This window comes from Malaclemys terrapin, chromosome 10 (genome assembly GCF_027887155.1).
Source record: "Malaclemys terrapin pileata isolate rMalTer1 chromosome 10, rMalTer1.hap1, whole genome shotgun sequence".
In the NCBI taxonomy this organism is placed as follows: domain Eukaryota; kingdom Metazoa; phylum Chordata; order Testudines; family Emydidae; genus Malaclemys; species Malaclemys terrapin.
The window spans coordinates 54097139-54240033 of NC_071514.1; the positions used below are offsets into that span (position 1 = coordinate 54097139).

A 142895-nucleotide genomic window follows, 5' to 3' on the forward strand; every position below is an offset into this window, starting at 1 on the left:
TCTTGAATCTTGTCTGGTCAGCATCAGAAATGCTGATTTAGTGACAAGTTTTTACTACTTATTTGTGTTCACCTGCCGAGCTCACATAGCTCTGGGAGAGAGCTGACATCTAGTCTGGCTCACATAGCACCAGAATCATTAACCAAGTTCTACTTACAGAATCTTATTACTGGAGATTTAAGGATGAACCAGAAAGAGGCTGGCCTGACTCTCAGAGCCCATGCTGAGTTTGCAGAGTTGCCAGTTATTAAAAAAAATCTTGTACACTGATTTGTCCAGGTGTAATTGAGAAACAAACCTGGAGGACCAAGATGACTCATCTATCTCAGGCCCTTTCTGTTGGGTAGCAAGCACACGTTAGAAACCTGGAGTTCAGATCTTACAATCTTAAGGACATGAATAAGGATTCATAGTTGAGGGACTTACCTCCTATCTTCCTTCCACTTCCTTCTATACTGCCTCCCCCAGCCCACTCACGTTCCCGCCAGCAGAAGGAACCCTCCCCCACCATTCTAGGACCCTGCTGCCTCTCAGAATTGGGGACTGTCTGAAGGATACGAACTGTCATGCTAGCAGACCTGGGACACAACATAAAACAAAATAAGGCAAAATCCCATGATGAAGGTATCTTGAAATGAAGAGGAATTTATTTAATATAAATAAACAGAACAGAGATTACCTGTGGCATGCAAATTATACCGTAAGGGAGGCAAAAACCCTGGAAACTGTCCAAAAAGCCAAGTGAGCTTGTTGAACATTTCCCTAGATACAGGGATGAGTTCAGTTATCCAGCAGCTAAGCTACCTTATCTGCCACACGACTCTGTTGACAAATCATTGTTCCATCAGTAGTACCTGTGTTTGCTAATGGCAACAATCTATCCCTGTGCCTGCTAAGCCCTAGGTGCCAGGCAGAGGTGGTTTCCTGACAAGCTAATGAATTTTGCTAGTGCTGAAGGCTGGTGTTCTGAGCCCATTGGTGTATAAGGGCTAATTCCTGGGTGGGTATATGGGGTCTAGTCCATGGAGCTAGTCTGGACTCCTGATGTCAACTGCTCTGTTGGGAAAGGCTGTTTCTAGAATCGATATGAACTTAGGACTTTTGGGCCAAACTTAGAAATCCTGACAAATCATTTTAGCAGTAATCTCCAGGTTTTGTCTCAGCAGGACGATAGGACTCTGTGTGGGTAATACACAGTCCAGTAATTACAACTGCAACCTCCCTATAAAGTGAAACTTGGAAGCACATTTGGGTGTCACGCAGAGCCGCAGATATTCTACCCCATGCAGCACAGAGTTTGGGAACAGACAGCTGTTCCAACAGTCAACAACAGAAGCAGTTGTGCTGGAGGGAACAGAGACTGGCATCTGGCACAGAGCTTGCCCTTTCGATACGTTTGGGCTCAGTGTTTTTCCAGGGCTTTGGTAAGGAGTTCATTCAGACGGCTCACCATAGGTCTGGGATCATCATTCAGTCCTGCTGCTATCATGGCATTCTCATAAATCTGAATGAGACAAGGGCACAGAGAAGAGAAGGAGTGTTATTAGCAGCAGGAGCCACTTTGGTATGAAATGGAGAAGTGCTGCTCCTCTGTAGAAGATCATGGGATGCACATCTGGGGGGATCATATGATAGGAAGAGGTGCTGCCCAGGGATTCTCTCTAGCACCCCATGCCCCAGAGTGCATGTGAGTGTGATGTGCCACTTGGAGCCTTGATCACTTTCAGACAGACTTACCATCCCCTCCCCACTTCAAAGGAGCCATCTTAAATGCCAGGTGCTTCCAGTGGACAAGCCTATGAATTCTCTCTGCTTTTCCCCTCCCTACCCTTCTTTCCCAAGTGCAGTCCACCCCTGTGAGAACAGCATAGCTCCTAGCTCTGCACCAAACACGAATAGGGTCAGAGTGGGTAACACTGAGCCCCGTTCCTGGACGGCATCACAACGTTCTAGGGAAATGGACCCTGGGACATGCAGGACTAAAAATACCTAGAGTGGGGACCATTCGGTGTATGATTCCAGCTGGCCATGAGGACAGCCTTGGCCCACTCCCTTACGGCCCACAGATATGGCAGCCTGCCCAGGGAGCATAGTGGTGCAGACATGGCTCTCACCTGATCGAGCAGCAGCTGGGCCAGGTCGGGCTGGCTGACCCTGAGCTGATTGAGTTTCTTGATCAGCGCATGCCTGCAACGGAATGAGAGATCAGCACAGCGTCGCAGTGCCCCTTGGACGCATGAAAAAGCCACTGGTTCCAGGAGGAGCAATGAGCTATGGAGGAACAGCAAAATGCCTCCCTAATGGCCAAAAGTTCCCTTCTCTGCCTCTTTACCTGTGAGCTTCTCCCTCCCTCCTTCCACATCCCAGCCCCATAACCTGTGGGGTGGATAATGCAGATGGCTGCTGCTGGGGGCCCCCATGAGGCTGCACATCACGAGAACTTGCATCCATCACTGTGCACAGCTCCACAGGCCAAGACATAGCAGCACAAACTCAGCACTTAGAGAATCGAGGATCCCAGCTGGTTCAAGTTCGCCATGCTAGCCGGTGTCTGCCTTTGCACAACATCCAAGCTGAAGTGCTCTGGCTCTGCCCCATCTCACCCTGTGTTTATCTCCAGTGTGGGCTGCAGGATCTGGGCACGCTCCTCGTTGGTCTTGGCCAGCTGCTGCATGCGCAGAAAATGGCGGGCAGCCCCCATCTCAAGCACAGTGATCATGGCCGGGTGGGTGTCCAGTCGTGGAGTCACCTGTCAGAGGAACAGGATGGGACAGTGACAGGATGGGAAATGCAGGCGGCTCAGAGATGGGGGAGAATGAAGGGCTCAAAGGCTGGTTTTCAGCCAAGGAGGAGGATGTCCCCTCAGTGCAGAAGCTACACAAAGTTCCTAGAGAACTGACACCCACACTGAAGAAACTGCTTACAATGGGGTGAAAGTCCACGGTCTGAACAGTACCTTTTTGAGTGCGCGAGTGAGAAAGACAGACACTGAGCACAGGGCGGGGAGCTTGGATGATATGGGTCTAATTCTGCCTCTGCCATTATTCTACCTACCTGAGAGTTTGCTACAGTGCCCATCCCCACAGTATGTAAGTGCTCCACTGACTCCTTTCTCTGACCTCAAGCCAGTCACCTACCCACACTGTACAGAGGCGGAAGACCAATTAAGATCCTCCACCCAGAGGGCTGAATACATTTGTGAAACATTCTGAAGATGAAGTGCTGTATCAGTTCACTCTACTGTTTACAGAGTGAGAACTCGAGGAATTATTCTACCAACAAACATTACTGATCACTCAGCATGCTCACTACTAGCCTAACTGCTCCCTGGTAACCCAAGGGTACCTGAACAATCTGACTGCAATCACGCCTCTGAGCCAAGCCAAAGAACTGGCGTCTGTAGGAGCACACCCTGGCCTCTAGAGCGCTTTCCTGTGTCCCGGAGTTTCAGGGGTCCTTTCAATCTAACAAACCCTCCAGCCCTTCTAGTGTCAAGAGAGTCTGTCATCTTATGCAGCCTGGTTCTCTAGCTAAGTCACTGCTCAGTCAATCTCCTTTTGTAGCTAGCAGAAAGGTCCAAATATAAGGAACTCAAAGTCCAGCGGTCTTGGACTCGCTCCTCTGGCCTATGTCTAACACTCACTGTCCTTGACCATTTTCCATCTTCCTTCTTAGTCTGGATAAGAGGTAGGAGGACCCAGGCCGACCCACTCTACTAGGCTCCAGCTCAGGGCCCTTGTTCGGAGCAGGCAGAGTTAACCCTTCTGAAGATCATTGCTGTTCCCTGAGCTGCTTCCTACCTCTGTGGGCTTTACAGCCTCTTGTTCTGCTTCTCTCTCTCTCTCTCTCTCTGGAGTGTTGGCTTCTCTTCTTACCAGTTTGCTGTCAGGAGCTTCTCTCCACAGTCCCTCTTGTCTCTCTAGCAGCCACCCTGCCCTCCTGCCAGACAGCCCTTTAATACTCCCAGCTGCCGTGGGGCTGCCAATCAGCTCAGGCTGAGCAGACAGACAGTCTGCATTAGCCTTTGGTTGCCAAACCAGCCTGGGGTGTATAGACAGAGTCCAAGAAAGCAACACTGAAACTGAGATACAAGGGGAAAAACAAGTGCTGGATTTATGCAGGAATATTACTGAAAGGGCCATGTAGATCCAGCACTATCCCTTGATAAGCATAGGACCATCAGATACGCTATTTACATCCTGCCCTGGCAGAAGGGAGGTGGGGAGGAGACTTATTATTTATACTACCATGGCATCTAGGGGCCCACCTGAGGTCAGGGCCCCATTGTGGCAGGTGCTGCACATAACAGTAAGAGACTGTCCTTGCCCTGAGGCACCTACAGGCTAACTAGACAAGCCAGACAAAGGAAGGGTTCTTACACCCATGTTACAGGTGGGGAATTGAGGCATGGAGAGATTAAATGATTCACCCAAGGTCACACTGAAAATCTGTGGCTGAACCCACATCTTCTGGGCCCTAGTTCAGTGCCTTGACCACAAGACCATCCTTCCTCTTTTCAGAGGTTATGATCTATATAGGTCTTTTCCACCTTTAGCTACTAGAATCCCATAGCACATGTACCTTAACATTGGTGATGCGAGAGCCCAATGCATTCCTCATCCAGGCCATCAGCTCCTCAGCCTCTTTCTCCGTCAGGCGTTCTGCAGCTTGGGGGAAGGAGGATGGGTTACATTGCAATACTGTCTGTCACTGGGCAGCACTAGGGAATGTGTGCTTTGCTCCTGAAAAGCAGCTTTGTCCATTTCACATATCCATCCGTCTGCTCTCTTACCAGACAGAGATATGGCACCATGCCAAATGCACAAGCTCAACCCGCATCATTCTAGAGACCACCTCATACATAAAGAGGGCAAGCTTATTCCACCCCAATCCCCTCACTCTGCAATATCACCCCTGGGATCAGGAGTGTCTGCTTTTAAAATGAAGCTGGCTTTAAAATGAAGATAGACCAGAGATGCCCGTGAACTCGCTACGCAATATTTTAATCACTGTTTTAAACTAGGAAATTGCTTGGGTCCTGTCCACAGCAGGACCTGCTCTCTTACCAGACAGGGTTTTGACCCCAGCGCAGACAGGACAATGTTAGATTTCTTTTCTTTTAAAGAGAAGAATTTACATCTATGCTATACTGCTCCTGCTTCATGGTTCTCGGTGTTATTACTGAGAATATAATCAACACTTCGTAGCCCTTTACAGCCACTGGCCTCGTGAATCCTCAGTGACCCAGTGAGCTTCGCAGGACAGTGCAGGCTGGCTAAAAGGCCTCCCAGAGTGGGCCTGCAGCACTGGTTGGGAAAGGGAGGCTGCATCTCCACCCCCTCCTTCTTCAGGGAGGGTGGGAAAGTAACAGGAAAGGAACTTGCAAGAACTGGTGATCGGCAGCTTACAAACCAAGAGCAGGCACTATACAAAGAGACAGCTGCCCAGGTCAGGGGCAGAGCTGCCACGGCTGCCTGTGAGCACTGCAGAGGCAGGATGCTAACTAGAGAGAGTTTGCTCACATGCCCGGCAAAGGCAATGCTTTCTTGAGGGAGGGCACGAAAATAGGATATTCTGACTGGCTACCACCTTGGCTGCCACGTGGGAGGCTCAGCGCCATCTGGCTGCTGAGCTGGAGAATGTAGGTGCTGAGCCCAAGGCCACACACAGGACATGCTGGGGGAAGGGATGCTCTACCTGGGCGACTCTCCTCAAACTTCTCTTCCTTATAGTGGTCAACAACAATGTCAGTCTCTACTGAGATCAGCTTCTTCTTATCAAACTCCCGAAGGTGCAAGAGTGTCAGCTCATCAAACTGCTCATAGCAGAACAGCACCTGTATTGGAAAGGACAGTAAGCAACATGGTGTCCAGTGATGAACAGGATTGCCGGCAGCTCATCAAAGCTGCAAGGACAATAGCCTCTTCCCTTTCCCAGGGTGCAAAGTTGTGCTAGCCAGCAAGAGCATCACAAGTGAATGCTGGCAGATCCACCGCTGCCCCCCCCAGACACATAGAGCAACTGAACAGGCCAACAGGTTTGTTGACTGACATTGCTGAGCTCTGTGCAAACCCCTCCCCTTGCAGCCGCAGTTCCCAAATGGGGTCGTGCCACCAGCAGATGGGGTCACGGCTGTCCCTAGTGCGCAGAGGATACCATTCTGCTCCGCACAGCGTGACCTCACATGTATGGCGCTTGCAAACAAAATGGCATCCTCTGTGTGGTGAGACCTCACATGTACAGTGCGTGTGCAGTCATGTGAGGGGAGAGGATGCCATTTTGCTTTACCAAGTGGCACCCTCCATGCTGTCTGCAGCCCCGGGAGGAAATGGTTCATTAAAATGGGGTCATGCTGGCAAAAAACATGGGAATCCCTGCCTTGCAATATCCACCCTGCCATGACGTACAATGTCTCAGCATGCACAAAACAGCCTTCTGTGAAAAGATCTCCTCTTTGCAGGGGCAGTACTGAGTCAAGAAACTGCTGATTATAGATATAACTTCTCGTATTTCAGTGTCCTCCAGATTTCATCCCTACCCTCTACCACAGATCCCTAGCAGTCCCAGGCAATGGACTGTGTGGAATATGCCCACCTGATCCTATCAGATCCCTGCTCAGTGCCCAGGAGAAACTGAACATCCCACAGGACTCTGCTAATACGCGCAAGGGGAAATTCCCTCCTGCCCCAAATTTGGAGGATCCCAAAGTAGCCTGGAGGAGCCTGGAGATGGAGAATTCTTGCTGTCCTGGGGAGGAACTGTGAAAGGTGAGGAGGAACATCCTAGGACCCCTGGAAAAGACCACAGGCCCAGACACCGACCTGCTCCTCACTCATCACCCTGGTCCAGGCATTGCAAACCAATGGCTGGGCTCTGAGGCAGAGCAGCTTTACTGCTGTGCTGTTAAGCCGAGAGAAGTGCAAGAGCTCATGGATTATCGCCTGTACAGACCAATACTAACTCATATGTTTGTGAGGCTCCCATTGCCCTTTGCTTCTGAATAAAGAGACAGATCTAATAATCCTCTCCCCCCTGCAGGGTGAATATCCGAACCCAAGAGGAGGCAGAGGGCTGCTAGGCTGCACTGGCCCCACAGAATGACTGAAGAAGTAACATATGCAGAGGGCAGGGAGCAACATATCTCAAAGGTTGTGTCTCCTTTGCAGCAGCTCTGCTGTATCCAGCAAGACCATAAAATACACCAGACACAGGGGACCCCACAGAGAGGAAGCTGGGCCTGGCAGCAGACAGCACTCTGTGGTCTGGCAGCAGCAGAGGGCAGCACACTGCTGCATCCTGCTGAGACACAGTGCATTGCTCACCCACCTCCATATCTTTTTTCTTCATGGCCTCGAAGTACGGCGAGTGCTCGGCCAGGTGCCGATTGGGCGCACACAAGTAGTAGATATTTCGGCTCCCTGCCTGCATGCGGCTGGCGTACTCCGTCAGGCTGGTCAGCTGGCCTGCAGGCAGCGCCGAGGACTCGTAACGCAGCAGCTTCGCTATGTCCTCCTGGGAGAGGAGATTTACCTTGTTAGAGGTTTGATCTCCCTTGCAAGGGGCTGGAAACCTGCTCTGGTTTCTGCTCAGGTCTCCTGCAGTGCCAGACAAGACAGAGCAGCTCCCTGGGGGCAGCAGGGTCATCAGAGAAGCTGGAGGAGCTTCTCCCCCATAGCACAGGCAGAGGGGAATGTGGTTTCTTTAGAGGGTGTTTTTATGGCACTTGTCCCAACGGTAGCTGAACACCTCAGGGTTCCACATAGATCTCTGAACTACCTTAGCCAGCAGGCCAGGCTGGGGCAGTGCAGCCACTCTGCACTCAGAACAAGCATGGGCTGTCAGTAGCTGTTTTACCAATGTGGGAGAGAGGGGTATTGGACAAGACACCAAGATAATCCACCATGCCATGGAGCTTTTAGCCCTCCCACGAGCAGACAGAAGGGAGCTCAGTCCAAGGACCGAGGAGGAAACTCTCCTCTGCACTTTACAAATCCAAGTGATTACAGCAGGTGGAGGCTACGCCCAGCCATCTCATACTGTAGCCCACAGGGACCAACAAAGCCTAATACGAGCAACTGCCTTAGCCACTACACCAGGTGGGTGTGTGGGTAACTATAGCTTCTAATATGGCATATACATGTCAGCAAAAGACTGACAATATTTGCCATAAAGACCCAGCTCTGTTAGCAGGTGCTGATCCTGCTACAAAAGGGTTAAGTAGGTTCTGCTGACTCACTTTCCTTCCTAGTGGCCCTAGACTGGATCTAGAGTGTGGGCTAAGCAGTCCTGAGAGAGGAATCCTGGGAGAAACGAAGCCTGAGCAGAAAGGCTGAGCTGAACATTCTGTTCTGTTCTTGTTTACATATAGATTCCAAGGCAAGAAGGGACCACTGTGATAATGAAGTCTGACCACCTGTGTAACACAGGGCAGAAACCTGCCCCACAATAATTCCTAGAGCAGAGCTTTTAGAAAAACATCCAACCTCGATTTAAAATTGTCACCGATGGAGAATCCACCATGACCCTTGGTAAATTGTTCCAATGGTTCTCTATTTTCACTATTCAAAAATGTATGCTTCATTTCCAGTCTATATTTGTCTAGCTTCAACTTCCAGTCATTGGATCGTGTTAGACCAGGGGTGGGCAAACTATGGCCCGGGGGCCGCATCTGGCCCTCCAGAAGTTTTAATCTGGTCTTCGAGCTTCCATCAGGGAGCGGGTCCAGAGATTGCCCTACTTTGGCGCTCCAGCCAGGGAGCAGGGTCAGGGGCTTGTTCCGCTCCGTGCGGCTCCTGGAAGCAGCAGCATGTCCCCCCCGGCTCCTACACATAGGGGGAGCCAGGAGGCTCTGCATAGTGCCCCTGCCCCAAGCGCCGCCCCCGCAGCTCCCATTGGTTGGGAACCGCAGCCAATGGGAGCTGCAGGGGCAGCACCTGCGGATGGGGCAGCGCGCAGAGCTGCCTGGCTGCACCTCTGCGTAGGAGCTGGAGGAGGGACATGCCACTGCTTCTGGGAGCTGCTTGAGGTAAGCGCTGCCTGGAGCCTGCCCCCCTCCTGAACCCCAATCCCCTCAGCCCTGATCCCCCTCCTGCCCTCCGAACCCTTTGGTCCCAGCCCGGATCCCCCTCCTGCACTCCCAACCCCACCCCAGAGCCCGCACCCCCAGTCGGAGCCCTCACCCCCTCCTGCACCCCAACCTCCAATTACATGAGCATTCATGGCCCACCATACAATTTCCATACCCAGATGTGGTCCTCGGGACAAAAAATTTTCCCACCGTGTTAGACTCTTCTCCGCTAGACTGAAGAGCCCATTAGTAAATATTTGTTCCCCGGGTAGGTACTTATAGACTGTAATCAAATCATGCCATAACCGTCTCTTTCTAAGCTAACTAGATTGAACTCCGACTCTATCCCTGCAAGGCAGGTTTTCTAATCCTTTAATCATTCTTGTGGCTCTTCTCTGAACTCGCTCCAATTTATCAACATCCTTCTTGAATTGTGGACACCAGAACTGGACACAGAATTCCAGCAGTATTCGCACCAGTGCCAAATATAGAGGTAAAATCACCTCTCTGTTTTACTCAAGATTTTCCTGCTTATAAATCCAAAGATCGCATTAGCCCTTTAGGCTACAGCTTTGCACTGGAAGCCCATATACAACTGATTATCCACCACGACCCCCAAATCTTTTTCAGAGTCGCTGCTTCCCAGGATAGATTCCCCCATCCTGTAAGTAGGGCCTCCATTCTTTGTTCCTAGATGTATACATTTAACCATATAAAAAACACATATTTAGAACCCTGCAAATCGGTGGATATCTGCTTTATATTCATGGATATCTGCATCCATGGACCATCTTTGCAGATTGGATGCAGATACAAATTTTGTATCCGCACAAGGCTCTACACATATTGTTAGCTTGAGCCCAGCTTACCAACCCATCCAGATTGCTCTGTGTCAGTGACCTGTTCTCTTCATTATTTACCACTCCCCCAATTTTTGTGTCATGTACAAATGTTATCAGTGATGATTTATGTTTTCTTCCAGGTCATTGATAAAAATGTTAAACAACATAGGGCCAAGAACCAATCTCTACGGAACCCTACTAGGGACACACCCACTCGATGATGATTCCTATTTACAACTACATTTTGAGTCCTGTCAGTTAGCCAGCTTTTAATCATGTGCCACATTAATTTTATATCTTTCTTGTTTTTTAATCAAAATGTCATTCAGTACCAAGTCAAATGCCTTACAGAAGACTATTACATCATCACTATTATCAGCCAAACCTGTAATCTCACCAAAAAAATGATATCAAGTTAGTTTGACAGGATCTATTTTCCATAAACCCATGTTGATTGGCATTGATTATATCACCCTCCTTTAATGCTTGATTAATTGGGTCCCGTATCATAAGAACATAAGAAAGGCCGTACCAGGTCAGACCAAAGGTCCATCTAGCCCAGTATCCTGTCTACCGACAGTGGCCAATGCCAGGTGCCCCAGAGGGAGTGAACCTAACAGGCAATGATCAAGTGATCTCTCTCCTGCCATCCATCTCCACCCTCTGACATTCAGAGGCTAGGGACACCATTCCTTACCCGTCCTGGCTAATAGCCATGAATGGACTTAACCACCATGAATTTATCCAGTTCTCTTTTAAACTCTGTTATAGTTCTAGCCTTCACAACCTCCTCAGGTAAGGAGTTCCACAAGTTGACAGTGCGCTGCGTGAAGAAGAACTTCCTTTCATTTGTTTTAAACCTGCTGCCTATTAATTTCATTTGATGACCCCTAGTTCTTGTATTATGGGAATAAGTAAATAACTTTTCCTTATCCACTTTCTCCACATCACTCATGATTTTATATACCTCTATCATATCCCCCCTTAGTCTCCTCTTTTCCAAGCTGAAGAGTCCTAGCCTCTTTAATCTCTCCTCATATGGGACCCGTTCCAAACCCTTAATCATTTTAGTTGCCCTTTTCTGAACCTTTTCTAGTGCCAGTATCTTTTTTGAGATGAGGAGACCACATCTGTACGCAGTATTCGAGATGAGGGCGTACCATCGATTTATATAAGGGCAATAATATATTCTCAGTCTTATTCTCTATCCCCTTTTTAATGATTCCTAACATCCTGTTTGCTTTTTTGACCGCCTCTGCACACTGCGCAGACATCTTCAGAGAACTATCCATGATGACTTCAAGATCTTTTTTCTGACTTGTTGTAGCTAAATTAGCCCCCATCATATTGTATGTATAGTTGGGATGATTTTTTCCAATGTGCATTACTTTACATTTATCCACATTAAATTTCATTTGCCATTTTGTTGCCCAATCACTTAGTTTTGTGAGATCTTTTTGAAGTTCTTCACAGTCTGCTTTGGACTTAACTATCTTTAGCAGTTTAGTATCATCTGCAAACTTTGCCACCTCACTTTTTACCCCTTTCTCCAGATCAGCTGCTCTATTATCTTGCCCAGGATCAATGTTAGACTGACAGGCCTATAATTAGGGAAGCAGGAGTATTAATAAAACCAAGCACCAAAGGGAGGGCGTGTTTACTTTGTATAGTGTATGGGCTGTGTCTGAGAAGGGATGGGGAATGGCACCTGTCCACATCCCCCTTTCTAAAAGCTTGTAGGACACTGTGGAGGTCAGAATATTTTGAAGGATCTGTAAATCTCCAAAGGGCCAGGCACAAAAGGCCACATGAGCAAATGGTAGGATCCCCAGAAGAGAATCACCTTGCCGCACCACTGCCTTATCCCAAGTCCGGGCAGCAGTCTGTGCTCTTTCACACCAGACAGACACTTAGTATGGTATGTACCTTGACGTCCTGCTCTGCTATGGTCACAATCCCCTCTCTCATGAACAGCCCGTAGTCTTCAAAGAACTTGGCATATTTCTCAGGGTCCTTCTTGCTTTGGTCAATGAAAAACTTGATCAGCCTCTTCTGCAAAACATCCCGGAGTTTCCTGCAGTGAGGACAAGTATTGTTAAAAGCAGTCGATAGGCCAAGATGTTCAATGGTTTTAGGTTAATGTCCCTTTCCCTGTATACAGCTTCAGTCATGGGTTTCCTACACAAGGGTTGGCTTAGAAAGAGCAAAGGAGAAATACCAACCCACAGCCTTCTTGCCCTCATCCCATCTTCAGACGGGATCTGAAATCGGTTTCCACTCTCATCTCAGGCAGGGGCAGCTCTTGGTGCTAGGGACGGGGTGAGGCAGTATCCCAAACCCACTGCTGGAGCCTGGCTCCCCCTGACTTAGGAGACTCCACCATTCTGCACTGCACAAGGGGTTTAATGCACTCTCCCGATAGGCAGCTCACGCCACACCTGTCAAAATCAAATGCAGTGAGGAGGTGGCTGTAATGCAGTCATTTTTGGGGGGTGGAGTGTTCTTGACTAATTAAGAACATATACAATGATGGAGGCTTTTTATCTTCCAATTAAGGAGAATTATTTTGATTACTGTAAGAAAGCACCTATTCTAAATCTCAAAGTACTTCAACAACAGCAGAATACACGATGCAGCTGCAACACCAAAGGCAACAACCCCACCTCACGCAACAGAATACAAAATAACACCCTGACCTCTTTCTCTGAACACTCAGCCATGACAGGAGCCTTGGTCTGTTATCCTTCAGGACACACTGTAAGGAGGTGTGAATTCCAAATTCAAGGGCACTCTCAGAGGAGGCTGGCCTTACAGTGCTTGGTGCTGTTGACCCTCAGGGCATGGTGTAAAAGCCAATCTATTTGGTCAGATCTTTGATAAAGGGGTAACTGTAGGGGTGTTATGTGTGTAGCTTAACATTGTGTGAAAAGAGGCCCAGAACACTGTCCAGTATTAGGAGGATGCTATGAAGGACTATTTCAAAGATGTATGCATAATAGATGGTGTTACTTTAGCGTGGACCCAACCTCCCAGTGTCTGTAGCTGATTTTTTGATGTGTTTTATAACCTTTTACTTTCCAATCAATGGACCTGTTGGGAAAGTCAGAGGGCCCTAAATACTAAATTCAGTCTCCCAATTTCCAGCCCAGGCTGCTGTAAGTCAGTCTGTAACATGCATAATATAGGACTCAAGAGGGAGCCCGGCAGGTATTCAGAACATCCAGCAGATTGTGACACAGAACATTGCCCCAGCAACCATGAAAGGTGACTGCTGAAAAAGTTTGCTCCTAGAATTGCTCTTAACTACCCTCCCTTGTTCAAAGTGAGTGAACTCACTACAGGAAAGGAGCGGTTACTCACCTTGTGCAGTAACTGGAGTTCTTTGAGATGTGTCCCCCAATGAGAGCTCCATTTCCGGTGCATGTATCTCTGCACTCTTGATCTGAGATTTTTGGTAGCAGTGCTTGTTCGGCCCACGCATGTGCCTCCTCGCATCCTTGCACCCCGCCCTGAGGATATATAGGTCTGTGCAGGCGAACCACCTGCACCTCCTTCTCTATCATAATGTCCCACAAGGTAAAACTCCAAAGCAGAGGGGAAGGAGGGCAAGTAGTGGAGCACTCAAAGGGAAACACATCTGGAAGAACTCCAATTACTGCACAAGGTGAGCAACATCCTTCTTCTTCGAGTAGTGCTCCAGGTTGCAGCTCTGCAGATTTCAGTGACTGGAACGTCTTCGAGTAATGCCACAGATGTAGACTGTGAAGTTGCAGAATGAGCTAACGCTCTAGAACAGTTTTCAGAGTAGCAGCCGTGTTAGTCTGTATCCGCAAAAAGAAGAACAGGAGTACTTGTGGCACCTTAGAGACTAATTTGTTAGTCTCTAAGGTGCCACAAGTACTCCTACTCTAGAACAGTGGTTCTCAACCTGGGGTACGCGTATCCCTATGGGTATGCAGAGGTCTTGCAGGGGTACTCAACTCATCTAGATCAGAATTTCTCAACCTGGGGGGTCGTGACCCCCAGGGGGGGTCACAGGACGGGTTTGGGGGGGTTGCAATTGTGGGGTCGGCACTAGGGGTGGCAAGCAGGGCAATTGCCCAGGAACCCATGCCCACAGGGGGCCCCATAAAGCTAAGTTACATACTTCAGCTCTGGGCAATGGGGCTCTGGTTTCAGGCAATGTTCACAAGTGAAAAACAGGCTCAAGTATCACACTGAAATGTAAATACAATATTTATATTCCAATTGATTTAGTTTATAATTATATGGCAAAAATGAGAAAGTCAGCACTTTTTCAGTAATACTGTGCTGTAACACTTCTGTATTTTTATGTCTGATTTTGTAAGCAAGTAGTTTTTAAGTGAGGCGAATCTTGGGATATGCAAAACAAATCAGACTCCTGAAAGGGGAACAGTAGTCTGGGAAGGTTGAGAACCACTGCTCTAGAAAGAGGTTGAATGTCAGCAGGCACATAACATGAAATAATACATCCCAAGATGCATTTTGAGACTCTCGGGGTGGAGACTGTGGATCCCTTGCATCTTGTCACAATTGAAACAAACAATCTAGGAGACTTTCAGAAAGGTTTCCTTCTGTCCAGATACAAGGGTAACGCCTTTCTGACATCTAAAGTATCGAAGGCAGAATCCTGCCTAGTCTGATGTGGTTTCAGGAGAAAAACTGGAAGGTGAATAGTCTCATCTATATAAAATTCAAAGGACACATTGGGTAAAAACTTGGGATGTGGTTGCAATGATACCTTATCCTTAAAAATACTGTGAAAGAAGGATCTGCCATTAAAGCTCCCGATTCTCTAGGCAAAAGTGATGGCTACCAAGAAAGCTGTTTTCATTGATAGGTGAACCAACGAACATGTAGCTAGTGGCTCAAAGTGGTCAATCGTAAGAACAAAGATCAAGTTCCATACAGGAGCAGGTTCTCTAATCTGTGGAAATAGGTTCATTAGGCCTCTGAGAAACCTTGAGATTGTGGGGTGAGAAAAACAAACAAACAAAGAAAAAACCTTTTATCAAGGAGTGAAAGGCTGTGACAGCCGCAAGTGAACCTTGATCAAGTTCATATCAAGACCAGATCTTTTGAACTCAAACAGGTAGTTAAGGACAGCGGATAGAGAAGAGTGATCTGGAGAAACTTGTTGAAGGATTCACCAGTGATGAAATCTCTTCTGTTTCTGAAGGTTAATAATTCTCACAGATGTCCTTCTGCTGTTTAATAATATCTGTTGTACTTCTGTTGAACAGGGGGTCTCTATCCCCAAAAGCCATCTAGGAGCCATGCCTGAAGTTACAGAACTTGCAAGTTGAATGAGGTAAGGATACCAAACTTGTCTCAGCCAGGTGAGTGCAATTACAATGAATCTAGCCTTGTCTTGTTTGATCTTGTTGAGTACTTTCAAAAGTAACGACGGTGATGGACACGCATGAAGAAGACCTCTTGTCCATGAGATGAGGAAGGCATCCCCCAGTGGCTGAGGGTCTAGTTCCACTCTCAAGCAAAATTTCTTGCACTTGTGTTGCAAAATTTCTTGTGTTGGTGGCAGTTGCAAAGAGGCCCACTTCTGCCAACCTCAGGTTAGAAATATGCCATTGAAGACTTGCATGTCCAACTCCCATTAGTAATTCTGAGGAAAATGCCTGCTGAGGTGATCTGCCATAGTGTTCTGCATACTTGGGAGGTAAGAAGCTGAGATGATTATCTGGTTGACTATGCACCAATTCCAGAGTTTTAGTGCTTCTGCACAAAGTGAGAAAGAATGCATCCTGCCCTGAGACTGATGTAGATCATGCAGGCCATGTCATCTGTCATGATCTTGATGGACTGGGCCTTGATCAGAGGAAGGAAATGAAGGCAAGAATTTCTGACTGCCCTCAACTGTAGACGGTTGATGTGGAGAAGCTGCTTTTGGGACGACCATTTGCCTTGGACTGTGTGTGACTCCAGATGCGCATCCCCCATCCCAAGAGGGATGTGTCTGATGATATGATGATGGTAAGAGGATCTTGACTAAATGGGACTTCTGCACAGACCTTCAAAGGGCTCTTGAATCAGCTGAGTGACTGTAGAACCAAGCAAGGGAGAGACATATGCTTGCTGCGCATATAGAGTGTCTTGAGCCATCCCTGGAGGCACTGAAGATGTAAACTGGCATGTTGAGTTACGAAAATGCAAGCTGCCATGTGCCCTAATAGTTGGAGACAACTTCTTGCTGAGGTTTGAGGACTGAGCTGAATCCTTGAGAAGGTGGGACAAGATGACAAGGGATCGATCACTCGAAATTGCTCTGTTTTGTACATTATCTCTGAAGCATTTGACACTGGTCGCTGTTAGAAGATAGGATACTGGGCTCAGGTGAAACACCGGTCTGATCCAGTATGGCTGTTTTTATGTGATTCTTTAGGGCAACAAATCTGTTCATTTGTAGGTAAACCCTGGCTGTCACCACATCCAGAGAAGCTCCTACGAAATCTATCCGATGTGCTGGTGTAAAAGCAGACTTCTTGAGATTAAGTCAGAGGCCTAAACTGTGGAATACCAATCTTGCTGTTTGTACTGCCGACCACACCTCTTGATAAGATCAGTCCCCTGATCAACCAATCATTGAGACAAGGGAGGATGAGCCAGCCGGCGCAGCCAGGGTTTGGGGCCCGCTCCAGCCCAGACTAGGGTCCCACCGGCTCACCTGGCGTGGTGCAGCCGGGACCTCACAGGCATGGCAGGGCTGGGGCTGCTCCTGCTCCAGCCCAGGCAGGGCTGGGGTCCCTCCCGCCAGCCTGATGCAGGGCTGCTGGGGTTAACTTTGGTTAACCGGTAAGCCTAATGCTTACCAGTTAACCTTTTACATCCCTAGTAGGTAGGTGGGTATGACTGCCATGATCTTTGAGAATACCTTTGGGGCAGAGGAGAGGCCAAAAGGGAGCAAGAGGGGCTGGTAGGAGTCGAAGTTGCATGAAGCAAAGAAACCTCTTGTGAGAGTGATGAATTGCAACATAAAAATAAGCGTCTTGAAGGTCGAGAGTTGCAAATCAATCCCTGCAATTTAGGGGGGAATTATAACTGCAAGGGTCACCACCCTGATTTTCTGCTGTTCACATCACTGTTCAGATGTCTGAGATCTAATATTGGTCTCCATACTCCGTTATTTTTGGGAACCAGAAAGTACTTTGTATAAAACCCCTTTCCCTTGTGCTGAACTGGGTCGGGTTCTAGATCTCCTAAGCCACCTCCTGTCTCAGCAACTGAATGCAAGATGAGTCCCTGAAAAGGGACAGGGAAGTGGGGTAGATGGGGAGGGAGGGATAGAAGTGAAATGGATGGAGTAATTAGATATTATGGTCTCCAAAATGCATTTGTTGGTGTTAAGCTCTTCTGTGCAAGTTGAAATTGGGAGATGCGGTATCCAAAAGTGGGGGGATGCGGATAGAATGGTGCAGCAGTAAATCCCTGTGGAGGGTGGTTCACACTCTCAACCAAGCCATCACAACTGACATTGGGACAATCCAGGTGGCTGGGATGAAGTTGCTGTAGCCTCTTGGTCACTGGTTCAGGTGGCTGACAGAAGCTAGAAAAATGAGCTGGGTGAGACCTCTGGGCTCTCTGAGACCTGCTTAAATTATTATTTGCCGGAGTATAGATCCCAAGGGATCTAAGTGTGTCCCTCGAGTCCTTCAAAGTGGGAAGGGACAAGGGAGTTGTCCTTAGACTCAGAAAATAACTTGTGACTGATGAAGGGAAGGTCTTTAACAGTAGATTTGTAACTCCCTAGGGAAGCCAGATTGCTGGACACAGATGCTCATTGTATCATGATAGTGGTGGAAATGGAGTGGGCTGCAGTATTGGCTGCATCTAAGGCCTGGTCTACACTGGGCGGGGGGGAGAGAGCGATCTAAGTTACGCAACTTCAGCTACATGAATAACGTAGCTGAAGTCGATGTACTTAGATCTACTCACCACGGTGTCTTCACTGTAGTGAGTCAAGTGCTGGCACTCACCCGTTGACTCTGCCTGTGCCTCTCGTGGCGATGGAGTACCGGAGTCGACGGGAGAGCGCTCGGGGGTCGATTTATCGCGTCTAGACTAGATGCAATAAATTGATCCCTGCTGGATCGATCGCTGCCCACCAATCCGGCGGGTAGTATAGACATACCTTAATGCGGCCTGTAATGGCATCTTTGCCAAGAGCTGACCTCCATTTATGATGGCCTTAAATTATTGATGGTGAAATATTCAATAAAGGTATTAAATGTACTGTAACGCAGGTAGTCATGGTTTGACATGAGCTCCTGGTGATTCACTATCCTGAATTATAATGTCACAAAATCTAATTTGTGACTGAAAAGATCAAGATGCTTCTGCTTCTTGTTACATGGGATAGCCTCGGTGTTGTGCTCCTTCATTAACTGCATCTACAAACAAGGAATTCAGTGTTGGATGTGAAAATAAAAACTCTGAACCCTTGGATGGGATGTAGTACTGTTTGTTGGCCTATTTGCACGTAGGGGGTGCCAGGGCAGGAGTCTGACAGATCATCTTGGCTGGCTGTAGAAGGGCCTCATTAATTGGAAGTGCCACATATGTCACAGCTGAGGTATGTAAAAGGTCCAAGAGTTTATTATAGGAGTCCTGGACTTCCACAAGAGGAATTTGAAGTATATCTGTGACATGCTTCATCAGCTCCTGGAATGTCGAAAGTCATCCACCATGGAAGGTAGTAGAGGCATTACAGCCTCATCCGGCAATGATGAGGACATATCTGTGTGAGTGTCACCTTGTTAGCCCTTGCCTCCTGTTCTTCAAAGGTCTCCTCTACAGCTCCAGTTGTCCTCTCACAGGGGAGGGAAAGGGCAACTGCCTTGCAGGCTGGACCAGCTCTGCAGGATGGTGCTGGTCCGACAGTCCCTATATGGACAACAGGATGGGCTGAAAGGAAATTGCAGAAGTCTCCATGGCATGGGGTAGCATCGGCTCTGAGATGGGTGACGAGGTGGAGGTTGGTCCCAATCTTGTCCAAGTCTTCTGACCAGGAAGGTGGGTCTTGGAGGAGGGAATAATGATTCATCAAATGGTTTAGAATCTCCTGATGGAGAGAAAGCGGATTCCGGTTCCAACAGCAGTACCAATGAAGCTGCTGGAGGGAAGTCATAGTCTGAAAATGGAATGAGATACAGACTCCCCCCAAAGGCTGGCGCCCCTCATGGAGTTATAACCTTTCTGAAAAGGGAGGGACCCAAAGGAGAGGGAGTCTGGGTATGGGGCAGCGAAGATGTCCGCAAGAGGAGCCTAGGTCTTGGCTCTTCCCAGAGCTAGATGGGTCCAGTCCACCAGAGCTGCAGCAGAGACAGTCAGTGCCACAGACACTGAAGACAAAGACTGCACCATGGGTAACTGATGCTCTCAATGATAGGTCTTCGTCAGTGCTGGTGGATCCTGGGATTTCTGTTTGGGAGGTACCAGAGGCACTAGTGCCAACAAACTTGTGTGGGCTTTCTTGTCATGCTTCTGAGACTTGGGACATCCTAGGTTCTCTTCAGCTAAGCTTATAGACTTGTTGGGTTTAGGCAGGGCTGAATCCAACTTCTTCGAGTCTTAGCCTCAAACTTATGAGAATGCTCTCTGCTCTCCTGACAAGATTCCGCTGAGGGATCTGTGGGGGTCGACTCCTTCGCTCCCAAGTTGGACCTCATGGCGGGAGACACACTCCTTGTTGAGTCAGGCCAGTGTACAGTGTAGGGAGGGAAGTCCCCTGGCCAGGGTCCGATTGTGGCATCATACCCTTTTCCATTAGGTGGATCTGAAGGCGAAGTTCCCACCCTTCCTGAGTACGGCTGGAGAACAAGCAGCAGATACTACAACTTGCTGCAATGAGGGCTTCCCTGAGAGCACAAGCAGCATTGGTGGCCATCGCTAACCAAGAGGGTTTGCGGGAAGAAAGCACAAATTTTGAAGCCTGGAGTACTGGGCATAGTCCAGTACCGAAACAGGGTACAGAATGAGGGGAGAAAGAGGAGTGGCTTTCCAGGCCAGGAAGATTAATTACAAAACACTATAACTATCCGATAAAAACCCGAAAACACTAGAATGATAAAAACTCTTTACAGATAGCTTAATATATTCACAGAGAAAGGAGAAAGCCAAAGTTTTGGACACTGGAGGTTCTGACACAGACAATGAGGCAGTGAGAAAGAACTGAAGAGGTGGTCAGTCTGCACCGTCCTTTAACTGCTCAGTCAGGGGCATGAGGTGAACCAGGGTGCATATGCGGACCAACAGACACTGCTTGCAAAATTCTCCATCTCTGGGCACATGCATACCCCATAATGGAATACACATGGAGACCACTCGAAAAACTGGAGCTCTTCACAATGTATGTCCCTGTGAGTGTTCCATTACCTGCTTTCCTTCCACTCTGCCTCAGTTCCCCTTGTGGGACTTTGTGGTAGAGAAGGAACTGAGGGTGGTTTGTCTGCACAGCCCTATATGTCCTCGGTGCGGGGCACAAAGATGAGCGGGACGCATGCATGGGCTGAACAGGCACTGCTACCAAAAACTTGGCTCAAAGGCGCAGGCACACCAGAAGTGGAGCGCTCACAGGGACGCTACTCAAAGAAGAAGCTGGATGGTGCAGAGCAAGTTAACACTCAGTCTACCATGTCTGGTTAAGAAACACCTCATGGATGAAAGAGTTTGGAGCTTCTCAGGCTACACGGTATCAGATTATACACAGAAACTCTTGTTAATGGGAACTGCATGGCTCACCTGCCAGGTCTTGATCTGAACTGACATCCTATAGCTTATCACCACCCACCCAGAGACAGGTTAGCACTCACGAACTCACCACAATCCCCTGGGAACCAGCCCCTCTGTCTGCTCACCTGATGAGGGTGCTCTCCTGCAGCAGCTCCCTGCTGAGGTTCAGGGGAATGTCCTCACTATCGACAACACCTAGAACAAACAGTGGCAATGAAGTGACTCAAGACTAAGATACAACTGGACTCAGAGGACTCAGCCCTTTGCTAACTCCTCCCTCCCCACAAATCTCCGGCAGATGTCTCACGTCACCATCCTGGATGCCTTCAGAAATCTGCCTCCACCTCCCTAAGTGACACTCAAGGAAGTTGCTGCCGCAGCCCGTTGCACTCTCCTACTCGCTCCCTGGCCAGCCTACCTCTGAGGAAACGCAGCCACTTTGGCAGGATGTCAGTGGCTTTGGTTTGGATGAGGATTTTGCGGCTGTAGAGGGCAACACTGGAGCCCAGCTCCCTGCTGACGTCAAACATGGATGGTTTCTGCAGAAGCAAGAGGGGAAGAGGTTACACCATCAAAACCCATGGGGCATTGCTTGTGGCCCCAAGTGGGGCTCATATGAAAGCCCCACACTCTGCTGATGTTCACTATGGGTTTCACAGGTCTGAGGTGATCAGAGCAAATCACATTTTTATCCTCCCAACCAGAACGGAACTACAGGAGCATGTGAATCTTGCTCTGTGAGGGTTTCTCCCACCTGAGCCAGATTCTGCTCATGACAAATAGACACAGTTCAATGCACCCCACTTATCCTGTGGCAACCTACCCCCTTTGGAGAGATGCTTCCATTTCTTTTAGGCACTGGGAATTCCCTTTTGGCTACTCCAAAAGCAATTCTGCAGTGCTGGGCACATAAGGTTGCAGCTGTTCAAGTTGGAAAGGATTTCTATTCTGTGATGATCTCACCCATCTGATCCTTCCTTTCACTGAGGATTTCCCACATCCCCAAGAGAATGCCAGAGTCTCACCATCTCAGGCACATAAAAGATACTGCGGATATTGAGGGGGGCGTCTGTCTTGTAGTGCAGGGTGTAGCGAGGCTTGTCGTAAGCCTGGGCTATGAAGCGGTAGAACTCCTCGTGCTGCCATTCACCAATCTCCTTGGAGTCCATCATCCAGAGTGCCTGTGGGGGAGGAGGGAGGCTTAAAATCCCCACCCGTCTGGTAACACTCACACACACACACCCCACAGCCACACACTAAGACTCATTTGCTTTTAATTCTGCCCCTCCCTAGCACGTCCAATTGTCAACAGCTTCCGTTGTTTTGGACAGGGCCTGGAGCTGGGCATCACTATTACTAATTCTGGTCTGGTCTTTCAAAGCCAACACACTGCCATACCCCGCGCAGCTCAGGGAAAGCCTAGGGATTCCCTCCGTACAAAGACTGGCTCGCTCCCTGCAGCCAGACCCTTTCCCCCTCTCCTCCCAAGGATTCCCCAGTGATTGCACAGGGAAGCCTGTATCCAGAAAGTGTCTTGACAAAGTATGTTGGGCTGGTTTTATTCCTGAAATTCTGAGGTCATCTCCCTCTCAGAAGAATCTGTGTTGATCCAGCACCTTACCTCCTCAAAGAGCTTTACAAACATCATGATTCTTGGTCTTAGTATAGCACCATGCTTGTGATCAGTAAAGATGTGGGGGGATCCTGCCCATATAATTTGTGTTTGGACCCAATGTAGAGGTCTCAGGTTTGCTGCTGGGCTAGGTTTACATTCTTAAATAGATTTTTTGCTCCTGGTGTCATCTTCAAGCGCTGATCAGTAGCAGAGGTAGAGGCCCCCAAGTCATACCTCCTGCCTTTTAATAGCAAGCCCAATAGGCCCACTGTTTTTGCAGCTCAGGCAATCTGCTGAGCAAGCTTCCTTTTTTAAAATGGTCATTCCCAAACAGCCCCTTAATAAGACCAGAAGTTACAAAGGTGTTGGAGGGTTTCCAGGATCGAAGGTGTAACTGGGATTCAGTGGGGAGTTCAGATGCTTTACAGCACCTGTTGTTAGGACCAGAGTTTTCTGTGGCTCCCCAGAGTTCAGACCACTGTCCTTTAAAAAGCCAGCAGGTCCTTCACTTGTGCCCAAACAGCATATCATACTTAAGGCTAAGATTTTTTCACAGTTATTTTTAGTAAAAGTCATGAACAGGTCACAGGCAACAAACAAAAATTCCTGTGACTTGTCCATTACTTTACTAAAAAACAACCGGGGGCAGGGCTAGATAGAGGGGAGGAATGGAGTCCCATGGGGGGGAAGGGGGAAGAGAGACTGACAGGCCAAGCCCCCCGCCATGGGAGGGGGCACAGCCCCAACTCCAGTGGTCGCAGAGGGGGTCACAGCCACGGGGGGGCAGGGGAGTCATAGCCCTTGCTCCAGAGCTGGCCCAGCTGCAGGACAGGGGCGCGTGGCACGACTGCAGCCCCCGCCGAGCCTCAGCCGCAGTGGGAGGGGGCATATGACCCTGGGAAGCCACAATGGGGGTGCACAGCCCCAGCTGCAGCCTCCGGCGAAAGCCGTGGGACTGAGGCGCACGCTCCCAAGCCAGGAACTCCGTGGGCTGTGCACTAAGTGCCCCTCCATCAAGTCTCTGTCAAACCTTCACAAGAGCCGAGATTGAAGCTCTCCTCTCTGCTACCAAAGCAGGAAAAGCAGCTGGCATTGGCGGCATCCTTTCAGATTTCCTTAACTATCTTGGGCCAAGAGGGTGCAATTGGATGGCAGCACTATTGATGGAAGTCATCACCACCAGCAAACTCCCAACAAATTGGAGACGATCAGAAGTCATTGCCATTTCATAACCTGGAAAGCTGCCCAATGACCTCCACAGCTACTGTCCTATCTCTCCTCTGTACAAGATACAAATTACTGGAGTGGACGATGCTGGCGAGGCTGACCCCCATCCTGGAGACCACAATCCCCCAGAACAGGCATTTTTCAACGCAGGTAAAGCTGCTGTGACCAAGTGCTTGCACTGTCTACACATACTCAAGCCAGCTTCCAGCAGACACTTTTATCGACTTGTCATCAGCCTCTGACCCTGTCAGGCACAAGAGCATACGGCTGAAGCTATCCAACCAGCTTCACCGCAACCAGACATTTCAACTCACTAGGTCAATGGTTTTTGAAAGAACGTTCATCTTGAATAACTCCTCATCTGAGAAAGGCTCTGTGATCCCCTGCCCTGGACAATTGCCACCACCTCACCCATTCGCAGTCCTTGGTCCTTTTTGGACCCATTTGCTCATTTCCTGAGCCCACTGCAGGGTTACAAGTTTCCCTCTCAATCACTGCCCTGCCCATGGCTCTCAATCTAACCTGTAGTGTGTTGAGGCGTCTCCCGTTGAGGAAGAGGGGAAAGCTGATGAAGTTGCTGTATTTTGTCACCACCTCTGGAACAGAGAGAAACATTTTCAACAAAAAAAAAAACCAGAACATGGGTTTTATCAGTTTCAACCACCAGATCGTTGTGACCAAGGTGAGCTATGGGAACCGGTCATATCAGCACAGATTAGTCCCTTTGAAGTGTCCCTGCTCTCCACTGCAGCCTGCTCGTGCCCCCCACAGCATTTTACCACAGCCCATCAGGTAATCAGAAAAAAATCCATGGACTGGAGGAGCTCAGAAAAGAGCAACACAGAACGTTAGAGGTCCAGAGAGATTGAATGTTTAGCTTAGCAAAGGGATGGTGACTGGAGGTAGTGGTGGTGAGACCAGTCTACAAACATCTGAACTGCGTGAATACCAAAGTGAGAGAGGAGTATTTAATGTAGCATCTGAGGTACAAGTAGGAGTAATGGGGCAGAGGGAAGGGAACGTTTTGGCTGAATATCAGTGAGAAACAACAAACTCTAGAACCCTCCCTCGAGCGAAGGGGTGGATTGGTCAGGGCATATAAAACTAGACTCAGCAAAATGCTAGAAAAAACCTCTAGCAAATAATCCTGCACTGACCCCAGGGAGAGGAGGGGATGACGTTAAGGGACTCTTTTCTCTTACTTTTACGGTTACAACTTCGGTATGGCACAGCCGATTCTGTAGTGACCATATACTTAACACTTCTCAACACAGGATCTCAAAACATTATGGGGCGAGGAGAACATAGGAACACCCACAGTTAAAGGGTGGGCGTTCAAGTGTTTCCATGGTTACCCAGCTTTTACTGTGGCTCAGAACCTCCTGAATCTTTCACTTGTCAGGATGGAATTTAAAAGGGTTGGTTTCTGCCCAGAGGTAAATGAATTTCTTTGAAAAGTTTGAGCAAAAATTATTCAGCTATTTGAGAGCCAGAGAGGGAAGGGGACACTTTCCCATTAGAAATGGAATTCTTGCTTTAAAAAACAAAACAAAACAAAAAACAACCCAGCTCTAGCACCTATGCAGTGTGAAGTAGAGAGCTGGAAACTGGCAGGAATATGGTTCCTAGGGAGGAGAGGTGACTTTCAGGATCCCAGGAAAAACTGGTTTAAATTTGGTCATGTTAGAACCATTTTAAAATGCAATTCGCACAAGTGCATGTGTGGTAAAATATTTTAAACAATACACCATTCACCGTGCACACAAACCAGACAGGTGGAAATAGCAGCAGGAGATCATGTAATTAGACATTGCATTGCAATGCCTATGCGAAAGAGGGCAAAGTTAAGGTTAGCAGCCTGCCATAACCTTCTCATTTGCTAACTACATTTTGAAATCTCAATGTTTCTTTTAACAGTTTTCCCCCTACCCTGTGAAAGATAAGGAATTAAGCCAGGGTTAAAAGACTAGGGGTCTAAGCTCCCAGACAAGTCTATAGAAAAAGCAGGCATGCCAATTCAATCAGATTTTCCCATTTCTTTGGGAGAAGTCAATGAGTTAAACTGGCAGCACCCTGTATATTCCTTGATTAGAACAGAGGTAGAAGGAGGTAGAGTAATAGCCTTTGGGGCTGGCAAGCTGCTCCTAGATTATACAAATAGGAGTCGCATTCTACTTTGGTGAGCACCACCTGTGGTGAGCAAAGGACAGATATTCTCTGCACACATCCCATCTGCCCAAGCTCACCCTTAGAATCTCATCATCCTCTGCCCTTCCCAGGCCCCTTCAGCAGAGGAGCTCAGAACACATTACAAACATTAGCAACCCCATTGTAATAACACCCAAATAAGAGAGAACTTCTGAGGTGTGGGATACTTCCAGCTTTCTAATACTGGCCATGGCGGTTTCCACAGCTCCAGAATAACCTGGGAGGATTAGGGTTTGCCTGGGACTGCTCAAAGGAAGAGAAAGCATGGTGGTAGAAGAGCTACAGAGGGGACAAGCCCACAGTGCCTCACACCCATCACTGCAACCCTTACACCAGTGGTTCTCAAACTTTTGTACCGGTGACCCCTTTCACATAGCAAGCCTCTGAGTACGACCCCCCTTATAAATTAAAATCAACCGACAGGCAACTTACAAGTGTTTAAGCATCAAAGGCCGGGTGTCCAGCCAGTGCAGGAGACTAGGAGTCAGGACGCTGGGGTCTAATTTAAGCTCTGCCACCACGTCACCACCTCTCCAGGCCTCTGTGAGATGTGGACAGCAATCCTCAGGGGTAAGGGGCTACAGGAGTCCAAAGAATACCATTTCATTTCCCCACTCCACTCACCTTTGACACGGTCCTCATTCGCAAACTCTTTGCACTCCTCTTTGAGATGGATAATTATTTTGGTCCCAGGTCTGACGCCAGAGGCTTCGGCGATCTCGAACATTCCCGAGCTAGGAATAGAAACACAGCATCACATAGAAACCTTTTCCTTGGGGGATGTTCATTAACAAGGGAGAATGAAAAGAAGAACATTTCATTAACTAAGGGGACAATTTTCAAAGCACAAATGGCACTACAGCTCCCACTGAAGTCAATGGAAGTTGGGCACTGTGGAGTTTTACATGTTATCACCCAGATATATAATATGGTGATGCAGCCTGCGGAGACTACAGGTCCCAGCAGACAATGCTTCACAATACCAGCAGCCTCTACTGACAACAGCACTGCACACTGGGTGATGTCGTCTGACTGGGCTAAACCTCCATGGCAGCAACTGAAATCTTCTACATTTATACAGATACTTGCAGCCCTCCAGGTTCCAGACAAGCAGACTGTATGGCTCTTTGTTGGTCCAGCACATGTGTCCCAGTCTATGATTATTTCTACTAGAGTGCAGCGACACCCTCTGATGAAAGGCTGCTGCACTGAGCTAAAGGGTCCCCTTTGCTACCAATGGTCATCTCCACTCTTTCTAGTTCAGAGCGACTGCCCCTTCTGTCTGAGGGTCAAACGATCCAGGGAGCAGCACCAATTCAAGGGTGGAAAACACACACTGTGAAAAGTGCAGGAATGGCAGGAGATCCTTCAGTGACCCTGACAGGCTACAAGCAGGAGGACTGTAACATTTAGCACAATAAAGCGAATTATTATCTGGAACACAACAGGATCTGAAGTTTCAATTGTAAAACAGTTTTCAAGGATTTATAAACTCAGCAAATATTTTCTCCCATGGGCTTTTAATAGGAGGTGGCGCTTTTCACATCTAGTGCTCTGGTCCAAATCTGGCCCAAGTCTGCAGTAGCTCAAAGCTTCTGCCATCTGATGGACATTCTGTGGCCTGTGTGAAATGAGTGGGTGATCTATATGGAAGTCCAGCTCACAGAAGATGTGTGCCCATGTTATAACCCACACCACAACAGGTTTCCTTGTTGGCATTCTCAGCAAAACGACCAGCCCATAGAGACTGGATTTCCTTCTCACCCCTTCGGTATCCCTTCAAGACAGCACTGAGGCCCATTGGTGGGATGGAGGGGGAAGCTTGTGCTGCCTGTGCCATGCCTGCTCTGTGAGCAAACTGCAGTCGGTCTCTAGGGCTGGTCAATCTAGCACTCTTAGCAGAACTGAATTCACGTGTGGTTTTCTTGTTTAACAAGCCCGTAGCAGCGAGGAGCTGACAGCTCAGGCTGCATTGAGGGGCACCACACAGCTCTCCTAATGCACCATTCTCTTGTGCCTTATAGCAGCCTTGGCTATTCAAACCTGAGCTCTGTGCAGCACAGCCAGGCTGCTGAGTTACATGTGGTGGTGGTTTTGTAATGAAGACTTTCATTTGTAACCTAAGCAGGATTTTAACCAAAGTGTCTAGCTGCAAAAGACCAGTGTCCTGCTTCACCTTGCACCTCCCTGCACAGCTTCCAGTCCCCACCCAGGTGGAGCTACAGACAATGTCACAACACTCGCTAATACATTAGCCTCCAATAATTCCAGTTTTGCAGACTCTTACCCATCTGAAGACCAATGGTAGCCAGGGCTCCCGGACTCTGCAGATTGCGAGTATACCTCCACTTTATCAGCCACCATGAAGGCAGAGTAGAAGCCCACTCCAAACTGGCCAATGATCTTACTACTGGCCTCCGCCTGGCTTTGCAGTGCATCCAGAAATGCCTGTAGGGACAACGAGTAGCAGGTATACTGGACTGCAGGTCCGCTGACCCTTGGCTACAGCTGGGAGGCTGCAACCTCCCCCCAAACCCCCACAGCTGCTCTCCCCACCCTCCCTGACTCAGCCTGTTGCTATGTTTGCTCAGTGTGAGCTTGACACCCCAGAACATTCCTCTCCAAGGGGACCCCTCCCCTTCAACTGCTTTGCAGCAGTCAGCGCTCTGGGGGGCTGAGATCACCCTCCTGGGGACAGCACAAATGGAAGGAGCTCCAGTGACTTGCTCCTACAGAGCAACATAGTACCAGAGGAGCAGAGACTGCAGCTCTGGAACAGGAAAGTGTTGCCTAGGGCAGTGCCTGCTGCAACGGGTGGGAGAGAGGAAAGAGAATGGGGTCTGATTGCTCAGTTGCAGGAAATGAATGGGGATCTCAGAGATGGAAAAACCCGGCAGATATATGCACCAGCAAACAGCTGTGTCCACCCCTGGCCCACCAGTAACTGTGTTACAACTTGCGGCCCAGTCAGCACTTAGAGAACATGAAGGTAGAGAACTTGTGGATCTGGATCACGATGCCTTGGGGGAAAGAAGTTTGCTTTTACAAAGCAGCACAGCTAAGTGCACCATGACTATATAAAGAGCCTGGATCTACAGAATACAGGACACATAAGGGATCCCCAGTTAATGGGACCCTGGCTCCCCCATTGAGAGAAAAATGGTTCTTTAGTGTTGTCCTGCTACCAATGACCACACAATTCAGGGGTCAGGAACGACAATGGAGCCTTGGGCGGTTTCACCTCCTAACAGGGGTCCCCTTCACAATAGGGCCTCAGGAGATGCAGGATGGAGGAGCCTCAGGGGGATGAAAATGGCCCTGAGGACACAACATAAAGGAGGCATCTCTCTTACCTTCGAGCCAGATCGAGCAATGGTGCCGAGATTAGAAACAAGCTCCTCCTGGGTCATTCCAATGCCAGTATCCTGCAGGGAATACAATGATAGACCCTGATGTACCAGGCACGTGCATTTCCGCACCAGACAGGACACAGAGCATCCCAGTAAATTCCCAAAATCAGACACCACTATCATCGGGGACCTTTAGCTGATAAAATGAAAGTGGATTTTGATTCCCCTTCCTCAGGCCAGGACATGGGAATCAGGGAAATGCACAGTTCTAGGGTGCAGAAATGACTACCCAGTGGCTACAAACCAGATGTTAGCAGAATGCAGGGTAGACACAAAAACGCACTAAGAAACCAACTGACCTCTATACCCTCATACCAGAATATTCTCTTCACAGCAGTGCCTACTGGCCCCGACCAAGAGGTCCTCACTGTGGTAGGTGCTATACAGACACTTAGTGAAAAACAGTCCCTGTCCCTAAAGAGATCAGACAGACAGAGTGGGAGAAAGAAAGGTGAATCCCCAAGATCCCGCAGGGAGTCTGTGACAGGTCAGTGAATTGAACCCAGATCTCCCAAGCCTCAGCCAGTTCAGTACCTTGACCATAAGACCCTCCATTCTCATTGTGGGTGCTACCGTGAACCAACTCTTCTTTATTCTCCTTGTCACCTTCACTAGCCCAATGCTACCCTCTGCAAAACTCCACTGCCGAGTATGCTGGTATTACTCTGGCATCCAGGCTGGAGAACTGGGCATGAATGTGTGTGAGAGCACTCTCATCCTGGCTTCTCCCACAGAGGGTGCCATTTGTGTTGGGTGGGCCAGGAATTGGCTATTACACTGACCGTTACCTGCCACGTAGCCCAGGCTTTGAACACTGGCCTCTGGTAGCATGAAGTTTGTTGGTCTATTGTTAGTTATTTTAATCCATTTCAGTCTGAATTTACACTCCCATTTATCACAATAAATAACTCACTCCTTACTGTCCTTGCATATCCATCTCTCAGATCCTTGGACATTAGCAATAAGAATGGGCTCTGGTTTGCTTTGATTCAGCTTTAATTTTCCCAGCTGCTTCTCTGGACAATTCTGTGGCAGCATGGCAAAAATCACAACTCAGAAATGGCCAACCCATAACATAGGGGTCCAATCCACTGCAAATACACCAGTTCTTTCTTCCTCCTTTGCAAGAGCTTCCCTGAACCTTTCCCACGTTGGGCTTCCCTTTTAAGTTGCTGCTTTTGAACTCTGTTCCCTTCATACCTTCCACAGAAATGAAGCGCAAGCTAATCACATCAGAACGGTGAGAAAATGGGCTTGGTGTCACTTTTCAAACCCAAAGTTCCCACAACACAGCATCACCAGCTGCATTACAAAGGCTCAAGTGAAGTCACTCCAACAGATGTCTCAGTCTCTCTGATTATGCACGATGGCACATGAACTGTAACCAGAGTTAGTACCACAGTAAAATGAGGTTTTCGTCCAAAGGAGGGGTTTGAGTCATCTACTATCACCGAGCACAAATCACTACATGCCTTGCAAAACCAGAAGCAGAATAGGGTCCGATTTCACATGCTCTGAGCACATCTTGTCTAGAGTTGGGGTGCAAGCCCCCGAATGTCAGCAGAATGCATCTGAGTGGAACTGAACAGCATGAGCAGGGATCTCACTGAAATCCAGCCCCTTTGATGTCTGCTACTTACCCCCCCCAGCTATCTATTTCCTCACCACGTGGGCTTCTTCTTAACTAGTAAAACAAAATGTCATAATTAATGCCGACAATGCACAATTATTTTTTTTAGATCAGTGCTTATTTCCAATGGACGATCAAAATATCTTCAAGTGCATGCAAGATATTGGCTCAAGTATATGTCTTGGTTACTGGTGTGGTGCTTCCTCTGTGCCCCTTTTGACACAGAAAAGTGACACCTTTCATCTGATTAAAGATGGCAGCCCAATCAGTCACCTTAAGGATGTGAAGTGAAAGGATGGCAGGTAGGGTCTCAATAGCAGGGTTTGTTCAGCCAGAAAAAACAAACAGTCAATGGCAAAACCTCAGGAATCTGACAAGAACGTCCCTGCCCCCAGGCCAGAAAGAAAAGTTTTCAGCATCTGGTTCAGGTTTTGTTCATTCCAGACCCCCGAATAGAGCGCTGAGCTCCTCTGATCCACTCCTATTTATAGCATAGCACATCATTCCCAAATTCCTGTACCTTAAAAAAAAATCCCTGCTCTTTGAATGTAATTGGCCATTATCAAACCTCTGCCAAACGTACTGCAAAATGCTTAAGAAAAAATTCTGGAGACTGGTTTGAATGGAATGAAACAACTGCAGTGAAGACAGCTTACAGTTCAAACTGACTGCTCCAAAACAGCTCTGAACCCAGCTGCTCCAGGGAAATGGGAACGGTATTTGTACATGGCTGGCCAAGAATCCCAGCAAAATGATGTGCCATATTGCAGGAAAATACCTGGACTGTCCGAGATAAATGTAATAAGCTTACAAACTTTTCTCTTTAGTGCACAGGCTCTCTGACAGCTGCAGTGCTTCTGTCACCAGATGGCACTGCTCCCAGCCAGCAGCAAGCTCTCTAATCCAGTGGTTTCCAAACTTTTTTGATCGTGCACCCCTATCAATAAAAATTTTTGGAGCACGCACCCCCAATATATGTATATTTATTTATGTATAAATTATATACATGTACTACTATGCTAATATATTATGTACATTATAAAACATACACCAAAAATAGAAATTAAAAAAGGATGAGATAAAGATGAACTAAACAATATTTAAAAAAAACATTTTATTTTATTTTATTTTATTTATTAACAGTACAAAAAACCTTTTTGCTCTCACAAAAATATTATTATATTATAACGCAGGCTCCACTAAAACCAAAGATGGGAACTACTGGAGTTTCCATTCTCATCACCCAGCAGCTTACAATAAAGTCTGCATTTTTCAACGAATCAGCAGTGTGCATTTCTAGGAGAGTCTTAGCCAGAGGCGACTGCATGGCCACAGAAGTAAGAACATTTTAAAAATACTTTTAACCCTGTTGCATTCAACATTATTAGAGAGAGAGCAGTCACTCCATTGTTCAAATTGGGTTTATAAGGGACACTTAGCTGCAATTTCAGACCCCACTCTGAAATCCACAAGAAAAGTGATACCATCCTCAAAATTGGTAGGTTACATTGGGTGCTAAGGTAAAATTTTGCTATACAATGAGAAGTGAATTGGACACTATTAATTGAGAGATGTGTTCTCCAGAGTTCAAGACAGCTAATGCTTTTCTGCAACTTTGTAGCAAAGATGACAAACCACAATGCAGGAAAGAAAGAGAAGTAGTTCATAGTATTCTCCTAACTCAGATCTAAAGCATAGCATCAACATTTCATTGATTGAAGGTTAATTATAGAAGTTATTAACATACAGCTCACCAGGGGTTGATTCATATCCTAAGTGGAGCTCCTGTGACATTGCCCAAGGCTCACAGATGGGCTGTTTGGCTAAGAATCTTATGGGTGTACATTAGTGTGGCTCCCCTCCTGCAGACACCAGTTCCACATTAGGACTATGTAAAAAGCTAAGGAAATTCCCCCATAAAAATATTTACAGTGACATCAAAGTTGCAGGCACATCACAGAGGTTTCAGTCTACATTATCTTTCAAGCATGTTAGGGCTTATCTATATGGGTACACTCAAGAAAATTAATCCAAATTAACAAAAGATGCGAATTTAAAGTGCATTTGTTAAATCTCATTGAACCCCCTGTGTGGACATTCTTAGGGCTAGTCTACACTACCCGCCCGGATTGGCGGGTAGAAATCGATCTCTCGGGGATTGATTTATCGCGTCTCATCTAGACGGATAAATCGATCCCCGAATCAACGCACTTACTCCCACCTCGTCAGGAGGAGTAAGTAGGGTTACCATATGTCCGGATTTTCCCGGACATGTCCGGCTTTTGGGGGCTCAAATCCCCGTCCGGGGGGAAATCCCCAAAAGCCGGGCATGTCTGGGAAAATCGGGAGGGAGGGAGGGCTCGGCCGGGGCCTCTTTGGCCGGGGCCGGGGTCGCGGGCATGGTGCCGGGCCGGGAGCTGGGCCGGGCGCGCGGTGCCGGGCCGGGCTGGGTGCGGGGCCAGGCGGGGAGCCGGGCCGGGCCCGGGCTGCCGCGGGGTGCGCTGGGCCGCGGGGCCGGAAGGCCGGTCCGGGAGCCGGTCCGGGGCCGGGGGGTGCGCTGGGCCGGGCCGCCGGGGGGTGCGCTGGGCCGTGGGGCCGGGCCGCCGGGGGGTGAGCTGGGCCGGGAGCCGGTCCGGGGTGCGCTGGGCCGCGGGGCCGGGAGCCGGTCCGGGGTCGCGCCGCCAGGGAGTGCGCCGGGCCGCCGGGGGCCGGCAGTGCTGGGCGGGCCGGGGGTGGTCGGCCGGGGGCCGGGGCCGGCACCCCAGGGCCCGAGCCGACCCAGGCTGGAGCCGCCGGGGGCCATCCTGGGCCGCGCCTCCTCCCCCCACGCCCCCCCTTACCTGCTTCAGGCTTCCCGCGAATTAAATGTTTGCGGGAAGCAGGGGAGGGGGCGGAGACTTTGGGGAGGGGGCGGAGTTGGGGAGGGAGCGGGGCTGGGGGCGGGGCCCCGTGGAGTGTCCTCCTTTCGGAGGCACAAAATATGGTAACCCTAGAGTAAGCGCTGTCAGCGGGGGAGCCGCGGCCGTCGATTTGCCGCCGTCCTCACAGCGGGGTAAGTCGAATACGATATGCCAAATTTAGCTACGCTATTTGCGTAGCTGAATTTGCGTATCTTAAATTGGCACCCTCCCCCTTAGTGTAGACCTAGCCTTAACATGAATTTAATTCGATTTAACTTAGAAATCAATTAGTTTAGATTCACTTCTACTTTAATTCTAAATAAGAGTTTCAACAAAGAGATTTAATGCAGTTTAACTAATCCACTTCAAAAATTAATTCAGATTAACTCTGATGAGTGTCCCCAGGTAGACAATCCCTTAGATGCACAAGAATTTCAGAATTATGGTTTACTTCTCCAACTAAACATCCACATTACTTTAACTCTTCTCCTGAAGAGATGCCACTCTGTCACCTTCCTTTTTGAAGAGCATAGGAAAACTACTCCATGGATCACTGGTTTTATAATCCTTTTTCATACAGAGATGCCTCTGATACAACGTGAGCTGAACTGTCACCACACTGACTCTTGTTCTAAGGGCTTCTCTACCCATGGGGTAATGTGCTACATGGGGGGGGGGGTGATTTCTAAAGTGTGCTAAGTTGTTGTATATTAATTGGTCCGTGTAGATCCTGCTGGTGCACACTAATGGTTCCTTAGTGTTCTTTAACATAGAAGCGCGCTCGAGAACCTTTAATATGGACCAACATGGTCTATATTAGGGGTTCTCAACCTTTTTCTTGCTGAGGCCCCCCTCAACATGCTATAAAATTGCCAGGGCCCAGTGGGAGCAGGGGGAGCGGGAGGGGCTGAGGAGGCCCTTGAGCAAAGGCATGGTTTGACTTCTATTTGGGGTGGGCAAGAGCTGGAGAGGCTCAAGCCAGCTCTGCACAGTGGGGTCCAGGGACGGACTCAGTTCAAAAAGTTTGAAAACCACTCAGGGTGCAGGGAGGAGACAGCTAAGGGCTGTATGAAGTGAGAGGAGTAGCCCAGGGTGCAGGCAGGGGAGTAGCTAGGGGCTGTGTATGGGTGGTGGTGGGGGCTCCCAGTGCAGCCCCCCACTGCTCCTGGTTTGAAGTGGGGGGAAGGGATTGCCGCCTTTAGCACCACACTGCTCCCGACTTGGGGGCTTGATGGGGTGCTGGCATCAGATCCGCACCACTCCTGGCTGGGGCGGCGGGGGGATGGAGGGGGTTGCCGCTTTTAGCCCAACGCTGCTTCCAACTGGGGCAGGGGACCACCAGCTTCAGCCCCACGCTGCTTCCAGCTGGGGGTGGGGGAGCGCTGGCTTTAGCCCTGCACCGCCCTGGCTGGGCGGGGGGACTCCCAGCTTCAGGGCTGCCAACTTAAGCCCCGCGCCACTCCCAGCTTTGGGGTGGGGGGGCTGCCGCCTTTAGCCCTGTGCTGCTCCCGGCTTCAGCATTGGGGCTCAGGGCTAGCCACGGGGCTCCATGGCCCCCCGAATGGGCTTATGGACCTCCAGCAGGCCACAGATCCCCAGTTGACAGCCACTGATCTATATGGACCAGTTATTACACAACACGTTAGCACACTTTATAACAGGGTTCTCAACTGGGGATCGTGACCCCTCAGGAGGTCGCAAGGTTATTACATGGCGGGTCATGGGCCATCAGCCTCCACCCGCAAATCCTGCTTTGCCTCCAGAATTTATAAGGGTGTTAAATATAAAAAAAATGTGTTTTTAATAGGGGGGGGTGTCACACTCAGAGGCTTGCTGTGTGAAAGGGATCACCAGTACAAAAGTTTGAGAACTACTGCTTTAGAACATAAGAACAGCCAGACTGGGTCAGACCAAAGGTCCATCTAGCCCAGTAGCCTGTCTGCCGACAGTGGCTAATGCCAGAAGCTTCAGAGGGAAGGAACAGAATAGGTAATCATCAAATGATCCTTCCCATGTGGCCCATTCCCAGCTTCTAGCAAACACCTCCAGAAATCACCTCCAGAGAGCACATGACCCCACCACATAGACAAGCCCTAACATTGTGATCTAGGCATAGGAAATTTGCCTACATTGTATGTCACGTAATTGAGATAACTGGCTGGCATGTGGAATCTTGGGGTTAGCACCAAGCACTAAGTACCTTCTCCATGACTCAGGACCCTGAACCCCTTAATGATGAGAAGTCAATGAATGCCTTCAGCTTGCTCTGTGCTAATAGCCAATTTGCTAATAGCTTGCTAATTGTAAAATTCTTGTGTGTGTACTATGCTTGACTGTAAAGCAACCCAACCACTACAGAATTACAACAATCCAGTTTTTGTGGCCACCGCCAAAATGAAGCTATTTGTTATGGATCAATGAGGTACAGCAGCAGGAGGGCTCACTTTCTCAGTTCTCTCAGTGGGGTCAGATTTAAGCTAGTTTGGGTGCTTTGCTTAAGGAGGGTAACTGAAATCCACAGGAACACAGGCATTACCAGGCTAGATCAGACTTGTGGTCCATCTAGTCCTGTACCCCGCCTCCAGCAGTGACCTGTGTCTGATGCTTCAGAGGACAGTGCATGAGATGCTGCAGTGGGAAGATGTGAGGTGATTTCCCCCCAGGAAGGTCTCATACTGATTGGCTTAAACCCCGTAGCCTGATGTTTTCTCTCCTTCCCAATACTCTTTTTGGCATCATTAACCATAACAATTCTGAATCTTACTAAGTTCTTGGCCTCAACAACTTCTTGTGTGAGTGAGTTCTACAGTCTATCTACATGTTGTGTGAAAAAGTATTTCTTTTTATCAGTCTTGAATCTCCCACCTTTTAAATTTCATTGAATGTCCCCTTGTTCTTCTATTACGAGACAGACCCCAGAAGCTCCCAAACCACCTTCTGCATACCACGCGTTATTATTTTATATATTTTTATACTCCTTGAGTTTCTAACTTGTTTGTGAGAAGCTGTAATGCTTTTGAATGGTAACAGACCCTCCAGCCACTGTTGCACACCGGTAGCCTGGACTTCACCTGGAAGATTTCGGCATGTGTTTATTAACTGTTAAGAGCTAACAAGGTGCTCAGTCCTGTCCAAAATACTAGCCTCAGGTCCATCCTCTCCCTGCAACAAAGAGCTCACAATCCACTGGATAGGAAGGACGCACTAGGAGATCCAAAAAAGGAATTGCTTTAGTTAACTGTTTTTATTCTCCCTCTCCACAATTTTTCCATTTGGTGGCCTCACAGAAGTGGGTCTTTAGGACGGACTTGACTGAAGAGAGGGAGAGAGCCTAGCACAATGGGATGGGGGATTGGGGTTTCTAGAAGTCGAGTAGAGTGAGACAATTATACTCCCATGTCTTACATTCAATACCCCAGGATGATATTAGCCTTTTCCACAACTGCATCACATTCTTAACTCATATTTAACCTGTGAACCCCCAGGATCCTTTGCAGCAGTACTACCACCTAGTCAGTTATTCTCCATTTTGTAGTTATGCATTTGATTTGTCCTTCCTAAGTGAAGTACACCTCTACCCCGATATAACGCTGTCCTTGGGAGCCAAAAAAAAAAACTTACCGCATTATAGGTGAAACCATGTTATATCGAACTTGCTTTGATCCGCCGGAGCGTGCAGCCCCCCCCCCCCCCCCCAGCACTGCTTTACCGTGTTATATCCAAATTCATGTTATCGTGAGGTAGAGGTGTATTTCACACTTAATTTTATTGAATTTCATCTTGTTGAGTTCAGACCGAAGCTCTAAGTTGTCACAGTCATTTTAAATTCTAATCCTGTCCTCCAATGTGCCTGCAACAACTTCCAGCTTGGTGTCATCTGCAAAGTTTATAAACATAATCTCCACTTCATTATCCAAGTCACTATTGAAAATATTGAACAGTACAGGACCCAGGATTGACCCCGTGGGACTCCAGGACAGATTATGCCCTCCCAGTTTGACAGCGAATTATTGCTAACTATTCTTTGGGTATGTCCCGTAACCAGTTGTGCATCCACCTTATGGCAATTTCATAGACCACATTTCTCTAGTTTGCTTAGGAGAATGTCATGTGGGACTGTGTCAAAAGTTCTATTAAAATCAAGATATATATCATAGCTACTGCCGCCGCCCCCCCCCCCCCCCCCCCCCTTTCCACTAGGTCTCAAGGAAGGAAATTAGGTTGGTTTGGAAAGATTTGTTCTTGACAAATCCATGCTGGCTCAGTTTTATAACCCTAGTAACCTTCAGGTGCTTACAAATTGATTGTTTAGTAATTTATTCCAGTGTTTTTTCAGGTATTGACTTTAGGATGAGTGTTCTATAATTCCCTGGGTCCTCTTTGTTCTCTTTTTGAAAATAGTACTATGTTTGCCTTTCGCCAATCCTCTGGGACCTCTCTTGTCTTCCATGGGTTCTCCAGGATAATCACTAATGGTCCTGAGATTACTCCAGCTCGTTCCTTAAGTACCCTAGGATGAATTTCATCAAGTCCTGCTGACTTGAGTACATCTTAATATTTCTTTATCCTGTTCTTTCCCTATTTTGGCTTGTGGTCCTTCCCCCTTGTTTCAGAGGGGTAGCCGTGTTAGTCTGAATCTGTAAAAAGCAACAGAGGGTCCCGTGGCACCTTTAAGGCCTGGTCCCCACTAAGCCCCCACTTCGGACTAAGGTACGCAAATTCAGCTACGTTAATAACGTAGCTGAATTCAAAGTACCTTAGTCCGAACTTACCGCGGGTCCAGATGCGGCAGGAAGGCTCCCCCGTCGATGCCTCGTACTCCTCTCGGCGAGCTGGAGTACCGGCGTCGACGGCGAGCACTTCCGGGATCGATCCCAGAACATCGATTGCCTGCCGCCGGACCCTCCGGTAAGTGAAGACGTACCCTTAGACTAACAGAATTATTGGGGCATAAGCTTTCATGGGTGAATGCCCACTTCATCAGACGTGATGAAGTGGGCATTCACCCACGAAAGCTTATGCTCCAATACTTCTGTTAGTCTTAAAGGTGCCACGGGACCCTCTGTTGCTTCCCCCTTGTTGTTAATATTAATTGTGTTGAATATCTGGTCACCATTAACCTTTTGACTGAAGACTGAAGCAAAATAGGATTAAATTCCTCAGCCTTCTCTTGATGTCATCAGTTATTAGCGCTCCTGCCCCGCTAAGCAGAGGACCTACACTTTCCTTCGTCCTTCTCTTGCTCCTAATGTATTTAAAGAACCTCTTCTTATTGCCTTTTATGTACCTTCACAGGTGTAACTCATTTTGTCCCCAGATGTTTGTGTTATTCTTTTGTACTCATCCTTAGCAATTCATCCATGTTTCCACTTTTTGTAAGATTCCTTTTTTACTTGCAGGTTGTTAAAGATCTCCTGATGGAGCTATATTGGCCTCTTACTATTCTCCCTCTCTTTCCTTCGCATTAGGATAGTTTGCAGTTCTGCCTTTAATATGGTCTATTTGGGAAACTGCCAGCTCTCCTGAGCTGCTTTTTCCTTAGATTTTCTTCCCATGGGACCTTACCTATCAGTTCTCCGAGTTTGTTAAAGGCTGCTTTTTTGAAGTTCATTGTCCTTATTCTGCTGTTCTCACTCCTTCCTTTCTTTAGCGAATCATGAAATCTGTCATTTCATGATCATTTTCACTCATTGCACAACTTTAAACGAGCATGTTCTCTAATTGATCAGTTACAACATTAACCGGGACAACGTCAAGTGGGGAGTTACTGTATTACTTTTCCAACAGATGCTTGGGTAGTTCAAGTCCCCCATTACTACCAGGTTTTGTGTTTTGTATATTTCAGCTATTTGTTCCGGAAATGCCTCATCTACCTTCTCTTCCTGGTTTGGGGGTCAATAGTAGAACCCTACTAGTTTGCTTCTCACCTCCTTCTGGACGTCAGAACCTTGATGTATTATGCAACCCTCCTCCCTTTTTATCCTTTCTGAACAAGCTATACCCCTCTGTACCAATATTCCAGTCATGAGACATCTCATCAAGTCTCTGTGACACTAATTAAGTCATAGTTTAGCTGATGTACTAATACATCCAGTTCTTACAGCTCATTCCCCATACTCTTTGGATTTGTATATAGACATCTAAGATGTTGAGCTGATTCCCCCATTGATTTCCCTTGTTGCTCCTATGACCTTTTGTCATTTTCCATGTCTCCCGTAACAACTTCTACCCCTCTGTTAACATTGCATTTTTTTATGCTTTCCTATGTGCTTTTGCCACTTGCCCCCTGTGAAAGTAATTTAAAGCCTTCCTCACTAGGTTGGCAAGTTGGTGCGAGACATAGGCACCAACTTTCTACGGCGCTGGTGGTTGCCCACATCCCACCCGCCACTTTCCCTGTCCCTTTCCCTGCCCGTGGCCCTGCCCCCATTCCAACCCCATCCCCAAAATCCCCACTCTAACTCTGCCCCCTCCCTGCCCCTATTGGATCCCTTCCCCAAATCCCTGTCCCGGCCCCGCCTCTTCCCCCAGCGCGCCGCGTTCCCCCTCCTCCCTGCCCCACAAATTTGCTGTTTTGCAGTGCAAGCGCTGGGAGGGAAGGGGGAGAAGCAGGATGCGGCAGCACGCTTGCAGAGGAGGGGGAGGCGGGGCGGGGCCACGGGGAGCTACCGGTGGGTGCTGAGCACCCACCAATTTTTTTCCGTGGATGTTCCAGCCCAGGAGCACCCATGGAGTTGGCGCCTATGGTGCGAGACGATTCTCTTCCCCTTCTTGGTGAAGTGGACACCATCTGTTCCCAGTAGACTTGCTCCCAGAACAGCATTCCATGGTCGAGAAAGCTGAAGCGTTCCTGTCAACACTATCTATACAGCCATGCATTCATCTGCAGGATGCGCATGTACCTGCCTGGGACCTTACCCTCAACTAGGAGGATTCACAAGAATACAACCTGCGTCCCCAACTCCTTCACCCTTGCTCCCAGCCACCTGCCATCTGTGGGGTTCTGCCTTTCCAGAGCAGTCACTAACGGATGGCAAGAGAACAGGAGCAGCAAACAGGGATCTGGGAGCTCTCCAGGTGGAGGAGTGACCCATGGAGTGACACTGTTGTCTGTCTGTTGTTGTGTGCTTGCTTACCTTGTGCCTGCTTTATTGAAGTTTATAGTGTGGTCTGGTTGGGGGAGGCTGTGTTCTGAGCCTACTGGCCTGCTAGGCAAGTAGGCTCCACTTTGCCATCCTTAGACCCCTAATCCCTTTAGGATCTCTTGACAAGAGGGCAGGGCTAATTCAGGGAGAACAGGGGTTTAAAAAGCCAACTCGCAAGCAACCAGAAGAGCGAGTGAACAGGAGCAGCAAACAGGGGAGTTTCACAAGGGAGTTTAGAGAGGAAGCCTAATACAGGAGAGCCAGATACACCTAATATTCCCTAAACTTAGGGCAATAACCCATCCCCTCAAACAAAAAACAAAAAATACCCTGCAAGAGTAAAAATAATGCAGGCAAAAGTGCAACGGCAGAGTGCAGGCTACCAGTTTATTGCACTGAATGCAGCATGTATTACCTGCCTTGCGGGCAGGTGGAATGTATGCATTCAGTGCACGAAGCTCACGGCCTTCAGGACCGAGTACAGGCTCTTGCAACCAGAATGGATGATCTGAACGAGATTTTGTGGGACTCAACAGAATGGTCTCATCCCCAGTCTGACAGCCTCTGTGCTGTTGAGAGTGAAAGTCTCAGGGGAAAAAAACATCAAACTGGAGCAGAGGGAAATGATCCCATAGCTGGGACCCTCCATCCAGAGGATGTCATGGTATTCTTTCACACTGCAAATACACTCCTGGGAAGGGTACCCCTGTTATTAGGAAGAGACAGGTAAATAGTAATGGGGGATTCAAATATTAGAAACATAGATAGTTGGGTTTGTGATGACTGGGAAAACTGCATGGTGAATTGCCTGCCAAGTGAAAAGGTTATGGACCTGTTGAGACAGACTTATGTGCGCTGCTTGGGAGGAGCTGGTGGTCATGGTACATGTAGGTACCAATGACATATGGAAAGGTAGGAAAGAGGTGCAGGAGATCAAATTTAGGCTTCTAGATAAGAGATTAAAGTCCAGCATCTCTATGGTGGTGTTCTCTGAAATGCTTCCACTTCCACATGCAGGGCCGGTTAGACAGGCAGAACTGCAGAGTCTCAATTCATGGATGAGATGATGGTGCTCAGAGGACAGATTTAGGTTTATTAGGAACTGGGGAACCTTTTGGGAAAGGAGGAGCCTATACAGGAAGGATGGACTTCACCTAAACCAAAACAAAACCAGATTGCTGGCATGTAAAATTAAAAAGGTCTTAGGAGGAGTTTTTTAACTAAAGGCTGGGGGAAAGCCAACAGGTGCGGAGGAGCATACGTATTCAGACAAACATACCCCTTAGGGGAGGATCTATTAATGGGGATTCTCTATATCCTAGTAAAGAGGAGAGGATAGAAGTTGATAAAGTACAGGCAGGAGCTGAAGAGAAACAGTTAAACAAAAAAGAATGTAATTTAATTACATCACATGAAGGCACTAAATATTAACAACATTTGTAAGTGCTTGCATAAAACTGGAAGAAGTCTAAATACTAGATGGCTGAACTTGAATGCCTGGTATTAAATGAGGAGATTTATATAACAGACATCACAAAAACTTGGTGGAATGATGATAATCAATGGGACATGGTAGTACCAGATACCAAATATATAAGAATGGCCAAGTAGGTCATGGTGGTGGGAGAGTGGCACTATATGTGAAAGGAAGCATACAGTCAAATACAATTAAAATATTAAACAAATCAAACTGTACCATAGAATCTCTATGGACATAAGTTCCATGCTCAAATAATAAAGAGTATAGCAGTAAGAATATACTACCAACCACCTCACTGGGATGTTAACAGTGATTGTGAAAAACTCAGGTTGATTAGAGAGGCCACAAAATCAGAAAAAAACAACGATTACTCACCTTTTTTGTAATTGTTGTTCTTCGTGATGTGTTGCTCATATCTATTCCAATTAGGTGTGCGCGTGCGCCGTGTGCACAGACGTCGGTAACTTTTCCCTAGCAGCTACCCGTCGGGCCGGCTGTGGAGCCCCCTGGAGTGGTGCCAATATGGTGCTCAATATATGCCGGCCCGAGCCCCCTTCAGTTCCTTCTTGCCAGCTACTCCAACAGAGGGAAAGGTGGGGGGGGAATGGAATGGATATGAGCAACACATTTCGAAGAACAACAGTTCCAAAAAAGGTGAGTAACCGTTTTTTCTTATTCGAGTGCTTGCTCATATTAATTCCAGCTAGGTGACTCCCAAGCCTTACCTCGGAGGTCGGGTTGGAGTCAAGGTATTACAGACTGAAGAACTGCCCTGCCGAAGGCCGCATCATCACGTGATTGGTGAACGATGGCGTAGTGCGACATGAAGGTGTGCACCAAAGCCCATGTGTCAGCCCTGCAGATTTCCTGGAGGGGTACATGTGCCAGGAAACCCTCGTGGAGTGAGCCGTGACAACAGGCGGAGGGACCTTTACTAAGTCATAACAAGTGCGATTACACGCTGTGATCCAGGAGGATATCCGCTGGGAAGAGACCGGCAAACCTTTAATCCGTTCCACTAGAGTGACCAACAACTGGGTTGTTTTGCGGAACGTCTTCGTTCGGTCAATGTAGAAAGCGAACGCCCTTCTAACGTCCAGCGAATGCAGCTGCTGCTTGTGGAGGGTGGCATGCGGCTTTGGATAAAAAAACCACCGTCAGCACCGCTACGCAGTGGCCCTGCAAGCAGGACAGGAACGCTTGGCACGCGAGGCAAATCGCCCAGAGCTCTTTGATGTTGATATGCAGAGCCAGTTCCTCTACTTGCCACATGCCCTGAGTCATCAGGCTCCTGAGATGCGCTCTCCAGCCGAGAGCAGACACTTCCATTACTAGGGTCAGGGTGGGCTAGGGAGGGTGGAACGGGACCCTGGTTTCACCATGTGGGGGTCCAGCCACCAATGTAAAGAACCGAGGGTATGTCCCGGAACAGTCAGCACCATGGCCAGACTGTCGCGGCCCGGATGGTACACTGATGCAAGCCATGCCTGCAGGGGCCTGAGCAGTAACCTGGCATGCTGCACCACGTAAGTGCAGGACGCCATGTGGCCCAGCAGCTTGAGGTATTGCCTCACCGTGGTGGTGGGAAAGCTGCAAAGGCTGGTGATTATGTGTGCGAGGGCTAAACGTCAGGCCTGTGGGAGGAACGCTCTCGCTTGGTTTGCATCCAGAACCACCCCAATAACCTCTATTGTTTGGGTTAGGGTGAGGACAGACTTGTTGACATTCAGAAGAATGCCCAACTGGTCGAACGTGTCTCTGACCATTCGTACCTGTGATTCTAGCTGCTGGCGAGACCGGCCTCATATGAGTCAGTCGTCTAGGTACGGGTAGACATGCACATGATGGCGATGAAGAAAAGCTGCCACAACTGCCATGCATTTGGTGAAGACACGGGGAACTGTGCACAGGCCGAACGGGAGAGACGTGAACTGATAGTGTGTCTTGTTCACCACGAAACGGTGAAAACATCTGTGAGACGCGGTGATTGAAACTTGAAAATAAGCATCCTTCATATCGAGGGCAGCGTACCAGTCTCCCAGATCCAGGGAGGGGATGATTGTGCTCAAGGAGACCATGCGGAATTTCGAGTTGACGATGTACTTGTTGAGTTCCCTGAGGTCCAGAATGAGCGGTAGGCCCCCTTTCGCCTTGGGGACGAGGAAGTAGCGTGAATAGAAGGAAGGAAGCAGAAGTGGATAGACTAGCCTGCCTCTACCGTGCAGCGGACCCACCGGTCTGATGTAATAAGGGACCATGCACGGTAGAAGAGGGATAGACGATTCAGAAAGGGAGGATAACTGGCCGGGATGTGGACTGGTAATCTGTCCTCGTGTGCATCTTCAAAATGGGCGTTTAGGGCCCAGAGGGAGCTTGGACTGTCCCTGTCCCTGCCCAGGAGGAGGACGCGATGGCATAGGCCTAATGTATCTGCTCCTCCTGTGGGAGAAGTCCTGCCTGGGTCTAGCGGGGAAAGACAGCTGCTGGGTGGGCTGGGGCTTAAACGGCTTTCTTTGTGTTGCCGGGGTATGCATGCCGAGAGACTTAATGGTTGTTTCGTGACTCTTTCAGGTTATGTAACCTAGAGTTGGTTTGTTCAGTGAAGAGGCCCTGACCATCGAATGGGAGGTCCTGGATCGTTTGCTGAACTTCCGCTGGGAGACCCAAGGACTGAAACCAGGCGTTATGCCACATGGCGATGGCAGGTGCCAGTGTACACGCTGCTGCGTCCATGGCATCCAGGGAACCTTGAAGAGAAGTCCGGGCCACTAGTCTGCCCTCCTCAGCAATGGCTCCCAGCTCCTGCCGAGAATCAGATGGGAGGAGCTCCTTGAACTTCTAAATAGCAGACCATAAATTATAGCTGAATCTGCTAAGGATCGTGAGCTGATTAGCGATCCAGAGGGAAAGGCCATCCGTATAATAAACCTTTCTCCCAAAGAGATCCAGAGGTTTCACATCTCTTGATTTAGGGTCAGGCCCTTGCTGACCCAGTCTTTCTTTTTCATTTACTGCCTCCACCACCAGAGAGCATGGGGGGGATGGGTAAAGAGATATTCGTACCCCTTAGTAGGGACAAAGTACAGGGGAGTCGCATCTTACGCGGGGATTAGGTTCTGAAGTCAGTGCGTAAGGCAAAAAGCACGTATAGTCATATGCTCATTGAGTGGAACGGAGGGCGGAACCGCCTGCACTACAGTATTTAAATTGTTATTTTTCTCTTTTTTTTCCATTTTGCCGAGCACGTATAGTTAAAATCACGTAAGTTAAATGCGCCTATGATGCGACTCCACTGTACTTTCTTTCTGTCCCTTTGGCCATGGGGGAAACGGAGGCCAGAGTTTGCCAGATTGTCTTGGCATTTGACTGGATGGTCTTTATAATGGGCAAGGCCACCCTAGAGGGCCCTTCCGGTGTCAGAAATGTCCACCATGGGGTCCTCTTCTTCTACCACCTCCTCCACCTGGAGGTTCATGTTTAGGGCCACCCGCCGTAGGAGTTCCTGCAGAGCCCTGTAGTCCATGGGTGGTGGGCCGGATGTGGATGTACCTGCCACTGCCTCATCAGGAGAAGACGAGGAGAACACGATGGGCAGGACCGGGTCTGAGACAGCCCCTTGGTCTACTAGGTCCGGTTCCTCCAGAGCACTGGGTGTAGCCTCCACCAGGGGTGGGGCTGGGTCCAGAATTTGTGTGGGGTCCAGAAGAGGACTGAGGGTTGCCTTGGGGATACGGGACCCCGAATGTGATGGTGGAGGGATGCCAGGAGGGGCACCCTGGGCCTAGTGGTTCACCCAGGGGGTCCAAAACTACCACTGGGGCTGCCAGTGGGGCACTGAAGTGTCCTGTCCGAGATTGCCCAGGCCTGATCGGGGTACCTCCGATGCCTTACCCAACCTAAGGGTGGAATGGGTACCACGAGGAATGGCGAGATCCGGACGGTGAATGGCAGTGCCATTGTGGAGAATGGTACCAGGAGATCAACCAGCACCGAGAAGTTGGGCTTCGCCACAGTGGGGAGCGGCAACGGGAGTGCAACCGTGATCGGTGCCATGCCGGAGAGCGGTGCCGCGATCGGTGTCACGGAGAGGTGCGGTGCCGCTGCACATAATGGTGTTGATCCGAGTGGTGCCGTGAGGTCTCAGATTGTGACCTATATCTCGAGCGGGACCACGACCTATCAGTCGATGACTACCTCAAGCGGGAGCGGCTCTGAGGATAAGGGCTGCAAGACCAGTGCCGCAAGTCGGACCAGTGCTGCAAGTCAGACTGGCACGGAGCATATGTGCAGTGCTGGGACTCAGAGCGGCGTTGGGACTCAGAGTGGCATAGTGATGCTGGTCTGGGGCGGTTTGCTTCTTGACGGTACCGGGGCTCGAGATGGGGCCTTAGGCACCATCATTACAATGAGCCCTCTAGCAGCCTCAAAAGTATCTGGCATAGAGGGTAGCGTGACCTCCTCCACCTGCAGTTGCAGGGAGTCTGGCGATGCAGGGCTTCCCGGGGAGGCGGGGGCCTGTGTGGGTTGAGGCCTCCTGGAGGGTCTGTCGGCCTTATGCCTCTGGTCCGCACCGTGCCCTGCTGGGGTTGAGATGTCCGCCTCAAGCCTTTGTGGAAGCTTTTCCATGGCCTGCTTTTTACAGGTGGCCGGAGAGTGGGAGCGGTGCCGGAGAGAGCGCTTTGGGGTCCCGGGGGACTGCCGGCCCCTAGGAGGGTGTGCCGAGTCCTTTTTTGGTGCTGTAGATGGCACCGCTGGAGGAGCACTTCGCACCAAGGTGCTTGGGGCCAAGTCTTGTGGCGGACAGAGAGCAGACTTCATGAGGAGTTTTAGTCTAATGTCCCTCTCCTTTCTAGTGCAAGGTTTGAACGCCTTGCAAATTTTGCACTTATCCGCCTGATGGGCCTCACCCAGACACTGAAGACAGGAGTCGTGGGGGTCGCCCGTGGGCATAGGCTTGCTGCAGGAGCTACAAGGTTTGAAGCCCTGGGACGGCATGCCCCAGAGCCCCGCAGGGCACTCGTTGAAGGGGGAAAAAAACCCAACTGCTAAAGACTATATTTTACAACTAAAGATAACAATTAACTAACAATGGGTAACGATATACAAAGATAAGTAGAATAGGTAGGGAGTAGTGGAGCACTTGAGAACAAGAGATCACTGTTCCAACAACCATCACCCGTGGTAAGAAGGAACTGAAGGGGGGTCGGGCCAGCAGAGTCATATATAGAGCACCATATCGGTGCCACTCCAGGGGGCTCCACAGCCAGCCCGACGGGTAGCTGCTAGGGAAAAGTTTCCGACATCCGTGCACACAGCAGGCGCACACACCTAACTGGAATTGATATAGGCAAGCACTCGAAGAAGTACCCAATAATAATGGGGGATTTCAACTATCCTCATATTGACAAGGAACGTGTTACCTCTAGGTGTGATGCAGAGATAAAATTCAAGACACCATTTAATGACTGCTTCTTGGAGGAATTCTGGATTTAGTCCTAAGTGGAACACAGGGTCTGGTCTAAGAGACAAATATAGCTGAACTGCTCAGTAACAGCAACAATAATGTAATTAAATTTAACATCCTTGCAGGAGGGAAAATACCAAAGAAACCCACCGCAGTAGCATTTAACTTCAAAAAGAGGAACTAAACAAAAATGAGGAGGCTAGTTAAACAGAAATCAAAAGGAACGGTCACAAGAGTGAAATGCCTGTAAGCTTCATGGAAACTTTAAAAAAACACCATCATAGAGTCTCAAATTATATGTATACCTCACATAAACAAAAGTAGTAAGAGGGTCAAAAAAATGCCACCATGGCTAAACAACAGAGTAGAAGAGGCAGTTAGAGACAAAAAGACATTTTCTAAAAAGTGGAGGTCAAATCCTACTGAGGAAAACAGAAAGGAGCATAATCTCTGGCAAGTGTAAAAGTATAATCAGGCAGGCCTAAAAAGACTTTGAAGAGCAATACCAAAAGCCAAAAAAAAAAAAAAAATTGCTGTTCATTTTTGTAAATACATCAGAAGCAGAAAGCCTGCTAAACAATCAGTGGGGCCACTGGACAACCAAGGTGCTAAAGGAGCACTCAAAGAAGAAAAGGCTGTTACAGAGAAGCTAAATGAATTCTCTGCATTGGTCTTCACTGCAGAGGATGTGAGGAAATTCCCACACCTAAGTCATTTTTTTTAGGTGACAAATCTGAGGTACTGTCTCAGATTGAGGTGTCATTAGAGGAGGTTTTGGAACAAACTGATAAATTAAACAGTAATAAGTCATCAGGACCAGATGATATCACCCAAGAGTTCTGAAGGAACTCAAATATGAAACTGCAGAGACGGGACACTAGATGGGGAGGGCTCTGAGTTACTACAGATAATTCTTTCCCAGGTATCTGCCTGGTGTGTCTTTCCCACATGCTCAGGGTCTAACTCAGGGGTGGACAAACTTTTTGGCCCAAGGGCCACATCTGGGTATGGAAATTGTATGGCAGGCCATGAATGTTCATGAAATTTGGGGTTGGAGTGTGGGAGGGGGTGAGGGCTCCAGCTGGGGGTGCGGGCTCTGGGGTGGGGAACCCAGGACATGCCCTGCAAATCCCAGGAAGAGCAGATATGGGCTAGACAGGAACTGCATCCCAGTGCTGGGATTACAGCTGTGTCTAGGTCTCTAATGGAGAAATCACTTGCTTAGACAATGGCCAAGGAACTATAAAAGCACTGTGAAACTCAGAAAATAACAAATACAATTCACTAACCCAAGGATTCTGAAACACCCCCTACTGTGGAACACAACACACACTGTATTGCCCAGCCCCCATCTCCTCACTCATGATCACTTATCATCACTATGGCAACTGCAGCAGGCCCCTACGTGGAAAAGTGAAAGTATCTAGCATATTTTAACAGTCTCTGAAGACCTAAGTGCTTTGTCCTTTGTGACAAAGATTACTTATGCTGTGTCCTTTGGACTTCATCTCCTCTTCCTGCCCCCTCCATTCTGCTCCCCTCTCCCTAGACATTCCCGTCCCTTGTCCCCCTTCTCCCCTCAACGTGCTTGCCAGCTACCCCATTCCCTGGTCCCCTTGGCACTCCTCTAGGGCCTGCTGGTGGCTCAAAGCTCTAGTCTCATTGGTCACTCTGGCCCATGAGGAAAGCTCCTGCTTCCTCTCCACCTCTGCTTATATAGCAGTGACCTCAGTGTAGGCACCTAAGCTCATTCCAAATTGTTGGTTTTTTATAAGGAAGAGCCCAGCCAACAATAGATGCAACTAGAAACAGGAAGAAGAGCCGGCTCCATGTGACCAGTTAGTGCTCTGCGGGCCACAATCTGGGAGTGTTCGCCCTACCCTAAAAACTGCCTTTCTTTTGCTCCTAGGAAAAGTGAAAGCATCTCTGTCCTCCTTTCTCTGCCTCTGCGGGAGGAACAGTGCGTTTGCCCCCTGCCACAAGAGAGACGAGGCCAGAGATGTACCCTCTTTCCTCTGGAGCATGCTGCATAAGAAAGAAATGTCACATAAATTCGGATACTGAGTAAATTCCATGACACTCTGCCAGCAGTAGGAACCCCTCAAACTCCAACCTTGACTCAGGTAGCAGGAAGCAAGAGCATTTGAAAGTCAAGGCACCAGAGATCTGTCTGCCAGAGAGCTTTAGTATCCCTGAAGTGCAGTTTTATGGTGAAATATTTTATAGCTCAATACCGGAGACCAGAGTTAGGGGACTCTCTCATCCTAACAGAGCAGGTGTGACTGGGAGAGGGGCACAACAAACCAGGGGAGGGTTGCCCTCACCACACCAGCACCTCCTGCAGAGCTAGTTAGGAGGGGAGCTCTGCCTGCTGTCAGCACATGAGGTCTCAGACCTAGAGAAGGGCAGGGTCTCGGTGAAGAAAACCCCACCATGCACATACCGTATGGCAGCATGCTGTGCACCTGGCTGCCCTCCTCCCACATGGGCGGCTGCCTTTTAGTGGGGATACACTTGCAGAACGTGGAAAGTGCTTTAGTCCCAACACAGTAACAGGCACTATGGGAGAAGTCACAGGTTGTTTCCAGGAAAGGGCTGGAGCAGGGAACTTCCTCACAGCGGCATGGTATGGGGTGCGGGGGAGCACAAACTTGCTGGCCTTTCATCAAAGCTTGGTGTTACAGACACAATCTAGCATCATTGTCGAGCATTGACTAGCCTTGCAGACACCCAGCTGTGAAGGGCCAGGGGCACAGGGAAGCTGTGGAGACTGATGGGGGCTACACTCCAGCTCAGCTTCTACTGGATTTCAGCTAGGACAAGCCATGCAGAAAAGTGACTTCCTGTTCCTCGTGCCAGCAAAGGGAGATACCTGGATGGTTATTGTTCCCTTCTCGCTGTCTGTCTGCAGGTGAATCTCCATCTCTGGTAAGACCTTCCCTTCAGACATCAGCTTATGACGCAGCTTTTCCAGCGCATCACTGCCATTGGAGATCAGTTCCCGGATAAACACCTAGGGAAGGAACGTTGGTATGTACTGCAGCCTCTGTCTAGCCAGCAGTGCTCCCAGCCAGCTGCATGGCACCCCCACAGTGGTCAGGGCACGCTGCTGGCTTGTACGCAGGTTTTTATCCCAACAGAGGAACTTGTCCGGAGGGATAGACATACAGACTGCAACACTCTAGGTGTGGCCATGTCACAGCCCCTAAACGGGGTACTAGAAGAGGAGGGGTTTGAGGACAGCATTTTTTACGCTGGCACTGTTGGCTCCTATGGAAAGAACATGGGGGTTTTGGCACTTCAGTCTTCTGAGTGATACTGATGCCAGAACCCCAGAGTGCATCCTTTCCAATGAAGCCAGAAGTCTCAGAGTGAAGCTTCCTGTCCCAAACATGGCTGGATTGTGTGTATAGGCAAAGCCTTAGTCAAAAATCTGGAGCACACCCCATTCTCGCCACATCTGCCAGCAAGGACAGGGCAGCCTTCCATCGATCCCTGCATTTAAAATGCTACACTAAAGAGCTAAGGGGGGAAAATGGCCAGTAAAAGGAAGGGGATAGTTCCAGCATGCTAGCACAGCACTGTCTTGACTCCGTTAGCTCCATCGGGCTGGAACTCTACATGCAGTGCAGCACAGAGCTGACTGTATTTCTCCATTTAGTGGTGTGGGGGCTGGTTTGTTTAAACTTGGTGCTAAAACACAGCCAATTGCCAGAGCCAGAACAGGCCCACTGAGTCATCTGGATGTATTTACACATGAAATTAAAAACATACTCTAAAGGTTTCAATGGAAGCTTGGAGCGTGACCAGCCCAGGGTCTATTGGGAAGTCAAGCAGGCATTCCCACTGCAAGGACAGTGTCTGGCTCTGACACAGACTTATATATACATGGCTTTGCCAACAGAAACTTCACCAGCATCAGTAGGATTAGTAGGTAACCTACCTCCTTCTCCGAGTACAAGGAACGTGCAACAATGTCCAACAGCTTCTTCGTCTCTGCCTGGAACTCATGTTTGGAGGCTTCTCCTAGAATTAATCACACACACGTATACCCAAGGGCATTTCACACAGTTCTCTCATACAGGAAAAGCACACACAGCCTCACCAATGTGCCTCAGCTGCTCAGGGCCCTGGCTAGGCGTGGCAGGGGATATGGGCATCTATGGCCTCCACAGAGACTGCCAACAAAGGCGCTATTTATTTCCAAATGTGAGAATGGTTTTTGCCATGTGGGCACCCTGTCAGCTGAGACAACACACAGATGGCAGAACGGCCATTAGACGATATATTATGTGAGTTTAGGTCACTACATGTCTGGGCTGAAGCTGAACCAGTGACCAGAGGTGAAAAATTACACTCCATTCCCGATCCATGGAGCCATCCAATCTCCAAATCTTCATCTCTAAAAATGCCTTCCCCTGTTTCATAGCCAATCTTACACCATCTCACTGTTAGAGCACCATGCGCTGCCAGATGTGAGCCCTCACTGTTGTTCCAAAAGAGGCTGGTGGGGAAAGGGAGCTCCGTGTAAAGGAGCTATCTGCAAACACTGCACTCATGGAGCTTCAACGAGTGCCCAACATAAAAAACATACTCTGAGTAAAACAGAAGAAGCCATTGTGTTAATCTGGCACCTCTCTGCTGAAGCACCCTCGACACTGCACACACCCCGCTAATTGATATGCTTAATCCTACTGAATGACAACAGCATCTCAAAGAGAACAACACTTTACAAAATGCTTCTCTCAAGAGGCTCTCTTTCAGGCTCTTTTTAAAGCCCTGATCTTTGTCATTTCCTATGCTAGACACACTTAAGACCCTACGGAGCACAGTCAAAGTTACCTGTGACCTGTCACATGTCTGCAGCTGCTTGCAGACAAAACCCCAGATTCTCTGACCCGAGAGGGCAAGATGATGGGTGCAGGGGGCAGTAGACACTCAATGGGTGCAGAGAGACCAAGTTCATTTAGGAGCTTCATAGCCCTGGATCTTCAAAAATACAAGGTGTACGGAAAAGGCCTTGGAATATTGAGTTTAAGATGCTATTTCTGTGTTCAGGTAACTCACATGAGTTTGTTTTAGAGCAGCTCTGCTTGGAGGTAGGCAAAGCAATTAGTTCTAACTAAAGGGATGACAGCATGATTTTAATCAGAGATCTTCATCATCAAAAGTAATGAGCTGGGCAGACACAGTTCATTTATGTAACAATAAATGTAATCACAGGCAAGAGGCAGGTCCTTTGGAACCCCCTACCTACACACTCAAAAGTTACATCCACCAGAGCACAGTGCAGGCTTCTGCCAGGCTGCAACTGGAAAGGCGTGACTCTCTCACTCTTAAATAATTTTATTTCTCAACAGGTTCATGCTTCCTGAGAGATATTGAGAGGGTACAGGGCTGAACCTGTTCCTCCTGTTTTATTCTTCACTCTGTATTTACTACTTTGATAGAGGGACGTTTGCCTTGTTGTGTTCATTCTGGTGATTTTATTTTTGCTAGGGTACCTGGAAGTCCTTGACCACGAGACTCCAAGAATTTACTCTTATTGAAGCATCAATGACAATCTTCCACAAGTCCCGAAAGTCCATCCCAAAAGCCATTCTAACTGATGGGATGACAAACACCTGCACTTCTCCCCCTCCAGAGGTACCTTGGGAGATAGGCCCAAGCTCCTGCTCTCCCAATTAGGCCCTGTTTTGCCAAGGTTGGGTTTTCAATGCACCCCAAGAGACTTTCTTACAGTGATATCCCCGGCCTCTGCTCACCTTTTACATTCTCTGTATTGCTGATGATGATGTGCAGGGGCTCCTCTTCCTTGTTCTCAGCTGCTTGGGTACTGTACTTCTGCCCAGCGAGAATACTGAAGGCAGCTAAGTTGTGCCGTGGGACTGGGAAATGGAGGGCTGCTCTCTGAAGACATGCGGTTCCTCTTCCTAGAAGATGCAATTCAAGTGGTTTTAGTCTAAATCATACATATTAGAGATAGGAAAGCTCTATCAAGGTCACAATTCCCTTTCCCGGGGGGCTAATGCAGGATTGCTCCCTAAGGTACACTGTCCTATGCATTGTCCAGTTGAGTTTTCAATCCCCACGTGATTGGGGTCTGGCCGGAGCCTGGGCTCTGAGACCCAGCAAGCGGGGGGTGTCTCAGAGCTGAGTCCAAATGTCGCATTGCTATTTTTAGCCCCATAGCGCGAGCCCAAGTAAATTGACCCACGCTCTGAGACTTGCTGCTGGGGGTCTTTTTTCTGCAGTGTAAAGATACCCATATATTTTACTGACAGAAAGTTTTTCTACTACCAAACCTGTTTTCCTTTGCTCGGTTACATTTCATTACTCCTGGTTACATGCCTTTTGACCACCCCCCTATAGAATTCTACTCCAATTTGGCCCTCATACCTGGTAGTTTATGATACTGGCAGTAAACATTCAACCCTGAGCTCTCAAAGATGCCTCTTTTGGCAGAGTGTAGCTACTGGTCAGAATGCCAGAATCACGCCCCCAGGGCAGAGCCAGTTTTAGGAGTAAACAGTACATGCTGCCTCTCAGGGTCTTATCAGAAGCATGAGTCACAACCCGGCTAATGACAGCTAATTCCACTACCTCCACTAGGAACATAGGAATTGCCAGCATTGTCATATTCTTGCACCGTCTGACTTAGCTAAGTGGATTATAGAAGACCCTCTTCTGTTTGGCTGACAATGAAACGAAGACAAACACTGGCTACTAACCAACATTTGCAGCACTTGGCAGATACAAAGCACTGTCTGATATTAGTGCTCAGTGTGATTGTCTATGTTGTGAAGACAAAAGGAAATGGTGCTAGAATGATGTTCCAATCTAGAAGGCAAGGCAAAGGTGGGTGAACATGCATGCAGCCACATAACCACATATTCAAGCCGGTTTCAGAAGGACTGGGTTATGCCAGTTGTACAGGGAAATGATGGTGTATAAGAACCTCAAAAGGCCCTTTTCAGAGAGCTTGAGATCCAACAGGCCCTGTAACACACACAAGCGATTCCCAGACTTTACTTCCTCCAGATTTCCACTGTGTATTTTACACCTAATGAGCAGCAAACTCTGCTGCATTCCATTTGCCAGGATTGAGTGGTCCTGGGGCTGAGGGGAAATCACCAGGCAGAGGAGGGTGTATTAACTCATCTCCTCCATGACAAAGGATACAAAATGGAATAGGAATGCTCTGGCAAGTGGATGAGTGGTTTTCCACCCTTCGCCACTCTAGCCCAGCATTAAGCTGCAGCTTGCCCCACACTGCGAGTGGCAGAGCCTCCTTGGGGCCAGGTGGGGAGAGGGAGAGAACCTGGTCAAGCCACAAAAGCCAGGAGCAGGCAGCAGCAGGCAATACTGGGCTTTTACAAAAATTCTTTTTTGCCCGTAGGCTGTTTCGTCAGCCAAGCGAACTCCAGGCCCAAGTCTGTTATAAAGGCCTTTACCTTTGGGCCCCATTCACTATTTACTGTTTACAACAACAGGTACAAACAAAATAAAACTATCCAACCAAAAATGCTGATTAGAATCCCAAGAACCTTGCTGCCTGTATCAGCCAGTGCCTGGGCCACCATAGCCCCCTCCCCTGGTACCCCTTTGGATTCAGCTTCCTCTTCCAGCCATGTGATAGGCAGAGATCTCTTAACCCTTTCCAGGCTGCCACTTTTACCTCATCATAGTACCTGATACAAGTTACCACCCTTTACCCCTCAAACCCTAGGCTGAGTCGGTTATCAACCCCAAATAGTCCCTTACCATGTCTCCCATTCAAAAACAGTTCCAAGTCATGATGCACTTTTCCAGCCAGAACTCCCAATTATTTCTCAATAGTTCTGTCCTTAAAGAGTCTGTGAATAGCTCTTATGCACTTGAATGCCTCCTACACCTGTAACTGTTTTGCTGTATCACACACAGTTCTGCCTCACTGTTCAAGCAAAGGTCTGTAGCCTTCATTCCAATGCATTTGTTGGACTGATCCAAGAAAATGAAGAAAAAGCCCACATGAATGAGGATCTAAGAACCAGAGAGTGAACCAGTCCATCACACTAAGAGAAGGGTCAATTCAGAAAGAGACACAGGCAATGCCTGAGCCAGCCTGGGCTTTACAATCTGACATTTTAACCCTGTGGTGCAGAGCAAAAAGAAAAATCTGCAAATACACCTACACTCAGGAATCAAGGGCTATGAAAGGAGCTTTGCCCAGTCACTGCCTCCAGTGAGCCAAAAGGAAAAACAATCCATTGGCATTTTCCTCCCATTTTCAAGTCAGCTTCTGTCATCGGGTTTACAAACAGCAAGTCCTGAGAGTCTATTCACCCAACATACACAAACAGAATGCTGCCCCCACACACACGTGCTGGATCTCTCTGGAAACCTCAAATATTTATAATTCTTGGCCTAGTCACATCTTCTGCATCTGTCTCTCCAAAGCACAATGAATAAATCATCAATCAATTCCAAGATTATGTTTGGATCTGTATAACATTTGGTCTTAATAGCATTAATTAATAGCTGGCATTGTGTCAGCCAAAGACGAAAATTGTTAAATTCAAGCTGCAGCTTTTTTAGATTATTCGCCTCCTGTGAAACCCCTACTTGGCCAGCAGAGGAGGGACTCCTGGCAATTTCAAGACACAGAACCGTGGCCATTTATATATGCAGAGTGAGAGAGAAAGCGCTCTCTGAACTAGCAAGGAAAAGCCACACACACAAAAACAGCTTGGGAAGCAAAGCTCCTGACACCAGAGACAAAGTGGAATTAACTCACATGCCTTGTCTAGCTTTGGAGATCAGCCGCAAGCTGTGCCATGTTAGATCATGACGTATTAGGGATGGAGCTTTTGGGTGGTCAGGAAGCCTCCAAGGGATGCCACCACTATCCTGTTTGTACCACATTTGAAGGGGAAACAGATACATCACTTTCAAACTGATATTTTTCAGTGACTTCCAAGTCACCTTCCCCTACGATCCCAGGTGCATAGGCTCTCCACTCAGATGGGGAATACACCAAAGGGAATGTCTGGGCTCATAAACCCAAAACAGAGAAACAAACAAAATCTCTCACACTCACACAGCATCTTTCATCCCAAACTGTGCAGGAGCCCACAGCACGTTGCAAACTCAAAACGATCACTTCCCCCACTTCTGAAGCGCAGCCTCCATGGAAGTAAAACATGGCAGCTATTCAGCAGTGCACAGCACCACTATCCAGAAGGTCAGGACAGGAAATAAAGAGTGATACAGCGTACAGCTGAAAATGAAGGGAGAGTTGAAGTCAGCACAATTTGCCACAATGACCCTACTGCAATATGGCCAGGCTACCACCCTGAGACTTAAAAAAAAAAAAAAAAAAAAAAAAAAAAAGACCCATGGGATCTTTCCTAATGAGTACTCAAGAAATCAGTTTGCATCATATCTGAAGAAAGGGGTCTCCAATAGGACAGGGTCTCCCATCATGCTGGGACATAGTTCAGTACGAACCCAGAGAGAAAAGTGCCACCTACATAATTGCCAACATTAAGGCCTGGTCTACATTCGAAAATTAGGTTGGTTTAATTACTTGGGGAAAAATCCACCCCCCAAGCAACGCTGTTAAGCTGACTAAAGTCCCACGTAGACAGCACTAGGTCAATGAAAGAATTCTTCTGTCAACTTAGCTACTGCCTCTCAAGGAGGTGGATTATCTAGGCTAACAGAAGAACCCTTCCAGTCAGCATAGGAAGCGTCTACACTGAAGTACTACAGCTCTGCAGCTGTGCCGCTGTAGCATTTGAAGTGTAGACAAGCCCAAAAGCAGTGGTTTTCAAACTTTTTAGGCTATGTACCCCTTTCCATATAATGTAGTCTACTATGTATCCCCTTCTGAGATAGGATCATAATATACCTATGATTAGATTGCCAAGTCTTACTAAATAAAGTGTATTGTCCCCCATTACAGGATTTTTCTTGCATACCACCTGACGAGAGCTGACATACTCTTAGGGGACTCATACCCAAGTCTGAAAACCACTGCTCTAAAGTATTCCTGAGAAGTCTCCCATTCAAGTACTGCGCAGGCCTCAACCTGCTTAAGTGACGAGATCTGACAAGATTGCAGTCGAGCCTGGTATGGATGAAGAGAAGATGTGACAGCCTTTCTAAGCAGGGGCAGTCATCTCTCTTGCATCACTTTAATTCAGCCTATAAGCTTGTGTATACTTAAAACATTGCAGCGGTACAGCAGTACCACTACAGCACTTCAGTGTGGACACTACCCACACTGCCTGGAGGGGTTCTCCTGTCAGCATAGATAATCCACATCCTTGAGAGGCGGTAGCTAGGTCAATGGAAGAGCACTGTCTACATGAGGACTTAGGTCAGCTTAACTATGCTGCTCAGGGGTGTGGATTTTTCACTTGCCTGAGCAACGTAGTTATGCCGCCCTAATTTTCTGATGTAGATGAGGCCTATGTCACTGTCCTCATTTCCCACCCCCCAGAGCAGGGCACACCCTTGGCTCTTTCCAGCAGGCCTCAAGGACATTTTTAAAAGACGACATTCAGGGAGTGCTTGAGCGGGATGCAGACCAAACTACCCAATCCCAGACACACAGCTTCCTCCTCAGATATGACTGCTAACAAGCCATCGAGTATTCCCTCTATAGATGAGATGAACTGCCCAGAAATGTTGAAGCCACTCAGCAGTGCAATAAATCTAATGACTTGTCTGATATTGGCCTTATCTGTACTAGGGTTTCCTGTCACATCTCTTCCTCATACCACAAAGGGAATTCATAGACCACAGTGACAGCCTACAAAGCAGCAGCATCAAGCCATTTGGTGATTAGGAGCCACACAAACTCCAAGGAAACCATGATGAGCAGAGGCTGCTAAGAGCCCAGCATACAGGGAGATTCAGGGAGGAAGCTGCCAAAACCCACTACTTCTTGCATTTTACTGCACTTGAAACTCACCAGCACACTCTCATTAACTCTGATACCATTCGCAGGCTTGACAATGCAGCTGTAAGAAAGCAAGGGAAGTAGCAACTGGTATCACAGTATATGAGCTTTCAGATTCCCTTAGCCTGTCATCTTGTCAGATCTCTTAAGCATGGTCAGTATTCGCCTAGGAAATTTCCAAGGCCTTTAAACCCAAAGCCAGTTCCTTGGAAGTTCCCCTCATAGTGGTCACTGCCACAGCATGGTGCTGGCAGGCAGGGCTAGATTTTGGATGAGATGTGAAACTCAAATCCTGACCATCTCTAGTCATTTAAAAAAATCCTGTGGCACTTTTGCAAGCACAGGAGTGCTAACTTCCAACTTCCTGATCAAGTTAAACTGGAATAGATATTTTCTAATCTAAATAAGATCCCCCTGAAGTTTCAATGGCATAGTTTATTCTGCCACAAACTGACTGGAATTATAGATGGAAAAAACCATTTGGTAATCCATGCTATCACCCTGCCCCCAATCCCATTTCCTACCACAAATTTTCAGATGGGTTGTCTACTTCTCCAGTATCTCAGTTCTGGCCATCCCATTACAGCAGGGGTAGGCAACCTATGGCACGTGTGCCAAAAGCGGCATGCGAGCTGATTTTCAGTGGCACTCATACTGCCCTGGTCCTGGCCACCGGTCCAGGGGGCTCTGCATTTTAATTTAATTTTAAATGAAGCTTCTTAAACATTTTAAAACCCTTATTTACTTTACATACAACAATAGTTTAGTTATATATTATAGACTTATAGAAAGAGACCTTCTAAAAAGGTTAAAATGTATTACTGGCACACGAAACCTTAAATTAGAGTGAATAAATGAATGCTCGGCACACCACTTCTGAAAGGTTGTCAACCACTGCATTACAGTGTAGTCCCGATTATCAGAATAGCAAGGGGGACACAGATTTTATTTGGATAATTGGGAGCTTGAATAATGAAGGGGCAGGAAGCAGGAGCTATTCAGCAACGGGGTGGCCTTGCCCATGGCAAGGTGCTAGTCATCCTCACACTCCTGGCCAGGGGTCCCTGCTCTGCCCCACCAGAACCACAGCCTCTCCCCCACCCAGTGCCTGCAGGGATCAGATGTCATCAGCCCAGCAGCAGCACAGGGAGCCCTCTGCAACTCTGCTGTCATAGTCCCACTCGTTCACTCCTGTGACAGGATGGCTCCCTATGCTGCCACAGGAGCCATTCACTAGCAGGGTGACCTCCCGCACACCCAGCGGCTCCTCCTCCTCACAGTTTGGGCCGGGGAGGTGTGTCTGCTCCGTTATGTGAACCTCAATATTATCCGATTCTCTTCCTTGTCCCCCAGCATGAGATTCCTGCTGGGAGGCAAGGAAGGGATTTGGATAATGCAGAGGTTCAAATAGGGTTTTGGATATAAGGGACTATACTGTATTCCTAAACTGTGTGCCTCAGTTACTCTTGTGTACCACCCTAAATAAATCCTTTTCCTCCTTGGCATTTACATTCTTCACATATTTGCTGCTTAGTCAAGCGATATCCAATAAGAGCTAACTGTCTCAGTCAGCTCCTTCAGGCCCTGAACATTTATGTTTCTCTTCTCCGAACGCTCTACAGTCTGCCATAATCTATAATCTGTCTGGAACCGAAGTGCCCAGACAGAGAGTGCAATGGCCTAGGTGCAATGGTATCATGGACATATGGAGGGACTATGACCTCCCTGCTCTATTTCCTTTCCCAGATCATTATGTATTACTATTTGTTAATCATTGACAATGTGCTCAAACCTGTAAAAACTACAACACAGCCTCACTCCCAAAGAGTAATCTAGTCAGCTAGGGTTGTGTAGTTTCTGGTAACTGACCAATGGGTAATACCTACAGACTGTAAAGCAACTTGGAGTCCAGTTCTTCTGACTGGAAAGAATGTATTACTACAGCCTTTTAACTCTGGAGAACTGAGTATACTAGAGTCAAGTGAAAAGTGAAATAAATGTTTTGGTGTAAGTATAGAACCAAGTAATTGTCACCAGATGTTAAGAGAGACTAACACAACCAGCAGCCCTTGAGAGAAACAAAAGAGCTTACAAGGGCTTTGTCATGACTCTAGAAGACCCAAATTCACATCTCAAGGGATGCTACAGATCAGCGATGGGGTGCATTAGCAGAGGTAAACTTTCACAGCCCCCGCCTGCTCTAACAAGCCCCAGTTCAGCAAAACACCTATGCACTTTCTAAAATTAAGCATGTGCTTCAAGGCTATTGAAGTTAATGTGACTTAACACTGTTGCCTGATTTAGGGTGTTAATAATATTAATTTGGATAGTATGCGTTTTAGGTTTGCCAGTCTGTTTGATCAGAAGATAAAAGTTCTTGTCCTGAATCAGGCTCCACAGAATTTACAAAGGACCCTCGGGGGTATGACAGGAAGCTCACACTGAGACAGATATAGCCATAAAGACTTTTTATTAAAATCAATGAAATAGTAAGTAAATGGTAAAATAATCAGAGTTACAAAGTTACAATTGCATTACTGCTATTCAAAAGATACATATGGTATTATATGCTACAAAGCTTTGGTTAAAATACTCACACCCTTTCTTTATAACCTGGTGATAAGAGACACAGGACCCTGGGCGGTTCAGGTTTCTCAATTCTTGAGTGAGAGATGCAGAGCTTAAAAGAAGCTAATGCTAAGAGCTATCAAAGCTAACTTAGAGTTTACTTAACTAACAAACAAACAAAATTAAGAACAAAAGCTTCTGGAAAACCAAGCTTAGCCTAGTGCCCTTGGAACTTAAAGTTTGAAAAGAACGAGTACAGACTATTAAAGTTAGTAGTGTCGTGTCTAGAGAGGGATAGATAGTCTAGCCAGGTGGGTCACCTCTTTTATAGGGTACAAGTGCCAGAAATCCTTCCTCCTATGCCCAAAATTTCATTCGGCACCCACAAAAATGTTAGGGTACCCTTACTTCATAGGCTAGTATGTATGTGCATATTGATGACATGTACCTACGCACATGTTATTTTTGTTCTTTTTAGTCATTTCAGTTCTTTCCTTGTGGTGTACCTGTTAAGTCTGTGGGTACAAACTTGAAAATCCCCCTACCATTCTTCCATTATCTGTCTGTCTAGGTAAGAGGTCTTAGACATATGCGTGGGTACTTATCTAGTTAAAAGGTCTCAATATAGGCCAACTTTGCTATCTGGGTGAAAGGTCCCAGATATAGATATACTAACTTTGCCTTAGCTTAACATACAGGATATGGCCTGTAGGTTCCTTGCATTACTTACTTTAATATAAATCTATATAAACCTATTACAATAAACCAAATACTTAAACTATAAGAAAAGATATATATATGCAAGCAAGCAGGTTAATCCTTTAGGCTACAACACTTGCCCAACGTTAAAAATGTGTTCAAGTGCTTTGCTGTATAGGGACAGCTGCCAAATAAAGGCCTTCGGCTGACCAGAACCAGGATCTCTCTCCTATTCCAGAGCAGTGCATGCCAGCAAATTCACACAAATATCCCAACACCTCATACATATGGCTTTAAAGCTAAAAAAATAAAAAGCTAATCACATCTCCTCAGCAACACAAACTAACACGAGCACAGCACACCTGTCCTCCGCTGTCTACACTGGCTTCCCATAGAACTTCAAATCAAGTCAAGGTCTCAGCCCTTATCTTCAAAATGTTCCATGGCCCGGACCCAACATATCTAAAAGATCGTCTAAAGCCTGGGATGAAGACCATTGTTGTCACCTACACTGCTCTGGCACAATCAAACTTTCTACAATAAGAGTAAAGCTTGTCTGTGCTGGAGACAGAACTTTCTATGGGGAGACGGTCCAGAAATACGGAATGAACTCTACCAAGAATTAAGGACCACCACAAACACACTTGTTGCTCCAAGTGCAACATGCATTTCTTTAGCGTTGCCTTCTCTAATGTAAACACATAGCAACATGTATATTGTAACAATTGATTGAAAGCCCTGATGGGCCGGATCTGGCCCACGCGCCGTAGTTTGCCCTCCCATGTCCTACGCCATTGCGACTGCCCTCCAGACAGAGGAGAGACATAGATGCCTCTGGAGCCAATGAATGCCATTCCTTCTCCTGCATGGGACTCAGCACACTTCCCCTGCAGTGCTCAAACTTTGTAAAACCAGGGACTGAGAGATGCCAGGGTGAGGCACTGCTGTCAGACCTCTGGGCCAGGTGAGTCACTGTCTTCAGAGCACCAAACCAGCTCAGAGTCATCCAGGACTCACACCTCCCAAGGGGGAATAAATGTTCACAGAAGTGAAATCACCTATTCTTAATATATAAAAAGGAGTGGTTATGGAGGTGGGATACAAAAAGCTACTTCAAAATCTCTACACTGGTCTAATTTAAATTAGATCACACAAACTTTATTTGTATTGCAAGGGCCACCCAAAGCTCCCACTCAGAATCGGGGCCCCACTGAATGAGTCAACAATGTGATGCTGTTGAGAATGAGGCAAATGTAATTCTGGGGTGTATTAACAGGAGTGTCATACATAAGATATGGGAAGTAATTGTTCCACTCTACTTGACACTGGTGAGGCATCAGCTGGAGCACTGTGTCCAATTTTGGACAGAACACTCCAAGAAAGTTGTGGACCAACTGGAGTCCAGAGGACAGCAACAAAAACGAAGAGGTTTAAAGGAAATGTTGAAAGAATTGGACATGAAGGCTGAGGGGGCACAATAGTAACAAAAAGATTGTTATGAAGAGGATAGTGATCAATTACTGTCCATGTCCACCGAGGATAAGATAAGAAATAGTCTAGGACAAGAAGTACTCAGCTTAGTTTACAGCAAGGGAGGTTTAGGTTGGATATTAGGAAAAACTTTCTAACGATAAGGATCGATAAGCACTAGGTTACGTAGGGAGGTTGTGGAGTCATTGGAGGTATTTAAAAACAGGTAGACAAATACCCGGCAGGGATGGTCTAGGTATTGGTCCTCCCTCGGCACAGGGAGCTGGACTAGATGTCCTCCTGAGGTCCCTTCCAGCCCTACATTTCTATGATTGTACTAGGCACAGTACAAATACTCATGAATACATGATCCCTGAGTGACAGGATTAAAGTCCCGAGACACCTTTTTTGTGTGTGCAGTAAACAGTCCAGCAGGGACAGCAGAAAAGGCAGAGTTCAGAGCTGTGCAGTGAAAGAGAACATGCCTGTATGAAAACTTTTAAAAATCATTTCTCTAAAGAAAGTTTAAAATTCCCCATGCTGGTGAGTTCAGTACTCAGAGTTGAAGGAAAGAAAGGCCTTCACACCAAGAGGTCGATTTCCTATGGTCATACTAGGTCAGACCAAGATCCATCTAGCCCAGTATCCTGTCTTCCAACAGTGGCCAATGCCATGTGCCCCAGAGGGAACGAACAGAACAGGTAATCACCCAGTGATCCATCCCCTGTCACCCATTCCCAGCTTCTAACAAACAGAGACTAGGGACACCATCCCTGTCCATCCTGGCTAATAGTCATTGATGGACCTATCCTCCATGAACTTATCTAGCTCTTTTTTAACCCTGTTATAGTCTTTCATTCTACAGGGTTGGCAAAAGGCAATTTTTAGACTAAAAAATTAAGCTCTGATAATCACCCAGTGCTTTGTGCATCATAGTGGGCAGGTCCCACAATACCCTGCCACTCAACAGACACTGTATGTTGATTGGCTCAGAGTTTGTTCCTTTCAGTTTAATGAGAATATTTGTGCTTCTGAAGATTAAGGGACTGGCATACAGTGATGTAGCCACTGGTCAGGTACTACAAATTTCTTCCAATGCAGTTCACAACAGTGACCTCAAGTGAAATCATAAAGTCATTTTTTCTAACACACCTGATTGTTCATTCAGCCTGTGTTTAGGACTGTTTAAATGCTGGAACCTTGCCAGTAAAGACTGAATCCTACTCAGCTAAGCAGACTGTATTTAAGTTGTTGGTTTCCTGAAAGGCATTTTTTAAAAAGGAGTCAAACTGGTGTGAAGGAAGGTCTCTAAAGGTCATTTGTCCAAGCAAGGTTCATTTTTATTTATTATTTTAACAAGAAGATTGGTCACTCCCCTAGCTCCCTTTTCACGTCTCCTGTTCTTTAGAATTGAGTGTTAAACTACCTTCTAGGCTTCAGTAGACACTGGGTGAGGGCCACTATGGAGTGGTTATCTAGGGACTCCTAGGCCTGGGTTCAAGACCTAGGTTATAGGGGGGAGGGATAGCTCAGTGGTTTGAGCATTGGCCTGCTAAACCCAGGGTTGTGAGTTCAATCCTTAAGGGGGGGCCACTTAGGGATCTGGGGCAAAATCAGTACTTGGTCCTGCTAGTGAAGGCAGGGGGCTGGACTCAATGACCTTTCAAGGTCCCTTCCAGTTCTAGGAGATGGGATATCTCCATAAATTTATTCTACATGTAGGGACCATCTCACTTCACCAGATACATACATCCTCACAAGAATTTCAGCTATTTTCTCCACATCCCAGCAAAGATTAAATAGCCAAGTGCTATAATGAAATCTTATAAATCACCAAGACATAATTAACTTCAGAAAATATACCACAGGATATTTATTAGTTTTAATTAGGGTACCATGAAGTATTTTACATAAGTTACCCTTCTCAAAATAAATGAACTCGAGTACACTCCATAACACAACTTTATTTTCAATTGTGTTTGTTCACTTTCTTACTCATTTATACAGTACATGGGAGGAATTTGTGATGGGTCTCCAGGTAGATGTGAACTAGGGACGTTCCAGTATAATAGTTTTCAAATAGAAAAGTCTGAAGATCAGTTTGGACTCTGTTCTCTTATTTCTACTGCAATGATTTATACCAGAATATAAACCAGGTTTAGGTCAAGCTACACTTTAGAACTCGTAAGAAACAGACGAAGAGTTTTCCCCCTGCTTGTATCACTGAGTTCATTCTGGTTTGCCCCTCTGCTTTTGGCTGTTCCAATCTCTACCCTGGCTGAGAGGCTGCACCTAGAAACGCGGATGTCTTTACCGCAGCCAGACACGGCAGGAGAGCCACACGATTGCCCCAGCAGCAGGCAGGGGTTTAACGCAGTTAATGGGGATTCGCGGTGCCGGCTGCATACTGCAGGTCCAGCTCCCACGTGCTCCCGGCAGGGGCCGCCCAGCTCCTCTGCTAGGCCGGCGCGACCCTCGGACTCAAGCTGCGGGCTGAGGCCCTACATCCGCATCCCGCGCGCGCTAGCCCTGGGCGCCAGGCAAAGACAGCAGCGACCCCTCGTAAGGTCCGAGCCCGGCCCGCCAGCCCGCGATCCTCCCGGCTCCCCCACCAACCAGCCCCCGAGCCGCGCGACGCCGGGACAGCCCCGCCAGGCCCCGCCCTCACCTGCCGCCGGCGCCCGCAGCCGCGCGGGGCTCCCCGCCCGCAGCAGGGCCCCCAGGCGGCTTCCGCGCAACAGCATCTCCCGGGCCATGCCGGGCCGCTCGCTCTGCTGGGCACACGCAACACGCACGCGGCGAGTGTGAGGGGAGGGACCGGCGACCGCCGGGGGAGGGGGACTCTCGCCTTCTGACACGGCGCAAACTGATGATGTCACGTTGCCTGTGCTACCCAGAAGCACGTGACAGGAACCGCCCCCTCCCCGGGCAGGCGCAGAGAGGCGGCCCAGAGCTGCGGGCAGGATGTCCGCTCACTGCTTTCGAGACGGATTTCAAGGGCAACGCCCTCATCTTACAAAGCCCCCTTCCCCCAGCGGGTGCCCATCCCCCGGCCTGGTTGCCCCTTGTCCCCCCGCGCCCTCCCACCTAGCAGATGCTCATCCACTCCACACGCGCGCCCCTGCATGCCCAGCGGGCACACAGGGGTGGCTGTGCGCATGCGTAGAACACGTTTGGGACGTGCGCCTTGTGCACTGACGGTATGCTTTACGCATGCGTGAAGGGACAAGGTGACGGAAAGCGCTCTAGTGTTCACGGGCAACGGCCGCCGCTTGTTCTACGCATGCGCGCCAGATTATGCGCGCATGCGCCTCGAACGGAATTGGCTGCCGCCTGACTGTTAGTGTCCAGGAGTGCGGAGCGGATGGAGCCCGCCCCACCTAGCAGAGGTTAGAGGGGCCGGGGGAGGCCGGGGAGAGCAGGTGTAGCGGGAGCGGGGTCCTGTCTACAGCTTGGGAGGGTTGCTTCCCTGTTGCCCTGACAGCCCTGGTACCACTGCTTGTTCGCATGGAGCTAGTGTCGAGCAGCCCTCCTGTCATCGTGACATCAGCACCGCATTCATGATGTCAGCACATGTAGGTGATGTCACTACTGTGCCGTTATACCATGATCACGTCATGCTGCGCTGCGTTGATGTCATCGTACCATCATCACTGTGTCATATGATGTCTCCCGAACACCAGCAGCCATAGTGCTCCGGGGCTGGAGCACCCACGGGGAAAAAATGGTGGGTGCTCTGCACCCACCTGCAGCTCCCTGCCCCAGCTCACTGCTGCCTACTCCCCTGAGTGCGCCGTGTGCCCGCTTTTTTCCCCTGGCTCCCAGCGCTTGTGCTGCGAAACAGCTGTTTCACACCGCAAGCGCTGGGAGGGGGAATGCGGGAAGAGGCGGGGCAGGGATTTGGGGAAGGAGTCGAATAGGGGCAGGGAGAGGGCGGAGTTGGGGCAGGGGCGTGTGAGCACCCACTGGCACCAGGGAAAGTTGGCGCCTATGCCAGCAGCGGCTTGTAGCATGAAGGGTCCTGCTGGGAAATGGGGTGAGCCCAGTGACAGCCCGACGGGCAGTCCCTGCCCGCCAGCAGATGAGTGCCTGACACGGCACTGCGCTGGTTAAGCTTTCCTAATGTGCATTTCACGCCTACCAATGTTACCTCCTCCTTTCTGTAGCTAGTAAGTGCCAGAAGTCGAGTTGGCCGTATCACCCTAAACCTTTCCAACTTCCCATGGCCTAGAAAGGGACAAACCTTGGTTCAGGGGAGCATAAACAATACTAGATTAAAAAAAAAAATTAAGTATAGGTAAAAAGTTATCTGTAACCCATGTCTAGGACAATGGGAAACATTGCTATACAATTCAGTCTGATTTTCATGGATTTTAAAAAGTGGCAAAACATTTAACTGGAATTGTGGAGAAAACATATTACAGTATGGCATTTGGTCAATAAATGCCCTTTAAAAGGAAGAGTAAAGCCACTGTTTTATTATACCTTTTAAAATTGTCATCTCTTTTCTAAGTGGACTGTGATAGTACATGATAAAAGTCTATCAAACAATTACTGGTATAGAGAATGTAGATCAGGAGTTTCTGTTCTCCCTGTTTTACAACACAGGAACAAGGAATTAAATTATGGCAAATTTTAAAAAATTTCACAAGTGTAATTATACTGTGGAACTCATTGCCACAGGATGTCTTTGAGGCCATAACATTAGCAAAATTCAAAGAGAGATTGAGCATTTATGTGGATAACAAGAACATTCATAGTTACAATAGATAATGGTAACATATTTTGAAAGAGAGATTAAAACCTCATGCTTCAGTGCTCAAACCCACCTCTAACAACACCTCTACCCCAATATAACGCTGTCCTCGGGAGCTAAAAAATCTTACCGCGTTATAGGTGAGACCGCATTATATCGAATTTGCTTTGATCCGCTGGAGTGCGCAGCCCCGCCCCCCGGAGCACTGCTTTACCGTGTTATATCCAAATTCATGTTATATTGGGTCACATTATATCGGGGTAGAGGTGTATTAGGGATTACGGTGAGGTCTTCATGGGGGCAGATAATCCCATATCTTCATACTGAGGGGTTTCATACATCTTCCTCTGAAGCATCTGGTACTAGCCATTGTTAGAGACAGCATATCAGACTAGATGGATCTCAGATCCAATCCAGGTGGCAATTTCTATATTCTATAGTAATTGTTCTGTGGATTGAAGATTTCAGTATTCAGTGTGGCATCTATCCCTAGGATTAAATTCACTAAAAGTTAAATTTGTATTAGTAAAGTAAAGCCAAAACAATTGTCATATCTAGGGCCTGCTTCTCTCATATCAATGTATATCAGAAATAACTCTGTTGACTTCAGTAGAATTAAACAGGCAAGAGAGGTGAATCAGGCACTTCATGCAGATTCTACACATAACCAAGCGGTGCAGAGATGAAATAATAAATGCCATTAGGAATTTGCAGTAAAAATTAAAATGTGGGATATTGTTTAAAAATTGCATGGATTTTCCCCTTAGGCTATTGCAGCACTGTTTTATGGTTACAGATATTTATAGTAATCAAATTCATGGTTAGCTGCTTCACTCACTTGTGCTGTTGCTTAAAAATAGCTAATGCATGTTCACTCAGGCCACGTTACCTGGGGATTCAGCAGTTGAGGACTCTCTCTGCAGCTTCTTCAAGGCAGCAAAGTGGGAATCTACAGTGCACTTTCAAGGTCAGAAGGGATTGGGTACAGAAAGAGCTCATCCTGGGTGGGAAAGCAGGGTGTGTGGTGGTTTAAGACAGAATGTTGGCCCTGAGCCTGCAAACATTCACATGCTTAGCTTTATTCCCAGCTCTGCCACTGGCCTGGTGCATGACCTTAGGCAAGTCACCTTCCCCCTTTATGCCTCAGTTTCCCCATCTGTAAAATGGGGTTAATGATACTGACATCTTTTGTAAAGTGCTTCAAGATCTATTGATGCAAAGCGCTATATAAAAGCTAGGTCTTTTTATGATGTATTACTTATTAATATCATGAGTAGTTGAATTGACTTCAGTGGGCTACTCATGGTAGTAAAGTTAAGCACAAGTGTAAGTGTTTGCATGATTAGAGCCTTTATTATTATCATCATCAGTAAATACATATAGTATGGTAATACTCAAAGGCCCCAGACCTAATTGGGTCCCCATTGTGCTGGACATTGTACAGATGTTAGAAAATATCATGTCTCCAGGTGGGTGAAATCATTGCTTTAGCACTGAAAAAGTCCCAAGTGGGATTGAAGATCACATCTCATTGAGATCCATGGGATGGGGATAGGTGAGTTTCCACCTCTGCTGCTGCTGCTATTTGGCTGGAGGTAGTTTTTTGCACGCTGATTATTAGGAAACAGTGCATCAACAATGTATCTTTGTTATTGAAACAGCTAGAAACTTTTTAAATATCAGCTTTAGAGCCCAAGAAAAATAGACCACAGGTCCTTTTATGTATGATTTCTCCCCCGCCCGCCCTATCTGTATAAGATCATAGGGATATCCAGTGGAAGTGCCTAGTGATACGGTACAGCAACGTAAACAGGGTGCTATGATTAAATACTTTGTTCTAGACCAGTCAATCTCAAATTACCGGTATGTTTCAGTGTGTGCAAAGCCCTTGTTTATGGTTGTTGAATTAATCTTTTTGAGAAGTAGGCGTCAGAGGATTTCAAATGCGGGTCTGTGAGATATTCTCTTGTTCTTATGCAGTAATCTGCAGAATGGAAATAAGTGGGAATTCCTGTTCTAAACTGAAATTGTTTGTATGATATCAGAGCTCAACAATAGCACTCAGATGGGGTGTGTAACAATGGTAAGTAACATTGCAATGGGATACTGAGTGGTCTGGAACTTAAGTTAGTAAGAGAAAAAGTAGTTTACTGGAGAGAAATGTAAAAATACATTTTGAGAGCAATGAACCAAACCAGAAAGTTTATTTTCAATAGACTTGGTCAGCTTGATGAGCAGGTGGGGTTATTAGGGAGACTTCTTAAAGCTATTTGCCTAGAATGTGGTACTGATGGTATTTTGTGGTTGCACTTGTACATGGATTCATAAGAACATAAGAATGGCTGGGTCAGACCAATGAATGGTCCATCTATCCCCGTATCCTGTCTTCCAACAGTGGCCAGATGCTTCAGAGGGAATGAACAGAACAGGGCAATTATCAAGTGATTCATTTACTGTCATTCAGTCCCAGCTTCTAGCAGTCAGAGGTTTAGTGACACCTCTGACCATCTGAGCTAATAGCTTTTGAAGGCTCTATCCTCCATGATCTTTTTTGAAGCCAGTTATAGTTTTGGCCTTCACAACATCCCCTGACAACGAGTTCCACAGGTTGACACTGCATTGTGTTAAGAAGTACTTAGTGAAATTAAGGGACCCCTGGTTCTGGTGTTATGAGAAGGGGTAAATAACACTTTCCTATTCACTTTCTTCACACCATTAATTATTTTGTAGACCTTTATCATATCCAGTCTTAGTCATCTCTTTTCTAAGATGAACAGTCCTAATTTTTGTTGCTCTTCTCTGTACCTTTTCCAATTCTAATGTATCTTTTTTTGGGATGGGATGACCAAATCTGCATACTGTATCCAAGGTGTGGGCACATTATGGATTTCTGTAGTGGCATTATGATATTTTCTTATCTATCCCTTTTCTAATGGTTCCTAACATTCTTTTAGCTTTTTTGATTGCCATTGCACATTGAGATGTTTTCTGCACACCCAGGACCATAGAGAAGCCATACCTTGTGAACAGTCCAGCAATATAGTGAGTCTGCCATACTGTATTTACAGATAAGTGAATGTGCTGGAGATACTATTGTGATGAGCATGGTATAAGAACCTATGTAGAACTGAATAGAGAGAGACTGCATGAGGGAAGGTCTGTGAGAGGCATAGAGGTCTCTGCTCCTCAGGAAGGTCTGTTTTGTATCTCTGGATTTCTCTCCAGCAGCAATGGGAAGTACTGAGAACTGTAGGAATGTTTGTAGTTGCAATACTCGGGTTGGAAATATTCCAGGGGGTCTCTTTCTGATGTAGTTTCCAGCACAAACACCAATTCTTTCCCCATGCTGTGTTTTGACTGGCTTGATCGAAGACTCTGCTACCAATCTTCCAGATCTTTTGTAACTAGCCTTCAGGGGAGGAGAAGTAATATTTATGGTGCCTGCACAGCAGCATGGAGCTACTCTCCATTGGGAACTTTCTATAATTAGAAACCTAGGTGCATATGGAAAAAGAAACATTTAATTTCTTTTTTTAAGAATGAGGTGCCTCCAACCTTTCCGCTACTTTGACCCTATCCCTTGGGACCTCCTTAAGTTATGGCCACCCTGGAGGGACTATCAGTGCCAATACTTTATTGCTCTGCTGTTGAGTGAGGTGATGTACTCCCCCAGACATGGGTGTGCTGCTTTTTTAGCAGTTCAAGCTATGGCTGGCACACAGACTGTGATTTGAGTCCAGGTCTCCTGCTCTTCAGTGTCAGGCAGTGCAAATGTATCAGTTCCTCCCAGTTCCCTGTATCCCACATCAGAATACGCACTCTCCGTCAAGGCTGTGCTGCTGATGGAGCTGTGGGCATATGGAACCAGCAGGGCTCTCTGTAGGATGGTATAATCTGCACTGTCTCCTCAAGGGAACAACAAATAATGGTGTCAGAATCAGACCCTTAATTTTTAAAGGGTCTGATTTTGCCACCCTTACTGATGGCCTTATTTGCCAGGTAATCCTGTTCAAATTAAGGGAATAATCACAGAGTAAGATATTATTTATCAGTAAAGATGGCAGAATCCGGAACTTTGAGAATGAGGCCTTCACGAATAATGGACATGGAAGTGTATTTAGCAGCAAGGTAGAAAATAGGTGTCTACAGAATACAGAAGAGGTTTCAGGACAATATCTACCTCAGACCTGCACTTTTCTGATGATAAAGATGAGATACTCTCTGAGATTGAGGTGACAGAAGAAGAGATCCTGGAACAAATTGATGATTTAAAAACAATAAGTCATCAGGCCCAGATGGTGCATCAGAGTCCTGAAGGAGCCGAGCTGCTAGCAAAAAATGTGCAGTCTCATTAAAAACAGCTACTGCACCAGAGGATTAGAGGGTAGGAAATGTTTTACATTATTTAAAAAAAGATTATAGGGGTGAACTGGGGAGTTACAGACCAGTAAGCCTTGCATTTGTACCTGGTAAATTGATTGAAATGATATTTAAAATATAATGATAAAACATTTGGAAAATCATAATGTGAGAGGGTCAAATCAGCATGGTTTCTGCACAGGAAAATCATGTCTCACTAACCTATTGAATACTTTGAACATGTCAGGAAAGTAGTGGATAAAGGAAAACCAGTCAACATAGTTTAGACTTTCAAAGGGCTTTTGACAAGGTCTCTCACAGGAAGCTGCTAAAGAAGCTAAGCAGAGTGGATAAAAATATTTTTTGTGTTTTAATTGGAATTTTAACATTTAAGTTAAATACAAGTTTATTTTTTAAATAAACATATTTAAATTTGAAATTGATAGCTTATATTAAGGCCTAAACTTATAAACTATTAAAATCAAATTAAAATAAAAAGATAATGGTAAGCAGGACATGTTTGCTGCTAAGTTTTAAAGAAAGTCAGACCCCTGAATTGGTGGTGCTCACTGGTTGAGCATCTGGGACCATAGTTTGTTGAAGTGCTAAACCAATCTTTGACAGCAGTAGCCTCCTCTTCTGCAGGTGCAGTGAGAATATTTTCTTCATATCAGTATATTCAGTTAGTTTAGGTCAATGACTAATTCATTCAGAGTTGAGAAACTGAGTGGGAGTTGAAAAAGCAGGAAAGCTTGTTTTCCTCTTCCAACCTATGAGCAAAAACTAAGTGGGAGAGGACCAGCTCTACTAGTTCTAAAATCTTAATGGATAGGGTGACTAGAAACAACCAGTTCAGTTCACTAACTACAGTTAATACTTGTTTTGCTTAGTAAATCAGTGAATTTTAAATGCAAAATATGTTCTGATAATTTTGTTTCCTTCTGTGTCCAGCACATTTAAAATATTTTTTTTTTTAAATGCTGTTTTGGTGCATTTTTAATTGAATTTCAATTTCCATCTAAATAGAACTTGACACAAATAACAAATAAAACACTAATCATCTAGTAAATAAGAAATCCATCATTCACCATTTTCTAACATAATAGAAAATATAAAAGCTAAGAGTCTGAATAAATGTGAGTTGGCCTGTATAATTTAAATAAATGTGTATAGATATAGTGTATCCTCCTGGTTATCAAAAAGAAGGACCAAATTTAGTGTAGAGGCTATATTTAGTTGCAAATCAACATGTGATAATGGTTACCAACCAGTGAGAATCAACCTTTCTTTAGGAAAATAACTAAAAAGTACAAAAGCAAAACAAGATTAAAAATCAGTGAGTTAAATCAAGGTTTCCTGATTGCTGATTTAAATACTGATTAAAATTGGTGATTCAGATCACTTTGATTTAACTCAATCCACTCTGAAGTTAAATAGTTATGGGGTGAAAAGCAAAGTATTGTCATAGCTCAGAAACTGACTTGGAGCCAGGATACAAAGAGTAGAAATAAATGCTCAATTTTCATCATGGCAAAAAGTTAACAGTGGGACTCAGGGTTCAGTACTAGGTCCGGTGTATGTATATTAATGATCCAGACAGAGAAGTGAGTAGTGAGGTAATAAGATTTTCCAGATGACACAACGTTATCTAGGTTAGTCAGGACCAGACAGACCTGTGAGGAAATTCAGAAAGACCTAATCCAACTAGGTTAATGGGCAACACAATGGCACATGAAGTTAAGGGATGATAAATGTAAAGGAATGCACATAGGAGGGGGAAATGTAAACTATTTGGACATAGACAGGCCATTTGTCTAATTTTTAAGCTTCTGGTTTTATGTTTTTGTGTGGTTTGTTCCCTATCTGGTACTAATATAAAACCATTGTCCAGTATCACATATGGAATAAGCAGTTTTGAAGAGAGTGCCTTTCAGCCCCCACCGAAGTGATCTCACGCACCAGTACCAGAATGCCTGGTATTCTGTGGATGTGTTGATGATCTAAGTTCCCTGTAAGCTGCGCAGCCATGCAGCAGCATATTAAGCGCTGCGCAGGCGCTCAGAGAACCCACCTGGCCAGGACCTGCCAGGGGAGGAGCGCCTCTCCCTCGGCCTGAACCCAGCCACAGCCTGAACCTGCTGGGGGCAGGGCGCCCCTTCCCTGGCCCCAACTCAGCCCCGGACCTGCCAGGGCTGGGGGGATGCGCCTTCCACCCTCCCCCCCGCCCCGCCCCGGTGCTGCTGCAGGGAGAGAGACCTGGGGGGAGTCCTCCCCACTGTGGACCTGGGACAGCCTGTACCCCAAGCCCCTCATCCCCAGCCCCACCCCAGAGCCCGCACTCCCAGCCAGAGCCCTTACTCCCCTCACCCCAACCCTCTTCCCCAGTCCTGAACCCCTCATCCCCAACCCCATCCCAGATCCCGCACCCCAACCCTGTGCCCCAGCCTGAGCCCCTCATCCCTGGCCTCACCCCAGAGCCCACACCCCCAGCCGGAGGCCTCACACCTCTGCACCCCTACCCTCTGCCCCAGCCCTGAGCCCCATCCCACACTCCGAGCCCCTCAGCCCCACCCCCACCACACATCACCTCCATATTGGTGCACATAACAAAATTCATTCTGCACATGTGTGGAAAAAATTAGAGGGAACACTGTTGGTGACCACTCTAATTGAACACCTTACAGGGTTTTAAATTAAAACTTGGTGAAGTCAGAACTGATAAAAAGAAATACTTTTTCACACAGCAGCTAATTAAACCGGGGAACTCATTGCCACAAGATGTCAGTGAGTCCAAAAATTTAGCAAGATTCAAAGAGGGATTGGATATTCTATAGATAACAAGAATATCCAGAGTTGTTGTTATTACTGCTAACACATTTTGGAAGGGATATTAAATCTCATGGTTCTGGGTTTAAATCTCATCCTAATCCCTAATGATTATCTTAATGTGGGGTGCAGATTATTCCACATCTGCCTACTACATGGTTTCGTGTACCATCCTTTGAAGCGCCTGGCCCACTGTTGGAGACAGAATACTGGACTAGATCCAATGTCACAATTGCAATGTTCCAATGAGAGAAGAAGTCATTTATTTCAGAAGTAACTAGAGAAATAAAGTGTTTTTATTAATAATAATTATTATTTTAGTGGTGCTTAGTTTTCTTTCTCTTCCAGTAGATTTGCTCACTCATTTTTTCATGCTTTCCCTCTTGAGAAGGGCTCATGGTTCACTTTATTTTTGTAGTCATCATTTCCATAGAGTACTCCACTACTTGGAGGGAAAAAAAAGCCCAAGGCAGCTGAACCTTGTAATCCCTTATAGTTGATTTTACAGCCAATTTTAAATAATTTACACTATTTAAAGGAGACGGCAAATTCTTTGGACAATCTAGCACCTTGGGAGGAGGGATAGCTCAGTGGTTTGAGCATTGGCCTGCTAAACCCAGGGTTGTGAGTTCAATCCTTGAGGGGGCAAAAATCTGTCTGGGGATTGGTCCTGCTTTGAGCAGCGGGTTGGACTAGATGATCTCCTGTGGCCCCTTCCAACCCTGATATTCTATGATTTAGAGTTCTTTCCCTGTCTGTCAAATAACCTAGGCAAGAGGGGCACTCAGAATATAATTAACTCTTACTCCCCCCCCCTTTTTTTTCCAGGTCCCAACATCCATTTTTATTGGTCCCATTTTGTGACATCCCAGCATGCACTACCCTAGTGATGGGAGATCAGTCACAGGACCCACCTGGATCACAGAGTTGGCATTTAGATGGTCTAAGTGCTGTTGTTTTTATTTTATTTTGCTCATTTTTTGATCCCATAGGGGAAGAGCATATGATATTTAAAAGGAGCACTTTGCAAACCCATGAAGTGTTGTGAAGAAGCAATACTTCCCTTCCCTTTTAAGTCAATGTCAAAGGATTTCTAAGGGCTTGTCTACATAGCAATACTCGGGAAAGTTAATCTGAATGATTTTTTTAAAGTGGATTAGTTAAACTGCATTGGACCCCTATGTGGACACTCTTATTCAGATTTAAAGCAGCATTAATTTGATTTATCTTAATTCACTTTGGAAGTGAATCAAAAAACACGCAGGGATTTAATGTGGTTTAATTAATCCGCTTTTAATTCACAAAATTAGTTTAATTTGGATTAATTTTCTTGTGTGCTCTTGTGAAGACAAGCCCCAAGTTTTATATGATACCATCAGCACAGTGCATGACCAAGAGCCTGCAAATCCAGTCTTTGAGACCTGAAAAAGAAGGAATATAAAAAGTAAGTTCTAGTTTTGTGCTTTGCCCATCTCACCTACCCTACTTGAGGCATTGAGCACATAAAGTAATCAAAGAAGTGCTGGATTTGTTTAAAAGTACAGTATTTGGAGGTCACCATTAAGTAATGTGACAGCACTAGTTTGTCTGTGTGAGGACTGTGTAGAAACTCAGAGGCTGAAGATTCAGTTTCTCTCTCTATGCTGTCTTCTACTTAGAAGAACATGGTCAGTTTGTAGGGATAATTGTCTCAAGACTCTGTCCAGGAAAATAAATGTCTGAACTAGCTACAAAAAAAAAATCTGTTTCTCTCTAATAAGAAATTACTCCTGAATTCACAGCAAAGTCTCTACAGGTTTGGGAAACTATGTTGAAAGAAAAATATCCATTAACGTCTGTCATTGCTTAAAGGAGAGGCTAACCCATAAAGTGTATAACCAGTATTCCTTCGCCTTGTGTGACTGAAGCCAAGCCATTTAAAAAAACAACCCATCTTGTGTTTTTCCTGCATTTTGACTCTTTTGGTGCCTAGAGTTTTGCTGCAGAAACTGAACAGCGACTGCTGCCATTCCAAGTGAAATGCTCAGTTTCAGGACTGAAAGCAATAGGAATTGGGAGCAATATATGACCTCTTGTAAATGAGTCATGACCATACCAAATTCTAGAACTAGGAAGAAAGCACTCTAAGAATAGAGATCTAGTTGTAATATCACTTAGTGTTTGATCAATTTCCATCTGGACATGTCTATCCAGGTAACCCCTGAGTAGTGTGTTAAGTTTACTATAACTCAGAGAGATTAAAGATATTTTTTAAGTATCAGAGGGATAGCCATGTTAGTCTGTATCCACAGAAACAGCGATATTTGTTGATATTTTTGTTCTCTGATTGTTTAGTACTTTGATGGAACTTTGTGTAGAGTGGCCAGTGTCCTGGTTTGCTGAGTGCCTTTCCTCAGGTCCTGCAAGGCAGTGTTTACCAGCAGTGACAGCGGCAAACATTGAAAGTGATCAGGCAGCAGTAAGTATCTGTGTATAGAGAGAGTGGGAAGGGAAGGGATGTGGGCTTGACTATGTATAGTTGAGTTGCTCCCAGACACAGACCAGGAGCAGAAAAAGCCTTATACATGTCAGGCCATCCTATTAAAAGGTGCTCTGACAAAAAACTGAATTTCACACTATGATTGCAGAGGTGTTCAATCTGAGGTGTGTGTGTGGTTTTAGTTCCACTCCGTGACATTCACTTCCAGAACCTATTATTTAAAAAAAAAAGTCACTCAAGTCCTGAGCTCCAGCCCATTCATAAAGTAGGAAACATGCTTCTGTGTATGTGATAGTTGTGCCTAATGTCAGGAACCTACTTTGAAATGCTTGTGTCTCACCTCCTAACACACCCTGTGTCTGTTGGTAGTTCAGTGATTGATAATACTTTGTGTCAGTTATGTGCCTTATCTATTCAGGATTTTCCTGCACTAATCTTCAAAGCTCCACCCTATTCCAGAATATGCCTATACAGACCATCCTTCATTTACACTCTTGTTTATCTCTTTTGTTTAGATGCTATGATAAAGCTCCTTGGAAAGCCTTCTAGCACACCATGAAGATCCTGGGGCATCCTCTAAACAGAGTGCATTGTCCATCTGCTGTCGAACCCGTCAAAGAGCAAGGAAGTCCTCTAAATATGAATGATATCAAATGGACTCCTTGAAGATTGTACTAGACTTAATGGCTAAGCTGTAAATATAGAGGGTGAAATATTGTACCAGCCAGAAACGTACCCACTGTTGATCTTGTTGGAATCCAGAGTGTGCAGATCTCTGGGATGGTGGAAGGTACAATGAGGACTAGGTCATCAAAGGAGGCAGACCTGCCCTGACCCTGCTGTCCCAGTCCAATACTCCCACACGCTCCATCACACTGAAGCCAAGCTGAGTGTCTTGAGGCTGGTGGCTGATGGATGAGCTGGACAATGATTTTAAAGAACTCTGTGCTAACCTATTGAGCAGGGTCAAGAAAAAGGCTGGAGATGCCGAGGGAGGGAGGAAGGTTCAGAGCAGGACAAGGAGCACTGCAACAAAAAGCAAATTAAAAAAGAGCAAGTCAACTGCTAAGAGCAAAAGCCAGCATGACTCCTCTGCAGGAAAGAGAATGGGCTGGCCAGGGTGCACGGACCCCAATGAGCAGGCATTGGGGCATGAACCAGAAGGTGAAGCTGCAGCCTGTGGAAATGATGGGCCTCCACTGGGAGATGAAAATGGAGACCCTCCTGCCATTCAGTTGGATGCTATGGTACCAAACTGTAGCCAGAACACCCTGGCAGGTAATATCTCCAACCTCCGTCTCCTTCCCTCACTCTGAAATATTTCTAATGGAAAATAGCCTGGTGCTAGAAGGACTGTCATGTTCAGATGAACTTTTCTAAACTCCACCCAGAGAGGGGTACCAGGCAGTTAGGATTGCACAGGGGGTACATTTTGCTCACCCATACCATTAGACAGTGCATTAGACAGTATTCAACTCATTAGACTGACACCTTTGACTGTCCCTAGTAACTGTTCTTCAATAGTGTTGTCAGATAGGAGAGGTCTCCCTCGGTCAGGTGAAGCACAGAGAAGGGAGGGTTCCCCAAAGCAGCCAAGGCTGCAGTGAGGTATTGCCTGGCAACTCCTTCTGCCTGCTCCTCCCTATTTCTCCTGTCCAGAAACCCTTCACTCCTACTGCTCAGCATCTCTCAGGCCCCATCATTGGTAGAGGTTGGAAGTCAGATCCTAAAGCGCTGGTTGGGAGTTGGTGTGGCCCAATGGATGGGACTGGAATTCAGGAGATCTGGGTCCAGAGGTGAGCTGGAGCCGGTTCCCACTGGTTTGCGGGAAGCTCCAGCAGCTCCCTGCCCTTCCCCCGGTCCCAGCTCACCTCGCTCCGCCAGCGGCCCTGGCCCAGCTTCCATCTCCAGGCAGTGCGGTCAGGGAGCAGGGAGGGGGTGTTGGATAGAGGGCAGGGGAGTTGGGGGGGGTGGATTAGGGTCAGGGTGGTCAGAGGGCAGGGAACAGGGATTGAATGGGGGCAAGGGTCCTGGGGAGCAGTCAGGAAGGAGCAGGGGTTGGGCGGTGGGGGGCAGTCAGGGGCAGGAGTTCCTGGGGCAGTCAGGGGACAGAGAGAAGGGGGGTGGATGGGGCAGGGGGAACGGGGGGCTGTCAAGGAACATGGGGGGTTGGATGGGGCAGGACCCCCTCGTGGGGTGAGGAGGAGGAGGGAACCGGTTGTTAATATTTTGGCAGTTCATCACTGTCTGGGTCCTATTCCCGGCTCTGTAACTGACCTGCTGTATGACCTGGGGCCAGATTGTCATGGCTCTGTGCCTCAGTTTCCCCATCTGTAAAATGAGGTTGATGACACTGACTTCCTTTGTAAAGCACTTTGAGAACTACTGATAAGTGCTGTAGAAGAGCTAGGTATGATTATTATTACGGGGGTGAAACTCACTAGCTAAGCAAATTGTGCATCCAGTCCACTCAGAATCAGCATACTCCAAAATCAAGAATGGCTCAGGCTGCTGTAGGAGGAGGGTTCTCTGAAACCCTCTCATCTGGACTGTTAGCTGGTGTTTAATGCAGATTTGCAAAGCCCCAGATGGGACAGTTACTAGGACTGTGCTTTTTTCCCCACCAGGCAGTGACAAGCGTAGATCACCCTTTGCTGCTGCTGCTGCAGAACCAGCAACCTCCACCTCATCCCCTGCGAAGACGCTCCAGATCTCAGGAACCAGGCTGCGGGTAGCAGAGCTGGTGCTGGAGAGGATGCAGCAGTTTAAGAGAGTGGAACCAAAACAGCTGAAACATACCCGGGGCAGCAGCTTGCTAGAGACGGTAACAGATGGAAACATCCTTGATGTGATCCAGGAGAAGAACCAGCCAGGGAATGGTATATGTCTCTTGCAAGCTATCCTAAATATACAAGGAGTGCTGTCTAGTGGTTAGAGTGCCAGACTGGGAGTCAGCTTCAGGATTCCTGGATTTTATTCCCAGCTCTGCCGCTAGCTCATTACGTGGCCTTGGATAAATCCCTTAATCTCTTGTGTTTCTCACTTTCCTCATCTGTAAAATCAGGCTAACAATACCTGCCTCACAGGGCTGTTGTGTGGCTTAGTTAATGTCTGTAACCGGCTTTTAGATCCTGGAGGGGATGGTGATCTAAGCATCCTGTTTGAAATAGATTTCTTGGAAGCACAGGTTCAAATCCCAGCAGAGTCAGTTCACTCTTTTGTTCTTCCAGTGTAACAATAATGATAAAAGCTAACTCTGAACTGCAGAGCTCTCCAGAACCACAACGGTGAAAGGAGCAGAATGTGCAGCTCCTCTGGCATGGCTGTACCGCCCCCAGCCCTTCCACGTAACTACGTGCCTGCGTCTCCTGTCCAGGGTCTGTACAGCATCCCCGCCGGAGGACAAAGCTGTGGAGGGCGAGCCTAGGGGCAGTACAGCCATGCTAGAGAAGCTGCTTGCATGGGGTTCTGCTCTTTTCACTGCTACTGTTCCCAGGAGAGCCCTGAACCACTGGGCTCTCCTGGGAACCGCAGCAGCAAAAGGAGCCCTGGCGGCCCCACATTGGCAGCTCCTCTGGTGCAGCTATACGCCCCCAGCCCTGTCCTCCGGCGGAGCTGCTGTACAGACCCCGGACAGGAGACGCAGGCATGTAGCTACATAGAAGGGCTGGGGGCGGTACAGCCATGCCAAAGGAGCTGCACGTTCTGCTCCTTTCGCCACTGACCTTCCTGGGAGAGCCCTGAAGTTCCTGGGAAAGTTCCTCCTGGAAACCGCAATGGCGAAAGGAGCAGAGCGTGGGCCCCACGCCAGCAGGTCCTCTGGCGCAGCTGTACCAGTACCGCCCCAGCCCTGCCCTCTGGCAGGGCTGCCTACAGACCCCAGACAGGAGACGCTAGACAAAAATGCGTGGAACAGGGTGGTGTTACAGATGGGGATGGTACAGTCACACCAGAGGAGCTGCCCCACTTTCTGCTCCTTCTCTGCCTTTCCAATACAGTGTACCAGGTATAACTATCTTACTGGCAGACCGGACCGGACCGCCCTACTTGCACCACTGCTCTTCTCTGCTGTATTGTATGGTGGTGTGCTAATTGCCACCGTCCATCCCAGAAGTGGCTTCATTTCAGTGATGCTGTGTGTATAGTTTGCAATGCACTTCGAGACCCTTTAGAATGAAAGGTGCTAGAGAAAGTTCACATTTTATTTTTAAGTATCCAGTTCAGTAAAATAATAACTGAATATAACAGGTTCAGTGCTTAGCGCTATCTCTGAGAAGATCTTTCCTTCACCCTAGTGACCACTCCGGATCTGCCTGCGAAGGAGTCAGATGTTGCTCTGGCTGTGGCCCTCCAGCAGGAGCTCAAAGAAGAAGTACCTGGAAGTCTGGAAGAGGCAGGCTTATTTTTTTGTCAGATCTGTCAGAAGGACCTCTCAGCCATGAATGCAACACGACGGGAGCAGCATGTTAACAGGTGAAAGGCCAGTGTTTATTATTGCCCTCTCTCCCCGGCCTCCTAGGCTAAAGACTCAGCCAGCCTAGCTACTGTAGGAAAGGATAAACGCTGAGGCTGTGTCACGGTAATTTTAACATTGAAGATGTAAGTAAATATAACCTGTTGTGGGGGGTCACAGCAGGGACTGAATTCTTTGTCCCATGGCTCTCCCTGGAGTGTGGGGTGAGGCCGAGTTTTCTGCTACTCTCCCAGCGTGCGTCTTTCAGTGTAAGCCTTAGCGGGGTGCGTTAATGAAGACAGCATGGCTAGTAAGCAAGTGATGGTCTATGAAAGCATGTGTTTGACAATCCAAGTTTGAGTGCTGCCGGTCCCAGCCCACAAAGTAGTCTTCGTCCTACAGCACTTCCAAGCTGTCCCCCTCATAGGCCCATGGACTCAGAAGGCTGGGTCGAACAGCACCTCCAAGCTGTCCCCCTCATACGCCATGGGCACCGTACCGGAATAGAGTATGCCTGAGCGGGCTGGGTCGAGCAGCACTTTCAATCTGCCACCCTCCTATGTCCCAGGTTCAGCACGTCCCTGTTCCCACTTTCAAGTTATGGTTATTTGGTAGTAATCCGTTTGATGAGCAAACCCCACAGGATTTTTGGGTGCTGCAGGAATCTTTAGCTTAGGTACAAGGAGTGTTGCTGCAGAGCGAATGGGGAAGCCAAAAAACACCCACGAGCGGGGGCGAGAGGGAGAGAAGCAACCAGCTTAACCATGAAGGTTATTTATTGCCAGGTAATAACTATACAAGGGGAGCGAAACAAACAAAACAGTTATAATATTAAATCTAACTTAAATTTGATTATAAAAGTCAGGTTTAATAAACTATAACTGATCACACAAGTCAGGGTCAGAAGGCTGTATCTAGAGAGAGCTCACCACTCCGTGAAGCTTGAATTGGTCGGGGTTCCCAGGTGGTGATGGTAGCTGCGGGTCCGGAGTGCTGGGGATAGGCAGAACCTCCAGCACGATCAATCAGGAGAAGATGAAGTCCCAATGGAACTGATGCAGATTTTGAATCTGGGCATCAGAGCACTTACTTGAGCATGGGTAGGGAGTTTTGTAGGGAGAGAACAATGGTTCAAGGGAGAACACTAGATTTGTTTGTGGGTAAACTGATGGCTCAAGGGAGTACACCAACGTTATTTTGTTCAGGCTAGACAATAGGAACTGATTATTCCAGGCTATGGGCGGTGTTCCTTTGAGGGAGCTCACAATGCAATTAGGCAGCTTCAGTATTTTGGATATCAATAAAGGATTTATTACTAGAATTGGTCTGATAACTACTGAGCTGGGTGTGTGCAGGTGTGGGTTCATTAACATCTGGAGCAGAGATTCCCCATCATGCAGTGCTTTCCTGCTTTCTTCTGATTGGCTTTGGTTCAAGCAGAGGCTGGAGGGTCGTAGGGGGAAGGTCTTTCGTGAGTCAAACAGTCTGGATACTGCGCCCTGGTTCCCCAAGAACACAGAGCTGATAGGTAACGGTGTATAATATGTAACACACACTTCTTTAGGGAATGTTACTTTGGTTGTTTCAGGCATTAGAGCTGATCACTCCAGTTTTTCTTTAATGTAGTTTAAAAGTGTTAATGTGAGCAGAGTTTAAAATACTTTAAAGAGCAAACCCTGCTGTTTTCCCGCAGGTGTCTGGATGAGATGGAGAAGTCACAGGTGTCTTCTTCCAGCAACCCACAGATCCCTGAGTGCCCCATCTGTGGGAAGCAGTTCCATACTCCAAAAAGCCGAGCCAGTCACTTGAAACGCTGCGCTGTCAAGATGGAAGTCCCTCCGCAGTTGCTTCTCCAGGCAGTGCAATCGCAGGCATTGGCCCTGGGTGATGGGCTCCCTGTAGCACCCAGGTGAGCTGGAGCAAATCAGCGATGTTAGTAGCATCCTTAGAGCCAGGGTAAGCGCACACACTGTCTGGGCTCTGAAACTAGGAGGAATCGGGTAGGAGCCAGCTTCAGCACCTTAGTTGAAGAAAGCTGCAGTTCAGTTGGAGAGAGAACAGTAGGGCAACCAAGATGATCAGTAAGGTGGCGGGGCTAATAGCTGAGCAGAGAGGGGCAAAACAAGGATTAGTCTTGCATTGACTTGGATGAGGTGTTTACACTAGCTGAGGTAATTATAAAAATTAAACTGAATGGTCCATTGGAGTTTATTAGACAGACTGGAGCTAAGGAACATTTTGTACCTGGACACGAAGAGGGAATACACATAAGAATCGGATGTATAAAAATTTATTCTGAGAATGGGGGCTAGGTGGAATGGACTTTTAGCTGAACTGGTGGCCTCAAGTCTATATCACAGGTGGGCAAACTACGGCCCCACGGGCCACGTCTGGCCCGTGGGACCATCCTGCCCGGCCTTTGAGCTCCTGGCCGGGAAGGCTAGCCCCTGGCCCCTCCCCGCTGTCCCTCCTCCCTCTCAGCCTCAGCTCGCTGTGCTGCCAGTGCTCTGGGCGGTGGAGCTGCGAGCTCCTGCCAGGCGGCATGGCTCGCTCCGGCCGGGCGGTGCGGCTGCCAGTCCTGGTGTTCTGAATGACTTGGTAAGGGGGTGGGAAGCGGGGGGGCTGGATAAGGGGCAGAGGGTCCCGGGGGGCAGTCAGGGGACAGGGAGCAGCGGGCGGTTGGATAGGCATGGGAGTCCCGGGGGGCCTGTCAGGGGGCAGGGGTGTGGATAGGGGTTGGGGCAGTCAGGGGACAGGGAGCAGGTGGGGTTCTGGAGGGCGGTTGGGGTGGGGGGTCCCGGGAGGGGGCGGTCAGGGGACAAGGAGTAGGGGGTTTGGATGGGGCGGCGGTTTTGATGGGGGCAGTCAGGAGGCAGGAAGTGGGAGGGGGCAGATAGGGGGTGGGGCCAGGCTGTTTAGGGAGACACAGCCTTCCCTACCTGGCCCTCCATACTGTTTCGGAATCCCGATGTGGCCCTCAGGCCAAAAAGTTTGCCCACCCCTCGTCTATATAGTAAAGCAAACAATGACTGACTACTAAGTTCAATACGTGGAAAGTCCATTAGTCCCATTGGGTTGGGGAGGAGCTGATTCCTGTCCCCCCAGCCACGTGGGAAATGGCACAGCAATTTTTGGTGTTTGGGCTTTTTGCCCCACATTGACTGTTTTTTTGCTGTTCTCTGGCACCAAGTTTTAAAGGACGTGGGACCGAAAAGGCAGAGTTGCAAACAAAAGATTCCAGAAGCAGCTATGAAGCACTTATGGCCAGCTTCTGGTACTGTGTAACACACTTCTATGTTTTGCTTCAGTGGCGTCCTCCCTGCCCTTCTCTTGACCTCCTAGATAGTGAAATTGATGAATTAATGAAAATGATAAATGCTTCCCTCTGTTCAGGAGTAGTTTACTGTGAATGGTTTCCCCTTATCCTGGAAATGGGAATCTACATAAGTGATTAGAGCAGCTGATCTGGAGGGTGGAGTGCTCCTCATCTCTGATCCGGGTGCAGTTAACTTGTGTGTCATGCTGCATTCTTACATTTCAGCAGTCAGCTCAGTAGGTCAAAGCGAAAACGCTCCTCCAAAGAGAAGGAGTCAAAGAAAAAGCGGAAGACGTCCAAGGTGGAGACCAAAGATGAGGATCTTCTGGTTGCCATGGCAATGTCACGATCTCTGCTGGAGCAAATAAGGCAGGAGCAAGCAAAATCGGTAACAACCATTAAACTGGAGAGTGCTTTGCCAATCAAGTGGAAGCCTGGAGCAGGTACATATTGAAGTGTCTTAGTGTTAGTGGCTGGCAGTGTTTTAGGAGCAACGTAACACAGTATATGCTAAGTGATGTGTGTGTGTGTATGACAGCCCTGCCTGTATTTCATGTCAGTTTCTAACGCAATATGTAATTCCTACACAAAACTTAGTTAAAAGGGATTTCTGGTCGTCAGTGAGTTTCAGTGGAGTCCCCTTGTAGTCTTACACTTTCTTTCTGTTGATGGGAGTTTTGAAATTGTAGATTTTTTTTTTTTTTGTACAGTGTAGAAATGAACAGCTATGGGGGTCACTCAATTTTTCCACTGCCATGTATTCTGCATTACTCCTTATTAGCCAACCTGAATCACACTGCTCACCCAACCTTACCTGTGCCCCATGTAACAGCTGTGATGGACATGTGATGGAGAATGGATAGTGGTGGCTGCATGCCTTGCTTATGCAGCATGCAATAAAGATTTTGAAAGAAAGCTGTGGTAAGGTGGGTGAACATACTCTTCAGGAGTGTGCTCAAATTCTCCTTAGCATCCTCCTGCCAAGGCTCCAGTTACTGAGCTCACAGCCGCATTGGGGAAGGCAGAAGGGGAATGCAGTGGCGAAAGTGAGCCAGTAAGGCACAGAGATTGCTGAAGGGCAGTTGTGTGGAGTTGGGGACCTACTGTTGGGCATCAGAAGTCACAAAGAGACAGTGACAGTTGCTGCAAGGTGCTGCGCTGTTTTCCTGTGGCTGGGACAGGCAACCAAAAGCTGCATTGGCAACTTGCCATGAACCTGGGAGATGCCCATAACTTCAGTAAAATAGAGAGATTGCATATGATGAAAGTGAAACTCAAAGTTTACAGCTCTCATCATGGAGCAGTGCATAGTGGGATCTGTAGTTTCAGGGGGTTGTTTCCCTGTTTTAAAAATGATGGCAGCTGCAGGTGTTGTTGTGGAGCTCTGTGAGTCCCATTTGGCCTGTGAGCTACACTTCAGGTACCCTGTCATCAGCTCTCAAAGGAGCTTGCGTGTTGTGCTCCCACACCCTGTATGTTCTATTTTATACTTTTTTTTAATAGAGAAAAAAAGGCGTAAGAACGTCCCCCGCACACCTCCTCCATTGTTACTTCAAGATCCAGAGACAGCCCATAAACGGATTCAAAGCCGGATGGCCATGCTACTAACAGAGGAGGTGGAGTTCCCTAGCACCCCTCCACTCCCTGCCAGCAGGATTTTGGAGGAGGAGCCTGGGAAGGCAGCCTGGCTTCTGTCTTTGCCCAAAGACCAGCGTTGCATTTTGTGGGAGTATAGTACTTTGACAGGACCCTGTGTCCCAGAGTCCTTCTATGCAGTGGGATTAACCCCTCCTATTTTACCTTGGAAACCTGTGCAGGTGAGGAATCCTTCTGTTCTTTCCTCTACTACTTATTCTCACCAGTGGCTTGTCCCTGCCACCTTCTTGTTTTCACACTTGCAGTTGTGCTCCTTTGCTCTTCGGACCTGCTACTCTCCTGAGTTTGCACACTCATTGGCACTGTGTGTTTACTCGTCCGGTTTCCATCACTGCCCTCATGTGGTCTGACTTTGTACATCTGCTTTTAGAATTGAAGACAAATAAATTAAATTAATGGAGATATCCCATCTCCTAGAACTGGAAGGGACCTTGAAAGGTCATCGAGTCCAGCCCCCTGCCTTCACTAGCAGGACCAAGTACTGATTTTGCCCCAGATCCCTAAGTGGCCCCCTCAAGGATTGAACTCACAACCCTGGGTTTAGGAGGCCAATGCTCAAACCACTGAGCTATTCCTCCCTCCCAAAGGTACCTGCTGGTCTGTTTAGAGGCTTTTTCTTTTACATTTCAGCGCAGCAATAGAGAGTAATTAAATAAGAAAATCTTACCCAGTCATTTTGACCCTAGTTTAGGTGTATGCTTGCCTCTTGCATTGCTGAGGCCCAGAGAGCTCCTGGTTCTTTAATTGGCTTTGGCATGCTCACCACCTTCTGTATCTGTTTCCTAGTCCATATACAGTACTTGACTAGCTAGGAATTAAGTTGCACCTGTGTTTTGAGGACATTTGTTAGTATTCCATGCAAAGAGTATGGTCTAAGTAAATTGAGGTTGCAAAGTGAAGCATTCAAATGTCAGACTTTGCCAAATCTGAGGTTGCTCGTGCAACCTTAACTCTACACCCTTGTGCATATGCTTTATGGTACACTCTTTAATTACACAATCACAGACTGTTTTTTTCACAGATCTCCCGCCTCTTTCATTGCACTTCATTCAGTTTAATCATTGATAGGACTCCTTCAGAGTTCTGTCTTTTTTTGCACTTACCCTCCAAGAGGGAAAATTTCACTTTGCTTCTTTCCTTATTCATGGACACCAGAAGAATAGTTGGACATTCTTTTTTAAAACAAAAAAATGTGTGCATGTGAAAGTACCTTGTTTAAACTCTTATAACTTGGTTAAATCCCAGTAGATTTTCAGTTGGTGACTCAAAGGCACGCATCTGATGTAAGAGCTACTTCTGTGCCAGATTTCAAATTTCTAATGATGAGGCACTAGAGCTGTTCAAAAACAGGTTGCAAAACATTTTAAATAATGGCAGGAGTGTATTTTTCCCTCATAATTTTCATTCTCAGAAATGGCTGAGCCATTTTTATTGAAATGGCGGGGTGGGGGGAACCCAAACACCATAAAAACTAAAGCAGAGACCAAACCTGGAAAATTTCAGCCCAGAAGGTAAAAGTTCTAAGTTATAAGTAACTGCAAAAAGACCCTTCAGAGTGGAACCGTTGGCTGCCTTAGCCATAGCTGTCGCAGTGAGCTCCAGCCATAATGAAATGTTCAGCTGTTAGAGTGGGACTACTTCCACCATCCATCCTCCCCACTCGGCAGCTGCTGTCACACAAATACACTCCCTGGGAAACCCCTCTTCTCACATTCTCCATTGCAGTCAGCTTGCTTCTGAGGGTGGTTTGAGATCTCTTATCTCCATAGACCTCTCCATATCCAAAGGAGATTTGCCTCGGTAGGTAGCAACGGCATCAGGGGACTGTTCTGGAGACCATGTAACCTTCACACTAGGGCTTTAAAACTGTGAACTAGAGTGTAGTCCAACCACTGAGTGATTCCCAAGCTGCATGAACACACAAGACAAGAACCAATTCTTTCTGTCTGTCTGTCTGTCATAAGTCAGAGACTGTTTTGCCATCAGTGAGATCTGACCAACCACAACTATCTCAGCAGTTACAGACCATCAGCAACCATCCTGATCCTGCTTCTGTGGGGCTTGGAAACAGAACTACTGATGATCCCCAGGCAGACCCTGATGGAGAGCAGCAGTTTCTATCTTGCAGCCAGAAGGATGTTCAGACTCTGCAGGACCTGGTGGAGCTGGCTGGGGAAGGACTTACTCTCACGCAGTGGAACATTGACATTGACCACACCAGCGAAGTGAAGCAACTGAGTAAGTTCTGGCAGTCCTGTGAACCGATCCCATCAAATCACATCAGCTAAGCAGAACTGGGCCTGGTCAATACTTAGATAGCAGAGGCTTGACCAGAGGCTGCAGGAAATAAAGGTGATTCAGTAGGTGGCACTTTTTTCCACAGACTCATGAATGCTCCAAGCATTGTGTATGGGGCACTGTTCTGCAGCAGTGCCAGCCTGGGAGACTGTCAACTTGACACTTTTTAAACTGACTAATTTTTCATACATCCCGGTTTGGACGGAGTCCCTTTTAAACAGCATGTCCTGAATTTTATTTTTACAGTTCCTTTAAAAACTCTCAGCATTTTTCTGCTCTTCAGCTGATGCCCGGGAGAGTCTTTTGGACACATCCAAGAGCAATGCTAAAAATACCTGGCCCAGGCCTGCTCACTTCCCTCTTTTCTTTCTGTGCACACCCCTCCTTGCTCCCTGTTCATGTCTGTTGGTGGTCACTGGTAACACACTCTTCCAGAGTCCAGGGAAGGCCATGATGTGTGTAAGCTTCTCCCAAAACACAGCACCATAGTAATGTCATGCTGGAATATGAGCCAGGAATTGCAACTGACCATCAGCAAAATAAAGCGGCTGACCATAAACAAGGGTTGCCAAATGCACAAAGTAAGAACTCTGTGTAAACAGAAAATAGAATATTTATTTCTCTCTAATTTCTCAGTTATAGTCCCCTAAGGATTTACTTAGAACAACAGCAGGTGCCAGATTTTCAGAGGGTGAAGTGATTTTCAAGTTGACAGTGGCCCTTTCAAACTGAGGATCTGGTCACTTGTCAAGAGTGGGTATATTATGTATTTCCTGTGTCCTTATAAAGGAGAACTCAGTTAATAAATTGTGCCATCTCTCTGCCTTTTCAGTTGGGTGTAGTATTCTTCACTTCCTGTTGTGTAGAGCTGCTGGGCATGTTAAACTGCAGCCATGGTCCATTTTGGAGAGGACTTCACTTTGCTAGTGATTGAAGTAATTCTCTTACATATATGTATTTTGGTTTGAGCCCTCTGAGATGAAAGGCTCTAAATAGATGCTAATGCAATTGTACCAGTTTCTCCAGACTTAGGTTTCTTCCGCCACTCCCCATTGAGTTCTGTACACCACACTTTGAAACCCCAGTCTCAGATTCACTCAGGATTCATGGTAGGAGGGTGCTGCCCTCAGCTGAATGGATTCAGACATCAGCAGCCCAGCCCAGAGGATCACTGTTAAGTAAGGGAGAGGGAGGCTGACATGTCAGGACTGGTTCACATGTGAGTGGGGGGGAGTCACAAGTTTGGGGTATCTGTCAAAGCACAGGTGCCATTAGGAATGTTTACTTTGCAGCTTGTCTCATACAGAGGTTGTGTTTGAGTTTTGATTTGTATTTTCTTCCTTGAGGAGGAGAATCGGTGGCCAGCGACATTCCACTTAGTGGCTTCGTCCCTCCATCCAAGGTGAAGATGTGCCAGAGCAGCAACCTTCACACAGTAAGGGCAGAGCCTTGTTTAGTTCTCCTTATTTTTTTGTACTTTTACTGCTGTGTATCTCACGGATTGAAGGGGGCATATTGATTCATGTAAGAGCAGAAATACCTAGAAAGTGACCCAAAATACCTTCCATCCCTATCTGTAGAAAAGGAAGAGGTGCCCTGAGGTCCCATCCTTCTGAGGTAGGTATCATCAGAAAAGGCAGCTGATGTCAACACACCCAGTGTCTCACTAATGCCCACAAAGAGGCCTGTGTATGTGACAAAGACCTTGTCCTACAGGGAAATGGAAAGATCTAAACTAAGAGAACATTAGGCAAATATCCAGGTGATTTGTGTAAAGACAAGTGGCTTGTGTACAGGAGGTAATGCACTTAACCCTACGTGAATAACGTAGCTGAAGTCAATATTCTTAGATCTACTCACCGCAGTGTCTTCACTTGCGGTGAGTCGACTGCTGACATTCCCCCATCAACTCTGCCTGCACCTCTCGGCCTGGTGGAGTACAGGAGTCGATGGGAGAGCGCTCGGAGGTCTATTTATTGTGTCTAGACTAGACGCGATAAATCAAGCCCCGCTGGATCGATCGCTGCCCGCTGATCTGGCAGGTAGTGTAGACATACCCTTGGTTTCTAAGCATTTCAGGGCAGGAAACTGTCTTCTTACTTGTCTATCCAGCACCTAGTTATATAAATAAAAATAAAGAGATGGGTTCCTACAGAGTCAGGCTGATTTACACTGAACTCCCGCCATCTGGGATAAGAAGCTTAAAGATGAGATGGAATGCTGGGAGATCTATGGATGAGAAGCACTTTGTAAGAGCTCAGCACTATTATTACTCACCAAGAAAATCTTTCCATGGTCCCCTCAGTCCATAGGTGAACACATTTCAAAGAAGATAACTGGATGGGTCAAAGTGTCCTTTGAGAGCTGCAGCCTGACAGATTCTGCACTCCCACATGGTGAGCAGTGCAATGCCATGTGGTATGCATCCCCAGAGGTTTTCCCATCAAGCCTGTAATACTTCATCAATCACATTTAACCCCAGATACAGGGACCTTGCCCTGCAGAATCATACTCCAGTTCCCACACTTGCAGTATATTTATAATTTTGTAGAGGTTTCTAATTTTTATCTTTGTTATCAAGATCTTTATGTAGTAGAAATTTGTTATCCTCTATTTATCTGGTGCCCATGTAATGGCGCCTTGTGGATTTTCAGGCCAGATATATTTTGAATCCTTGAGGATGAAGACTGTTGTTTTTGACTGATAGTATTAAGAGACTTCTGAAAGGAATCCAGTCTCGTGGGGTCAGTGGTAAGCTCTGTCATGTAATCTGTTGGGGATATGGGAGCCCCATTTCTCAGCCTGAGGTTCTCGCTGCAGAAACTCCAGCAGAAGTTCCAGTCTCAGACTGTGATCCTTTGGAGTGATCAAAAAATCCTTAAAGATTCAGTTCTCTATGTGACCGGAACTAGAGCAAAGATAGAGGAGCACAGGCTTCTTCACACTGCTCAGCCTCTGTGCCTCACGCCAGAGCCTTTTCTGTTTTATGGGGAAGTTCAGTTCTGTGTCACATTGCAGAACTTGGCCTCACTGCTGACGCTGCCAGGAGCAGTGCGTGGATTCTGTGATGTGAACAGCTGTCCACTCAGAACTGGATTGAGACCCAGCCACTCACTATGCCCAGGCTACTGTACAGCCAGGAGAAGGTTTCTAGTTTGAATTCATTTTCCTTTCCTCATTCATGATTTTAGCTGCAGCAGGAAAGCCGATCTTGGCTCCCTGCCCGGAATGTGGCGCCAGTGTGTTTGGTTCAATGGCATTGTAAGGGAATGTCTTGCCAAGAATAAGACAGCAAGAAACATCTGATTGGTTTCCAGCCTTTGCTTCCTGTCTTCCCCTTGGAGAATGACTCCACTTTTCTGCCCAGACCCATGAAGCCTTCTCCAGCCCATCTACCAAATCCAGGAAGACTGTTCAGATGTGCACTGATAGTTCAGTACTACGTAGTGTCGGCCATCCATGAGCACGTATTGTGTCGAATCAAATGTTGGTTTCCACAGTCCGCTGCAGAATACAGAAACTTGCTAAAATAAATTAAAGAGCTGTGTTGTTCCAGATAGAGCTGCATCTCGCACAGATGTCTATAGGAATAACATTGGCAGTTCCTCAAGCTACTGAAGGTTAAAAACGTACCAGGTCTGTGACCAGTGCTTCAAGTATAAGTTGATTCCCAGCTGGGTAGGGGAAGCCCCTCCAGTGTACAACTGGCAAGATGAGGATTTTCACTTTCCTTCAAAGAACAGGCCGTGTCTGGTGGCCGGATATCAGACTAGATGGATCCAGTTCTCTTAAAGATCGGACTATCTGGGGCAGCCCCAAAGCTCCTAAAGAAGAAATGGACCGTACGCTGTTTTCTTTTCCTTTGAATTTCATGCTGGTGAAAAGCACTGGTTTGGTTTCAATTGGTACTGAAATTCTCTAGCCTCAGAACAGATGCAGCACAGGAGATGGCAGGGCAAGTTTCCCTCACATGATGCACTGGCAAAGTGCCCCAATCCTGACCCAGGGGCACCATCACTAGCCATGTGAGGGAGTTCAGTCTCCATGGCTCCCTTCTTCAGCCTGCCAGCAAGGAACCGTATTTCTGCTAATAGTTGGGGGGGGAGGGAGGTTATGACGCGTGAGTAAGATTTTCAAAATCTACGGTCACTTAAGCACTATTGAAAATTCCACCCAGTGTACCTGTCCATGGGGAAATGGAGTGAGAACACAAGGCATGGAACGCCCAGTTAGATGGTGACATCTCTCAGCTATTATCAGTGTGAGCCAGACTACAGTGAACTGGAGAAGAAAAGGCTCTGTATCCCATGATGTAGTTCCTGAGTCTTCCACTTTCCTTTGTGCCAGTAAACATGCGGGACTCACCCCTGCGGCGCCTCCTGATGGTCATCTCAGGGAATTAGCTCTTTTCCAGCATGGGCGCCCTCCGCAGGCCGGTGTCCCACTTGTTTCTGGCCCTGTGTCCCTCCCGGACCCCGGTGCCCTTTTATCTGGGGTGCTGCCCCCTGGCAATATCCCCACGCTCTGCCTCTGTCTCCCCCCTCTCTGGGGAACCTCCAACCCTCTAATCCCCACCTTGCCTCAGTCTGGGCTACTGCCAGTCATCACTAGCCCCCGCTCCCTGGGGCAGACTGCAGTGTAAAAGCCACTCATCATAGGCAAGGGGGCAGACCGGCTGCCTTTGCCTGCCTCCCAGTACCTCTATGGGCCTTGGACCAGGCCCTGCAGCCCAGGGAGTTGCCAGCCTGGAGCTCCCCTTCTCCTCTGGCCTTTCCCCAGCCCTTCTTCACTTCCAGTACCCTTTCTGCAGGCAGCCAGGCCCTGTTCTCTCCCAGCCTGGAAAGAGAGAGAGAGACTGCTGGGCCTCTGGCTCACAGCCTTTTATACAGGCCAGCTGTGGCCTGACTGGGGAGGGACAAGTGCTGCCGCTTCTCCAAATCAGCCCAGCTTAGCAGCTCTCAGCCACAACCTTCTCCCAGAGCTGACTTTAACCCCTTTTCCACTGGAGTGGGGGAGCCGCCCCACTACAGTGCCCTTTCCCATTATTATGCATTCAGTTAAAATAATTCCAGGTAGACATTGCAACCAGAGAGGTGCTATAGATTAGCATGCTGATGTCACTTGGGAAGGCCCTGTGTTGATATGTTTGTTGCATTGGTTGGGGATAGGTGCACCTCATGGCATGACTTTGCTCCTAATCTTGCAGTGTTGCTAGCTGCAGTACCAGTCCGAACAATTTCAGAAGTCTGCTCCAGCCTCACCTCCTAAGTTTGGCTTAGATGCTGAGTACATCCCAGTGAGGACTGTTTACTCACACTGCAGTCAGCCTGTGGTCAAATTCTCTGCTGGAGTAAGTGGAGCTGTTTGCAGCTACACCTGCAGAGAATTTGGCCCAGTGTGTTTAAGGCCAGTTAAAACTGAAGTCTCACTAAAACTGTCCTGTCTGCCAGAACAGGCAGGGTAACAGAGCTCAGCATGACTCCAGCTGCAGGGTAGTAACTCCAAAGGGAAAGATTGATACTAGTTGCTTCTCAATTCATTATTGTTGGCGTAGAAGTGAAATTTTAATTGAGGACATGAATCATCACAAAGGGGAAAGTTAAATCCATCCAAACCTGGGCCCAGAGCACAGCAGCATTGACAAATTGGGTTATCCCCTCTGCCTTTGTCAGGGAAATTAATTACAGCTGCACCAGCGTTTTTCTCTCTCCTTCCTTCTTTGTTCTAGTCCTCACTCAGGTCGCTGGCTGCCGATTTCAGTGGAATGGTCAACAACCCCCATCTAAGTGACGTCCAGTTCCAGGTAGACAGTGGGGAAGTCCTTTATGCCCATATGTTTGTGCTTTATGCACGGTGCCCACAGCTGACTGAAGTCGTAAGTATGGCTGGATGTGTTTGCTTTTGTGTTTGTTTGCTGTGCTGCCTTCCTCTTCCTTCTGGCAGTGCTGTTGTCTCTGGGCACAGCTACCATGCGGTACTCTCCTCCTAACTAGGAAGAGATTGGCTCCAGTCTCTACAGGCAGTTCTGCTTCAGAGTCGGGAGTAGGTGCTAAAGCCTGGTGCAGAGGGCACTTCTGACCCAGCTGTGATTTGCAGCCTCCTGTCCCTCCCCGCAGGCAGGTAGCAAGAGTCCTGTGGTGTCGTCATAGAGAGTGAGTCTCAGTTGTTTGAAGGAGTAAGGGGGATGGTAGGTCCAGCAATCTGCCAGCAGTTTATACGGGAGGGTATCTATCTAACTATATGTTTGCCCTCTGGATTTCCATAGCCACCCACCCCACACAAGCCTAGGCTAGTGAGTCCTGACTGGTACATCTGTCCTGCCCTTCTCCTAGAGCTGAGCTTGAGCAACACATGAAATCCAGGGACTAGGCCATGAAGAGTCTAGCTATGCCTGTGCGTGACCTTTATGAGGGTCTGTCTCCACCCCTTCCCCCAGAGTAGAAATCATTTCCCTGTACAAGGCCTCTCCTCCCACAGTTGCTGTTGAGCTAACAGTGCTGAACAGAGCTTCTCACGAAGGACAGTGAAATGCTCCTCACGCTCCCAGCGGGGTGTGCAGTCGAGCATCCCACAGTACCTCCTCAATAGTATCTCGCCAACGCAACGTGACGGGCCCTGAGTCTAGGATCTGAACCCTGGTCATAGCATGAAGAGCTGCCACCAGCATCTGAACACATTTTGAGTTTCCTTAAATGCTGTTAACTCAAAGGCACCTGTACACCCTGAGACCCCTTTGTAAATGGAGTTAGGAGGCTGAGGTGATGGCTTAGCCCCATGCACAGTGGTTTAGCTACACTCCCAGCATTACTGACCCATAGCCCAACCATACAACCCTTTCTTACCTGAGTAGTCCTCATTGACTACTTGCATCCATAGGAACTACTTGTATGCGTAATGGTTGTAGGATCCGGCCCCTACATGATATGTTTAATCCCTTCTGTGTGGATCTTTTCCCTCTTCTGCAGTGTGGTATTTTCCATTTAGTCTCTCTGTTGGCCAGGGGAGTGTTGTTAGAACCAGGTCTTGCCATTTTCAGAGACCTTGAGCCACTGGTAGTTAATAGAGGAATCAGAAACAACTGGGAGCCTGTGTTTTCTGTTTGGCTATGTCCACGCTTGGAGTTGGGGGATTGATTCCCAGCTTGCGTAGGCAAACTCATGCTAGCTATTGTGGAGCTAGCACGCTAAATATAGTAGTGTAGCCATAGTACCGTGGGCAGTGGTGAGCGGCAGCACGGCTAGCGAGCAAGGGTACATGCCTGTGGAGTCTGGGTGGGTTTGTACTTGGACAGCTAGCCCGTGCTGCCACTCACTGCTACCCTTGCTACTGCAGCTACACTACTATTTTAGCATGCTAGCTCAATAAAAGCTAGCGTGAGTATTTCTACACAAGCTGGGAATCACAGCCCTAGCGCCAAGTGTTAGATGTGGCCTTTGGGTGATATTCAGTACCATAAGAGAGAATCTCAGATACTGCAGTGGCTGCTATGGGTGGATAGGGGTGGAAGCATGCCAGCAAGAGAGGGGAGCAGGGTCAGTCCATGCGGGTGCAGCGGGTATGATTCAGGTTGCGCAGGATATGGGAAAAGCTGATCAGTCCCTCCTTTCTATGCAGTCCCATAACAGGAAAGCAAGAGGCCACTCAATGCAATCCATGATTGGTAAATTTAGAACCAATCCAAGGAAACTTTTCTTTACCCAGCGTATAGTCAGCCTGTGCAGTTCACTGCTCTAGAAGGTACTGGATTTAGAAAGGGGCTGGATAAGGTTATGACCGATGTGTGGCAGTTATACAGAGGGATCAGACGTCATACTTCCGGGTGTAAGGTGATGGCTGTAGGGGTCAGGAGGAACACTCCCCCGCCCCCATAAGGAGCACTGCATATTTGACTTCTTTAGCTTTCCTCTGAAGCCTCGGGTACTGGCTACTGCCTGAGTCCAGATGAGAATTTAGTGGATGAAAGGTCTGATCTGGTGTGGGCATTCTGGGCCTGATCCCCCCGTGCCCCTCTCTTGCTGATAAATGACCCTGCTTTGGCTGTTTGTTTCTTTTCACTCTCAGGTTCACAGTGAAGGTTTCTTAGTGGAAGAGGATGGGAATTTGCGGACCCGTCGAGTGTTGCTGAGTGAAGTGACGGTCGAGGCAGCCCGTGCATTTCTGCAGTACCTCTATGCAGCTGATATCAGTATCCCTGCCCAGGTGCTCTCTGATGTGGGAGCTCTTGCTGTCAGGTGTGTACACTGCTGTCTAGTCACTTACACCATGAGATTTATTTGGGGTCCCAGCCTGGGAATTAACAGCCAAGTTTCTGCAGAGGTGACTCCCCCAGGCTGCATTGGTTTAGGTGAAGTCCTTTCAGTTCAGATGTTCAGTGCCGGTCAGTGTTTTGCAGTTTTCCTGCACATATCTAGCCAACATCTTCATTCCTGGCCTGAGTGGCTACAACAGACTTTTTAATTCTCAGTGTACATTTCCAGTGTGACCATTGTCACAAAAGTGTCACTCCCCTCATCTTCTCACTGGGTGTATCTGCTGAGTTACACCTGTCAGCACAGGCCCATTATAGCCTGGGGGAGAACAAGCCATTCTATTCTGCCCCTAGTGGCCTCAGCAGCATTTGATTCCATGGTCTCTGTTGTTGCTGCTGGCTGCTGGTGGTGATGTAATAATAATTAGTATGTCTTTCATCTGAGATTCTCTAAGCACTTCACTAACTATAGTCAGTTAATCCCCAGAAGACCTGCTTGAGAGATCAATACTGTGTGTAACACTAACTTGCGGTATCAACCTTACTGTCATTTCGTGACTCTAAGTGCTCTTCATGAATAGTCCTTAAAAAACGGATAGATTCAAGGGATTCTGTCAACTTAAAAAATCACCCCCTCTCTGAGAATGTGGACCTGTTAGTTTTACAAATAACACCTAATGACCCAGAGTGAAAGAGGTGAAAGAAAAACGTATTCTATATTTTCTGTGCATTCACAGTACTTTCCTCTGTACCAACAACTAGTCAGTTTCCCCTGACGTTTGTATATTGCTTCACAGTAGTGAGACAGAAACAGATTTTTAAAAAACAGGGTAAAAAGTCTGATTGTAAAACCACAAAAATGGATATAGGGACTCGGGAAAGGTGTAAAACTTGCCTTTCGACTGAGTAGATTTCAAATTGATTATGTCCCTTTAAGGAAACTGAATCTAATTTGCGAGGACACATTCACAAACCGGGCCCTAGTTCAGAGGTAGGCAACCTATGGCACGCGTGCCGAAGGCGGCATGCAAGCTGATTTTCAGTGGCACTCTCACTGCCCGGGTCCTGACCACTGGTCCCGGGGCCTCTGCTTTTTAATTTAATTTTAAATGAAGCTTCTTAAACTTTTTAAAAACCTTATTTACTTTACATACAACAGTAGTTTAGTTATATATTATAGACTTATAGAAAGAGACCTTCTAAAAATATTAAAATGTATTACTGGCACGCGAAACCTTAAATTAGAATGAATAAATGAAGACTCGGCACACCACTTCTGAAAGGTTGCCGACCCCTGCCCTAGTTCTTATACCTAGTGAGCAGCAGGAGAGTTAGGTGGAAACAGAACAGACTGTGGGTTGGAGTCACAATGTAGCTACAGCAAAGCTGATGAGTTTGCATGGATGTTGTATGTCCGATCGATGGGATGTTTCATGCATATTTTCTAAGCCTATCAGTTTGACTGAGGCTCTGTCCTTGACACCTGACCTTCTGCCCCTTTTTGCAATGTGGCAAATGTAGACTCTTGAGAGCATTAAATGTTCTCTGCTTTGGAAGGGTCTATATTGAGCCTACTAGCTTCATTTCAGGGAGAAGCTGCTCAGACATCAGAGCCTTCGTAGCGAAGGAGTCCATGATGGAGGCAGAAACAGAAGAAGTGTAAACATGATCATCCTACTCTTTGGGAGGGCTGTGATTTGCCTCTTAGTTTTGTCTGCGGTGCCAGGAATTTTAATTCCAGCCATGTAAAGTCTTTTACCTTAAAATCTAAGCTTTAAGGAGTTGGACTAGTGCTTTCGGGGATTGGCTGGGAAAGGGGATTCTGAATAATAGAATTAGATTTGAGCTGATGCATCTAATGGAAATGAGGCACGTGATTCTTGTAAGGAAATCGGCATGAGGATGCTGGTGGCCGAGCTAACTGGTGGAGGGAAAACAATAACCTTCCATTGTATCGTTGCAGGTTTGATGTGAGTGAACTGATCTCTGTATGTGGAAACAGCCCTGGGGAGACGGAGGAGCATGCTGTGGTGGACTCAGGAGATGAACTTTTCTCTGTGGGGGAAGAAGAAAATTGTGACAACAGAGCTGAGAATTTCCAGGAGCTCTTGAGGTCAATGTGGGTAGATGAAGATGAGGAAGAAGTAGCTTTGCTCAAACCTGAAGACCAGGAAGAGGAAGACAATGAGAAAGTGGATGAGCAGGAACTGGAGGAAATTTATGAGTTTGTTGCCACTCAGCGAAAGATTGTTCAAGATGAGGCAGAGGTGGAAGAAGGCACAGGCAGCTGCACTTACAGTGAAACAGAGGAGGCCCAAAATGTGAACCAACAGACTGAGGATGAAGAGGTGGAGGTGTGTGAATCTCCCTCAACAAGCAGCAAGATTAAAGAATGGAAGGAAAACTTTCGTGTGGGAAGATCCAGCTGTGAATCGCCTGGGCAAGAAAAGAAAATCCCAGGTATAAGTAGGAGTGAGAGCATGAGTGTTACACAAATCGCTCCTGTGCACTTGCAGGATAAGCCTTGTGAGTGCGGTGATGTTGCGGCTTCCCATGGTAGAGCCTCTGATGAAAGAGAGGGCTCGCAGAGAATGCCCAAAGTTGTGAAGGTTTCTAGATTCTCTCAGATTTCACAAGGTGAAGAAGAGAATGATGCCTGGGAAAAAATGTTCCCTAGTTGTCGACACAATGGTGCTGACCTCAGTAAAAGTTATGATCCCATGTTTTCCGCAACCCAAGGGGAACATTGTGAGCCTTCTCCACTAAATGAAGACAACAAAGAGTCAGGAGAGATTTTCAGTGAAACACATGTTGAGGTTAATAAACCACCTATTCACCATCAGTCACAGAAAGACCTTCTGTCAGTTAGGAGTGATTTGTGTAGCAGTCCTCTTATCAACCCTTGCTCACCGGTTTTGCCAGCTGTTGGTTCATCACCTATGTCTCCAGAATCAAATAGGACATTTTCCAGAGTATCCACAGAAATTTCTCCCATATCAGCACCAAAGCAAAATAAAAATAAAGGACTCTTTCAGTCTGATGATGCATCCTTCCAAAAAGCCAGTGAACAGAATGATGCTTCAGGATTTGAGAAGATCATAAAGAACACACTTTCTCCAGCAAAGTTTCCCCACGTTGATTTAAAAAAGCAAAAACACGTCCCAACTGGCTCATCATTGGTCCACACAACTCAGAATAGTGCTTCTCATGTGAACCAAGAGGCTGAAGTTATTCTTTTGCTGGATTCTGATGAAGAAATGGAGTTAGAACAAATGAAGAAGAAATCAGATTCTGAATCTTCCCTGAGGGAAATGGAAATCTCCAGGCGATTGGATTGCAACTGTAAGAAAGTGCAGCAAGAGCACAATGTACCAAAATCTGGACCTGTTTCAGTTGCTGACATTGAAATACACCAGAGACAATTTCAAGTCTCACTAGGAAGTCAAGACAAGATGCACAGTGAGAATGCTGTAAAGCTGTCAGGAGAGATGCCTCTTAACAACCAGGTTGGGACCTGTATTGATAGCAGACTGATTCTGAGCCACGAGGAGAGCTCTAGCATGGACACCTCATGGTTGGTGCCAGACACACCTCTTCTTACCAGAAGCAGGAACTGCTCAACACAGACCCAGGCAACAAGTATATGCTGTTTGAGGAGTCAGGGGTATAAGCACAGGACTACGGCTTTATTGGTAAATACTAGTGACCATAAACAAGCTGGGGAAACTATGAAGATTCCAGAGATAACTTCAGATCTGTTACTTGCAACTTCCTCACAAAAACATTTGCTTACAGAGAACTCCCCAGTCAGCAAAAAAACCTCTCCTGGCAGCCCTTTAGGTCAGTCTTGGAAGGATTCTCTGCGAGTTTCTCCAGCTCCAGTCTCACCTGCCTGTGTTCGTGTGAAAGAGAAGTCTTCAGAAAACCCGTCTTCACCCATACGAGGCCTTCCATGCCGTGAGCTGTCTCTGGAGAATAAAACAGACATTAGTGTGGTTGAGGTAGAGGACAGTGAGGAGGAAAAGGAGGTGGCTCCACTCCCTTCGAGTGGCAGCTTCCTGCTCGGTGATGAGCCACCAATCCCAGTTGATGACGACTGCTGGAGTGTCGAACATCTGTCACCAGTCAAAGATAACAACAGGGTGCCTGAGAGGTTGGACTGTGCAAATACCAGCAGTCCCACCCGTGGAAAAAGTGGCTCTCAGCACAACCAATGGAAGAGCCCAATCAGAGCCCTGGAAATTACAGGTAGCACTCCTCTTCGAGGAAATCCTATTGACAATAGAAAGACCTTGTTTTGTCATGAAGAGAGTCCTATTGAGGCACATTCTTCAGTGAGCAATAGGTTAAGTTTTCGGAACTCTAAAGTCTGGGATGATTGGGATGAAGATGAACTCCCAGAGATTCTTCCTCTCACACAGAGGGTGTCAGCTGCAGCAGCTGCCCAGAATACCCAGCCCCTAAAGACACCTGGTAAGTACTTACATGAATCCCAGAATCATCCCAGTTTTCATTTGAACTGGTCACTCTGTCTGTAGTTCACCTTGTTGTGTTTGGGTGGTTCACCTGCTGGTCTGACATGATTTTCAAGGCCAGGTGCCAGAGAGGTAGTGTCTGCTTCACAGTTCCTAGTTGCTAGGTAGGGGATTCTGCTTGGCACTCAGTATTATTGGAATACAGTGATTTCATTCTCATAGTTTGTTTCATGAGTCCCATTCCCCAGGGAAGTTTCTGCAGTGAACAATATCAAGATCATAATACAGGTGGGTTTTTTTTTAATCTAAATCCTACTGGATGCTTGGCTGCTGTGGGTATGGTTTGGTATCAGTATGATCCTTACTATTCAACACTATGTGTGACCGTTCTGTTAACAGCACGTGAGGCCTTCAGACCAGCTACTTTGCCAGTAGAACAGTTGCAGTTGTCTTTCTTTTTACATATATGAATGTGGCAAGCAAATTGGGAGACTTATAGCACTGGCAAACACTAGGCAGGCTGCAGATGGGTGTCATGCAAGCTTTCCTTTAAAGCTCAGACAGTGCCCCTCAGTCCTGACCTGCAGCCCCAGTTCTGGGCCCCTTCCCAGAGGCTCTCGTAATACAATCAAATCTTGACCTACGAAGAGGGAAATAGTATGATCTAGTGATATGAGTGGGAGATTGGGCTCTTCCCATTTCTGACACAGACTCACTGTGTGATTTGGGCAGTAACTTAATATCTCTGCTTCAGCTTAAATATCTATACATTTGACCTAACACTTACCTCTGCAGTGCTAGAGAGCTTATTTGATTACATTTTTTAAATCTCTGTAGACTGATATAGCTCCTTCTATCCAAGATCTCATAGTGTTAATTAATTACGCCACTTTGGCTGATAGTTTCACAGTAAGGGATTAGGAAGTGGCCAACAAACTAATTTTGCTTTAGACCCAGCTCAATGTTCTAACTTGGCTCTCCAGAGAGTTAAGACCCATTCATTTACCTCTAGAACAACAGCCCCTCTCCTCTGAATTTCACCCTCCTGTGCTACAGACATGGTTCATGCTAGCAGTGGCCCCTTTACAAAGTTCAATAACACAGCCTTTTTTTAACTGGCAAAAGGTGCCTGTCCTTACAGCATAGGGACTTTGGGTCCAAAACTTGTCATTTCTTTTAAATTAAACTGTTTTCTTAGTTAAAGTGAGTAAAAACAAAACAATAAAAGGCTGACTTGAGTCCACCCAAAGTTTTCACAGCTCTGTCTAAAATGAACATGAGATAGTTGGTAAAGGGCTGTGGGATCCTTTGTGGGAAAATGATGCCCTAGATATTACTATTATGTGTCCTTGTAATATCTTTCACAAAGACTAGAAATCATCAGCCAGTCCCAGGACCCTCCACGTTGATATATTTATTCTCATTGTAATAATTTCATTTTGCTGCAGACCCTGTCTGTCACAAGAGAAACCAGCCCCCCAGAGTTCCCATAACACCAGTACCAGCTTACTCCATCATGGAGACCCCAGAGCTGAAGAAGGAACTGCACAGGTTAGTGTTGCCTCGCACCTTGGAGAACAAGGCCAGTTTCTTAATGTGCAGGTACCTGCAGGGAAGTAGCTTGACAGAGAAGCCCCTTTGCAGCAAGAGAGAAACATTTGATGGCATTCCAGTAAATGTTGCTTGAGACCCAGTTAGTGGTGGCTGGACTGCAGACTTCATGTGGGACTGGAGCCTTCAATTCCTCCACGCATGCTGCGATGCCACAAAGATGGGGCATCACTACATCAGCCTAAACTTACCATATTGCTTAACTAAAGTGTCACCTTTGTATTTTAGATTTGGAGTCCGTCCTCTCCCAAAACGGCAGATGGTGTTAAAGCTGAAGGAGATATTCCAGTATACTCATCAGATCATGTCCTCTGACTCAGAAGATGAGATCCCATCCTCCCAACCACCCCTACAGAAAGCCACTGCCAAGTACCCCAGCCAACCCCAAGCAGACTTGATTGAACTGAGAGAAGAGAGTTCCAAAGCCTCCAGTGTAGGGCACAAGCAGAAGCTGGGGGTTTCGGTCCCTTCCCTGCCAGTTCTGGGCAGTGGTGATGCTGACAGCTCAGCGGGCCCCTCTGCAACAGGCTATCTGAGGACTAAAAAAACAGCTGAAACTAAAGGCCACCCAGGAGGAGCCAGAGGGATAAAGGGAGATACTTTGTCTCCAGCTACATCTCCAGTTAAAGGTTCTCTGGTGGGCAGTGCTGATGGACAGGTGCTCTCAGCATCTCAGGAGTCTGCAGCTTCTTCAGTGGCTGGAAGTGACAACTCCTTTGAGTCACAGAGGTAAGGGACTGAAACAGCAGGGAAAAGCTCATTTACTGGTGTGGGTCTGGTCAAGGGGGGGGAGACACCTCAGCTCTCCCTCAAAGTAGAGAAGCCCTGCCCTTTGTCCTGGGCTTAGCTCACACACACATCCTTTTTCGGGGGGTTTCAGTCTAATTCCTAATGATCTCTTGTCAGATCACAAAACCATAGTTTGGCATATCTGGGTATTCTGAGCTTGGTAAAGGCCCACGCCTGGGATGTCTGGGCTCTGTAGGTCAAGAGTGAGAAGCACTGGCAGAGCTGAATGGAGGCCCAGAACTGGAATAGCAGGGGTCTCCGTTGGTCACAGGAGATGCAATAACAGAGCTGTGCATAGGGAGTCCAAGAGTAGAATAGAAGCAGGCAGTGCTAATCAGGATTGAGGAGCACCAGCACATGTATGAGGGGCCCAAGACTGGAATAGCAGGAGATGCTGCTGATACAGTGGGAGGGGCGTTGGCAGAGCTGAGAATGGAAATTCGCTGAACACTTGCCCACGCTGTCTGTCCCGTCAGACAGTTATTTTAATGAGACCTAAAATGTCAGAGAATTCATAGCACTAGGGTGGTCCACACAAGGGCGTTTAATCAATAACTCCACCTTGTTCCCTGTTGGTCCATGATCATTTCCTTGGTAATAGGGCATTTCATTGATCTCTCCTCTTTCTCATTTTCAGTTCTTCTTTCAATGAGTTTGAGACAGGTGCCCTTACATCTGAAGAGGACGAAGGGATCCCAGCATCTCAGGCTGCAGCCCGGGAGGCAGATAAGCTGGAGGCAGTGAGACGCTACATCCATTCAAATCCAGTCCTGCACCGGAAGATCCTCCTTTACCAGCCCTTTGAGCTGACTGGGCTGCAGGCCGAGCTGAAGCAGAATGGCATTAAGATTGCACTGGGAAAATTGCTGGACTTTTTGGACGCTCACTGTATCACCTTTACCACGGCTGGGGCACGGAAAGAGAAGCAGCAGCAATGTGGGGGCAAGAAAAAGGGATGCAAACGATACTGACTGGAGCCTCCTCTCCCTTCCCTGCTGCCTTGGTGCATTGACACTTCCCCACTGCAGGCTCTAAAACTCTTCCCATTGTTCCGTGTCAGAGCTTCTTCAAGAATTGCTCCTCTGTTTTGCTACTGAATATTCTCCCTGCCCCGGTAGAATCTGCTGTACACATGCTTATGCTGCTGACTTTTTAGTCAGTTAGAACATTGCTCCCGATGTGCTCGAATGGCTTGGAACTGTGAGAGAAGCATCTGTTCCCCAGTCACTCTGCTTTAGAGGTGCAGAGACCCGCATGCTTTTAGTACCATCCACCCCACTCCCTGCTGAAACAGTGCCTGCTGGATCTCTAGGACACCAAGGCCACTACTAGTACTGCTGGAGCTTCAGCATACAGCTAATATGGTCCTTGTTTTCCTAGCTCTTTAGCCATCAGTTTCCTTTTGCCTTTTCTGTCATCTTTTCCCCTTCCATTCCACTTTCTTTTATCTGTCCTCCTTGCCTTTTCCTTTCCTCTTGTCCTCCCCGCTTGCCTTCCTCTTTTCTAATAGGTTTTATTTCAGCCTTGCTTCTAACTGCTGCTTCTAGAGTTAGAGCTTCTTCTAAGTGCCTGACAGAGGGTGCTACTTCCAAGCTCCTCACTGAGTGCATCAGTGTTGGAACATAAGGTCCTGCCTGACTGGTAAGAGTGCCGTAGGCAATGCTGGCCTTGGAAGGAAGCCGGTCAAATCCCCCTGAATTGTTCTCTCCTAGAATAGAAACAGACCTGCCTAACCCACCACACTAGCAGGAAACAACTCGCTTTGCCCTGATGTGTAAAGCAGTGAGAACAGACAGATGTTCAGGTTTGTCTTTGGGATCCCAGCAGTTTTACAGTCTGTTTATTCAATTTGAGATTTTACTCTACAGATTGAGGGGCAGGGGCAGGGAGTGTTGTGGTGGCAGCATTGTCTAGTGGGGATAGTTCAGGAGACCTAGCTTCTGTTCCTGGCTCACTCTGTGATTTTTGGCAAGTGGACTCAAATTTTGGATGCTTCATTTGTTGTGTGCCTAACCGTGGACGCTTAGGGCTTGATTTTCAGCAAGTACCGAGCACCTGCAGAGCCCACTGACTTCAGTTGATGGTACTGGGTATTGAGCGCCTCTGAAATTGTCCACAGGTGTTTGATGTTGGACACCCAAAATGAATGGCTGCTTTGAAAGTCTGAGTCTTAATTTCTCTGAGCTTCACCTGTAAAAGAGGGGAATGAGAGCTGCCCACCTTTGGAAAGGGTTTTGAATGGCTCAGAATGGAAGAAGGTGCTATTGAAGTGCAGAATGTTACTTACTGTATTGAAAGGGTAACTTATTGGTAACAGTTGTGTTGTGGAGAATGCCAGCAAGAGATACTGTTTCCATACAATCTACAAGCACTCTTATTCTATAGATTTGTGATGGGTACCAGGAGTCCTGCAGCCTCTTATATTTAATACAGTGATAAGGACTTCAGAGGCTACAGGTCCCAAGATGCAATGGTGTGTTTTGACTGCTTGGACTGAGATAGAGCATTGCATGCTGGGATCTGCAGGGCTAGACCTCTTTGTTAAAGATACTGTCAGCTCCATTTTCTGAGAACTGCAAGTGGTACTGGAACTCCTGTCAAGTTGCCATGTGGCCTGGCCTTGGACAATTGTGTTTCCACTGCCCCCACCCCCCCTTTTTTTAAAAAGGAGACACCATATTTATGTTGCAGTGACCACGGGACACCTTCAGCGCCTCGTACTCATTCCTCACCTAACCACACCTTGCTACATAATCTAGTTTCCAAACTGGACTGCTTCCAGGCCCTTTGCTAAGTCTGCAACAGGGAAGTCTTGGATCCTAGAGAATTGACTTCTATTTATTTAATCTTCAGAGATGTGCTGACTCTTTCCAGCCTTGGGAGTTGTGAATCGATGATGGCCTCACTTTGTAAAAAAAGAAGCCAAGTTTCTCAAAACCAGTGTTTGTATTTTTGTAGCATAAGAATGTCTGTTTTTTTTTATTTTGATACAGTATAGTGTGGTTTTTATTGGATGTACATGATGTGCAATAAAAATTGTAAGAACCTTCAGCTGTAAACTTTAACAGGTAGCATCAAGTAGGCAATTTATTGTTTAAAATCTTGGGCCCAGCCTTGGAGTTGCAGGGGCATCCCAGCAACTAATGTGCCTCTCGTGCTGGCTAAAGACCCTGACAAGGAGTTGGAGGAAGAGGGAGGAGTCAGGTTACTGTGGGGAGCAGGAGGCTGGAGAGAGCTTCTGCAGCAGCAAATGGAAGTCTGGCGGTGATGGATTAGACCACTGATGAATGCTAGCTCTGTTATATGGAGAGGACTGAGGAAGGCAAGCAAATCCATGTGATACGGGGAACCAAGGGCAGGGCTGGGGAAGGAGTCCCCATCTGGGAGTGGGTTGGTGTAGGTGGAACTGGAGGAGGGGAGGCCGGAGGTGGAGATCCCAGCTGCTGGACGCTCATGAATCCCATGTGTTTTTGTGAGTCACGGTGGCTGTGCACCATGTTGGCTGCTGCAGCCAGTTTGATGCTCTGGAACTGCTACTACACCTCCATCTCCTTTGCCCTTCCTTCTCCTCAGTCACCCCACCTCTCCTTCCCCACTCTCATGTATCATCTCTCCTCCTTCACCCTGTTAAAGCCCTGCATAGTGTGAGATGGGAAGGGAGGTGAAGAGGACATGTACAGCTGCGGTGTGACTTAGAAATTAGCACATTCCGATGTGCACATCATTGACCTAGCCCTGACATCAGCTGATTTATTACCCTTCCTTCGTTTTGGTCAGCTACTGGGACGGGCTGAGACTCTATTTCTTCATCATGTAAGGCTCACAGGGCCTCCTTCCCCACATGCCTGCTAACTGCTCAGCTCCATGCCAACAGGAAGGGAAAGGCAGCTTCACCTGCCTGATGCCCGCCTGTCTCTCCCTTCCTATAGGATTTGTGGGGAAGGGTGGATGCACGTTAGGCCGCCATCCGTGCTGATGGGGGGTGTCAGACCAGTGTAACGACTCAGTAAAGCAAAACAGTCTCTGTAAATGTTCCTGGAATAAACAACTACAAGAATTGTCCCTCAAACAGTCACATTAGTATAGCAACTTTGAAGACTGTTCTAGTAACCTCCCTCTGTAAACCACCTCGACATGGCCCACTCTGTGCATAGGGACTTGCTTGCACAGAAATGTTCACCTGCACGCTATACAATGAACGCGAAGTATTTGCAGTCTTCCCACAGTTCTCAGCACTAGCTAATAACCATAGATGTAGTTTGACTTCTATATTATGGAGGGTGTCTCTAGTCAGGCCAATGGGGCCGCGTGTGGCTGGGGGCAACAACAAATTCCGTGCCTGCAGGGGCGCCATTTCAGATGGGGAGGGGGCACAGCTTTAACATGGATTCCAGGAGCTACTTAGGCAGTTGAAAACTCTAGTGTTTTTGCAGATAATAACTTAGAAATATCTGGCAGGCTCATTGTATCTAATTTCTAGATTAAGAAAGAAAAATAAATAAATATTAGACCCTCTCAGCTCTAATACTATCATGTTCTGACATCTTGTGGCAAGTCACTTAAGGGCCACTGTAGGTTTTAAATTGCATAGTCTTACACAGATACTTTTACTAAAATCAGACGGGACCATCATGATCATCTTGTCTGACCTCCTGGACATTGCAGGCTATAGAATCTCACCCACTCACTCCTGCAATAGACCCCTAACCTTGGTAAGTTACTGAAGGCCTCAAATCATGATTTAAAGTCTTCAAGTTACAGAGAATTCACCATTTACACTAGTTTAAACCTGCAAATGACCCGTGACCCATGTTGCAGAAGGCGGTAAAAAAACCCCACGGTCTCTGCCAATCTGACTGGGGGAAATTCCTTCCCAACTCCTAATATGGCGATCAGTTAGACCCTGAGCATATGGGCAAGACCCACCAGGCAGATACCTGTGAAAGAATTATCTGTAGTAACTCAGAGCCCTCCTCATCTAGTGTCCCATCTCCAGCCGTTGGAGATTTTTGCTACAGGCAGTTGCCGATGGGCCACATGCCATTATAGGCAGTCCTGTCATACCATCCCCTCCATAAACTTACCAAGCTCAGTCTTGAAGCCATTTAGGGTTTTTTGCCCGCATTGCTCCAAACTTCACTCCTCTGATGGTTAGAAACCTTCACCTAATTTCAAGCCTAAACTTGTTAATAGCCAGTTTATATGTATTTGTTCTGGGGTCCACGTTGATGGTTAATTTAAATAACTCCTCTCCCTCCCTAGTATTTAGCCCTCTGGTGTATTCATACAGAGTAATCATATCTCCCCTCAGCCTTCTATTGGTTAGACAAAACAAGCAAAGTTGTTTGAGTATCTTCCAATAAGATAGGTTTTCCTTTCTTCAGATCATCTTAGTAGCCCTTCCCTGCATCTGTTCCAGTTTGAATTCATCTTTCTTAAACATGGGAGACCAGAATTGCACACAATACTCCAGATGAGGTCTCACTAGTGCCTTGTATAATGGTACTAATACTTCACTGTCTCTACTGGAAATACCTTGTCTGATGTATCATAGGACTGCATTAGCCTTTTTCACCACCACATCACATTGATGGCTCATAGTCATCCTGTGATCAACCAATACACCCAGCTCTTTCTCCTCCTCTGTCACTGCCAACTGATAATTCTCCAGCTTATAGCAAAAATTCTTGTTGTTAGTCCCTAAATGCATGACCCTGCACTTTGCATTATTAAATATCCCATTTCTATTACTCCTGTTTAAAAGGTCATTCAGATCTTCTTGTATGATATTCCGGTCCTTCTCAGTATTGGCAATATCCTCCAAGTTTGTGTCATCTGCAAATTTTATTAGCACACTCCCACTTTTTGTGCCACAGTCAGTAATAAAAATGTTAAATAAGGTTGTTCCCAAGACTGATCCCTGAGGAACTCCACTAGTAACTTTCCTCTAGCCTGAGAGTTCACCTTTCAGTATGATCTCTTGTAGTCTCCTCTTTAACCAGTTCCTTATACACCTTTCAGGTCTCATATTAATCCCCATCTTCTCCAATTTAACAATGTCTCATGTGGAACTGTATCAAATGCCTTACTGACATCCAGGTAGATTAGATCTACTGCATTTCCTTTGGCTAAAAAAATCAGTTATCTTCTCAAAGAAAGGTATTAGTAACTTTGTTACCACCTCTTGAATATAACAGTTGAAACAATTGTAGAAAAATCTACAATTGCTTTCTATCATTTAGGTTATGTCTACACTGTTGCTATAGCCGTGCAGCTAAAAGGTGTGCAGTGTAACCACTCTTTGTCTGCAGGCGAGAGCTCGCCCACTGACAAAATAAATCCATCCCCAACGAGCAGCAGTAGCTTCTCCCGCCGACAAAGTGCTGCCCACACTGGCGCTTTTCATGGGTAAAACTTTTATTGTTTGGGGGTTGGGGGGTGAGTTTTTCACACCCAAGAACGACAGAAGTTTTACCAGCAAAAGTGCAGTGAGCCAAGTCTTAGGCTACTTACTTTTTGCAGTTCACCAAGCTTGGAACAGATCTTTAACTTTAGGAAAAATCCTAATAGCCCTTTCTTATCTTAATCACTCTGTTTATAAACACAATTCTGACTCCCTGCATCAGGAGCACAAGCTGGGAGCAGCACGTCGCCTTTCTTCTCTGCAGAACTCGTTACAGTTTGGGGGGACAATGCCTCCCATGCTCCCCCTCCCCCAAAATTCTGCCTATACTAATAACTTGGCAGTGAGGTCTGAAGATTGCTAAAATGTTGTTATTTTTAGAAAAGCTGCATCTGTAAATTAAATTGTCAAAACACTGACAATCTTTTTTTATTTTGCAGCTTCATAAGCTGCACTGATTTGCAATGAGCCTTCCCGTTCTGAGTGAGAATTAGTGAGGCTCTGATGCAATAAAATTCAAGATGAACCCAGAGAATTATTTACAGATGATAGTCATATGCACAGGTGAGAATTAACCCCGATACCTAATTGTAACATTACATCATTATACAGCTAACACAGTTTGAAAGATAGATCATCTACATCTATAATCTTGTCATCTAAAAGTCCTTGGTCCATATCAGTGTTCCTCTTGTTCTAATGCTGTGGCAGCATGGCACAACTTTTTCACTAGAGAACAACTTTCAGTGGGGACCAAAATACCATTATCTACCCAAGAGACTCAGCAATGTGTCCTTTCTGTTCCTGGTTTACACATACAGGTGTGTAGCATTCTGATTTCCCCAGCTGATAGGCAGTCTTGGCAGAATTTGTTTTTTTTTTTTTAAATAATTTTTACTGAAGTTGTTTATTTTTAAGCATTTTTCTATTTTTATCAATTTAAATTTTCGCAATTGTGCAAAATTATGTTAAGCATTTTTAAAACTTTTATCTATTTAAATATTCCCAGTTGTGGGAAATTATGGGGGAGGGTCAGACAACAGTGGGGGTCTGACATTATTTAATGACAGTAAATGTTGAGATTCAAAGAGTTAAAGCTTTATAACCATTAAAACACAAATGATCAACAACATATGCAAAATATATACAGTACCGATCCTTAACTCAAACTCTAAGTTCTCAATCAGCATTTTTCTTATTTTGCCTATCTGTAAACTTTGTTTATCAATGGAAATATTTTTGGTGGATTTGTGTGTGTACAATGAAATTGACATTTACCAACAAAAATCTAATCCATCCAAGCCTACTCATAGGTTATGTATAGAAGGGCTTTTCTGTTGCACGATCTTGAGTGGTTCTCTAAACTTAAGAGTGTCCTTGTTATACAAATCAGGGCTTGGGGAGGCTGAGAAGAGCCACACTGATGTTTGGGGTGCTTAGCATCTGTGTACTGTTCCCTTTCATCTGCTTTTGGATTAGCTGGGTCTTGTACATTGTATTATGCTGCATTGTGCTATGACCTTGGCTGCTGTTATCCTCAAAACTAGCAGCAAACCAGTTTCCCTTGCTTGGGTATCACATGCCTTTTGGGTTTTCCATCCTGAACAAATACAGTTGCATGGCCCAGTGTGTTGGCCCCATTGCAGATGTGACAGTAGAGACAGGTTAAATAATTAAACAGCTGTGAGGATATGTTTGCTGTGGCTTTAAATCTGTAACAGGAAGCTAGGCAAGGGAGCGGGGCTGGGTAAGATTCTAGGTAGAAGTTCAGCAGCAAAGCAGAGAGAGAGAATGGCTTTAGGGATAATACCGTTTTCCTCGCTCTAATAAAGTTCCTTGTTCAGCGGTGGGAGAAAGCAACTCTATCTCTGATTGGTTACCACTGTCACATGCCAGTTCCTTGTTCAGTGTTAGAAGAAAGGACTCTCTCTCTCTCTTTTCTTTACCACTGTCACGTGATGAGGGCTGCTGCTGCAGCTGCCTGTTTTCTGCCCAGGAGTCCAGACTGAGGAACTGCTGCTTCCCTCCTCTCTTCTCTACAGTATTTGCCTTATTTAAAGACCCTTCTGTTACTAGCCAAGCTGGGGACTGTCTCAAACCGTAACTAGCCTCTTAGGGGAAGCCCCGGACTCTGCGGACACTAACTCCTGAGCCGGAGACTCCAGGTAATTGAGAGAACTTGGGGAAAGTGATTCTGTAAAAACGCCCCACCTCCTGCATCTCTGCTCCAAGTGTGTCTGTGAGTCCCAGATCTGCTGGCTTTATTGACACACACAAGCTCTTAGCTGATCCAGATATTGGAGCGAGCATGCACGCAGAAATGGAACAAAACCCAACTCTCCCAGCCAGAGAGGGAGGAGAGAGAAAGGAAGGAGACGGAAGGGGATAGGAAAAATAAAAAAAGAGGTGACGAGCTCCAAGAATAATGCTGCTCAGAACTGTTACTGCATCATCACTGGCAGGTTTAGTCTAACAGGAGCGGGACTAAAAGGCAGTGCCCTGTCTCTGCCTAATAACGATGCTGCTTTGGGGACACTCCCCACAATGTAGCTGTTTGTTCTTCTCTTTGACAGTGTTTTGTTCCGCCTCTGTTAAAGGGACATGACACACATGTCTGTGTGTTTAGTGCTGGTGCAAGGTGCTGGGTCTGCACCATAAGGCACCAAGCGATTCCTGCGGCTGAGTGTAGATTTTTGTACCCAAGCTGGTAAAGCAGAACTCAGAAGTTTGTCTGCCACTGCCTTAAAGTTAATGGACCTGTTCCATGAGCTCAAGCAGTAGAGGCTCATGACCTTAGCTTGAGAGGTCCTGGGCTTGATCTCCCAGCTGTGGAGTGTTACTAGCATCAGCCTCATAAATCCTGTAGAGGGGGATGAAGACCCACATGGGGTTACCATGGGTCACACATGGACATACAGGGGGCACAGGCTGGAACTATGAAGTGTGTTTTCTGTAGCTGCTGCGTCATTATTGACAGGGAGAGAGCAGCAGTCTGAGTGGGGAGAGGGAAGTGGGTCTGGAGTGTGGGTACCCTGGGTACAAAGGCCCAGCTGGGAGTGATGAGTCTAAGCCAGGGTTCATGGGAGCTATTATTGTTCCAGGGTGCATAAGGTAAGGGAATCTGGGCCAAACCTTGGGGTCCCTTCCCTGGCCAGTGGGGTTGAAGCAGGCAGGGAGCTGGGGATACTCATTGTTCCAGCTACCAGCCTTTGAGGAAGTGGTCATGTCTTTCTCCGAGGCAGAAAGGGGCCCTGAAGGTGAAACGCAGAGAGCCCTCTGCAGGGACACTGCAGGAGAGTGACTGGTTTCCTCATGAGTGTTAGGAGCTTTGTGGTCTCTGAAGCTCCCAGAGTTGCTTTTCTGGCCCCTGGCCCTGGCTGGTAGAAACATTCTGTGCATTATCCTTTTAGCAACCCATAAATGCTCGAGTAGTTTCTGGGCTGGGAGGGGTGTCAGCCCTCCCCCCCCCCCCCCGTGGAGGGTGGGGGCGGTTGGGCTCAGAGGAATTCCCACTTCTGCCCCATTCTAGGCAGATATTCTTCACATTCTTGCTGTGTTCACCAGGGAACTCCCTTTTGCTCCTTAGTGTCTCCTTCCATCCTTCCCTTTTCCTTTATTTTGCTCTTTTCCCTCTCTCATGCTTCTGTCTCTCTCCCTCTCCCTTTCCTTTTCTTTCCATCCTCCCTTCCTTCCCTGACCCAGGTTCTCTCCCCCTCCATTCTTTACTATCACTCTCGGCCCTGGCCAAGAGTTTCTCCACCTCCTTCCCCAGCCCAGTCTCTCACTCAGCTCCCCCAAAATCACCACTCTCCACTCACAACCCCCCACGTCGGTCACACCCCTGCAACTCATATACCAGGCACTCTGTCACTATAGATCAAGCCACTCACAGACTGGTCATCACCGCACTCTGCCCCACGTCTTCCACACAATAATCACCTCTCCATTCACATCCCCCAGTCACACTCAGGAGCGGCGCCAGAGTTTTTGGCGCCCTAGGTGGGGGTCCTTCCGCGCTCCCAGTCGTCGTCGGCAATTCTGCGGCGGAGGAGTCCTTCTGCACTCCCGGTCTTCGGGGCACTTCAGCGGCGGGTCCCAGAGCGAGTGAAGGACCCGCCGCAGAATTGCTGCCGAAGACCTGGAGCGTGGAAGGACCCCCGCCACCGAATTGCCTCCGAGGGTGGCAAAATGCTGCCCCCCCAAATCCTGGCGTCCTAGGTGACCACCTAGGTCACCTAAATGGAAGCGCCGGCCCTGGTCACACTCCAGCCCAATTCCCTTCCTGGCCAGCAGCAGCTTCCACTGAGGTTGTTCCCAGCTCTCCCCACCACATGGAAGAACTGGAGTAGCAGAGATAGTCTTCCCTGACCCCCATGTGGGGAGCAGGAGCTGGCCTCTCTCCCTCACCATGTTGAAGGGGAACTCTGAATCCCAGATCATTGTCTTTCTCCCTGTTGTGGGGTAAGGGTGGAGGCAGTCCTGCTGGACAGATAAGCAGAGCAGGCAGTGCTAGCAGAGAGCAATCACTGCTCCTGCTCTGCTGCAGCCCCAGCCAAGAGGCCACCTGTTGGGGCGCATTCCAACCATGCTTTCAGCCTTGATGGCCCCAACACCTTTGTCACCTCCCATACCTTCCCTCTGGGAAGGAGGTTGAGAGACATTGCACTGCTGCTGCTCTCCCTCTGCCCAGGGCTTCCAAGAGGGACAGAACTGTGACATTGTCCTGTCTGGAGTCCCCTCCACCTGGTTAGAAATGTGAAAGTGGCTTGTTTTTGCTTTTTGTCAAGTCCCTCAGTGTGTGGAGATCCCTGAACTTCGTATGCCGCACAACACACTTCCCAGGAGGTATTTCCTTTCTGTGCAGGTGAAATGTCCCCTCAGCAAAGAGAGGGACTGGGCTTTAAACCTTAGAGAGATCTGCTTAGCAAATCCTTGGTGAAGATGTGACAACCCCGGTCTTGCCCATTTCTCCTCCCCTGAGCAGGATTTCCCATTCCCAAATAAGACATGATCTCCATCCGGGAACGAGAGGAAGAGCCATGGATCCCTAATCTCCAGAGCTGCGATGAAAAGGAGATGCTGAGTGGCACCTGCACAGGTGAGGAATAAACTAACCCATTTGGGAACTGTCAGTGAATGAGGTGAAAATCTGGATTTGCCAAAGTGCTGCCGTGAGCTCCTGCCATCCCATAGATTTATATGGAGGCAATATGATATTCTCGGTCTTATTATCTATCCCTTTCTTAATGATCCCCAACATTCTGTTCACTTTTTTGACTGCTGTTGTACCTTGAGTGAATGTTTTCGGAGAACTATCCACAATGACTCCCAAGTTCTCTTTCTTGAGTGGTAACAGCTAATTTAGACCCCATCATTGTATATTAACAGTTCTAACATCAACACAAACATCAACGCTGTTGTCTGATTTGGGAACTAGAACAATTGGGCTTCACCATTCACTTTGCAACTCCTTGACTACCCCTCATTCTAACCTACTTTCTACCTCCCTCTTGAAAATCTCCCATGTTCATTCAGGGATTTGGAAGCTTCCCTTCTGTGCACTGACTCCTGGGATAATTTGTATGTGGTGCTTTAGGAGGTGAGTCTTCCCAGGCCTGGTGGTGAAGACATCACTAAAGCTCTGGACTAGCTTTCGGGCTCACTCTCTCTGCTAGCTGCAGGTTAGTCTCCCAGAGTTACAGTGGGGCAGACCCTTGCCTCTGGTACCTGAGGGCCTAAGTCTAATTCTTGTTGAACAGCATGGATAAACATGGCCTCTCAGTTCTTTCAGGGCTTTAGTACATTCACACAGTAGATCTACTAACCAAATCTCAAAAGTTACCTCCTTTGCTCAGCGCACTGTCTTACAGGGCTTCTGCCCTTTAGCTAGTAGTTTGCTCTCAGAGCTAGGTAGTAATAATGTCATCTCAGGTGATACACCATCAGCGCCACATTTCTATTATAATATAGCGCCTGTGAGTATTGCAAAGCCTGAAAATTCTGCCGGACAAAGGCGCCCCTATCAAGTCCTTCCATTCCTGCAGATTTGGGACATATTGCGCAATGTTCTCAGCTTTGGTCCCACCAAGTTTCCTGCACAAGGTCCAGAATTCCATAGGGCTGCCTTCCATGCACCAACTTAAAAGGAGACAACCCCATGGAAGACTGCGGCACCTCCCTGATGGCAAACTGTAGATACAGCGAGAGTTTGTTCTAGTTATGGGATTTGGCTCTGATGAACTTGAGCAGTATTTCTTGGAGTGTCCGATTAAAATAGTCCACCAACCCATTTGTCTGGAGGTGGTAGGCCGATGATTTTATGGACTTTATGTCAAGGAGAGAGCAAACTTCTTATGCTAACCTTGACATGAAGGGGCTGCCCTGATTGGTCAATATCACCCTGGGAATACCTACCCAAGAGAATGTTTTTAGCAACTCATTGGTGACTAATTAGGCTGACATTGATTGGGAAAGAATGGCTTTGGGATGGTGTAATCTACAATGGGTAAAATATAGCAGCACCCACTAACCCTCAGTTCAGGGGGGTCCAGCTAAATCTACCCCAATGTGCTCAAATGGAGCATCTACCAAGGGGTCCTTTGGGTAGATTTGGCACTCATTAGCTGGCATCTGGAACAGGAGTTGCAATAGTTCTTGAGATTTTGGTATTCCCCAGGCCAGAAGAAATAAGAAATAAGCCCATATCCATTCCTGGGGTTTTTTTCCAATCCCCTAAGTGGCCAGACCATGGTATTTCATGGGCCAGCCTGAGGACTTTGTTCCTAAAGGACCTGGAGACCAAACATATCCCCATTTGGGGCTCTTTGTGCACCTGAACCAGGAAATATCCCTCTATCTCAAAGTGAGACTATTGTGTATCCTGTGCCACATCCACTGCGGCTCTGTTCCCCTTGGCTAACGGCCTGTACAGCTGGTTAACACCCCATGATTTTTCTGCTCTTACACAAAGTCAGTGGAACAGGCAAGAGACTGATCGTCCAGCAGTGGGGGATTCTGGAAGAAGCAACACTTGTGTGCACTCCTTAGGGGTGTTCAAACTGCACTGGGTGATCTTGCCCTTGCACACTTATTTCACTGGATCTGGCCTGGGGGGCTGTAGGGCCCCTAGGACCTTGGATTGCTGCAGTCGGTGGTGCCAGGGTCAAATTCCGGTGGGAATTTGACCCTGCAGAGGTATTTCTGGGGGCGGGGGGTGGGTGAGTGTCATAGAATCATAGAAGATTAGGGTTGGAAGAGACCTCAGGAGGTCATCTAGTCCAATCCCCTTCTCAAAGCAGGACCAACACCAACTAAATCATCCCAGCCAGGACTTTGTCAAGTCAGGCCTTAAAAATCTCTAAGATTCCACCACCTCCCTAGGTAACCCATTTCAGTGCTTCACCACCCTCCTAGTGAAATAGTGTTTCCTAATATCCAACCTAGATCTCCCCCCCTGCAACTTGAGACCATTGCTTCTTGTTCCGTCATCTGCCACCACTGAGAACAACCTAGCTCCATCCTCTTTGGAACCCCCTTTCAGGTAGTTGAAGGCTGCTATCAAATCCCCCCTCACTCTTCTTTTCTGCAGACTAAATAACCCCAGTTCCCTCAGCCTCGCCTCATAAGTCATGTTCCCCAGCCCTTTAATAATTTTCGTTGTCCTCTGCTGGACTCTCTCCAATTTGTCCACATTTCTTCTGTAGTGCGGAGAACAAAACTGCATGCAATACTCCAGTGTGGCCTCACCAGTGCCGAATAGAGGGGAATAATCACTTCCCTTGATCTGCTGGCAAAGTTCCTACTGATACAGCCCAATATGCCATTGGCCTTCTTGGCAACAAGGGCACACTGCTGACTCAGATGCAGTTTCTCATCCACTTTAATCCCCAGGTCCTTTTCTGCAGAACTGCTGATTAGCCAGTCAGTCCCCAGCCTGTAGCAGTGCATGGGATTCTTCCATCCTAAGTGCAGGACTCTTCACTTGTCCTTGTTGAAACTCATCAGATTTCTTTTGGCCCAATCCTCCAATTTGTCTAGGTCACTCTGGACCCTATCACTGCCCTCCAGCTTATCTACTTCTCCCCCCAGCTTAGTGTCATAGAATCATAGAATATCAGGGTTGGAAGAGACCTCAGGAGGTCATCTAGTCCAACACCCTGCTCAAACCAGAACCAATCCCCAACTAAATCATCCCAGCCACAGCTTTGTCAAGCCTGACCTTAAAAACCTCTAAGGAAGGAGATTCCACCACCTTCCTAGGTAACCCATTCCAGTGCTTCACCACCCTCCTAGTGAAAAAGTTTTTCCTAATATCCAACCTAAACCTCCCACACTGCAACTTAAGACCATTACTCCTTGTTCTGTCATATGGTACCACTGAGAACAGTTTAGATCCATCCTCTTTGGAACCCCTGTTCAGGTAGTTGAAAGCAGCTATCAAATCCCCCTTCATTCTTCTCCTCTACAGACTAAACAATCCCAGTTCCCTTAGCCTCTCCTCATAAGTCATGTGCTCCAGACCCCTAATCATTTTTGTTGCCCTCCACTGGACTCTTTCCAATTTTTCCACATCCTTCTTGTAGGGTGGGGCCCAAAACTGGACACAGTACTCCAGATGAGGCCTCACCAATGACGAATAGAGGGGAATGATCACGTCCCTCGATCTGCTCGCAATGCTCCTCCTTATACAGCCCAAAATGCCGTTAGCCTTCTTGGCAGCAAGGGCACACTGTTGACTCATATCCAGCTTCTCGTCCACCGTAACCCCTAGGTCCTTTTTTGCAGAACTGCTGCCTAGCCACTTGATCCCTAGTCTGTAGCAGTGCATGGGATTCTTCTGTCCTAAGTACAGGACTCTGCACTTGTCCTTGTTGAACCTCATCAGATTTCTTTTGGCCCAATCCTCTAATTTGTCTAGGTCCCTCTGTATCCTATCCCTACCCTCCAGTGCATCTACTACTACTCCCAGTTTAGTGTCATCTGCAAACTTGCTGAGGGTGCAGTCCTCGCCATCCTCCAGATCATTAATGAAGATATTGAACAAAACCAGCCCCAGGACCAAATCTTGGGAAACTCCTTGATACAGGCTGCCAACTAGACATGGAGCCATTGATCACTGCCCGTTGAGTCCGACGATCTAGCCAGCTTTCTATCCACCTTACAGTCCATTCATCCAGCCCATACTTCTTTAACTTGCCAGCAAGAATACTGTGGGAGACCATGTCAAAAGCTTTGTTAAAGTCAAGGAATAACACATCCACTGCTTTCCCCTCATCCACAGAGCCAGTTATCTCATCATAGAAGGCAATTAGGTTAGTCAGGCACGGCTTCCCCTTGGTGAATCCATGCTGACTGTTCCTGATCACTTTCCTCTCCTCTAAGTGCATCAGAATTGATTCCTTGAAGACCTGCTCCAAGATTTTTCCAGGGGGTGAGGTGAGGTGAGGCTGACTGGCCTGTAGTTCCCCGAATCTTTCTTCCTTCCCTTTTTTAAAGATGGGCACTACATTAGCCTTTTTCCAGTCATCCGGGACCTCCCCGGATCGCCATGAGTTTTCAAAGATAATGGCCAATGGCTCTGCAATCACATCTGATAACTCCTTTAGCACCCTTGGATGCAGCGCATCCAGCCCCATGGACTTGTGCTCGTCCAGCTTTTCTAAATAGTCCTGAACCACTTCTTTCTCCACAGAGGGCTGGTCACCTTGTCCCCATACTGTGCTGCCCAGTGCAGTAGTCTGGGAGCTGACCTTGTTCATGAAGACAGAGGCAAAAAAAGCATTGAGTACATTAGCTTTTTCCACATCCTCTGTCACTCGGTTGCCCCCCTCATTCAGTAAGGGGCCCACATTTTCCTTGACTTTCTTCTTATTGCTAACGTACCTGAAGAAACCCTTCTTATCACTCTTAACATCTCTTTCCAGCTGGAACTCCAAGTGTGATTTGGCCTTCCTGATTTCACTCCTGCATGCCTGAGCAATATTTTTATACTCCTCCCTGATCATTTGTCCAATCTTCCACTTCTTGTAAGCTTCTTTTTTGTGTTTAAGATCAGCAAGGATTTCACTGTTAAGCCAAGCTGGTCGCCTGCCATATTTACTATTCTTTCTACACATCGGGATGGTTTGTTCCTGCAACCTCAGTAAGGATTCTTTAAAATACAGCCAGCTCTCCTGGACTCCTTTCCCCTCCCCCCATTCATCTGACAAAGTAGGTATTCACCCATGAAAGCTTATGCTCCAATACATCTGTTAGTCTATAAGGTGCCACAGGACTCTTTGTCGCTTTTTACAGATCCAGACTAACACGGCTACTCCTCTGATACTTTCCCCCTCATGTTATTCTCCCAGGGGATGGGAGTTCCCTTCTTGTCAGAGTCATATTAGTTGGCAGCAGATTTTTTTGGCCCATCTCCCTGGGCCCTAACGTGTCAGTAGAGCTTGTTTCCAGGCAAGGTGATGCTCTTCACTTGTTTTCTGGGTCAGCGTAGTAGGGCCGCAGAGTTCAGGGGAAGATCTTTCCCAGCAGTACATCCACCCTGTCCCTCTCCCCCAGGCAAGTTAGCATCTTGGCATGACTGGTTTGCCTCTTGTAGCAGGCCAGTTACCAGGCCCCAGTAGCAGCCCAGCACCATTGGGTATGACAATTCTTTTGTCACAGTCACCATCAACTTTGTAGACCTCCTATTTACAGACAGCTTAATCCTGGTAATGGGAGAGGGTGGGAAATCCCTATGGGTACACCTTATAAAAAACATTTCCTCAATCAGCGGGAAATTTGGGCCCAGTAGCTGCTCACATATGAACATCTAGAGTCAGCCAGTCCCTGGAAACTCCACCCCCTTGACTATAACGGGGACAACGAGAGCATTGGGATTCCCAAGGAGTGCTGGGGGCTTGGGGGAGCAGGCTATGGCATAGTCACAGTTATAATCACAGTCCCTTCCGGCCCCTTGGCTTGTACTAGTCCCTGCTAGTAAGATTTCTGCATCTCCTGTCAGCCTCCCTTCCAATCTGTTCACAGCAAGACAAAACAGAAAATGTCACTATTTTTGTGCCAGGACAAGTCTGAGCCATGGCTCAGTCAGGGATGTGTTTCTGCTTCCTTGGGGATTGAGCCTCTCTATGCATTCCCTCCAGTCCTGCTGCTACCCAGTTTCTTCAAGAAGCTGAGGAAGGCATGTGCCAGGCTGAGTCCTAGAGTCCCAGAATGCTTGAGACAGCACTGGCTGTCAGACCTCCAGAGTCTCTTGATACGGCCTCCAATGGCACTACCATTGTTCAGGCCCCACTAACACTGAACCATGACCAAAGTTCTCCACCCCAACCCTCACAGTCTCCACCTCACAGCAAGGGAGTTGCGTGGCTGAACCCAGGGGAAAGAGCCTGCTCTCAAGAAGTTCAAAACATTCTTATCAGTAGCAGAATAGTTGTCCCATTGGAAACCTCTTGCAAAGCGGGAGAGATTTTTCATGTGGCCATTAGATACTCTCTCTCGCCATTTAAAATGCAGGAATACCCACTGCAATTGAAGGAGTTGGACCTCTTGATGAGCTCAGTAAAAGTTCATTTAGCATACAACTCAGCAATCCACTCTCCCATTTAAGAACATTTGGTTTTCTCACATTCCATGGTTGGGAGATTTCTGAAGAAACTAATGAGGATTTATCCTCCCATTCATGAACCCATCCCTCCCTGGGTCCTCGTTATGGTATTTTTGCCACTGGCCTCCTGCTCTTTTTCTCTTATGTCTAAAAAGACAGTCTTCTTGGTAGTGATCATGTCAGAGTGGAAGAGCTACAGTGTCTGATGGTGGGGCCTCCATACGTGGTCTGTTATAAAGATAAAGTTTCTTTAAGACTTTACCCTAAGTTCCTAAATAAAGTGGTATCAGACTTTCACCTGTATCAACTAATTCATCTTCTGATATTCTTTCCAAAGCCTCATAGCCATAAAGACGAAGAGAGACTCCACACATTAGATGTGCTATGAGTTCTCTCTTTCTATATTGACAGTAGCAAACAAATCAGATCCTCGCTGAGACTGATGTGCAGAAAGGATGGGAGATCAACGTCTTCTGCACAGAGGATTTTGAACTGGATAGCTTTCTGCATCAGGACTTAGACTCAGACTTTTTAAGACCAGAAGGGCCATCGTGATCATCTAGTCTGACCTCCTGCACATCACAGGCTGCAGAACTTCATGCCCCACTCTTGTAATAGCTCATAACCTCTGGCTGAGTTACTGAAATCCTCAAGTTACAGAGAATCTGCCATTTACTTTAGTTCAAACCAACAAGTGACCCAGGCCACACACTGCAGGCAAATGCAAAAAATCCCCAGGTCTCTGCCAATCTGACCTGGGGGGGAAATTCCTTTTCAACCCCAAATATGGTGATTAGTTAAACTCTGAGTATGTGGGCAAGACCCATCAGCCAGATATTTGGTAAAGAATTCACTGTAGTAACTCAGAACCCTCCCCATCTAGTGTCCCATCTTCACTGGTTTGAAATATTTACTAATTGCAGTTGCAGATTGGCCACATGCCATTGTAGGCAACCTCTTCATACCATCCCCTGCATATATTTATCAAGCTCAGCCTTGAAACAAATTAGGGGTTTTTTTGGTCCCCACTACTCCCCTTGGAAGACTGTTCCAGAACTTCGTTCCTCTGAGGGTTAGATACATTTGTCTAATATCAAGTCTAACCTTGTTGATGGCCAAAAACATCCGCTCAATGTGTAGCAGAAGCCAAAAAAGCTAACAGAATGTTAGGAACCATTAGAGAGACACGATGGGTAAGGTGATATCTTTCACTGGATTTCAAGGGACAGAATCAACTTGATTATTTTTATTGACTAATATAAATAAATACATTTCTGTCAGGGCTCCCTTTAAATAGTCTGCTCTGATTTTTTTTAAATGTCTTCTAAAATTTGTTGTTGGCATGTTTTTGCTCTATTGTTTGTTTAGAAGGCTATTTTCGGTGAGTCTGAGAGCAGCAGCAGCAGCAATTAGGGGTCACCTGTAAGATGGTAGGTATCATATGTTCATATGGAAATAAGATGTTCAAGTTGTATCCCTTTCAGATCCCCTTCCTAAGGCATCTTTTCTCTCCAATGACTCGTCTCTGGATTCTCATTTCAATGCACCAGGTGATGGGATTATAAGTGAGAATGAGGAGTATGCCCACCAGGAAGGTCCTGAGTTAATGGAACCATGTGGCACATTATCAGGAATATCCCAAAGGAATATTTTCCAGAGTCCTGAGCAGAGCAAAGCCTGTGAGGGTCAGCACAGATCAGAAAGGCATCAGACAACTGCTCCAGAGAAGAGACAGGGTAAATCAACTGTTTGTGAAAGAGGTTTCAGGAAACTGCCAGACATTGACCAGCTGGGAAACCGCACTATGGGGAGATCAGCAATATGTGATGACTGTGGGAAAAGCTTCAGGGTGAGCTCAAACCTCAGACAGCATCAGAGAATCCACACCAGAGAGAAACCCTTTGGATGTGCCGAATGTGGGGAAAGCTTCCGGCAGCGCTCGCACCTTATTCAGCATCAGACAAAGCACACGGGGGAGAGACCTTATGAATGTACCGAGTGTGGGAAAAGTTTTACTGTGAGCTCAAACCTTATTCGGCATCAGATAATCCACACTGGAGAAAAACCCTATAAATGTGCCGAGTGCGGGAAGAGCTTTAGTGGGAACTCACAGCTAATCCAGCACCAGAGAATCCACACAGGTGAGAAACCCTATGAATGTGGTGACTGTGGGAAGAGCTTCAGTGTGAGCTCAGCCCTTACTCGTCATCAGCGAACCCACACTGGAGAGAAACCTTATGAATGCACCGTGTGTGGGAAAAGCTTCAGTCAGAGCTCAGACCTTATGAAACATCAGCGAATTCACACAGGAGAGAGGCCCTACGAATGCACTGACTGTGGGAAGAGCTTCTGTGTGAGTTCTCATCTTATTCAACATCAGAGAATCCACACGGGAGAGCGACCCTATGAGTGTGCCGATTGTGGGAAAAGCTTCAGTCAGAGCTCAGACCTTATGAAACATCAGAGGATCCATACAGGGGAGAGACCGTATGAATGTGCTGAGTGTGGAAAGAGCTTTAGTTGGAGCTCAGCACTTATCAAACATAGCAGAATCCACACAGGGGAGAGACCCTATGAATGCGCAAGGTGTGGGAAAAGCTTCAGTCAGAGCTCGCACCTTGTTCAGCATCAGAGAATCCACATGGGAGGAAATCCCTGAGACTGGGATGAGAATGGGGAAGGCTTTGTGTCAGATATCCCTCCCAACGGATAGAAGCCAAGTGTGTTTCTTTGGGCCTGTAAGGCTCTGACCTGTTCATAGAGAATGAGAAGTGGATTGTTGAGGATGGATTGTAGTTAGACAAAGAGGAAAGGTTGATGCAGTGAGATGAATCGTGTAGAGGAATGTGTGGTGGGACCCAGAGGAGGAACCAGGAGATGCTGGAGGGGATGGATAATTTGGGGAGGGTGGGGGACCTGGTAGTGTAATTAGGCGGAAGTCACTTTGACAGGGTATTAATAAATAAATTTAGGAGGAAAGGTAAAATTACCCATTTCTCTGTGCACAGGGTGGGCTTCAGACAAGTTATAGTGGGGAATTTCACAGTCAAGTGGGGACTTTATAGGGACTGCTTGGCTTATTGCTGTGGGATGGAATGAAACCTACTCCTGGCTCCAGTAGGGAGGGTCTTCTGGAGGGCAGAGTGGGGTGCAAAGATTCTTTCCCAGCTCTGCCACTTACTTGTTCTACGACCTTAGGTAACTCACTCCACTTCTCCATGCCTTTGTTTCCCCATTTGTAAAACTGGGATAAGAATCACTCACCTCACATACTATTTAATATAGACTCAGAGTCATAAGAATTGGGGCCATATTAAATTCTGCACAAAAAGGAATAGAATTGTTCCTGCCCAGAGGAATTTATATAGTCTAAGAAACTAGATTCTTTTTCTAGGATTTTCTTCTCTTTGTTTATAGGTGTTGGGGGGAGAGGGCGGGTTGAGACCTTTTTTACTTGTTTTTTAAACTTAGTTTGACCTCAGTCTTGTTACTTAGGTTTTCATATTTGCCGTACAGCAAACCTATGCTGAGTTCATTAGACTCAAGCACATGGAGTGACTATAGGATGTACCACACATTTAAAGTTACACATCAAACCTCTTTTATATACAATTACACATTACATTACATTTACTATATGTTGCATTACATGTTTTGAGATTGGCTTGGTTACTTTGTAGGAACTGTACAGCAGGGATGGGCAAACTTTTTGGTCTGAGGGCCACATCTGAGTATAGAAATTGTATGGCGGGCCATGAATGCTCGCAAAATTTGGGTTGGGGTGCGGGAAGGGATGAGGGCTTTGGCTGGGGGTGCGGGCTCCAGGGTGGGGCCAGAAATGAAGAGTTCAGGATGCGGGAGAGGGCTCCGGGCTGGGGTGGAGTGGGTGTGCAGGGGAGTGAGGGCTGAGGGGTTCGGGGTGTAGGAGAGTGCTCTGGGCTAGGACTGAGGAGTTCAGAGGGTGGGAGGGGGATCAGGGCTGAGGCAGGAGGTTGGTGCACCTGGGGCGGGGCAAGGGCTCTGGCTGGGGGTGCAGGCTCTGGGGTGGGGCTGGGGATGAGGGGTGTGGGGTGCAGGAGGGTTCTCCAGGCTAGGATCGAGGGGGTTGGAGGATGGGAGGGGGGTCAGAGCTGGGGGGTGGCTCAGGGGTGCAGGCTCTTGGCAGCGCTTACCTCAAGTGGCTCCCTGAAGCAGCGGCATGTCCTGCCTCTGGCTCCTACGCAGAAGCGTGGCCAGGCTGCTCTGCCGCGCACTGCCCTGTCTGTAGGCGCTGCCCCTGCAGCTCCCATTGGCCGTGGTTCCCAGCCAATGGGAGCTTTGGGGGCGGTGCTGGGGCCAGTGGCAGTGTGCGGAGCGGAGCCCCCTGGCTGCTCCTATGGGTAGAAGCTGGAGGGGGGAAATGCCGCTGCTTCCGGGAGCCGCATGAAAGAAGGAAAACAATTTTTTTTTTACACTGTATGGGTTATGGATTGCAGTGCTTTTACATTTAATTTTATGGTATTGGACTCTTGTTAATTTTTTAAAATTTTGCACTAACTGGTATTACCTTTTTGTACTAAATTTTTAATTTTTTTGTGGTGATAAAAGAGGACAAATGGTGGGTTTTTTTGTTTTGTTTTTGTTTTTTTCCCTTTATATTACTTAAGGCTGCTTTTACTTTGTATAGCATGTATTTTTTTAAATACTACAAGTGTTATTATTAGAATATATTGACTTAATTTTATATTTTTAAAGCAATTGCAACATTATTGAATGGTTCCCATGTGTATTCCCCCTTATCTTTGCTAGTACAGACATTCTGTTTCCAGCCTTCTAATTCATTACCTCCCTAATCCTGTCTCCCCAAAAATAAGACCTCACTAATGTCCAATTACTCATGTTAAGCCAGGCCTACAGTAAGGTGGGTCTCAGCTTCCTTCTTACTAAGATTTTTCTTGGAGCTTTGAGAGTGGGACTAGACTTCTTTTCCTTTTTCTCTAGGCTGAGGTGAACTTTCTGAAAATTTGGGCTTCAGCGAGCATCAGAGTTTAATTCTAGCTTCATAAAACAGTCTTTAACCTTTATTAAAATTCCTAATAAAAACTTGTTTTAAAAACTCCTTTGTGTCCTCCAGTTTCCTGGAAATGTTTTCAGTACCTGAGATGTTTGTGACAAATTTCTCCCTTACTCATTTATCTCTCCACCATCAGGAATCAGGGTCATGTGTGCACTAAACAGCTTGCTCAGACCCTGGTTACTTGAAGGAAATTTGCACCAGTATAATGAATGTACACCAATGCCAATCGCTCCTGCAGACATGCTGCATGGCACAAAGTGAGGCTTTGATTGGGTAGCTCAATTTGGTAACACTGATGTAGGGATACATGTATGACTTTCCTTAATGTAGATAGGGCATTAGAGCTGGAATGGCTACTTCCTGAGAGCCTGGACATATGAACTCTTCCAGCTGGGGAACAACTTGTCTCCTCTGGCAGCAGCATCTGCACCTGTCTCCCGTCTGTTGATTCCATTGCTCTTTAGGAATTTAATTAACTGTTTTTATTTAAACAGAATAGCCAGAGCTCCTTTCAGAGGTTCTAGCCAGACTCCCTCCCAGGCTTCTGGTATTCATCATCTGTCCACCTCCTGTCCCAATTTTCTGGTACTTTTTGGAATACTCAATTCCCTGGTGTGTTTCCCTGATACTCCACTAGCCCATCTTCTGTGTCAAAGTTGCACCTTGGTGGTTCTGGCTATGTAGATGGGACCACTGAATTTCAACAGCTGGTCTCTGATTGCACATCCGTCTACTTGTCTTTGCACAGGTCAGCAAACAACTGACATCACTGGACAAAACATCTGACTCTTGTTTACAATCTAAAATTATTAGTTAAATCATCTTAGTCTGGTATTTTAAAATAGACTCATATATGTCATCTAAATAGGAAAGAAACAAAACCATTCTGACCAGGGAATTTCTCCAGGATCTCTTGGAGTGAAAGTGAGATTTCATTCCCAGATTAGATAAGTGGGGTTGGAAGGACTGTTGATAACAGAGCAATAATCCAAAGGAGCCTAGAGAGAATGGAAATGTGGGCAGGAAATTACAATATGGGAATGAATTTCAGGGGAAATTTGAAATCTTAATGAATTGGAAGTACAGATCATGGGAGGAGGAAAACTGGAAAGCAGTAATGGGAGAAAGGGAGGGGATGGAGGGGGCAGCAATCTTGCTATATTTGTATTATGATACAAGGATCATGTACGCAAAGGCCTCATAGCATGAAACAAGGAAGGGAAATGAGGTACCCCTTTCTTCATCCTCATCAAGAGACTGGGAGGGGGCAGACAATAGCAATGTGAGAGCTGGGGGGTGGAGAGGGAACTCACCGCAGGAGGAATGGCTTTTCTTTTTCTTGAAATCAGTGCATGTGGGGAGGAGTTCCTGGGGCAGTCAGAGGTTGAAATTGGGGGGTGAGCAGGGTCTTTCCAGATGCTTAGCAGAGGGCCTATCTTTAACTGCTTGCCTTGATGGCATAGGAGGAGGCATGTTGCCCTGAGTCAAGCATCATAACCTGTGCTGGGGATGTCAAGGACTATTTGTGGTGAGTGAGGAGAGGGATGGTCTGGAGGAGGTAAATGTAGCTTGAACCATGTGGAGAGACAGTGAGCAAGCTGGTACCTTAATAAAATCACCTGGTGGTGAAGCAGGATGTGTGCTCATCTGCCTATAGCATGTTATCTTACCAGCAGTCAGTAAAATGGGGTTAAGGCATGGAGCAGGGTTGGAGGGAACAATGTGATGAGTCTGACCTTCCTGGTATGAAGTATCTCCCCAAACAATGTTGTCGGCTCAGCAGTGTTGGTCCTATGGTCACCAAGGAGGTTGAGATACTGTACCTGGAGCTAGGAGGGGTCAGTAAAATGGGAGTAAGGGCTGGAGCAGGGTTGGAGGATAGAATGTATTCAGTCTGATGCTCCCATTGTCCTTCCTAATAAGAAATGTGTCACAACTAACATTACAGTATCAAAATTATTCAAAGCTTTAAGACACAGCTTCTTTTATACTCTTCTCTGGAATAATTTAATTATCTTTACTAAAACATCCCTATCTAATGCTTCTTTGCTCTTTTCTGAGTCCTGCATTCCTAGATTTGTAAATGTTGTGAATCCTGCAGATCTTGGTAGTTTTATTTTTCCCCTCTCATAGAAATAACGTTTCAGTTGGAGTGCGTCACTGAATATATAAATACCTGCTTTTCCCCAGTCTTCAATATAGAAAGTCTCATTTTTGTATGTTGGTAACAGAGACTATTGAGAGGGCTTTAATTTCTTTGCAAGAGAATCCCATCGTTTAACTATGGGTATCAGTTAATATATTTTTCCCTGCTCAATGACCACCCAGTGCTTCTCATTCGTATGCTCCTTAGCTGCTCTGATGGGCTCGCTTGCTAGTTACAAATAACGTGAGTGTCACAAAAGGAAGTTATAGCGTGTTTGTCCTATAATAGTCCCGACCCCCCTCTTCATCCCTGGGAGCAATGTCCCTCTCTGTGATTCGTTAACACTGTCACATGACAGGCCCTTGTTCAGCAGGGGAGAACCTGTGTCTGTGATTCCTTAGCAATGTCACATGATAAGGGCTAGCTACGGCTCCTGCCTGCTTTCTTCGCACAGCCCCCAGCTGGTCCTGGCCGCCGGCTCTCCTCGGCTATGCGCCTGGGAGGAAGGCTTCTGTTACTAGCCTAGCCAAGCTGGGGACTGTCTCAGACTATAACTAGCCTCCTAGGACTCTCCAAACGCCAAGTCCTGAGCCGGAGACTAAAGGTAACTGAGAGATGTCGGGTAAAGTGCGTCTGTAAAAACATCCCCCTGCTGCCCCATCTCCGCTCCCTGTGTGTTTGCGAGTCCCAGACCGGCTGGCTTTACTGACATCCCCTTAGCGCTCACAGGGGCTGACCCAGTTATAGGACAGCAAGTAGACCCGGAAATGGAGCACTAACCAAGTCCCCCAGCCGGAGAGGGAAGGGGTTAGAAAGGAAAAATAAGAAAAGGGGTGATAAACTCCAAGAGAAGGGCTGCCCAGAGCTGTTACTGGATCATCGAGAAGAATTAATCTAAAAGGAGGCAGATTAAAAGGCTGCCCTCCCAGACACCGTCAGGGAAACCACCCAAAGTGTAGCCTGTTACTCTGCTCTCTTGCAGTGTTTTGTTCAGGCTCTGTTAAAGGGAGGTTACACAAATGTCTTGGTTCATTTAGTGCTGTGGCAGATGCAGGGTTTGCACGGTAGCAGAGGGACCAAGCAAGTGGTATCTGTGCAGAAGAGCCTGAGGGGATTTCAGCTTCAAAATGGACTGAAACCCTTTATAAAAATCTCCCCAGTTGCCCTGATCTGAACAACATCCATGTGTTGCTCTGCCCCATCTCCCCAGGGAGCTGGGGGAAGTGAAACTGCTGCAGGGGAGCTGGCACAGGGAACTGTTAATGGAGATATCAGGAAAAGGGTGAGGAACAGTAAATTGAGGAAGGCAGGAGGGAGACATTAACCCAGTGTCGCCAACTCCTGTGATTGGTGTTTCTCTTAAAGCTCCAGCTTTGTGATTATGTGAGAATCTGTTGTCATTTAAAACATGACCTCTAAAGGCTCAAAAACCAGAAGGCAAATAAATTTGTTTTTAAAAAGTACATGATATTTGAACACTTGGGTTAGCAATGCTTTAATTAAGAGGGAGAGGCAGCTCTTCAGGACAGGTGAGTGGGAGCAGGCAGTGACAGGTGACTGCTTCTGCTCTGCAGCAGCCCAGCAAGGGGACCACCACACCCAGCAAATATCTGTGCCTGTGGGGAAAGATTGTCACCTCCTATTTCCTCCCTTTGAGAAGGAGGGTCAGAGATGCCACATCTGGGGAGAGAACTGAGACATTGACCTGTCTGGTTACTCACACACATAGAATCACTGTCTCCTCCACTCCCCAGGCTTGTTCTGTTTTCTGATGGGCCCTGGTCTCGGCCAGTAAGATCTCTGCAAGTCGCTTAGTATTGTTCTCTTTCTAAATCCCCCAGTTTATGAAGAGCCGACTCTCCTACTGGGGACACAACACACGTCCTAGCACACATCTGGCTTTAGCACAAGGTATTTCCCTTCTATGCAATTGAAATGTCCCCTGGTAAAGAGAGTCCTGATCTTGCCCATTTCTCCTCCCTTGAGCAGGATTTCCAATTATCAAACCGGAGATGATCTCCCGCATGGAACAAAAGGAAGAGCTGTTGATCTCCTCTCTCCAGGGCTATGAGGAAACAGCGATACCAAATGGCACAGGTGAGACGTAAGCTAAATTATTTAGGGAAAAGTCAGTGAGCATAATGAAAATCTGGAATTCCCTCAGCCCTGTTGTGAGTTCCCACCACTTTGTCTTGTCTAACTCGGACCACTGTTGTAACCAGTCTTTTTTGAGTCTTTGTACATGTGCTTCATGCGTGTGAGATCAGAATCTTTCACCAGTCCATTGGAGCCGCCCCTGCACATCCCTGTGTCCTTCATCTGAGTTCATAAAGGGCAGAGTGGCAACAGCTGTTCCTGACTTCCCCCTTACTGCCCTTGGGAGCAAGATGGAACTCAGTGGTGTCCGCCTTCTACCGTGCATCATTTTTTCTCTCTAACTCTTAATAATTGGTTAGTTCTTTTTGTTAATGAAGAAAAAGGTTTCTTTGTTATCTCTTTCTTTGTGTCTTTGTCACTGCCACCTTGAATAGGGGATTCAAAGCCCTTGGGCTTTAAGCCTTGTTCATCTTGTAGTGAACATATTCCCCTGGCTGACGGCCACTGCTGTTGCTTATTTTGTTTGTGTGAGAACCATGTGCCTGATAGGTGTTTGATCTGCTAGCCCTTCTCATCAAGAACCTGTCAGTCGAGCGATATTCATCTGAAGCTGTTTCTCCTGGAATAGTCAAGGAGGGGAACATCTCATTCAGAAGAATGCACCTCTGACACTAAAAAAGGACCTGCAGCCTTGAAATCATATCCAACCAGTGCTCCTGTGAGTGGAGACCCAAGACCAGTATCAATACTGGTCTTAGGTGTTGGGCCATCCCTGGATTCCTAATCCACACTTGGCACCATTGGGAGTGCCAAAGACCAATCCTGCCTCCTCCACACTATGGCAAGGCAGGTCAGAACATCAGTCAAAAGACTCTCAGCACCTATCTGCCTCCCCACAAAAGGAAAAATCTAACAGGCCTAAGAAGAGTCATATCCCTTCTGCCTCCTCCCAGGAGCCAAACATTAAGCTATCTCCTACAGCCGGGGCTAGTGAGGCACGAATGCCTGCATGCTCAGTACCAAGCAAAGTCAAATCAACCCCGGTGCCAGAGTCCAAAACCAAGCAGTCTTACTAGACACTGAAGCCCTTGGTACCAGAACAAGCACTAGTGGTTGAGTCAATCACGGTGCCAGCAGACATCCTGTTGGCTGCAGTCACCATATCACTGGTAGCGTCTGTCATCATCAAGATCACTACTTATAGCATATTCCTTTTCCTCTCTTGACCATGCTTTTTCTCCCTCCTCTAGCTAGAAACCATCCCCAGTTTCTTCTCCCAGTGCAACTGGGTTAGGTGATGGGTCACCTTCTCACCATATGGCTCCTCATCCTAGGGCCCCATCTCACCCTTCACATTCTGCTTGCCCCTCACCTTGGCCTACTCAACCCTATCAGCTTTTTTCTTTTAATATTCCCTCTTGGCAACAATTTAGTTATTGAAGCCCTTCCTCCAAAGCAGAGTGGATTTGATTTAAATCACTAGTCAGGAAGACTTGATTTAATCATGAATTTCTACATAAAAGTGCATTCTTGTTGGTTGTACTAACCTTAATACATATTCTTCACAACTCAGAGTTAGATGTAGGTTTCATTTTTAGAAGGTACACACTATACATTTTAAAGTGATTTATTTTGAAAACTTTTCAGATTAGTTTTACAGCTATATCAGAAAATGAATGATTGTTTGGTTATTTCATTTACCAAAGGTAATTAAAGCAGATAGTTCACCTCCCAATGACTTCATAAATATCTCCAATTCAACAGGTTAATCATTAATATTTGGAGGCTTTTCTTGCCATGCTGTATTAGGAGGAGAACATCACCAGACAGACATTTCCATTGTTTTATTTAACTAAAACAACAACATTAATGTATTCTGGATTTTTTTATTCAACAGCAAACATATAATATTTTAACAAAACAAGCATATGAATTTTTTAATTTAGCTAAATATTCAAGTTTTTTTCAAATCCGGTTTGTTTTTGTTAAAATTGTTTTAAACTAAAATAGTTAAATGAAATATTTTTTAAAAACAAAACAAAAATTAAATTGACTGTTAGCCAGGTCAACATGAGAAACTTAAAATATTGACTTCTGCAGCTAACTCAGTCGTCTTCACCTTCATTTTCCTGTTTGTTCATAATCTGGAAAAGAAAAACAAGCTTTCCTGCTTTTTCAGGTCCCAAACAATTTCTCAATTTGGAATGAATTAGTCCAAAGGAAGAAAATATTATTTCTACACCGGCAGAAGAAGCTACTGCTGTTAAAAGTGAGATTATCACTTCAACAGTCTCTGAATCCAAGTGCTTAAGTGACTTCCACCAGTTCACTGGTGTGACTTTCTGTAAAACATCATCAGCAAACATACATTTCTTGAATGGTTCACCCTTAGCTCTGAAGCTTATAATAGTTGGCATTATGGAGGGATGATTGCTGGATGTCCATGTCATAGCCAACTCCTCTTCTTCAGCAGTTAAGGTTTGACCCTGGTATCAAGTATTGAGAATATTTGCAAGAAAATGAGCTAGAGATAGTGCTTGTCCCATTTGTTTTTTTAATGCTTGTAATTTAACTCTGTCACTGTATATTTCTCTTTTTACGATCTCACTCAGTTCCTTCCAAATTTCAACAGCATCAGCAATAAACCAGCTATTTCCCTGCATTTTGTTGAAGGCTACAGAAATAGGCTTCAGGGTACTCAACATGTGTTCAACATTTCTCTTAAGCCCGATGTTGAGAACTTTGGTTGTGACAGTGCCATCTATTTTTTCACGATTTGGTTCACAAACTGTCATCAGATTAGGCCAGTTCTTGATATAGTGCTCAAAACAGTCCACTACTGAGTTCCATCGCATGTCTTATGGGAGAGTTAGCTTGGTTCCTCCCGCTTTTTTCAGAGCAGCTGCTGCAAAGTGGTTGTTATGGAAGTATTTTGCAATTTCAACAACATTAGCCTTTATTTCTGGAACACTGAAGTCTTTGGCTAGGAGGTGCATCAAATAAGCACTGCAACCATATGTTATTAGCTTGGGACTCTCTTCTAAATTTCTTCTCATCTTGGATACATTTGCAGCATTGTCTGTGACCAAGTTGCGTACTAGACAGTTGAATTTTTTATCACAGTTTGTTATAGCTTTTAGTGCTACTTCTTGTAAGTATTCTGCTGTGTGTGCATTTTCTGATGTATCAATTGTTTCTGTAAGGAAGACATTCCCTTTTTCTGTTGTCACACAAGCACATACAACAGGATCATTGCGGACATTGCTCCACCCATCAAGACTCAGGTTAACAATTTTACTCTTTAGACTTTTTGCACACTGCTCAATTTCTCTTTCATACGTTTTATCCAGCAATTTGCCTGTGACATCTGCTCTGTTGGGTGGACTGTATCCTGGTCTTAATGACTGAACCATGTTAATGAAGTGTGGGTTCTCAGTCATACGGAAAGGAGAGTTTGTTGCATAAACAAACCAGGCAATTTTTTCATCAATTACCTCTTTTTGTAATCTGCTGGTATTTATCACAAACTTATCTCTGGTTGTTTCTGGATGATGGAGATATTTTTTTTCTTTTTGGTACAGGTGATATACTGTGGCTATCTGACATACATGATGTGACGGAAACACTATCATTGGCAGATAACTCTGAAACTATAGAAAATGATGGTGATCTTGAAGGTGGATAGTCTTCCGAATCCTGTATGTTGAGGATGGATTCTCCTAAACAAAATAAGTCAATGCAGTTATTTAATTATTATTATGATACTGCTCATTTTACTCATTGCATTCACTGACACTCAGTAAAGGGGAAATTGTAAAAGGAAGATCTGCCTATTTCAGCTATTTATTTTTTATCACAACTGTATCTAAAATGATAGTACCATAGAGTAACAACTATATTTTTTTGTTCAAACATGAGAATTCAAGAATAGTCCAGAAGGAAGACAGGCAGTCCTTAAGAAAGAAGTATAAAATAAAAAAGTTTACCAACCTGAAGATCCTTCATGTTCAGGCATGTTCCTTTCATCATCTTCAACGCAGCTTCCTCCTGAGAAGGAACACTTCTCGTGATGTTGTCTCATTCGGTCAACCAGGCCATGCATTTCTTTGTTGCACTGTTTGCATTTTGCATACATGCCTGTCTTACCCACAGGTAGAGGAACTTCATTAAAATATTCCCAAATTGGGTCTCTTTTACAGCCTGCTGCCATTAGAGGTTTTCCCTTCTAGTGAGAGAATGTTATGGTAGATCTCAAATCAATGAAGGCTACACTCAGAAAGACCTCAAGACTTCTGGAATATGCTGCTCAGACAGTTTCACTTTTGTTTCTACTGCCTGTCCCTCCCTTCTCACATTTATCTCCAGACTTCTTCTCCTTGTCCAGCTCTATTCCGCCCCCAACAATCTTCTATTCATTGAACTTCTTGAAACTTTGCACTTTTAGAGAGAGGTACGGGATTGACTCTGTGTACACAAATTTGCAGAGGGACAATAGGGTTGAGGTCTGTTATTTCTCACCTCTATGTATTATTTATTGATTTATGTAAAAACATTTTTGCTGTTAAGACATGTTATCTCTGTAGAGACAAATCCACAGTTTGATAACTGCAAAACTAAGCATCTCTGATAGTATCTTCTAGACAGAGCACTGAGCCCCATTGGGTAGATACAGTACAGACCTGTTTACGTGTGAATTCGCTTAACGCACGGTAGCGCCATGCCTCCCAGTGCTACCTATTTAACACATGAGGCTCGTTAACACGTGGTACAGGAACTTGCTATGTAGCGCTATAGATTTGCTCACTAACTCACTGACATAGAAATCGACAGGAAGTGCGGTGCGGAAACATGTTGTACGTCTTTACTGCCGACGGGCATCAATGGGCAGCAATGTTAAAGTGCTGCAACGGCAGCGCTTTAAGGATGGTCTTTTGCTGTGGCAGCGCTTTAACGTTACTGCCCCTTCCCCATCCTGCCGTCGGTAGTCCTGCCAGTAGGGACCCTACCAGCAGGGCTGTCGACAGGGGAGGCAAAAAGGGCAGGGACATTAAAGTGATGGTCCTTTGCTGCGGCAGCACTGGGCCGCCGACGGAGGCTGGCCAGCAACGTTAAAGTGCTGCTGCGGCAAAGGACCCTGCAGCGCTTTACAGTCCCTACCCCTTTTGCCCCACCTTGGCTGCCAACGGGGGGGGGGAAGGGGGGGAGTTGGGAGCAAAGGGAGCAGCTGTCCTGGGGCCGGCGATTTAAAAGGGCCCGGGGCTCTGGACGCTGCTACCACAGCAGTGGCGTCCAGCGCCTCGAGCCCTTTAAATCACCACGGGAACCCCGGGCAGCATGGACCAGGCGGCCTGGAAGGGCTGGTTGGGGGATGCTGACCCCTAGCACGACCCCTTCTACCCGTGAGCACGACCCCTTCTACCCGTGGCCCCGCCCCTTCCAGGGGCCAGAGCCGCCCCCACCCCGTACCGGTAAGTGTCCTGAGTTACTTTCACCCCCGTGTAGTAGTAATAATGTTTTTATTAGATTACACATTTGAATTCATATTCTTGCAAAGCACTGTTAACAGATAGGCCTGCAGTGTTTGGGACGCTGTGAATATGTATGTAATCCTAGATAATTATACGTGTGTGTGTGTGTGTGTGTGTATATATATATAGATAGATAGATATCTTAAGATATTTCAGCATGGCCCTCTTAACCCACGGTCCGTTAACACACAGTCGTGATGGCTTGACTCCTGACATCCGCGCGTAAACGGGTCTGTACTGTAGAAAGATTAATTTAAATAAATCTATACAGAAGCCCCTGAAACCCCATAAGAAGGGTCCCTAATCCATGAACTATTGGAACACATTTATAAAACTTTTCTTAAACATTACATTAATATATTGTCTCATACTATAGAATTAGAATTTATAATCCCTAATCCATGATGAGATATCTTTGAGCTATAATGTATCTTAATTAAAACTCCCTTTAGATAGGTTTTTGCCCCAAAAAGCATTTTATCAAAAAAATCTGATTTTTTTAAATCATTGATTTTTATCCGCCCTGCTCCAAAACTTGCCCCTCTCATTCATATATGCAACAGTGAAGATCTTGCTCCCCTGCTGCTTCCATTTTGACTCCCCACACTGTGATGTCCCTACCTACACCTTCTTCAATAGCTAGGGAACAGATGGAAGAATACTTGGATAAGAAAGACCATGATCAGCAGCCTCTAGATCCAGCCTCTACAGTGGACCTCTCGTCTTCCTTCCTGAGGCAGCAATATCTTCAGCACCCAAACTGATGAATATGCAGCACCGGCTGGATTGAGTTAAATCATAGGAAGAGACGTCAGGAGGTCATCCAGTCCAACCCCTTTCTCACAGCAGGACCAACTCCCAACTAAATCATCCCAGCCAGGGCTTTTCAAAGTCATTTAAATCTCTGATTTAAATCATGTGTTAAATAAGCAAGCAGGAAACTTGATTTAAATAGTTAATTTTAATCTTGTTTTGCATTTGTACTTTTTAGTTGCTTTCCTAAGGAAATGTTAAATCTCATGGTTGGTATAACTATTAAAAACATAGTCCTTTTCAACCAAATATAGCCTTTACACTAAATTTGGTACTTTTTACTAACAAGGAGTATACACTATATATAGACATTTATTTGAACAAAAAATAAAATGTAGCCATGGTAGGACAAGTGGCTGGAGGGAGCCACCTGGCGTGCTTGTCTGTCCAAGACCATCGACGTGTACTCAAGGTGACTAGTGGCAGCCTATCCTGCTGCTGGGGCTGCAGTCTGTTTTTAGCATGCTAAGTTAGATGAGAACTAGCATGAATATGTCTCCACAAGCTGGGAATCACACCCCCAGGCTCGAAGTGTCGACATACCCTGTCACATGTAACAAGTGCAGGTATCATATGTTCATATGTAAATAAGATTTTCAAGATGAGTCCTTGTTCTAAGTTATCCTTTCTCTCCTGTAACTCATCTCTGGATTCTCATTTTATTGACTAGGTGATGGGATGGTGAGTGAGAATGAGGAGGAGAATCTGCACCAGGAAGGTCCTGAGTCAATGGAACCACAGGGCAAGTTATCACGAATACCCCAAAGGAATATTTCCCAGAGTCCTGAGCAGGGCAAAGCCTGTGAGGGTCAATGCAGATTGGAAAGGCATCTGCGAACTCCTCCAGGGAAGAGACAAAGCAAATCAACTGCATGTGAAAGAGCTTTCAGGAAACTGCCAGACATTGTCCAACAGGGAAATCCTATGAGGAGGAAATCAGTAATGTGTGATGACTGTGGGAAAAGCTTCAGGGTGAGCTCAAACCTCAGACAGCATCAGAGAATCCACACCGGAGAGAAACCCTTTGGATGTGCTGAGTGTGGGGAAAATTTCCGGCAACGCTCGCACCTTATTCAGCATCAGAGAATCCACACAGGGGAGAGACCTTATGAATGTGCTGAATGTGGGAAAAGCTTCAGTATGAGCTCAAAACTCATTCGGCATCAGATAATCCACACAGGAGAAAAACCCTATAAATGTGCTGAGTGTGGCAAGAGCTTTAGTGGGAACTGGCAGCTAATCCAGCATCAGAGAATCCACACAGGAGAGAGACCCTACGAATGTGGAGACTGTGGGAAGACTTTCAGTGTGAGCTCAGCCCTTACTCGTCATCAGAGAACCCACACTGGAGAGAAACCTTATGAATGTGCCGAGTGCAGGAAAACCTTCAGTCAGAGCTCAGAGCTTATGAAACATCAGAGAGTCCACACAGGCGAGAGGCCCTATGAGTGTGCTGAGTGTGGGAAGAGCTTCACTGTAAGCTCTGCCCTCATTCAGCATCAGAGATTCCACATGGGGGAAAGACCTTATGAATGTGCCGAATGTGGGAAAAGCTTCACAGTGAGCTCACACCTCATTCAGCACCGGCGATTCCACACGGGGGAAAGGCCCTACGAATGTGCTGACTGTGGGAAAAGCTTCCTTTGGAGATCAGCCCTTCTTCGACATCAGAGAATCCACACGGGAGAGAGACCCTATGAATGCACTGAGTGTGGGGAAAGCTTCCGTCAGAGCGCGCATCTTATCCAGCATCGCCGAATCCACACTGGGGAGAAACCGTATGAATGTGCCAACTGTGGGAAAGGCTTCACTGTGAGCTCTGCCCTTATTCGACATCAGAGAATCCACATGGAGGGGGAGCCCTAAGAGTGGTCTGAAAGTGGAGAAAGCTTCATATCCGATATCCTTCCAAGGTCTCCCAGTGGATGGAAGCCAGTTGTGTTTCTACTTTGGGATCACAGTTCTTCCCTGTTCATAGTGAATGAAAAATGCCTTGCTGAGGATGGAGTGTCGGTGGTCGAGTTAGAAAAAGAGGCAGTGTTGGTGCTTGAAGAAGAGTCATGTAAGGCCCTGGGGTGTTGAGAGGAATGCATGCTGGGAGCCAAAGGAAGGGACCAGGAGGTGTTGGGGGGTGGGTCATTTGGGTGATGGAAGGAGAGTAAGTAGTGTAATTAAGGGGAAATCATGTTTGTCATTTTTAATAAATATATTTAAGAGGAATGAAAAAATGAGCACAGGGAGGACCTCAGACAATTTATAGTGGGAAATAAATGGAGCATCTTCTAGCAGATAGAGCAGAAGGTGGAAAGTCAGCACTCTTGGGTTCTATTCCCAATTCTGTCACAGACTTGTTTGGTAACTCTGGGCAGCTCACTTCACCTCACTGTGCCTTCATTCCCCCCATCTGTAAAACAGAGATTATAATAATGATAATCACTCTTACGGGAAGATTTTACTATTTAATGTCTTTATTAAAGTAGTGCCCAGAGGCCCCATAGGAATTGGGGCTGTATTATACTAGGTGCTGCCCAACAAGGTTTGCACAGTTCCTGCCCAGAAGAGTTTACAGTGTAAGAAACCAGCTTCCTTCTCTGGGATTCTGTAGCTCTTGTTACTGACAAGAATTTTTCTTGAAGTTATGAGCTTTGAGGATTCTTTTTGTGAGTGAAGGGAGCATAGTTGTGTGTTTTTGTTTTTGTGTGTGTTTGAAATATGGATTTTAAAGGTATGAGTTTAATTCTAGTTTCAAATACCATTCTCTTTATTGTTTTTTTTAAAGTTCTAATAAAAAGTTGTTTAAAATGATCCATGTCTCCTTCAGTTTCCTGGAAACGTTCTCACTGTCAAGTAGCATGTCAAGATCCACAGCTCCACTCAGTGGAAATCACTTATTTCTGTGTCCGGCCCATTCATGAATGCTTGTGATCAAGAATCAGGAGTACATGTGAGCTCGAGATTATTCAGGCTCTGACTGCATTAAAGAAATGTCATCAGTGTAATTAATGTAGTTACACCAGTGCCACCACTGGATATAGACATGTTGCACAGCATAAAATGGGCTGTCATCAGGGCAGTTTAATCCAGTACCAACTATGTAGTGACAACAGGGCAGATTTCCTTAAAGTAGATAAAGCCTTCCAGCTGGGATGGCTCCTTCCTGAGAGGCTGTTCTCCATAGGGAGAACCTGACAGTGTCTTCAGCACCTATCTTCTGTCTGTGGTTTCCATTTATATTTAAGAGTTCAACAAACTTTTCTTTAAAGAAGAGCTCCTTTAAGACATTCTGGCCAGACTCCACCCAGGCTTGTGGTTTCCATTGGATCACTAGCTCCTGCCCCAGTTTTCTGGTACTTTTTAGAATACCCTAGTTTCCTGCTGTGTCAAGAGTTCTACATCCTTTTTCCTTGTTACTCAGCTAGCCCATTTTCTATCTCAAAGACCCCCTTGGAGGTTCTGGCTCTATAGATGGAGCTTAAAGTTGCATCTCGACAGCTGGGCTCTGATTACATTCACCCACTTGTCTTTGTATAAATCAGCAAACAACTGAGATTATTGGAGAAAAAGTCTTGACACTTGTGTTAATCATTAGACAAATCATTTTAGTTTTTTTTTAATATATATATACTAGTCTCATCCACTTAATCTGAACAGGAGCAAATGGCATTGCCACCTTCTACCCAAAAAAATGCATTCAGCCCCTCCCATCTCGCATCCCTCCCAGAAATATCAAAACAAAAAACCAAAACCTGAAACCAATCAACCTAAAATGTGTTAATTAAAAAAAACACTCTAAGCTTATTTTTATTCTGAAAAGCAGTAGTGACAGACTCCATAAAGGCCATTAGGGACTAATGCTATTGATTTTACATAGAAGGTGCTTAGATACTAGCATGATGGGTGGCAGTATAAACCCTTAAGGAGGTGTCTAAATGGGGGGTTTAGTCCTCAATAACTCAAGTTAGTCCAGCGTGAAAATGTCTGCATATACACACTGCAGTTCGTCACAGCGCATGAACGCCACATTTATCACAAGCTCTGGAATTCTCTTTCAAAGTGTATTGTTTGATTCAAATTGAGTTAGTTAAATCCATTGTTTGTCTGCATGCAATGCTGCGATGTACTGTTTTGGCAGTCCTCCAACTTCTATCCCACACTGCTTTGCAGGTGTCCAGTACTGACCTGTCTGTTTACCTATGTGCCCTCCACTGCTCTGGGGTCAAGTTGACTAGATGTCCCTTCCTGCATTTAAAAACTGGCACAGGCCCAGAAGTTTCCCATTTGCTCCTGGATTTGACTATAGCAGCATTGCTGCAATGCTATTCCAGAAACCTTGCAACCAGGGCCGGCTCCAGGCACCAGCCCACCAAGCATGTGCTTGGGGCGGTGCCTGGAGGGGGGCGGCGCGGCGGGGCCCCAGCTGGGCTCACCGCCCTCCCCCCCAGTGCTCCGGCCAGTCGGGGAGAGCAGCCCCGGCCGGGCTCTCCACCCTCCTCCCGGCGCTCTGGCCGCTGGGGGCTCTCCACCCTCCCCCCAGCACTCTGGCC

General features: G+C 46.9%; 3 protein-coding genes across 11 annotated transcripts; 2 read left to right on the top strand and 1 right to left on the bottom strand.

The window, feature by feature from the left end:
* Nucleotides 1–619: 619 nt before the first annotated feature.
* TRAP1 (TNF receptor associated protein 1) lies at nucleotides 620–66282 on the bottom strand. Its single transcript, XM_054041608.1, has 18 exons — nucleotides 66109–66282; nucleotides 53521–53688; nucleotides 51699–51781; nucleotides 50628–50768; nucleotides 29080–29151; nucleotides 28014–28174; nucleotides 26351–26460; nucleotides 24041–24114; nucleotides 21702–21857; nucleotides 21095–21215; nucleotides 20802–20871; nucleotides 11836–11983; nucleotides 7327–7512; nucleotides 5698–5836; nucleotides 4582–4667; nucleotides 2604–2749; nucleotides 2115–2187; nucleotides 620–1504 (listed from the first exon to the last, which is right to left on the bottom strand). The coding sequence occupies exons 1-18, from the start codon at nucleotides 66194–66196 to the stop codon at nucleotides 1403–1405; spliced, it is 2124 nt and encodes a 707-aa protein (XP_053897583.1). The 5' UTR covers nucleotides 66197–66282; the 3' UTR covers nucleotides 620–1402.
* Nucleotides 66283–66753: 471 nt separating this feature from the next.
* SLX4 (SLX4 structure-specific endonuclease subunit) lies at nucleotides 66754–107757 on the top strand. Of its 7 annotated transcripts, none has more exons than XM_054042477.1 (19): nucleotides 66757–66829; nucleotides 69076–69163; nucleotides 70177–70279; nucleotides 76210–76825; nucleotides 77716–77839; nucleotides 78376–79138; nucleotides 80488–80739; nucleotides 82156–82333; nucleotides 84007–84222; nucleotides 85855–86072; nucleotides 87133–87446; nucleotides 89301–89523; nucleotides 90930–91018; nucleotides 95312–95458; nucleotides 97645–97814; nucleotides 99795–102304; nucleotides 103755–103857; nucleotides 104146–104646; nucleotides 105344–107757. In XM_054042477.1, the coding sequence occupies exons 6-19, from the start codon at nucleotides 78772–78774 to the stop codon at nucleotides 105675–105677; spliced, it is 5622 nt and encodes a 1873-aa protein (XP_053898452.1). In that variant the 5' UTR covers nucleotides 66757–66829; nucleotides 69076–69163; nucleotides 70177–70279; nucleotides 76210–76825; nucleotides 77716–77839; nucleotides 78376–78771; the 3' UTR covers nucleotides 105678–107757. The 7 variants fall into 7 exon arrangements, with proteins under 7 accessions (XP_053898456.1, XP_053898452.1, XP_053898458.1 ...); XM_054042483.1 differs by having other exon boundaries at nucleotides 89304–89523; XM_054042484.1 differs by having other exon boundaries at nucleotides 85858–86072.
* A 5349-nt stretch (nucleotides 107758–113106) lies between these two features.
* On the top strand, nucleotides 113107–141156 carry LOC128844326 (zinc finger protein 239-like). Of its 3 annotated transcripts, XM_054041974.1 has the most exons (4): nucleotides 113107–113274; nucleotides 115974–116207; nucleotides 124196–125352; nucleotides 139360–141156. In XM_054041974.1, the coding sequence occupies exons 2-4, from the start codon at nucleotides 116117–116119 to the stop codon at nucleotides 140215–140217; spliced, it is 2106 nt and encodes a 701-aa protein (XP_053897949.1). In that variant the 5' UTR covers nucleotides 113107–113274; nucleotides 115974–116116; the 3' UTR covers nucleotides 140218–141156. The 3 variants fall into 3 exon arrangements, with proteins under 3 accessions (XP_053897949.1, XP_053897947.1, XP_053897948.1); XM_054041972.1 differs by lacking the exon at nucleotides 139360–141156 and having other exon boundaries at nucleotides 124262–126616; XM_054041973.1 differs by lacking the exons at nucleotides 113107–113274; nucleotides 139360–141156 and adding an exon at nucleotides 124080–124141 and having other exon boundaries at nucleotides 116117–116207; nucleotides 124262–126615.
* Nucleotides 141157–142895: the final 1739 nt, after the last annotated feature.

What these genes read in the sequence shown, in the direction of transcription:
- TRAP1 (XM_054041608.1), bottom strand. Translation starts at nt 66,196, where the DNA reads ATGGCCCGGGAGATGCTGTTGCGCGGAAGCCGCCTGGGGGCCCTGCTG. An exon ending in GTGGCTGCGTTTCCTCAGAG is followed by an intron (nt 20,872 to 21,094) that starts GTAGGCTGGCCA and finishes TGTTTGTTCTAG; the next exon opens with GTGTTGTCGATAGTGAGGAC. An exon ending in GTTTGAGGAGAGTCGCCCAG is followed by an intron (nt 4,668 to 5,697) that starts GTAGAGCATCCC and finishes CCTTCCCCCAAG; the next exon opens with CTGCAGAACGCCTGACGGAG.
- SLX4 (XM_054042481.1), top strand. Translation starts at nt 78,772, where the DNA reads ATGGATGAGCTGGACAATGATTTTAAAGAACTCTGTGCTAACCTATTG. An exon ending in GGGCTCCCTGTAGCACCCAG is followed by an intron (nt 84,223 to 85,854) that starts GTGAGCTGGAGC and finishes CTTACATTTCAG; the next exon opens with CAGTCAGCTCAGTAGGTCAA. An exon ending in CTGAAGAAGGAACTGCACAG is followed by an intron (nt 103,858 to 104,145) that starts GTTAGTGTTGCC and finishes TTTGTATTTTAG; the next exon opens with ATTTGGAGTCCGTCCTCTCC.
- LOC128844326 (XM_054041974.1), top strand. Translation starts at nt 116,117, where the DNA reads ATGATCTCCATCCGGGAACGAGAGGAAGAGCCATGGATCCCTAATCTC. An exon ending in GCTGAGTGGCACCTGCACAG is followed by an intron (nt 116,208 to 124,195) that starts GTGAGGAATAAA and finishes TATCCCTTTCAG; the next exon opens with ATCCCCTTCCTAAGGCATCT. An exon ending in TTCAGCATCAGAGAATCCAC is followed by an intron (nt 125,353 to 139,359) that starts ATGGGAGGAAAT and finishes CAGAGAATCCAC; the next exon opens with ACCGGAGAGAAACCCTTTGG.